The sequence below is a fragment of the Tachypleus tridentatus genome, chromosome 6, assembly GCF_004210375.1.
Source record: "Tachypleus tridentatus isolate NWPU-2018 chromosome 6, ASM421037v1, whole genome shotgun sequence".
Taxonomy (NCBI): Eukaryota; Metazoa; Arthropoda; class Merostomata; order Xiphosura; family Limulidae; genus Tachypleus; species Tachypleus tridentatus.
Window position 1 is genome coordinate 166,492,771 of NC_134830.1, and position 144,179 is coordinate 166,636,949.

The 144,179-nt window shown below is 32.8% G+C and overlaps 1 protein-coding gene and 1 pseudogene across 7 annotated transcripts; one reads left to right on the plus strand and one right to left on the minus strand.

The window, feature by feature from the left end:
- The first annotated feature begins 20,014 nt into the window (after window positions 1-20,014).
- LOC143254379 (uncharacterized) lies at window positions 20,015-90,006 on the plus strand. 6 transcript variants are annotated; one of them, XM_076509465.1, is made up of 16 exons: window positions 20,015-20,238; window positions 35,205-35,425; window positions 51,049-51,167; window positions 53,459-53,564; window positions 58,990-59,129; window positions 63,354-63,475; window positions 65,156-65,237; window positions 68,662-68,794; window positions 69,006-69,109; window positions 71,684-71,766; window positions 72,224-72,402; window positions 73,276-73,882; window positions 75,427-75,644; window positions 79,221-79,316; window positions 81,287-81,355; window positions 87,747-90,006. In XM_076509465.1, exons 2-16 carry the CDS (start codon window positions 35,299-35,301, stop codon window positions 89,612-89,614), a joined length of 4,053 nt encoding a protein of 1,350 aa, XP_076365580.1. In that variant the 5' UTR covers window positions 20,015-20,238; window positions 35,205-35,298; the 3' UTR covers window positions 89,615-90,006. The 6 variants fall into 6 exon arrangements, with proteins under 6 accessions (XP_076365580.1, XP_076365582.1, XP_076365583.1 ...); XM_076509467.1 differs by having other exon boundaries at window positions 20,020-20,238; window positions 87,750-90,006; XM_076509466.1 differs by lacking the exon at window positions 20,015-20,238 and adding an exon at window positions 34,058-34,076.
- A 7,366-nt stretch (window positions 90,007-97,372) lies between these two features.
- LOC143254380 (protein spaetzle 3-like) lies at window positions 97,373-130,313 on the minus strand (annotated as a pseudogene). Its single transcript, XR_013030171.1, has 5 exons — window positions 129,976-130,313; window positions 104,107-104,231; window positions 101,998-102,189; window positions 100,846-100,974; window positions 97,373-98,229 (listed from the first exon to the last, which is right to left on the minus strand). The product of XR_013030171.1 is annotated as a protein spaetzle 3-like (transcript).
- Window positions 130,314-144,179: the final 13,866 nt, after the last annotated feature.

Below are 144,179 nucleotides of genomic sequence, written 5' to 3' on the forward strand. Positions count from 1 at the left end.
AAGTTTGCGGATCCTAAAGTGGAGAAACAGGTTATATAACTATCCTTTTTTATAAGCTTTTCAGTTGCCCCTAGGTTAATAACAGAAAATAAGTGAAAAGAAAGTCAAGTTTAAACGGGATTAGCGAACTTGTAGGCTATCGACAATTCCCGAAGAAGCTGTAATATGGAAGTTTATTCATTGTAATACATTTTAAAGACATAGGTTATTGTTTTAAAAACATTTTTAAAAATTTCGTGATAAATTTAAGTTTGCAGTTGGTTGATAATATAGATCAAACAGAAAGCAAGAAGGTTAGGGCTTTGAATTATCGATGAGCGCCACCTAGTGTTATGATTCTATGTTTTATCTTAATTATTTGTTTTAAAAAACTAACGTACCTCAGTGGCTTCGCGGTATGTCTGCGGACTTATAACACTAAATACCGGGTTTCGATACTCGTGGTAGGTAAACCACAGATAGCTCATGATGTAGCTTTGTGTTTATTTAAAAAAAACTATTTATTAACTGTCTTCTAAAAAAATGAAATACATATTATATTATTTATTTGTTTCATCTGTGTCTGTCTTTGATTTTATCGAAATCGTTTCTGATGAAATAAACATTTATTTTATATCGTTAACATTCTTCAACTTTAGGAAACTCATCAGGAGATTTCTCGGTAAATTTGAGAGCTTATAAAGCCAAAAAAACGAGTTTCGATACCCGAGGTGTACATAACACAAATAGCCCGTTGAATACCTCTGGGCTTAATACCAAATAAAGCGTTATGGGAACGAACTGTTCTGGTTTTAAAACAAAAAGAAACAGCCGTGACTACAATTAATATTGCTTAATTTTTATTTTAGTCTCTACTAAAACTGTTTTGTAACAATTATACTCTCTCGGCTTCATCAGCCTACTTTATTATACAATTCTTGCTCAATCGTAAAGTAAAATTTACTATGTCATTAAGTTAAAAAAACGAAACATACCATATTGCTCTAAAACATTCGTTTCTGTTTTACACGTTCTCAGGAATGTTTGTTTGTTTGTTGTTGTTGTTTTTTATTTCGCGCAAAGCCATACGAGAACTACCTACGCTAGTCGTCCCTAATTTAGCAGTGTAAGGCTAGATGGAAGGTAGCTAGTCATCACCGCCCACCGCCAACTCTCGGATTACTGTATTACCAACGAATAGTGGGATTGGCCGTCACATTATAACACCACCACGGGTGTTTGGTGTGATGAGGGTTCGAACCCACGATCCTGGGATTACGAGTCGAGTACCTCAACGACCTGGTCATGCCGGTCATGACTAGAATTTTGACTATCTTGAGTTTGTTCTGTCTGTATCATTACAAAAATATAGGTAATTTAGTCAGCGAACTTCCATCTGACAATTTTTGTAAATGGAATAAGTAACTTACGAATAATTGTTTCACGAAGTAATTGCACCAACAGGGAAAGGGGAATATTTATACTTTTTTGCGATACAAAATGATTTCGTCAGTAAAGAGAAAGAGCGTCATCTATTAGAATATTTTATGCGCAATCTAGTGGTGTGACAACAAATTGTTTAGATTTTTAGCATTTGAATGAAGAACATAGAGCAAGTTTTGTTGTTCACATTGCCACAAATGAAATAATTATTTTGTTAAATGTAATATGAAGTATAAGATGAAACATTCTCTCGATAGAAACATTGACTCAATTATTGCCATTCGTATTTGAAGCCCTTTAGAGTCACATTATACTTCTATTAAATATATATGTGACTCATTGTATATGATGTAAAATATTTAAGTGCAATGAAAAATGTGTTTGTCAATATTTTGTTTTTTTCTCGAGTTACAAAAAAGCTTGCAGAATATGTCATTGGGGTCGTTTGGAGATGACGTGATCCGAGACAAACACAGCCGTCCTTTATTGATAGCCGTCATATATGTGAAAGGTTATAGATTAAATTTCGACGTAATGTGTCCGTTATTTTCTTAAAAGGACAATATATATACATTTTTTTTTCAAGAGATGCGTGTTCATACTCTGAATATTTCATTATTTTCTAATTGCACAAGCTACATTTCTGGCGAACATGACGTATTCCAAGACGTATGAATTAATGATCCAACATAAAGAGTCATATTCAATGATAAACATGAGACGATTTAAGATATACAGAACCACGATCCGTAACAGATGCGATACGTTCCTAATTTATATGCACTCAGATTACTTGAAGGTCATGACGTGTCCAAAGATGTTAACATCTATTTTTCGTGAGAAACGTTATAAGATTAATTGTTTTATTTCATCCAAAAACAAGTAAAAGACAATGCACATTTATATTAATAAAGTTCTACCATAATTATCTAATCTTGATACATTAGAGATCTTCAGGTCAGAGACCTATGGAGCTCAAACATAGGAATCCAGTGATATCGTCCACTCGAACCTTGACCCTTACAATACGCAGCTTGGCTCGCTAACCACTAGGCCACTCTTGATCCATTTTCAAATGTAATATACAAAAACATGAAGTGACATAGATATGTTTTAACGTATTTCTATCTCTCATAAAATTTACGAAAAGTCAGCTTGATTGCTTGGAACTATTGATATTTCGATAACCTTAAGATGACCTTATTTTTACGTACAGATTGCTTATTGTTCCCACGTAACATAACGAATCACAAAAAACTTGAGCAGAAGCATATTATCAATATTGAATTAGTTACAATAATTATTGTTGATATTTCTATGTGCTTCAAATCAGTTTTGTTGGACTTGTTTTAAATTTCGCGCGAAGCTATGCGAGGGCGATCTGCGCAAGCCGTCTCTTAATTTAGCAGTGTAAGACTACAGGGAAGGCAGCTAGTCATCATCACCCACCGACAACTCTTGGGCTACTCTTTTACCAATGAATAGTTGAACTGACCGTAACATTATAACGCCCCCACGGCTGAAAGGACGGGCGTGTTTGGTGTGACGGAGGTTCGAACCCGCGACACTTAAATTACGAGTCGAAGGCCTTAACCACCTGGCCATGCCGTGGTCATACCAAGAAGAATTAGTACATTAAACATATCGTATGGAGGCTTGTTGTGTGCCTGCTTGAAATAGATAGAGTATGAGGTACCTGCGCAGTGTATTGAACATGTATAATCACGAGAGTACAGTGTACCAAACACGTATATTCAGCATGTCTCCCCCACCCCTCTGACTCAACCACAAGTCTGAAAGACTGTAACGCTAAAATAGGGTTTCGATACCCTCAATGGGCAGAACACAGGTAGCCTATTGTGTAGTTTTGTGCTAACAACAAACCCACTAACATAACTGAACGAACACATTACTCATGTCAATGTAACAGAAGTCTACATCTTCGAAGATTAATTAGGCCCGGCATGGCCAGGTTTGTTAAAGCATTTCACTCGTAATCCGATGGTCGCAGGTTCGAATCTCCGTCACACCAAACACGCTTGCCCTTTCAGCCGTGGGGGTGTTATAATGTTCCAGTCAATCCCACTATTCGTTGGTAAAAGAGTAGCCCAAATTAGGGACGTCTAGCACAGATAGCCCTTGAGTAGCTTTGCGCGAAATTAAAAAAACAAACTTGAAGGTTATTTAATATTTAACAACAATTATTGCGTCAATTTTTTTCTATAGTCGAAGGTTATTTTGTAAATTTATATTGCGGAAAATAGTTTCTCGTTAAAAAAAAAAAGTCAAGATTCTCTGCTACTGTTTCATAGGTTTTGACCTTACGTTATGTGTATCACTACATTACCAGATAGAATCGTTATCTGTCAGGAAATACTATTAAATCAAACAAAAGGCCCCTTTTTTATTCTTAAACAAAAAAGTCTTATTGTCACAAACGAATCAAACGCAAAATGTTCGTGTAAAAAACAAACGCTGCTCTTCTATAAATGCACCTGTTCATAGACATTTTATGAGGTGAGTCAACCAAAACAAGTGGTTTACTTGAAACGTGATGAGGTTTAAAACTGCAGCCGATGCTTTGGTTGCTTTGTGAACCTCGTTTGTCAATGCAGTTCGAGCGATAGTTTAGTTCGGTTTCCTAAGGTAATTTGATTATGTGAACAGGGAAATTTATAAATATACATGCAGACAATAAATCTAATATGCTATTTCTTACAGTTAAACACACTTAGCGATTAATTTAACGAACGTTTCTTGCAACAGATTACACATCCGATACATTTTGCTAGCATGCCAGACAGATTTTATTCAAAGCGATACCAGTTCCTATAGTAATCCAGTTCTAGCGTTTGAGCCAATTTGGTTATGAAAAGGGAATTTTTTAGATATATTAAAGCTGCGAGAAATATGGAAACAGACGACTTTATGCTTCACTTTTACGTATAAGCGAATATTTCCTTTGTTAAATGAAATTATTTCTACATTATATATCTAAAATTAATTTATTATTTAATTTTTAGTACTCAAAATTAAAATATACAATTGTTTTGTCTTTTCCTAAAGCAATTAATTTCACTGCCAATGAAACGATAAACACTATCATAGTGTAGTTGTTCTGGTAGATGACATTTCACTGCGACTTTGTATTGGCTGTGGTTGTCACGTGATTTACTGATTTATATTTTCAAAATCATTCTAATATCACATACTCGACTCTTTGTAGTAAAGCTCTTGAAAGAATGCCGTTAAGAAAGATGTCTTAATTAGAAAAAAAAAATTAGCTCCCGGCGTTCGACTCTTAATTGGAGGGTTGGGGGTTCGCCTTTTAGTCGTGGGATGCTATAATGTAACGGTCAATCCCACTACTCCTTAGTAAAAAAAGTAACCCCAGAGTTGGCGGTGAGTGGTAATGACTAGTTACACTGTAGTCATATACTGCTACATTAAGGACGGCTAACGGAGAGAGCCCTCGTGTAAGTTTGCGTACGGTTCGAAAACAAACAAACGTAAAATTTAAACCGAAATATAGTGTACATATCACGATAAAAACTAAATGAAAGCCATTAATAAGCGAGACTAGTCATGTTTCTTATATTCAAAGATAATTATATTTTAAAATAAGTGAGGTTTACCGACAACCTTAAACACATATCAGCAACAATATTTATGCGTTTACAATTCGTGTAAATTGAATCTTATTGTTGTTCAGCTGATCTATGACTGTCTTACTTATCCTGCTGATAATAACACATAGATCAGGAACACACAAATTTACATAAGAATACACTTTATCCATTTGATTTTCCTTTATATTACATGAAAAAAAATTATTTCAACTTTTTAAAGCGGTAAACATTATTCAGTATCATGAAATATATTTACTTTATCAATACTGAATGGCTTAAAAACTTACTAATGAGAGTATAAGAAAAAATGTTTTTTTACAAAAAGTGTTATATTAAAAATAATTGTTTGCGGCCTACACTGAAAAGGCCCGGCATGGCCAAGCGTGTTAAGGCGTGCGACCCGTAATCTGAAGGTCGCGGGTTCGCATCCCCGTCGCGCAAAACACGCCCGTTCTTTCAGCCGTGGGGGCGTTATAATGTGACGGTCAATCCCACTATTCGTTGGTAAAAGAGTAGCCCAAGAGTTGGCGGTGGGTGGTGATGACTAGCTGCTTTCCCTGTAGTCTTACACTACTAAATTAGGGACGGCTAGCAGAAATAGCCCTCGAGTAGTTTTGTGCGAAATTAAAAAAAAACAAAAAACAAACTACACTGAAAAAAGAAATTATATTTGATAATTCCAAGTGTTTATCAGAAGTTTATTTTCTTGTGCAACTTTATTGTGCTTTAACTTACCGTACATACTGTTACAGTGCCTTAGAAAATTAATTTATTGAATTTTTTAAAAGGACAACTTAATAATTGGTCATAACAAGGATTTCTGAAATTTATGGCTAGGTCAAAAATCTCATAAACGTTTACCTACAACAATAGATGGCGCAACGTGCACGAAGAGCAAGGCCATTCTTTTCTCTAAAAAAATGAAACCTTTGTCTGAAAAACGTACAACATATAACTTTGTGGTAACTGATTATATAAAACCAAAGTATATTAACATAAGCCTGATTAAGAAACTATGTTTGATATTAAATGTTTTTGCTTTATAATCGTTATACAAGTTTTCAAAACAAATATCAAAGATGAGTGTAGAATATGATTAAACTTTATTTACTGAAAAAAATCTATTGTTTTATTTGTTTAATGCATTTTCCGTTAATGGATTATGACCATCGAATAAGAAAGGTTCACCGCTGTCCATTATTCCAAAAAAATTATATCACGTAGCTTCTAATACATTTAAAGCGATTTACAGGCTATTTGAAATAACACCTGTGTCCCAGTTTGAAGTATTCGCTTGAGCGATTAGAGATACGCTCTGCTCGGGGGCCATGACATCACAACTAAATAACGTATTTGTTTTCGTCTAAGAATTGTCACGCTTTAGAAATTAAGAAAGGTCATCTAAGGATATGTTCACGACCGATACACAAAATCAACTGATGCGTATAGAATTTAGCCTTTCTGTATTTGTTTGATAATTCCTAATTAATCAGAACATTTTACTGTTTTTTTCAGTCATTTCCTTCATGAAATGGTTATTTTTCATAAAACGTGCTTATTTTGAGATTTATTATGATAACTAGCGATATTTAACCGCAAATCCTGTTCGCTGAATTTGATAACAAATATTCAGTAAATTAAATTGCGTTATGCTCCGGTTAAATGCATCACTAGGGGGACCTTTATGTAGGAATTTCTAGATGATTGTTTGCAAAATACATTACATTAGTTGCAACTTTTCTTTTCTTGGAGGGCGTATCCATAAATACAAATTAGACATAGAGTAAGCCCCTTATTGCCTATAAAAACTTATAGCGTTAAAATTTCAGGATGCGATACTAGGGGTAAGCACAAAACAGAGATACCATCGTGTAGCTTTGTACTTAACAAGAAACCAGCAAAACACATATTGCGAAAAACGTTTAGCGTTCCAGTTAAAATTAACACTTTCTCTGGTTTCATTCTGTGCTCGCAAGAAAATTATGAAAGAAAAAAAAAACTCTTGCGGGTTCTGGGTAACAGATATTTTCATCTCAGACTAAAAGTCATACTAGTCGCTTTTCAGAATAGTTTAAACATGAACTAGGATATTTAAGAAATTGACCAAAGTGGTTCTAAATATGTTGCCTATCGTTTTCAAGCATCGTATCAGACTTATCTCTCAAAGAAGCTAATGCAACCGTAACCTGTTTCAGACTTTAATCATTGATCATTGGAGGAATAAATTGTAATTAGATCACATGTGTACTTCTACTAGAAATTGTGGACGAATATGTTCTAATTAAATTATATGTGAAATTCTATCAGACATCGTGGACGAATATGTTATAGTTAGATGATAATTGTACTTCTTCCAAACATTAAGGACGAATAAGTTGTAATTATATCATATGTGTACTTATACGAGACATTGTGACGAATATATCGTACATAGATGATATGTGTACTTCTAGTATACATTGTGGACGAATATGTTGTAATTACATTATATGTCTACTTCTGCTAGACATTATAGACGAATAACTGAATAATTAGAATATATGTGCACTTCTACGTGACATTGTGATGAATATTTTTTAAATTAGATTATATATGTACTTCTACTAGACATTATACACGAATATGTTGTAATTATATGATATGTGTACTTCTACTATATATTCTGGACGAATATGTTGTAATTACATGATATGTGTACTTCTATTATACATTGTGGACGAATGTGTTTCAATCAGATGATTATTGTACGTCTTCCAGACAATGTGGACGATCATGATGTAATTAGATGACATGTGTACTGCTATTGTAAGTTATGGATGATTATGTTGTAATTACATGATATGTGTACTTCTACTATTAGTTGTGGACGAATATGTTCTAATTATTGATATGTTTACTTCCACTAGACATTGTGGACAAATATATTGTACATAGATGATATGTGTACTTCTAGTATACATTGTGGACGAATATATTGTAATTACATTATGTGTCTACTTCTACTAGACATTATAGACGAATAACTGAATAATTAGAATATATGTGCACTTCTACGTGACATTGTGATGAATATTTTGAAATTGGATTATATGTGTACTTCTACTAGATATTATAAACGAATATGTTGTAATTATATGATATGTGTACTTTTACTATTAGTTGTGGACGAATATGTTCTAATTATTTATGTGTACTTTCACTAGACATTGTGGACAAATATATTGTACATAGATGATATGTGTACTTCCACTAGACATTGTGGACAAATATATTGTACATAGATGATATGCGTACTTCCACTAGACATTGTGGACGAATATTGTGATTATAATATTCAAATAAAAAAATAATAAAGGTGATACATATATGAAAATTGAGATAATTAACAGAAAGTAACACAACTCAATGAATGACGTAATGATGTAATATATAACGAATGGATAAGCAGCTTTCTTTAACCCCAGATGTAGGTTTTAACTGTTAGTTATTGCAGTTATCGCTAGTCGCCATACGTTAGTTCTTTGCTACCTTAACAAAAAACTTGGTTAAGACACCAAGGTGTACATGAGGTAGTTTTTTAAAATGGTGTTTTATTCTATAAAACTCTGATTATAATAGCATAGAAATAATATTAATAGACTATACGTCACGTGCATCTCCTGTATACATTCATTATTTAGGCATTATTCTTGTAAATATATTATATCCAGATAAAAAATTCTACATAGAATGTTTGAAATGGCTTCTTTTGTAACCGATAATGGATAATGAATATACATTTCTATACTATGAGTGAAAACTGTATCCAACCAACATATTTAGAATCCTCGAAACATATCTCTATATACATATCTTATTCTAAATAAGGAGATTCAATTTCCCTGAAACATATCTCCATATATTTTACTTTTTACTTATATATTATGAGATTCAAAGTCTATGAAATATATCTCCATATTCCTTGTTTTTAAACTAAGAAATTCAACTTACTTGAAACATAATTCAATATTTCTACTTCCAAACTACGAGATTTAATTCATCGAAATGCATGATTCCTTTTTCTCTGTTCCTACCTTGTACGAAGTATTCTTTTCAACTGTTGGTTTTCTTATCAAAATCGCAAGCGAAACTAACAGAGAAAAACAGTGTTTAAATTATCTAGGAATAAGGCTTGAAAAAACTTACGAGAAATGCACTCTCTGCCCTTGCCCAAGATATTCACTCTCTGCCCTTGCCCAAGATATGCACTTTCAGGACCAGAGCAGTAAACTAATTTGCCTACGTCACATGAAATCTTTTTCAAAAGTCATACTTCCGACACCACTGAAAATTCTTTAACACGCCCCCAGAAATAATTAAAAAGCAGGTAATGAAATGGTAAGTCATATATGCCCAGAAAAAAATAATTCAACGTACGTTTATGTTTATAGACTGGTGTCAGGAAATATGAATTATCAGGGTGCAAGTTTTATGTGAATCATAAAGATTTTTCTTACTGTACCAACTGATTTTCTTACTAATCTTACTTAGTAAATAATTACCATAGCTACTGTAAGTAATTGATACTTTACACTCAGTCAGCTAGTTTGATAGATGTAATTTCCCAGTTAAAACTTTAAAGATTTCCCTGACTACGAATATAAAAAGAATACTTTATATTTTGTATTCGATCCATTTTATAAGATCACACCTACAAGGATTTCGAAGGATACCGCTCGTCTATATATTTAAAACCTCACCATTTTTAATCCCCTTGCCATGCTGGACCCTTCTATTTTACACATCATTAATAAATTATACTTTGTTTGTGCTGTCATCTAGTAGCAAATATTAGTCATAAAGGAACAGGAAAACGAACCTATTAGCACTAGAATGTAATTAATTGGAATACAGTTCAGTGTTTCCACACAGAACGTATAATGTGACGGTCAATCCCACTATTCGTTGGTAAAAGAGTAGCCCAAGAGTTGGCGGTGGGTGGTGATGACTAGCTGCCTTCCCTCTAGTCTTACACTACTAAATTAGGGACGGCTAGCACAGATAGCCCTCGAGTAGCTTTGTGCGAAATTCTAAAAAAAAAAAAAAAAATCCACACAGAAAAAAGGATGTTTAATTTTTATAAGACTTCAAAGGTCATTCTTAACATATTTGAAATGGAAAAAAAAACAACTTGTTAATAATAATACACATTTTATATCTAAATACATTAACGTTTAACTTACGACTATTAAACTGCATACAAACTAACTTGAATCTGTGGTTCTGCATTTGTACTTTATAACATAGTGTTATTTTTAAAGATATTTTAACATCTTACAATCAAATGCCAGAAGTTAATAGACTGGTGCGCTTAACCCACATAGGCCAGAAATGGTATTTTAAATATCTATTCAATAGGTTATCAGATTTAGACAGTACTACACAGTGTTTCGTTTTATAACAATACATTTGTTATAACTGAGTCACAACTGAGTTTTGGGAACGTCTGTAAATATCACAACAAAAAGTTGATTTTACTGTTATTCTTTTTATTAATTTTCTATTTTTTTATTACGTGATAACTTAAAAACCAAAGCAATGATGTCAACCAGTTTCACTGAGGTGACGTTGGTTTTAAACGAAATATTTACTTTTATATGTATTATCCTGAGCATATCTCAAAAGGATGAAAAGCTAGTTTAGGCTTACAATTAGATTTCAAAGTAGGTTGGAAGAAGTTCTGATCAGTAATAAAATTGAATCATGAATACACGTGCCCCACACTTGGTATTGTTAATGCACAAGAATACAGCTCATAAGTAAAGAAAAACTTTGTGAGGATCTAATAAATGTATGTATGGCATTTGCATCATCCTACATAACAGCACAGGCAGAAATTAATATATAACATTTGCACATACAAAATATATAACAACAAAAGTGTGACTCGTTTTATACACCAGATAATTGTTACAAGAATTATTTTCACTTTGAAGACATTATTAAAAATAATCTGTTACAGAATATCGCTTCATATTCATTTAAACGCATAATAACAAGTACTGCAGAATTATATGAAAAATATAAACTAGTAAGTTATTTATTCCTGTAATGATACCATATAGAAGTGCATAAATCTATGTAAATAAAATCATTAGAGCACCATCAATGTAGACGACCAGGCTGCCGTCTATGGTATTTTAAGTGAACTAATTTTCAATGCATTTTCTATGGGCATTTTTGGCTCATTTTTCTTACAAAAACATGTATTACTTAAATAGATTTATCAGTTGAATAGTAAATACAAACATAATTGAAAATAAATATTTTGTTAGATTTCAATTAGCTTATGTTGGTTTTATTTTACGATATTCTCAAAATTACAACAAAATTGTATGCTCACATAAAAAAAAATTAAAAATATTTCATTATAAAACCCAAATCAAAAGAGATTAACCACTCAGATACGAACAGTTTTAACTGAATAAATTTTATGCAGTTATGGAATTTTATGTTCATAAAGTAACTTTTTAAACATTAATTAAAAAAAAAATTATATAGGAAGCCTAATTTCAACCCGTAACTAAATCTTTAATTTCTTGACTTTCCAAGAAATTCTTATTTTAAGAACATTTTATTTACCAATGTCGAGAAACACACACAGAATCTACTTTCAGTATGCATTTAAGGGTGAAAGAAAACCTTAATTGTAAGGTAAATGTTGGCTCTACCAACGATTCAGTGAATCAGGACGTGTTAATATGATAAAAACATCGACTCCGGATCTCAGCGGCAAGACAACATAAATGTAATTTTATCACATTTATCAAAAACGAATTAATAATCTGAAAATATATCTTAAAAATATTTCTATGATTATCGTTTAGTTGAGGAGAAAGAAACAGAAAATAATAAATGATGATACAACAATGTTTAATTTCTTACCATTAGAGGACACTACCAGCAAATCAAGGGACGTCTTTAATTGTATCGTGTTGCAAGAAGGATAGCTTTAATAAATTAGTATAATTTTATGGAATTGGATTTCTCCTTTTTAACCTAAAAAAAATCCATAAAACATGAGAAAATGCAAAATAAAATACGTCGCACAAAATACGTAAATAATTTATTAAATTAATTGTTTTTTTGACATTTTACTATCAACAAAAGTCAATAAAGTTTGGTTTGTTTTGAATGTCACACAAAGCTACACTAACCGTCCTTAATTTAGAAGTGTAAGACTAGAGGGTAAGTGTAAGTGCAGCTAGTCATTACCACCCACCGCCAACGTTTGGGTTATTTTCTTACCAAAGAATAGTTGGATTTACCGTCACATTATAACGCCTCCACTGTTGAAAGAGCGAGCAGGTTTGGTGTGACTCTCAGACTATAAATTTACGAAGTATCGACAAATAACTGATCAGGTACCTGATGATGGTAAAATCGTTTCGAAAAGTCGTACATTTGTGATAAAGCTTTCCACTACCTAACCAAGCTGACTCAGAACGTTTACCTTCCTTGTATAAGAGCTAGCAAATAGCTCGGATTTGTACATTCGATGTAGCTCGAATCTGTTTGTTTGTTTTTGAATTTCTCGCAAACCTGAACGAGGGCTATCTGGACTAATCGCACCTAATTTAGCAGTGTAAAAAAAGTAAAACTTTTTTTTTTCCTGTTAAATGAAATATTCAGTATTTAACAACGTTTTCCTGGTGGAATAGCAGTGAGCCTCTGAACTAAGTGTTAATATCCATGTTGCAATTTCATGTTGTTGACAAAGTGTAGATGGCAGATTGTATAATTTTAAGTCCTTCTAGGATAGCAGTAAGTCTTCGGATTTACAACGCTAAAATTAAGGGTTCGATTCCCTTCGGTATCACCATCAGATAGCTCAATGTGGCTTTGCTAAGCTAAAAAAGAGAAACATTAACATTATTTAAAAAGAAGATATTTAATATGCATAATATGAAATACAGTAAACAAAATGCAAATATATTCCTAACAAAAAGAAGACGCTTTATATACGTTCAGGTGAATACCTATTTTAATTATTGGATAGGCTAAGTAACAGGAGATTTATTGAAGATATTAACTACGAAAACTAAAACTCTTACCTAACTGAATCTTTATAAAATAAAACAACGTGTCTGAGCATGAGTAATACATGAAATGAAGGATCCTTATTAACGAACTAAGTACAAATACAACGTCCACTTGCAGAAAGTTATTATAGATTTTTAAAAATGACTCACCAGATGAAAGAATAAATTTCAGACTATTCAAATACTGGTTCCTTAGTTTTCTGTCCTCAGAAGCACAGAAGTATCTCTGGGTACTTATAGTGCTAGCAACCGAGTTTCGATACCCATAGTGGGTAGAGTACAGATGGCCACCATTGTGTAGTCTCTTGCTTAATTCCAAACAAACAAGTAGTCCTGAGTTTCCAAAATACAACACATTCATCCATGTGATTGGTTATTCTTGTTGGAACATAAGTGAATCATAACATCTAAATATCACGTACACAACCGTTGAAGGACACTGCTATTTAATGTTCATAATGTCGTAATATTAATGTTATTTTTTGCCAGCAACAGGTGTTATCTACTTTGAGAACATGAAAAAGCAACAAGGGTAACTTGAAACAAGATACACTTAACGATTTTCTTGATTATATTTTAGCTGAAACCTTCACATACTCACAATGTTTTCAAAATAAACATTATAACAACTACAAAAATCTAGAATTATATGGTATATTTATATGCCACACTCTTCTACTTTTCCTATCTCAGGCTTTTCGAAAAACTACAATTAAATTTAATTTTACTACCAATAAGTTTAAAATTTATGCTCGTTGAAAACTACATTAAACCTTCAGCAAAAAAAAAAAAACAATACTATAAACAGGTCCTTAAACATTGAATGCAAAAATAAATGTAAACCGTTTAGTCGAAAAAAAAAACACTCTGCAAAAGTTTAATTAAACCTTTTAATATTTGCTAATACATACAAATAAGTCCTTCAAATTGAAAAACTTACCTTACACAATGAAATATACAGTATTTAATTGAATTTAAACAGCAAAATATCACAAAATACAAGCAGGAAATCAATTAGTAGAAAGTCACATTTAATATAAAAAATAGACCATTTAACATAAAAATATAACATTATGCTATATTAAGTTTCGTGTGAATAGTCTAACATTCTTCATAGAAAAACAAACATAAAAACCCTTAAATTTATTTAAAGAACAAATGGAAACATGCCTTTTATCAAATTACAATAATTGAGAAAAATCTTAACTGCACAACTCCATACAATATATCTTAACACTAGATATGAAATGCAAATAAAGGAAACAGCATAAAACAATATTTTAACACTGAATATCTTACTATCTGTTAAACCAGTATAGAATATAAAGTGAACTCACAATTGTCAATATAACAAACAAGAAAATCAAATAATAGTCAACAAAGCAAAATTCATGCACAACAAATGACCCTTTGATAATGCTGAAAACTACATACAAAACTAATCGTTAATTTAAACTATATCTTTCAATTTAAATTACAAAATTAAACATAAAATCCAAGGAAAGAGACTTCTTTACACAAAAATAGCATACACAATATAAAAATACCTTTAAACAAAGAAAATCCAAAAATAAAATTCAAGTCACATGACAATAATTATCAAACAATACTAAACTAATATTAAAAACACGAAGATGCGTATTTAAACAACATCCTGGGATAATGATAAACATTTACAAAACATACACAGCACGAACTCCGCTTTTCCCTTGACTCTTATTAGAATACTGAGGGCAGATCTTTTAAAGAGCCAACGATAGTCGAGTGGCTGCTACCATATTACAGATAACTGCTTGGATCTGGATTAAGATCCACCTGGTTTGATCCAATGTTGCTTTTAGTTGGCATATATCTTCATACAGTCTGAAAGTAACATTGAGTGACATCATGATTAGTTCATTCCCAGTTATAGAAAACCTATGCCTTCATCAATTTGATGTCCATCTCCTGATAATGCTATTTTCGAAGCGGGATTTAGAAGATGATCAGAATTATCGTGATGTAGTGGGTGGTGTCATCGATATTTCAATCCTTGGGTTTTTTCAGGAGGCTGATTGGCCTTCAACATCCTGTGCCTGATCGGTATCATGGTCCACCACAGCCTCCCAACTTTCGAGTTTGGCCATCGTCGTGAAGGTCTCCTCATTCACTAGTGGTAGTTAATGGTGGCATCTAACCAATGGCAAGATGTTTCATTGGGTCTAGCCTGAAGTAATTATAGTAGTTTAATAAACCACATTAGTCACCTCAGTAGTATTGGTCAAATAATGAAGAATGTCTTGTTCCTGCATCCTCTTGAGGACACTTCAAGCTAAAAAATGTCTTCTTTGGTTTCAGGATGCAATATTTCCACCAGAGATGGTTAACACCTCTGATGGAGTATCATAACAGGGTATCCTGATGCCAAATCATTCACCATTTCTCTGTTTTTATTGCAGTGTTTGTTGCAGTTGTAGTTGCTCAACTGCTGTACTTTTTATCCTGACCATGGAATTGGGGATTGGCTGATCCAATGGTTGCTCTTCTATAATGTATAGCAAGAACTGGGATGCAGGGGTGTTGAACTGCTCTGACCAAAGTTTCCAAACCTCTGGAGACTTTAATTCTAGCTCAACAAATGAACTGGCTTACAGCCCAGTGCTATACAGGCTGAAAGGTCCAGTCAGTTCTAATCGTCTTTGGCCCTGTGGAAAAGTCTAGTTCCTCACCAAACAGAATTTATTCATGATATTCCTGTTATAAATTGTTGCAAAACTTCTTTCGACCTTTATGTATTAACCTGACCAAATTACACTCCTCTCGAGCAGTAGTTATTCGGCGTCTACTCGTAGACTTTCCTGAAAGAACATTTCCTCTAATCCAATGATGTTTCAAAATTCTGAATACAGCACACTGGTGTACCCTACTGCTCTGGTAATGTCCGTTTGCTTCACACCGTTTCTGGACAGTCATAATATTCGACGTCCAAGAGCCTATAACTTCTTGCATGTGACGGGGCATGACTCTACACAAAGTGCAGAGAAATTATCTGAACAAAGCATTCATTTGCTTTGAAAAAACACTCACTCTTATGCAAAACAGATCTATATATGTGTTTGTAGGAACAATTACTCAAAACAACTTATACAAACCAAAGGTAACAGCTCGTACATGTTTCTTCAGTCATACACTACCTTTGCTGCTATTAAACGTGCATTTTCTGAATGACTGCTCTATGCATATTGACACTAACATCAATATAGAAGAGTATGCAAATATTTTGGTCAAGATTTTAGATATCATTCAACTCTAAAATTGGTATTAAATGTTGTACGAGCGTTAATTCATTTTCATCATTACAAATGTGGAAAAAGGTATACAGTTCTGAGAGCTGATACATTGCTGAAGTGACTTTTGAACTTTCGCAATCCAGAAGATCAAAAACAAAATTACTTCACAAACTTTATAAGTACAACTTTCACATTGCACATCATCCTAGATGGAAATATAGAAATTGTAATGTATTATTCTAAAGATCATATGCTAATGAAGAAAACAAACACTGTGAAAAAGAATGTGTGTGTGATTTCTTATAGTGAAGTCACATCAGGCTATCTGCTGAGTCCACTGCTGTAAAAAAGAAGAAAGCTCGAAATAATAAACATCACTAACCTGAACTATAACTGAGCGTAGTCTGTGATGTGGCATCCACAAGTTATGATGAACAAGTAATGAGATTCGATACTCAAATGAAAGATAATCTGACATGAGATATGACTTTTGAACACAATTATTTAGTAGACCAAAATAGTGCAAGAAAACTCTCTTTGAAAATGATAATTTCACGCGACATGCAAAAAAATATACTAGGCACACCGAACCCTAGAAAGGGTCTTATGTCAGAAATGAAAAATACCAGTGGTCAGAAAAAATACTACAGTTGATACTTCTACAGCCTCTACATTCCAAAACACACCATTAACTTCATTACCTTGTAAGAACTGTATACTCAGTTGTTAAAACGACACTGAAGAAAGTAAGCGAATGATACTTGTAAGTCAGGTGTAAAGAATATGTGAACTATACTACAAGCAAATTGGTTGTTGTTGTTCGTTGCATTTTGCATAACGTTACTCGAAGGCTATCTGCACTAACTGTTCCTAATTTTTAAGCCCCCGCTGGGACAGTGGTAAGTTTATAGATTTACAACGTTAAAATCAGGTGTTCGATTCTCTTTGGTAAACACAGCGGATAGCTTGATATGGCTTTGCTATAAGAAAACACACACACACTTCAAACAACTAATTTTGAAATAATAAATTAGAAAACTGCAAATAGTCAACATTTCCCACCATTAACCCTTAGAATACTTTTTGCCAATGAATAGTTGGATTAATTGTCACATTATGACACACAGTAACTGAAAGGGCGAAAGCATTTATTGTCCACACTCTATAAAAAACAACAAAAACATCATGGACAGATACAACAATATGATGAAGCACCATTTGAAGAAAGTTACAGTTAATATGATTGGTCCTGTGCTACAGAATAATAGTAGGAACAAATACATCGTCGTTGTGATGGATTATTTTATCAAGTGGCCAGAAGCACATACTCTTTTTAACCAATAAGTAGAAATTCCAGCAAAAATATTGTCATCAAATTTGTTTCGAGATTTAAGGTGCCTGAGGAAATTCATTCAGATCATGAAATGTTTGTATAAATGCGCCAATTTATTTAGAACATAAAGACCAGGACAACAGTCCTTCATTAATCTTTATTCTAGTGGCAAAGTAAAGAGATACAGCAGTACAATTAAATTAATTGGGAATTTATGCGGATGAACATCAAAAAATGCGGGAACAAGATATTCCACGGCTACTTATGAGTTATCAAACAGCAGTATATGAAGTCACGGACAACACATCATTATCGTTTAACTTTAAGTGAAAATTAATGTGTCATTTTATACTTGCATCTGTATAACAGTCACCAGAAAATGCAGAGAGAGACTAAAGGATACTATAGAGTTTATATTTAACTTTACCGAGAGAACACTTAAACCAACTAACAGTAAACAGATTATTCGCTATGAATTTAATTCTGATACGGATGTATTTCACCATTGTGACATGGTATGGCCGTTGAATTCTTTTAACATTAGGCTCGGCATGGCCAAACGCGATAAGGCGTGCGACTCGTAATCCGAGGGTCGCGGGTTCGCATCCCCGTCGCGCCAAACATGCTCGCACTTTCAGCCGTGGGGGCGTTATAATGTTACGGTCAATCCCACTATTCGTTGGTAAAAGAGTAGCCCAAGAGTTGGCGGTGGGTGGTGATGACTAGCTGCCTTCCCTCTAGTCTTATACTGCAAAATCAGGGACGGCTAGCACAAATAGCCCTCGAGTAGCTTTGTGCGAAATTCAAAAACAAAAAAAAACTTTCAACATTAAAGGACAAACTCTGGAGTTGAATGAGGTTGAAAAGATCATATATCTTACTAGAAATAATTATTGATGTGATTAACAGATTCCAAAAAGTAGATAGGACAAGCCAAGTAATACAGTTTAATTGTATTGATCGCTGTTGGATATATGTCAATGAGAGAATGATAAAGTGGATAATTTCAGATATTGTTTTTGTTTGTTTTCAGAATTAATCTGATTAAAAGTTCGATATTATCATTGAGACCACCTCTGGAGGATCAACAAGGATAGAGCTTCTAATAGATTCACTTGATTATATAATCTCTTTCTTAACTAGAAGATGACCTAGCAAGATCGAAACGTTGTTCTCTGCTTATCAATAAAAGTGATAATACCCATACCAGCCTTTCTGAGACACATATACTGAGGACTTCCAAATGATTTTATAATTCAGGAAAGGGTTGGTGTTGTGAGCTATTTTTTTATATTTTACTTTAAATGTTTACTAGAGGATGTATGACACAATATCTACAAATTTCATTAATTGTTTGTTTGTTTAGAAATAAACACAAAGTTATAGGATGGACTATAAAAACCCGATTTTTGGCGGTGTGTGTGTGTGTTTTCTAATAACAAAGCTACATCGGACTATCTGCTTAGTCCACCATTTAGCAGTGTGAGTCCACAGACATTCTGTTGTGCCACTGGGGAACACAAATTTCATGAAAGTTAAGAATCTAGAAATTTCGTGAAGTATGTAGAAACAGGCATACAATACAAATTTGAAACCCATTGAATGGAAAGTAAATGGGTAATCAATGAGTTATTATGTTCGGTATCAATTAGTGTTTCAGACAATGAGAGTAACTGTGCATATTCCTTCTTGATAGAGTAAGTAAGTTATTTGAACAGTAACAATTAGTTTCGGAATTTCTGTATAAACAATGTTTTTGAAGTTAAGCCTGCAAAAAACGTAGTCTATACTTTATCAAACGCTTATGAGGAAATATACTGATTTCTTTTATTATTTTTCTTTTATTTTTATTTTATTTATTTATTTAATTTTTTATGACTTTGCATTATTTTTAACAAATAATACAAAATAACCCGTTTTATGATAGAACTCTTTATAGCAATAATGAAATAAATTTATAATGACAAAAATAAATTAAATCACACCGCATCAGGCTTTAAATTTGAATGAAAAGTAATATTGATTTGTCTTGTTTGTTCTGGTTTTTTGTGTCTTTTTATTTTTACATTTCAAAATGATGTACATAGTTGGTCAGAATTAAATATTTTGCGTTTTGTTAGATATTTAACATTATATACGAAAGTAACGTGTTATATGAACTTGAAATAATCTTACAAAAAATTGAATGATAGTATGTATTTGAAAATTACATAAAATCTATATACTAAAACAAATTTTACCGCTAGAGTTTTTATAATTCTCATCACCGCCCTCTAATTTGTAACGTATAAACTTAATTGTACACATTGAAGGCAATATATCTGGTCTCGAGATTTCTCGTCTAGAAATTTAGCTGGCGACGTTTGCAAATGTTTCAATAATTGTCTATTAAATAAGGAAGTGTATTATAATATTTTTTTAGGAGGTTCAAAATTTCATGACATAAACTTAGAAGAGAAAATGCATCTGCTTCTATCGTTACATCACGCTTAAAAGAGAAATTGGTAAGCAAGCCCTTTCTAACATAGTAACATACTTAACTAAGTTTACATAGCCTATGCAATAAGATGATAGTCATAAGATACAAGTTCTTTACTTCTGTTCTCTTGTTATACCTATAAGGGATGTTCGTTACTATTCTGTACTAATAATAATACCACTACTACGACTAGTATTAACTTAATTCCAATATTGTAAAGAGATACAATGGTGATAGCTAATAATACTATAGTGTGTTGTGTGTGTCAAACTACGTAATGTATTGACTATTGTTAATATTGTAGTTATAATTTAAACTGACTTAGACTAGTACTAGCAGCTACCGTTAATAGGTAAAATTAACAGATTATGAAATTAACAATTTTGTATTAACTTTCCATGAAAATAGCATTTCCCAGTTATTGCCATTAAAATGTTTGCCACATTCTTTCACAAACCAGCGTTATTTCTTTTTATAGAGCACAAGATTATCGGTTTGAGTAAATTTAAACCACATGTTTGTGTACAGACTATGATATTGCAAAGATCAATGAACAGTGACTAAAAGGCACAACTTATAATGTATAGTAATGATAAGACAGACATATGATCTTTGCATTTGTTTCATTTAGGGATAGACTTGATTAAAAATCATACATATCAACAGAAAATATTATGTCTACTGAAACACTGTTCAACTAGTTTCAGACTTTTCTGGTTAAAATGTGTGATAATATATGCTTGGTGAACTTTAGTCCTATTATCAGGACATATAATTAATAAGATGTAGTTGGTTGGTTTGGTGTTTTATGGAGCAAAGCAACTAGACTACCTTTGCCATAAAACGTAGTAAGTTTAAACATTGGTTTTCTTTCTAATAATCATTTTTTGTTAGTCATAGTGTATATCCTATTATAATGGAGTTTGCAATGTATACATCTAAAACTCGGATCGTGGAAAGTATAGCATCAATTATTATCAGTCGAACTGGATAATATTTTTATAACTAAGTAATAAATAAAATACTTGAAATTTCCACAAAAATAACATTTCAGATTTACTCAATAAAAATTGCAAAAAAGTATGTTTTTATTTAGTAGGTATCTCATGAGTGTTGCAACAGAAAAGCAAGTCACTTTCATTGATAAATTGCATCTATAAAATAATACTTCAATAACATTTAGTATGTGATATAATGTTGTGATGGTAGCTTGCTTATTAACTAAAATTGCATTAATTTTTTTTTTTTTTTACGTGAATTGTAAACATTATTGAATGTCAGGTATGAATACATTGTTGTAGGACTAGTTGTCGGATAATTTAAGAAATGGCCGCAAACCCAAAAGCCTTCCGCAGAAACTAACAGTTATACCTGCTTGGAGGGTATGTATTTCTGCTGGTAATACAAATAGTGTTGGTGGTGGTTAAAACATTTACACTCATATTTTATACCTGTACTAAGTTTGCTTGTACATTATAATGATAAACTCACTCTTTTTCAGTTTTCTCCTCCCAAATAATACATTTTGTCTTGTCATGAAACAGTTCATTGACACTGCTGTGGTTATATTGTGTTATTAATTTATAATATTGTGTTATAAAGTTTTAAATGCACATGTGAAGTTCCAAATAGATTAACACTATTTTATTATAAATTATAAGCTTGTACTAATAATAGAAGGTATAAAAATCTATGAACTAGTTTTTTTTTTACATGGTTAGTTGAAATTTGAATTTCAGATATAGACCTGTGAATTCTTATAAAATAATATGGTAATAAATGGAAGTAATAAAATTTTAAAAATGATTGACAACAAAGTTAATTAGCATCAAATTAATTTTAGTGTTATAATAATTTAACATAAATGCATAAATGAACATAAGGAAATATTGGAGATGTTTACCTAAACCTCCATTCCTGTTAAAATGTTTATATTTTCGAAGCTGCAATTCAAGTTTCATAAATGTAAATTGTAAGTTAATAGAAATGTAGTATTTCTGTTTATCTCAGACCTGTGAATTCTTATAAAATAATATGGTAATAAATGGAAGTAATAAAATTTTAAAAATGATTGACAACAAAGTTAATTAGCATCAAATTAATTTTAGTGTTATAATAATTTAACATAAATGCATAAATGAACATAAGGAAATATTGGAGATGTTTACCTAAACCTCCATTCCTGTTAAAATGTTTATATTTTCGAAGCTGCAATTCAAGTTTCATAAATGTAAATTGTAAGTTAATAGAAATGTAGTATTTCTGTTTATCTCAGCAAAATTTGGGAATAAATTCTGAGTGGAGTTCCTTTTTTACAGTACACAACTAACAGACAAAAAAAATTAAATTTCTTAGAAAATCCTAAAACTATAAAGTATCTCTTACTGTCATCATTATCAGTATAATTGCAAGTATTTTTCCCCGGATGCAAATCAACCCTGGGTCCAGTGCATGTTTGTACATGTACTGCAAATGTGGAATAACTTTGTGCATAAATAAACAGCCCACACCTAACCAATACATGTTAAATACCTTCTACAGAAATGGACTGTAAGAAGTTTTTCTTGAGTTATTGTTTGGTTTGAACAATGTGAAAGCTTCAAAAAGAAAAGTTGATTATGAGAACTTCTTTGAATTGCAAATGTTCACTTTTCATCAATGTAATGTTTGTTTTACAAACTAAATGTTGTAAATTGTTCATCTATTTTAATCACTAGAGATACAGAATTTCTCATTGTAAGGATTAAAATTTGTGTTAAAGTGAAGGATATTATAGTACATGTTGTTCTGTTTAAGCCTTTAAGGTTTTTTTCTCGCACATGTTTTCTTGAATGAATTAAACATTTAAACCTACTCTTTATTTAAAATAAATCAGATTCCTGTGTGAAAGTGCTGGCATCAATTACTGCCAACACCAATTCAATCCATAACTTAAATAGCTTGTTAGAAAAATTAAACTGCACTCAGATGAAACCAACCCATTCTTTTCCAAATCTGAAACTTGCTTCCATGTGTACTGTTATCTTTAGGGCATAGCCCAAAGAAATTGGGGGCTTTTATTATATAGAATCCACAGATATTATTGTGAACTTCAATAAGATCATGTATTTTCATGAGAAAGTAAGCTGATAGGTCACAGTATAATATGTATCTATAGGACAGTACTTCCCAGAGTCATCCTTAGGTACTTATTGTGTCTTATGTAAATTTAAGAATGCATAACTAAAACAATGAAACTAACTTGTATGTTTTTGGTCATTATTAAATCCACCCTCCTGCTCCATGGGAATTAGAAAAACCTGGTAAAAATTATAATAAATTTAAGATCTTGAGTTTGGCTAGTGTTATATTGAACTTAATGGTAGTTATAGTAGCAGTATAGAATAAAAAGTTTATAAAGGCCAAAAATATAAAACATAATTGCCAATGTAAAAATTCCTTGTTTAGTCAAGTGGCCTCTACATTCACCTATTTTGACTTCTAGGTGCAACTACAGCATGCGATCTATGAAAATATTTACACTGTAGTGTATGGTTTGTATAGATACTACCATAATCACTATTTAAGTAATTTACTAAAACATAATTTCTTGCAAAATGGTATACATGTAACTACATTTTTGTTTAACAAATAATAACTTTTGTTGGAACTTATTTCAATTCAATTATATTTGCTCTAAGCATGTAATGTAATGGTATTTTGTACTTTATTGTTTTAAATGCAATATTGATGATAATGGTGTGAATTGCAAGTAAGTTAAAGTTAAATGTTGATAGTGATACCATCTGTGTAGATCACACACTGCAGTAGCACTGGCTTGTAATCAATATGTCCATAAATGCACACTAAAAGTATATTAGCAGTCATGTTTGTATGACGTGAGTAACTTATTGACCATTAGCTAAGATCCTTTTCTTTTGTTGTACTATTGAATGGTTTTCTTTTAGCCCTAGTTTCTGGAGGCTTAGAACATTGAAAATATTCTCTTATTTAAAAAAAAAAAAAGTTTTGAAAAGTTGTGATAAGAGTTATCTGATGTGAATTGAGTAACTCAATCAATTGGAAAATGTTCAAATATGGACAGTTTCTAAAGAGTATTCAAGATGGGTTTCTTACAGAAAGAGTGAGTGCAAATAAGAAAACTAGGTTTAACTTAAATTTAAGTTTACATTGTCTGCTTTTGTAAGAGATTTAGAAGATTATGAAAGTCAAGAGTTGGTCAAGCAGGAAGTTGGGAGTTCAAAAAGGGTTAGCTGAAAAGAAAACTATTATTAAATACAAGGTTTAGCAAAATGTTAGGAGCGCAAAGCCTTTGAGGAGGAATTTTAGATAGTTCATATCTAATCATTTTGATGCAATATAACATGATGTTTAGGGACAAAAAATTGAATGGATGGGACAGCAAAAGGTCAGATTGACTAGCTGGACTGTTGGCCTGAAATGCTATTTTATGTTAACACAGATGTATTACTGTGTTATTGCTATAATTAAAGGTTATGTGCTAAGTGTATGTCCAATTTAACTGATTTATAAATTTAGAAATCACTTTGAGTTTAACACTATCCACAACTGTTATTAATTTACTAATTATACCCATATGATTAATGAAGATGTAAATAAGAAAAGCAAATGTCTAAGAACTGACCCCTAAGGCATCCATTAATGACAGAACTTTTGCTTTCTCCCTCCAATTCAATATATGCTCTGATTAAGCTAGTCTTTATTGATTATATACAAGTTTTGAGTTTAGTATATTGTGTCACGTGTTATGAAGTGAAGGTGTAGGTATTTGTTTAGATGTGTTTGGAGTGTTGTATTGTACTGTATTGGTTCCCTCATCTTAGACACAACATTGAGTTCTTAGAAACAGTTAAAATGAGGCGGGTGTTGAGATTAGTCTTGGAAAACTGCTGGTAAACCAGTTCTTCTGAAATTTACTGGTCATGTTTATAGAAGAATAAGGTTCCTTGGGTAAAAGTGTTGGAAAATATATTTAAAATAACACTGAGATATTTTAAGGGTGTATTTAACATTTTATGTTTGAGGTTTTCAAATCAGGTGTTCATACTTAAATATTTTGAGGTGAAAGTTTTTTTATAAAATTTACAAAACACTTCTACATAAAACGTTTTAAGTCTGATTTAGTGAAGCTAAAAATTTTCTGTTTAGTTAAAGCGTGTATAATTTTTTTGTCTGTGTGTACTTGCGTGTGACATGTTGTAATAATAACAGTTTAAAATAAAGTATTCAGTAAAAACTGCAATTTTATTTCATATTTTTAAATAGTTTCAACTGGTTTGATATCCACAAATGTATTACTCTTTACAAACATATGTTGTAGTTAATCCTATTAACACAGGTTAAAGACCATGTTATCATATCCGTATACTCTCATTCAAAATTTTATTGAACTACTAGTTTATGATTGTATGTCAATACATTTGGCATCAAATTGTACGTTATAATTCAAATTTTAATATATACCAGTTAATTTGTTAAAAAGTAAATATAAAAAAGATTTTAAATATCAATTTGTGTATGTCGTGGTATGTTAAATACAGCATAGGAACAAATTAATGTTTAATGTTCACATACAAAGTATAGTCTCTAATGAATTAGATGCTCAAATTACTGATTCTGTCAAGCTAGAATCTAAGATTAAAACCTCCTGTCTTTTGTATTTTCTGAGACAAGAATACATTTATTGAACAGACCAAGGTAGCCTTGCTCACCACTTCCATTTTTTGAAAATATTTGTTAAATACATTTACTCTATCCAGTGATGTGTGTATAACCAAGCAAAAGCTCAGAATGTTCACCCAGTGATTTTCTCAACCTCTGTAATATATTTTCACATGAAACTCTTTTCATGCTAGGTTCAAAGTGCTAGGCTAGAAATTAATGTGCAAGAAATATGGCTCAGTTACAAGCTTAATAAATTGTAATGGAAGTCTGTGATATTTATATGGTAATTTGTGACTTTATTTTAAAATGCATATATAAAACCTATATATATATCCTCCACATGTGGGCCCAGCATTGCCAGGTGGTTGAGACACTCGACTTATAATCTGACGGTTGCGAGTTTGAATCACCATCACACCAAACATGCTTGCCCTTTCAGCTGTAAAGGCATTATAATGTTACTGTTAATCCCACTATTCATTGGTAAAAGAGTAGCCCAAGAGTTGGTGGTGGGTGGTGATGACTAGTTGACTTCCCTCTAGTCTTTCACTGTTAAATTAGGGATGGCTAGTGCAGATAGCCCTTGTGTAGCTTTGCATGAAATTCAAAACAAACAAACAATCTTCCACGTGAAATTTGACAAGGTTTAGATTAGAAACTTCATTAAATGAGTTCAAAGTTTGTAACTGGAAGAGAAAATTGTTTTTTATGAAGAGTAAATATAAGAATGTTATAATGACCAATATAATACATCATGTCACATTTTTATTAATATATAGTTTGCTTTCATTTTAAGTGTTATGCCAGGCTTCATTCTTTGAGATCTACCAAAATAACCCAAATCACCAATTTCTCAAATGAAACCTCTGTAGGTCATCCTAGCCTTAGTACTAAAGGATATGGTGTTGATAAATATAAAGCTATACCTTGTAGTATGTGTGTGTGTATGTATGTTTATAGAATGACACTAAAATAATTGAACAGATTGGGTGTTTGTGTGCAGGAAATTGACATAAAACTAAAAAGAAAAACATAACTACATTTCTAAAATGCAGATATAAAAAAATACTTTTTGGCTCAAATCACCAAGTATTTTGTATCTGATGCAAGGTTTTTAGTGCTGCAAATATTCTCCATATGAATTTATCCAAAAGCTACAGGGCTTTGATAACAAGAAACAAATTAAACTTTTGTTAGGCTGTTCCATTGTTTTGGTCTGCCATGTTTTAGGTACTAGGACATATGACTTGCAATTAGAGGTTTACAGGTTTGAATCTTATCTCCAAACATTCCTTCCATTTCAGATATGAGAGTTTATTCTCCTGCTATCTGGCAGTAAAGAGTAGTCCAAGAGTTGGGAATGAATAGTGTTGAATAACTCTCTTCCCTCTAATCTGTTGCTTTAAAATTAAGGATGGATATAGCAAATATCTTTCAGGTAGCTTTGCACCATATTTTGTACAAACAAAAAAAGCCATTCCTTCTCCTCAGTTTGGGAATTTAAACAATTCTGTCCCTACAATAAAACTGTTAGCTTTAGACTCTGTTGTTTTTTATAACTTCCATTGAATTTTAAACTTTGTATGGTATGGTTATAATAAACCTTTACAGCCCAGAATATATTAATATAATTTAACTTCACTGAATTAGGTTAATTTAGTGCTGTATGCTTAACATTATCAAACTTAAATACTATTTTTATAGTGGAAGTCTTTTATTTAATATGAAAACCACTGAACCTTGATTATAATGTAACTATGGCTTTTAAACAAAATCAATGATATTCAAAATACTATTTTTTACTTTGGGAAGTAAACATTTTGATAATAAATAAAAATAGTTAAAAATACTACTACTTTAGTTGTTTATAAAATGGCTGACTAACTCTCATTTTTGGTAGAACATTTAAGGCTTCAGCATTATTGTAAACATGAAAAACAATACCTAAATGTCTAGAAAAATGCACATTTATTGAAATATGGGACTGTTCAGGGAAAAAAACTTTCATTGTTTCTTTGTGTTTAACCATACACGTACTTAAAACACTGGGTTAGATATACGGTATCTCAAATATCACTGTGTATATATGTAGTATGCTAGTGTTAGAGGTTAACTACTCACTGTAGGTGATGCATTGCTGCTTGCATGTTGAAATTATAGTACATAGTAAATTAACTATTTTGATAGAGTATGTAAAAGTACGTGTTACAAATAAAAATGCAGAATATTTTAAACAATATTGAAACCTCTGGCACTGTGCAATAAAGATATTTGTATCACCTTATGTTTTATAACAATATTGAAACCTCTGGCACTGTGCAATAAAGATATTTGTATCACCTTATGTTTATAACAATATTGAAACCTCTGGCACTGTGCAATAAAGATATTTGTATCACCTTATGTTTATAACAATATTGAAACCTCTGGCACTGTGCAATAAAGATATTTGTATCACCTTATGTTTATAACAATATTGAAACCTCTGGCACTGTGTAACAAAGATATTTGTATCACCTTATGTTTTATAACAATATTGAAACCTCTGGCACTGTGTGATAAAGATATTTGTATCACCTTATGTTTATAACAATATTGAAACCTCTGGCACTGTGTAATAAAGATATTTGTATCACCTTATGTTTTATAACAATATTGAAACCTCTGGCACTGTGCAATAAAGATATTTGTATCACCTTATGTTTTATAACAATATTGAAACCTCTGGCACTGTGTAATAAAGATATTTGTATCACCTTATGTTTTATAATTCCAGGTCACTTTTCTCTCATTTTTATCAATACAAAATATCCTTTATCTGTCTTGTGTAAAAATGTATTTCAAACTCGTTTATCACATAAACAGATTACCCTTTTGGTATGGGCTTGTTATAATATACATGAGTTTGTCTGCACATTTGCACATGTTAAGTATAACTATAACTTTTGATACAGCATGTGTATCTTCACAAAATTTGGAAGACTTTTAGTAAAGAATATATTTTGTTTTCAAAAATTCAGATTTTTTAATGAAATATTTTTTACAAAAGTTTTGTTTGTGAAAATAGTCTGTTTTGTTAATAATCTTAGTGCAAAGTGATTTCATGTTATGATTAAAAAACTACTATTCATCTTAAAAATCTGAAATATTATTTGCATAATCTCTGTAACCTCCTAAATACATTTCAAATGTTTGTTTTCAGTAAGACTATATTTTGTCATTTTCTATGCTCTTTGTGGGATCTGTCACTTAACCCACCTCATAACCCTCATAAAAGAAAATTAGGAAATATAAATTATGCTTTTTTTGTGTTAAATGACAAGATATTATAACACAAAAATACAAATGCTTAGTGTAAACAATTTATTTTTCATAATGCTACACATTTATATATATTTTTATTATATTGACCTTCCAGTCATGTCTAGCTAACATCACATAACTTCAATTAACATGGTGCACGTGCACTCAGCTCACATATCCAGTGATGTTGAAACTAACTTTTAGTCTTCCCTGTCTTGAAGTTCACTAGTATGTTGCAATATAGTCATGTGTCAGTTATTACACATTATACTCGTATGTATAGATTATTAATATTTTGAAATAAATTATTCAATTTAATTTTCTTAAAATAATAGGACAATAAATCAAATGGTTATCTCTTCTTGTTATGACCTTTGTATTTGGTTGTTAAGCTTTTTAAAATTTCACATGTGGAGAATATCAAACAATTTTTTTTAGGTTTTTATATATACAGGGTGGCCCGTAAGTCCCTACCCATTCCGTATGTTGTGTCTAAACAACGTTGTAATACTAATGAAGAGTTTAAGGCAGCTGTTACCATGGCATTTGGAATAATAATCCCTGCTATACTGAGGAAAATGTCATAAAAAAACATTGTGTTGCATAACATTATGCAGTGAGAATGAGGGACAGCACTCAGATACACTGGGTACATAAGATATATGGATGGGTAGAGACTTACAGGCCACCATGTACAGTTGAATAACTGAAAAACTTGTAACTTCACTGATACCTTAGAATTCCACTAATTTATTAGGCTTAGTAACTAAGATGTATTTAGATTTTTAAAAAATGTGAAGCTTTGAGGACTCAACCTACCTCCTTGAAAACTTGGATTGAAAGAATTTTGTAGTTTTTTCAAAGATTAAAATGGTTGAGAAAACCACTGGAGACATTCTAAGCTGTTGATTGGTTATTTGCATGTCATGTGCTGTAGTGAGAGTATATAAGGGAAGGGACCATTTCAAAAAAATGGAAAGTATCGAAACAGAGCTGCTATGTTTGACTCAGTGCATCAGTCATATCTCAGCAAAATAAAAAGATGAGACTCTTGTTTATATTATTGCTTGATATTATTTGTAATTTGAGTTCTTAATTTGTATGAAGTTAACTTAGTATTTTGATATTACAAACATCTAATTTTAAGCAGTGCTGCATTCAGCATACCACAAGACTCAAAATCTTTTCTTAAATGTATTCTTTTAATATTTACCTTTAAATTAAGAAATTAACTCATACAATATTAGTTTGAATTATAATCTACAATTTGATTTCAAGTGTATTGACATAAATTCATAAAATAGTAGTTCAATACAATTTTGAATGCAAATTAACAAATGCGGTGACATAGCATTTGAACCCTACCTATTGCAAAAGAGTTAATTATTTCCATGCTATAGGATTTCGGTTAATTCGTGTTTTATCCAACTTGATTAGTCTCATGACTAATAGAAATTAAGGTTTTTCAATTTTTCCATATATCATGGTAACTGGATTGTTGTAAATATGATTTTTTGTTATTTTTGATTTAATCAAGATAACTCCTGGCAATTAGAGGTCACATTTAAGGGTTTATGGCTTGACACCAATTACTGTCAAACATGCTAGTCTTTTCAGTCACAATGGTGTTTGTATGTGTGTGTGTGTTTATATCACAACTAATGAGGCTATCTATCAATGTCCTCAATTTTTACTTTTCAAACTTGCAGCACCCACCACTAAATCTTGGCTACTTTAGCATTAAATAAAGCAACCATTTACTGTTTATTTTTACATTCAATTATGTTTCTAACTTGTTATTATATAACTGATTGTTACATACTTTTTACTACCTTTTCAAAATTGTGTGCATTAAAATTGGATAACACACTTTCACCTTAGAAAACTTGGAATATCCTCCTCCAATCCACTTTTTTTTTTTAGTGGGATCCTGTATCTCCAAATTATAAAAAAAAAACTTTAATATGATCCAAATCTGGATCTGAACCACATTTTGTGAGGTCTACCCCCGTTGTGACTTTCAGTCATCATCTTCTGTGACATTTTTGTGTCACATACACATTTGGAAACACAGACACACACTGACCCAATTGCAGTACCATTGCAGGACCAGGGTAATAAAATCAGTGAATAATTTAATGTTACATTTTCGGTTATCATTCATTTCTGTAACGTAACACAACAAAATTGTGATATGCAAATTTTATTCTACATTTCAATTTGTCACTTGTAATGATATAAAAATTTAGTCTATGATTATGTTTATAAATAGACTGTACTTACAATACAACCTTTGTTAGGCATAGGAGAAAAGGTTTTGTAGTAATTCAAATGACTCTCAAGGAAAGGTCTTTACTTCGAAAAATGTCCAGAGAATGTAACTGTTAAATTTGCATAAGTATGTTTCTTAATGAACCTGTCCACAAAACTTTGATTGGAACTAACTTGGCATTTTATCAGTCAAGAAGTCTGTGCTGTAATGATTGTGATAAACATAGTATATGTTTTTAAAAGTTAGTTGTGCTCTTGCTTTGGTATTATTGTACTAATATTTCCTAATAAAACTTGGTGGATTCCCCCAGTGGCATGACTATGTGTCTGTGGTAATTCTTGATGACGAGAAACCCATTTGAAATAAAAATATATATCAGAACAGCTGGTATGAGTATATACACTTTTACTGATAAGGAGAGAACGTTTTGACCGTTCTAGGTAATCTTCAGGTTAAGAAGATGACCTAGGAAGGTCGAAATGTTGTTCTCTTCTTATCAGTAAAAGTGTTAATACTCATACCAGCCATTTTAAGATATACGTGTCTATGGATTTAACACATTAGAAACCTGGTTTTGATACCTGTGGTAGGCACAGCCCAGATAGCACATTTGTTTAGCTTTGTCCTTGTTTACAAATATTTAAGCCTTGGTGATTAATTTGTTTATTGCTATCAATTATTTTTATATAAGTTGGACAATTTTATTTTCAAAAGGTGTAGAATTTGAAATTAGACCAGTACTCTTTTATAACTGAGAGTTTCTAAGAGTATCAATCGTAAAACATTATTCAATTGTTTAATGTACTTTGAAACATGTAACAATCTACATACTGCTAATGAATGTAGTGGCAGTTAGCTCATGATGTTTGGCAACATTTTTTTTATTTCATTGCATCATTATTTAGAGATGTTACTTAATGTGCAGCTGTTAACTGATCTCTTATACCCACTCTTGCCTGTAATGAGGAAATTTTAATTTCAAAATTTGGTAATCTAGGTACATTTACTTTGTTATTAGGGGCATTTGAATAATTCAGAATAATATCAGATACAATACTTGCAAGTATATATTCATATCTAACTAAAATCTATACCATGATGTACAGGTCATCATTGGCATTGCAGCTAAGATTATTTTATGAATGCCATTCAGATCATACGTACATCATCAGTTTTTATACTGTCATGGTTTGCAGGTATGTTTTGAATGTATAACGAAGGTTAATTATAGCCATGGGAATATCACATCAATGTTTGTTTGAAAATTTGAAGAAGCATTGTTTTTAACCATTTTGTGAAAGCCCACCAAAAAATATATATATGAATTAAAACATTTACAACTAAGCAAAACGTAAAATAAGATGATCCTCATGAGTGCCATCACAGCAAAACTGATTTCTAAATCATGCTGACTTCAGTAAAATGTATTTGTTATAATGTTGTAGTTGATGCACCTATGTGTCTGTGGCACTTGCTAACATATGTTTGGATGCACATGTGTGTCCAGTGGCAATGAATGTGTTAATTGTCATAGTTATATGAAGAGTAGTTCTAAAATATTGGTAAACGAAATAGCTAAAATTAGGAAGATTTGTCTCATGAGAATAATTGGTTTATTGGATGTATTCAATTCATGATTAGTCAATTAGCACATTCCAATAATTACCCAGTTTTAATAATGATAGGCCTATTAGTTTCATACATATGTTGGTAGTGGGAAAGGTTTTAAAAATCTGATAAAAGACACTTTGCAAATTCATTTAAGGAGGTGTAATTTTTACTGGATATTAAAAGTAGTTCCCCAAGGGGAAAATGTTGCAAGATACTTGAAAGTTCATTTAAGAAAGCTTAAAATTTTGTTGAATAAGCAAATTAATTTTACAAGTGGAAAATGTTGCCATAGTAATATTTAGACATTCTTGGAAGAGGTTACTGCCAACTTCATAGATTTGGTCAGTGCTTGAACTCGGGGGAGAGGAAGTGGGATTGTTTATGAAATGTTTAAAACTGAGTACTATTTATATATAATTTTGTATTCTTTACTTATGATAAAACAATCTATGCTGTTAAAATTAGAAACTGTTTGGAGGATAACCTTAGATTTGGTAAGATAATAAAAATTCTTTGAGATTCACTGGCTAGAAGTTCAGGAATGATATACTTGGGTTTGGTGACATAAGCTACACATTTACTAAATGATGCACAATTTTAAAGAATTATTATTTAGATATGGTAGCTCAAAAGAGTAATAAAGCAATAAAAGTAAACAGATGTATACTGTTATGGTATGGAAACCATGTTTGTTACTTTGTGGTTATGAACTTAGTCATACTAACCAAATCTGTAGTGAGTGTGTTCATTCATTATATCCATGTGCTATTTTGGCTAATTCCTTCTACAATATTTTAAGAAAAAAAATATATATAGTTTCTTTTCTCAGTCTTTTGCTGTCATTAATATTTATTGCATCTTCTATTGAACCTTTTCCTTTTGAGAAACTGAGTCTACCAGAAGGTAGTGGGATGATTTCAGGCCTTCCTGGAAAATCTGGGATGGCATCATGCTCTACTTAAGCACTGCATTTTCAGAAATTGTTTCAAAAGGTACAACTAAATAGGCTTGTTAAAAGTTATTGTTATAGGTATGGATGGTTAATCAGATTGTTGGATTGAAAAATGGGTGGATGCAATAAACTGTAGAGTTGTTATAAATGGAATTCAGTTAAGTTGGATGAATATCTGAAGTGTGATACATCTTGGGTCTCAGTGTTAGAGGGTCATCACTATTTTCAAGTTACATCAGTGATGTTGAATAAATGGTCAATAAATTGCTTAAATTTGATGATGACATTAAGATCTTGGATGTCATCATCAAATTTAAGCAACTTAAATGACATTAAGATCTTGGATGTTGCTTGGCTGTGATGAGGATACTGCTTTACAAAAAGGTTTAGATTATTTGGTGAGTTGGGCAAGTAAATTGCAGATGGGTGGATGAAAGTTAGTTGTAATAAATAATAGGTATTGGATGTGGGTCAGCATAATATATAAGCATAATTTTGATGTCAATAACTTTAAAAAGTTTCTTTTAAAAAGAAAAGGATCTTGAGGTTTCAATTGTTCAGTATTGTAAGCCAGCATTTCTTAACCTTTTAATGTTAGGGAACACTGCTTTCTCACTAAACTGTCATTCCTCATTGACTCTGTCAAGATTGTGTTTGGAGCTGAATAAATCTGTTTCTACTTACTTCAGTAATGTCACAATTACTTAGAGTGACTAGTTTTAACCATGTCTGGGTGTTCTCAGTGAAGCATGAGAGGTCGTTACCTCAAGTGTTCACCTGGTTGTCAGTGAAAAAGATAACTATCAGGAGGTACTACTTGTGTGAATGGTATGGAAAATTTGATAACTAGAGCAATAATAACCAATGTTTTGTATGGAAACTGCATGAACAAGCATTTTGTCAAGTTTTGATATTAATAATAAGAGGTATAAAACACGTGATATACTACAGTAGAATTCCATGAAACTAGCCCAACTCAGTAAAACAGCAAATCGAAAAATGAACTGAACCTTTGGGGTCCCTTTCCCTGTTGTTTTCATTAGCTTATTAAGTTTTGTTTAAGAAAACAACAAAAAACAGAAAAACAAACTAAATAGTGCTGTATAACCTTGACAATCAATTTTTTGTTTCTATGTCAGAATGTACAAGTACCTTTTCTTGTTTGCAGATTAGATGTGCATGTGTGCACCTAAATGTAGGTGTGTGTGAAAAGATCATCTTGAACTACTTCAGTTGGTTTACAACTTGCAAATAGTTTCATCATGAAGAAACTTTTCTCAAAATTAGAAAACAAAATTGAACAGTCACCCAAGGAAGCAACCAGCTTTGTTGGAAAAGTATTTAATGTTGGAAAATTTAATGTGACTGTTGAAGATATAATTGCAGAAGGTAAGTACCTGTCAGTTATTGCTTATGTTTATGTTTAGACCTTCTGTTGATGAAAGGATTATGGAAGAGTTTCATGGTTTAAGCTGTGACCTAGTGTTTAAGATATTTAAATATTCTCCTTCCTGATAAGTGTTATAATCATATCTACATTTAATTTTGAACAAATGAAAAGTAGGCTGAAACGAATTTTATTAATAACTATTTTGTATGCTATACATATGGAAGTAACTTCTATTAAAGTGATCTGTGATGTCGAGACAACCCACTTGTAGAGAAATGTATACATGTAGAAACGGCTCGTTTAGGTTGAGAAAATTTTTTTACATAGAGTAGCGAACAACATTTTGACCTTCTTCGGTCATTGTCAGGTTCACAAAGAAAGAAAGAGGTAACTGACCGGAAGCTGACAACATGTTTTAAAGGGGCTGTGTAACTGAGTGTCGGAATGTAGAGGGCAGTGTTAGATGTTTGAATATATAATTTTATATTATTTATTTTATTATTTTTAATATAGGTATAAAGGTGTTCCTTTATATTGGTTTATTTTGGGCTTAAGTTGTTGTATAAGTAAGGCTTCTTTAATTTTGCATTTGTTTATGTTTCTTTCTTTATTTAGTATTTGAGTGTTTTCTATGGTTATGTTGTGTTTATTTGACTTGCAGTGTTCAAAAATGTGTGAAGGTGACTTTTTATGTTCTTTGAATCTGGTTTCCATTTTCTACTTGTTTCTCAATATAGAAGTCGTGGCAGTTATCATTGTATTTTATAAATAATGTTGGTGTGGTGTTTGTCAGTGTAATTTTTACATAGTATAGACCTCAGTTTTGTGCCTGGTTTTTGAATAAATTTGGTATTAACTGGAATGTCATATTTTGTTACTAGTGTTTGCCAAATGTTGGTTATTTATCTGCTGATGTCAGGAATATATGGCATGCAGCAGTATATGGTTTCATGATTTTTTAATTCGTGGGACATATTTACTTTTGTTGGTTGATTTTGCTTTTTGTCTAGGTGTGTGTGTTTAATGTTTCCTACGGTTTGTGGAGGAAACTTATTGATGTTGATGAAGTACTGTTTTATTTTGTCTAATTCGTTAATTTTATCTGGTGAACATAGTTTTATGGCTTTGTTTATTTGGTTTCTTAGTATGTTGAGTTTTTGTTTTGTTTCATGTGCTGAGTCCCAAGGAATGTATGGTTCAGTATGGGTGATTTTTCGGTGGATTTATGTTTTAAATTGTGTATCGGTTTTGTAATTTTGAGGTTAAGAAATGATATTTGATTGCTTCCTTCTTGTTCACATGTGAAGTTGATGTTGGAATGTTTAGCTTTAATGTGATATGTGATTGAAAAAATTAAGTGTGTGTTCTGTAGATATGAATCCTGCAATTGTGTCCTCTACATATCTGTACCAGTATAGTGGTGGATGTAATGCTGTGTTAGTTGCTTGTGTTTCAACTTGTGTGATAAAAATATTGGCTAGAACTGGTGATAAAATTTTTAATTTTACCTGGGAAGTTTGGCTGTTGGATGTCAATAAAATTGTCTGAGTTGTCTTCTTTCTGTTGGTTGTTTTCTTGTTTTTGTTTTCTGTAGAAAGTATCACAAGTCTCCTGGCTGGATCTTCTAAACATGTTTTAATTTCTAAGGTTGGTTGTAACTAGGTGTTATTGTGAAGTTAAGTCCTTTGTTAAGTAGTTGTATCTCGTCTGTGTTTAATTGTCGGTTGGATCTGTTAATTATGAGGTTAGTCAATGGTTTGTAATGTTGGTGTCTTTTCTGTTGTTTGTTTCTTAGTTTTTCTAGTTTTTTTGTTGTGGTAGGTCTTTTTGTCTCTGTCATTCCTAGTGTTGATTTGATTTGTTTCATTGTATAAGTCCGTAAATCTCTGGTTTAATGCAGCATGCCAGTTGATGGTTGAGGTTCATTTTTTGTTTTTTTTAAGTCATGTAGTTCTTTGTATTTTGTGTTCAACATGGCTTTAAGTAGTTTTTTCTGTAAATTTTGGATAATGTTTGTGTATGTATTAACATTTTTTGATAGTTTTACCTTTATAAAATTAGGTGTTAGTTGTTCCTTTCTACATTGTTGAATGAAATAGATGTCATTTCTTCTATTGATAAATCTTTGGTTTAAATTTCTTAGTTTCATAATGATCGTATGAGCGTGTACTGTTAATAGTGGTGTAAGGTATGCTAGTTCAGACATAATGGTAACAGGTAAGTTCAAATACACAAAGAAAATACAAAGACTTACACTTCTCATACAATTGCCGTGATGAAATAATAATCAGTGATGTTGAGAAACCCACTTGTAGAGAAATATATATGTGAAAACGGCTCGTTTTTACATGTATATTAAAGTGATCTATTAAAGTATGTCTGGATAAGCCATATTAGCATGAATATAATAGGTCAAATGCAATTACTCAAGTTTGTATCTTGCACAAACAGAAAGCTTTTTGTTTTATAACTTTGTCTTCAATTTGTCTAAAAATATTTTATTGGAGAAAAAGATTTTTCTTTTTGGTTTTTCATTTGTAAATACCAGACTTGTTAGCACATTACAACATAAAACGTATAATTACCTTGTAAGGTGCCTTAGGCCTTATCTAAGTCAACCAACCTGGCAAGACTCCCTGAAACACAGTAGGGTAAATGGTATAACAAATTACTAAAAACACTGGTTTGCATCGTAGTACATGTTTTCCATTCTTAAAGTCTTGTTAAGTGACACATGGATAGACTTGAATAGTTAGAAAAATTAAAATCAATTGTGAAAGAGACAATAATGATTCTTATAGGAAGTAACAGAAGGAAAGCTTAGGTTTGCCAGAAGCTGTTTCTAACAGTGATATATTTGTACAGTGCATTCATATAATTACATCAGAATCTTGTGGTACAGTTTTAAGTAGAAGAATGTACTGTGTGTTTAAATCTTTTTAAATCAGTAACATTTTTTACAGTTGTAACAGATAATGCTCTACTAAATTTGTATGTATGTATATATTATATTATTAAAACTAACTTTGCCTAACATGCCAAAAAGTGGTGGATTATAGCTTCATGTAAGAACTTGAGCACTGGTCCTTTTTTCTGATATCTTTGTTTACCAAATATTCATCTTCATCATAACAGAAAACCAATTTCACAGTTAAAAAATAACATTTTACAAGCACACTCTGAAAACATCAGTAAGAATGGAGGAAATTTATATTCAAAATAACTCATAAAATGAGCCTTACATGCAAAGTAACAACTGGCTGTTACACATATTTATTTAATGCATTTTAAGCAACCACTACAACATTAACTGTATACTCAAAAAAAAAAATTCATTTTAAATTTGATTGGTATCAATTCAATGTTCATTTAAACTAGGTATATTATAAATCTAGAATTGTACAGGAATTTTTGTGTGGTGAGATCTTAATGAACCAAGTATGAAATTTGTTTGCATTATGTAAAGGAAATACCTGTGGAAAAATACAAGATGTAAGCACGTAGGTGTCACAGACAACAAGTACTGACATCTAGATGGTCAATGTTTAATGGTACAAAACATTACAGAAACTGCAGAAAAAAGTGTTAAGTTTTAAAACAAAGTATTCTGCATGTGTTGTTTCTTCCTGTACATTTCATTACACCTTGTTTTCCTTACGTTGTATAGTTTTCTGTTTGATTATGGCTTCCTGATGTATGTACTGTTTAGTGGACATCTTATAGGCAGACGTAAGGATACTTTTTTACTTTTCTGTCATGATCACATCACTTTGTATTCTTTTAAAAATACACATGTCACCTGTCATTATTTTTCAGACTCAGTGAAATCCATCCATTGTATGTTTTTGTACATTTTCTGTCAAATCATCCATTCTTACCCACTTATACAGTATTTGGAATTGTGAATTATTTTGACTTGAAAACAAATGTAGTCTCTTGTTGTGTATGTTTGCAGGATCTGCACTTATATTGATTTGTCCAGCTAAGAATCTTGACGTTCCTTAATCCATGGTTTTGTCATAAGGACCACTATATTTCTATATTGTCCAGTTCCCCTCTTGAAACATTCAGAGGTATCTGAAGTTGAGAACATTTTGGTTATATCTGTTTTGAATGTATGTTAAAAACAAATGTTGGTACTCTTGTATGTCAGATGTACCTATTTTGTTTTATATAAATATTCTTCATTTAATACTGAATCTGTATGAGAAGGTTTTGCTCTTTGGACATTGACAAATGATGCCATCTGGTAGCTGATAATGCCTATGTGGGTAATTTTTCTCATCTCCATATGCCTCAGCTACAACCAAGATGGCAATCATCTGCAGCATTATTCTTATTTATGTTTAAATGTTCCAACTTTACTGTTTCCATGTTTTTAAACTCTCCCATGAAGACCGCTTGGGTTGTTCTTTGGATCTCCCTTTGTGTCCACCAACTTGTTCGAGTTGTGTGACTCAGTAGCCATTTCCAACGTGGACAAAAAAAGGACTATGGCCTCTTAAGTGGCTTTTTATCATGTGTTTGGGCTACTCCTCCAAGAACCTTCCATTACAGGAGTAGGAAATGTTTCTCCTACCTATTTTTGCCACTTACCCATTGTTAACCCTAAAATTTTGATACACCATTATTATTCACAACACTGACCCCTTTGCTTGATTTAAATGTTGTTGGTAAAGAAGTTCCTCGCTGAATGTCTTTAAGCCCAGTCTTTTTACAAGGCTGGATCTCTCCACTAATTCTCCCTTGAATTTGGTTCTGGTTGTTATCCTGACTCAGCTACATATTTATTCCAGTTAAGATTATTCTTTCTATTTCTAGTTTGTTATTTTGTATTTTAAGGTTTCGTGTTCATTGTTTACAATCTCCTTGACAATACGGATATTCTGGCTTTCAGTATTTCAAAGATAAGTGTACCTAATTTGAATTTTGCATTTTTAGAATTAAAATGATTTTCAACAGGTACTTATTTCTGAAATACCTTGCCTCTACACCCCCCTCCCCAAATAATTTTATTATGAATGCAATTTTCATTAAAATTTAAGTTAATATGGAAAAGCAGAGCTTGTGTAACAAATCACATGGAGGGTGGAAAAGTGACAAGTTATGAATGTGGCATATGTTCTGCAAGTGTATGAAGGACATTCAGAAAGTTTCAGCCACGTGTTGTTAATAATACGAGTTGAATCTCAATAATGAAAGGCTTTCAGTCTTTCATATATTTTTTGAAATTGATTTTAATTCTAAGAAATGCAAAAAAATTTCAGACATTTTGATTTTTTATATGTTTAGAGTTTTTTTGTCAAAATTTTACATTTTCAATACAGAATTTGTAAACCTATTTTATTAGTGCAAATGATTAAAATAATAAGACTGGAAACATATAAAAAAAAAAAATGTCTGAAATTTTTTTGCATTTCTTAGAATTAAAATCAATTTTAAAATTGATATTAATATTCAACAAATAAGTTACTGACTCATTTAAAATCATATACTAGTAAAGAAATTTCATGCATTGATGCTAGGAAGTTAAATTTCATATATGCACACATGTACACACACAACACAAAATATATATATGCAATTGGTTTAAAATTTATTACATGCAGTAATGAAACTATTCGATTAACAATTTAAAATCAGTTTTTTACCATTTTGGTTTAATGTCAATTTTATTGTTTGCTCACAGTCATAAACACAGTGAAACTACCTACAGCAGTTTTTCAAATCAAAGATAGATGAAATTTATAGTTTTACAGAGTAAACATTTATTTGGAAATTTTACAAGAATGTTGGATGACAAGATTAAAGATCAATAATTGAAATCTTTAATAGAGATGAACATTTTTAATTCTTTCTGAAAATGAATATTTAAATATCTTTCTTCAGATTTCAAAGCGAGATTTATAAAAATAGGTTATTTTAGTTTGCAGGTCCTTCATCTGTAGAAAGTTCATCTCAAGTTTCAAACAACTATATCAAATAATTTCTTTTGCATTGTGCTAAAACAAACCATACAGTGAGTGATCAATGGTACATTTGGTAGTTTAAGAGTTAGCATCAGGTGGATAAATAATTGACTGGATATGCAGAAGGTAAACAGTGCAAGTTACAGGATGATTTAATAAAACTGAACATGTTCCATACAAGTACTGAACATGTGTGTTTATGTTACACAAAGATAAAAAAAAAACAACAACAAAACATTATCATAATAAATTTTTCTGTGTTATGCTCTTTTTTTTCTTTTCTGAGTGTCTTACTAGGTGTATTAATTTTTAAAATAAAACTTAATTTTTACACTTTGTTATATGTTAAATAATGTGTAAACTTACTGGTGGTGGTGTTTCAGAACAACATTTCTTATGAAACATATTTGCATGTGTTGGTCATTGTACTGGAACATATTGAATTTTTATCTATTTAGAGAGAAGTAGGTTTAATGTACAGGTATGTTCACTTTAGGTTTTATCTTATTCTTAGGGAAATTTGTCAGGTGGCTTTAATATGGAATTCTAAATGAGTCATGTTTATGTTTTGAAACATTTTTTAAATCTTAAACTACACTAATAGCTTTCTTAATACATTCATCACCATACAGTCTTCCCTTATTGATGGGAGGTGTTTTCTAACTTCTGAAAGCACTTGGATGACTAGGTTTTATTTTTTGTTAGTGTATTACAGACAGTATAATTATGTTTGTTAAAATAGCAATATCTCTCCATGTGCTCAGATTTTTATATGGTGCTTAAGGATAAGAAGAACCACCACTTCATTTCTTAAGAAGTATATACACGTACACCCAGAGCAAAGAATTATCACTATATTGATTATTCATTCACAAATGTGAAATATTATATCTTCTAAACTTTAACAGTTCAAACAAACATCAAGTTACTTCATCTTAAAATTGTAAATGGTAAACATTTTTGGTTCATAACAAAAAATACACAAATAACATATTTAATTTATAAAGCTAGAAATTCATACAGCTATCACATATATAAAAATAACAATTTATATTAAATTATCTTCCAACTGGAAATTATGTACGTTGAGATACTTTTAAAAACATCGTGTCAATTGGAAAATAGACTACTTTAAGTATTTTAATTTCTGTAATATTTTTTTATTATTGCTTTTGTTTAAGGTTTAGGAAAAGTCAGATTTCCACATTCCATATGAATCACAATTACTGTTTAAACCGTAATTTTTAGATATTAGTGCTGTGAAAAAAGTTATTTTGATAACACTGATTAGGAAAATGGTTAACCAGATACTAGTATGAAACCAGTGACATATAGACGTCACTTACAAATGTTTATCATGAATATTTCTTTTTCTGTTTGTTAATTTTTACTCAGAGGTAGTGATATTTTTTTTTTTTTTCTTGACGTTCAGTGTTGTAAGGCCCGGCATGGCCAGGTGGGTTAAGGCATTCAATTCATAATCTGAGGGTCGTGGGTTTGAATCCCCATCACACCAAACATGCTTGCCATTTCAGCCATGGGGGCATTATAATGTAATGGTCAATCCCACTATTTGTTAGTAAAAGAGTAGCCCAAGAGTTTGCAGTGGATGGTGATGACTATCTCTCTTCCCTCTAGTCTTACACTGCTAAATTTGGGATGGCTAGGACAGATAGTCTTCGTGTAGCTTTGCGCAAAATTCAAAAACAAACAATCAGTGTTGTAATGATTCTATTTATTGTATAAATTTTAAAGATCAGTTTTACTAGTTTGTGTATATGTACTTCTTTTCCTTGATCAGGCTGTGAAGCTGTTGTAAATATTAGTTTTAGTAGTCTGTGCACATGTATTTTTGTTCTTTAATCAGATTAATAAACTGTTCTGAATAAAAAAAAAAATCATAGTCTGTTTACATATATTTGTTTTTCAGTCAAGTAACTAAGCTATTGTAAATATCAGTTTCAGTAGTCTGTTTACATATATTAATGTTCTTTAATGTTATTTGTGAAGGTAGACCTACTAGTGAAAATCTAAAATTATGCAGGAAATTGTGTAATGGTAGTTGAAAGACATAAAAATATTTGAAGTCGAACCACCAAGAAGGTAACTAAATATATATATGTATCTGTAGTTTTCTTAGTGATTTGACCTACAGAATTTTACTTTTATCATAGAATATAGCCTTTATAAAACATGATTGACAAAATAAATTTATTATCAGTAAGTATATTGGCTTTCACATTATTTTTACCAAATAATCAAAATAACTTGTTCAGTAATAGAACCTGTTACTGCAATGCTCATATTTCTTCATAAATTTAGTTCTCTTAAGTAATTAAATATAATTGGAACTAATACCATAAGCAGATGGGATTTGTAGGGTATTTTCTTTTAAATTTACAATGTACATACATGTAAATATCAATAGTAGGGCTTTAACATCTATTTTCTGGTAGCTAGCCAAAATATTTGAGTTGGAAACCTATTAGCCCTGTGGATTTCTGCTAGCCTGTAAGAATTTTAGCCACTGCACTATTACAAGAATATAATTGGATATTTTAAAGGAATTAATTAATTTTAAAATTTTGTTGAATTCTGCAGCTAAAAGGACAAAATGTACAATGCACATCACTTTTATTTCTCAGTATTGGAATTATAAAATACTTGTTAGGCTGAAAGTATTCAGTACTTTTGATGGTAGACAAGGTAAACAACAGTTAGAGGGTTTTAATACCTGAAGCAAGTGATATCTGACTTTTGTAGTTGTTTAAGTTAATGTTTTGTGAACTTACAACTTGGAGATACATGAGAAAAGGTAATGCCAAGGTATAGTGATGATCTGTAGACTACAGTTCATGTGGCTCTTACTTTGTAGGCTCCAAAAAGTTTGGTTTGTTAAGTTTTTAATTTTCTATCTCAGCCCTTTGGTTGGTTTCCATTAGAAATTTTGTTTGGAAATTTTTACTGGTGGGTATTCTAGGTTCAGGGCACATGTGTGAAAAACATAAGTCACTATAGTTTTCCAAACATCAAAATTTCTGTTTTGTTGTTGTATGCAGTATTAATAACTGAGCAAGTAATATGATGTATTTAAAAATAGCCAGAATGAGTTGGGTTTCATGTTACAATCGTATGTTGTAGTCTTTTAAAAGAATGTTGATAATTAATATATTTTTATTTATTAGAATAGAATGTATTTTTGTTGTTTGAGATGTGAACTTTATTAAAGCAATTAACCTGTGTATATATGCCAGAATTATTAGGAACTTCTGATCAAAGGTAAATAAGCCAATTGTACAGTAACTTGACTAGAAAAGCATAATCGGTACTCACAAAATTAAAACTTGTAATAATAAAATCTCACTTTACTGTTCAGAATTTTCTGTCATTTGGAATATCATTGAATTTAGGGTAATAAGAAAAAAGTCAGTGTTGATGGGTTGTACCTAAAACTACTGGTATGTTTAACCTATTTTTTCTGTGCTATTATTGTATAGTCTCAAACATGATGGTCACAGTTTTCTAGCATGACTCAACTACCACATTGTTAAGGTGTGTTCAGTCATTGTAAGATTCAGTATTATGTTCTTGTTGAGAAACTTAGTCTCATAAAGCAGGTACTTGTAGAGTAGATGTACTGTAAACCTGTGCCTTCATGTATAATGGAAAGAAGGCTTGGTGAAACTATTTTTCAGGCTTCTAAATATAAGTGGTTGTGTAACTTTAGGGATGTTAAGTAACCAGTTTTAAACAAGTTTACCGATTTTTATTTTTAAAGTTGTAACAACAATTATTTTTAATAAATGTAATTGTATGATTGCTTTGTTTTGTATAATATAATTTGAAATAAATTCTGTTAAATTGAACTATGTTTTTCCATAATATTGCAACTTTGGATATTTTTTTACATTGTTTTAAATCACACTTAACATCTGTTTAATTGTAGAATACAACACTTGGTAAAATTTAATACCATGATGTTTTTTTATTTAGAATGCTCTATAGAGTCTAGGTTCATTATAAACTGTCAACACCTTGAAGAAACAACATCAAAACTGTTGAAACAATGAAGTGTAAATATCGAGCCTTAATCAGGTGGTGCTCTAAAAGGACATAACCAAATGTTTTAAGAACTATATACATAAGATTGGTTAATGGCAGCAACAAAAACAATTCTTTGGTTCAAAATATATTAAATAACATACATTTAAATATGAATATATTTATTATAATTATGCACTATATACACATAATTATTCAAAGATGAGGACAAGATGAGTGTCCTGTACCATCAAACTCTTTGATAGTACTAAAGTTACATTGGTATCCTGGTGAATATGGAGAAGAGTGAAACTGTTCAGTCATTTGGCTATATAGATGTATCTTCAGGTGGCAAAGAATATTGAATTAACACTTAGGATTAGCAGTGAAGACTGGCATGGTCAGCCAGGTTTGGAAAATGACATGGATATTTGGGTACAGTCCAATGATGGTGTGACGATGGTATTGGGTAAGGCAGAAGGTATCTGGAACTTTATGTCAAAGTAATGCTTTTATGTTTCTACTTTTACATCAGCTAATGCAGGTTTTGGAAAAAAGTTCCATATTCTTGTTTGATTTTGTGCCAGATGTCATATGTCAATTTGTCAGTGAAGTCTGGAGGGATGTACTGAGCTCACTGGTGGGATAGCAGGTTGCAGAATCTGTTATCAAGTTGAAGAACGAAATTGTTGATAAAAGGACAAGTAGATATTGAGTTATCACTAGTCCCTAGGGTCAGATGCTGCTGCTTGAGTACTGGGACTGGCATTGTTTAGTACAGGAAGCTATGGGAGAGACATCTTCATTATGTAGGGAGTGGTTCATGTGCAGTTATAGAAAGTGTTGTCCTCTTGTTTCTTCTGTAGAAAGTGACAAGTGTGTGTGCTTTTGGGATGCATGGGTAAGATTGCAATTTTTTACCAGGAACATATTGCATATTGATATCAAGAACTACAGGAGACTGCTATTGATGTGGAGGCAGGTGATGATGTCAAATGTGAGGATAGTGTGAAAATTATTGTAAGCACCATGGCTGGATTTTTCCTTGCTGAGATGATGCATAGTGTCTATGATGGTAGGAAAACATGATAAACTGGTTGACACTCTCACTTCAATGAGTCCAGCATTGTCTCACAAAATTTATTCAGCAATGTGGCATCTGTGGTGGCAGCATGGGTGGTGTAGATCTGGAAATATTGTGGTGAGGCAGTGATGAAATACAAAAGTTGATAGACAGAGCTGTAAATATATCAGATGTGAATAACCTTGCAACCTATGAGAAGGCTTGGTTCAGACTGTGGCTGTGGATATAGTTGGCTGAAGAATGCAGCTCCTTGATATGCACCTGTACACCACAGATATAACCAGACATATTCCTAGGGCACCATCATATGTCTGGCTGACTATTTTGTTGAGTTCAAAGTCAAAGCTCTGCAACTGGTTAAAGATACTGTGTGTGTGTCAGGGCTTCACCAATTGTTTCTTGTATTGACAGTTGGATGGAGATGCAATGTGCAGATATATAGCCATTAGCTCTGTGTTGCTGATGTCAGCAGTTTTATTGGATGTTACTGTGAAAAAGCCAACTTCATGTCAGGTTGCAGTTATTACATTCTGAATTTGCCCTGGGGGGTGATTTTCTGCCTGCCACAAAGAACAAGAGCTTTGATGATTGGAGATGCAATGCTTTCATTTCTTTCAACCTCACGTCTGTACGTCTTGAACAGTGACACCATGATGTTCTTCTGCTTTACATGACAAACATCCAGGAAGAAACTGGTATGCTGTCTGGCTCTGGGACATAATAGTTTAAAACCTTCTTGGCATTGTATGTCTGTTAGTGGGTTTAAAAATTTCATTTCTATTTCAAACAATGACTTGTTCAACAGACTTTAACACTTTCATTAATAACTTGATTTCCCCTTTGATTCAGTTACAAAAAAAATGTAATGTCAGGTTTAAGCAGTTTGGAAAGTGGTCTTTCTATTGATGAGGAGTATGCATGAGTAGATGGGGAGGTTTGAAATGGAGTAGTGAGTGGGGTTACTCTTATAGTTTGCTAAATATGTCCATATCTTAGCCAGTGAAAAAGTTAAAATGTTCTTAATTTATATTTTAGCTAAGAAATACCTGAAGTTAACTGCTGTAGATATTGTATGATAGGTATATTACAATATAAATTGATGAATAAGATAAAAGGGCATGCAGTGTGACACACAAGAAAGGATATTTAACTTTTTATTTGTAACCTATTTTTTGAATTAAGAAATTAAACCATATATTAAAGTTTAAATCATAAACTGTTTTCATGCCAATTTTAGATATATCTCAATAATAAAGTTGTTTAACTTTAAAAAAAAAACTTTCTAAAAATAGTCACACTTGCCATTTGACCTGTTTATAGTGGGAGAGTTAATTGAACTTATAATTAGCATTCATTAGTTATTAAAACTGTTCCTAAGAACATTTCAAAGTTTTGATTACGGTGATTTTATCATAGCTAACTATGCGAGCTGTAGAGAACAAAAATACAAGTGTTTGACTCACAACTGTATTAGTATCAAAAATTTTGTTTTAACTTTTAATAAAATTCTGTATCTTTATGCTAGATTTACTCAAGGTAATTTCTTTGTTTGGTAAAATTAATATATAGATGGTAGGGGTTTCCAGATAAAAGAAACCTGATAACACATATTTCATTTGCAAGTGAATATAGCCTAGTTCCTTGTTTACAGTACCTAAGTAATATAAATAAACATCTGATTTCATAAGAAAATTTTAATATGTTGACTAGGTAATATAAAATATAATAATAATATATAAAATAATAGGATGTGTTTATAAGGCATTGAGGCTTTTGTGAGAAATATTGCATTTTTGTCTTAAAAAAATGAATTTTTATTTCATATTTACATATTCTGTCACTTTTTTTATACAATAAAATAAAATTACAATTACAGTTAAATGTGTATTAATAAGTAAGTGTATGCTGGTCATTGTTCATGAGCTTATTCTTTGCATAACTAACCTAGAGAATAAATCATAGCACTTTAACAAAAAAAATGCTTTGGTAAAAATTTATTGTTGATTGGATTTTTCCTTTCTTTGTCATGGAGATCCTCTGTGTTGCTTCACATCTAATAAAACATTGTTAAATTAATCTATTGACATTTGTACATAATATGCATTATTAATTATCAGTTTGTATGTTAAATGTTTGTAGTAGTAGACATTAAAATTGTCTTATTTGAAGTCAGATCTGATCTTAAGATTGAAATAGTGTGTATCTAAATCAGATACATTTAGTTATAACACAAATTTACATGTTACATGTTGAGTGTAACTGATAAAATTAACTTATGTTATACTATATGTAATGTGGAATGTTTTCACATGATCATCACTTATATTCTGCTGTAACTGAATCTTTAGATAAAATATCATGTAACAGTTTACACATAGTTAATTTACTACCAATATGTAAATAAATTAATGGTTATTTGATCCATTATGTTACATTTACTTTAGTATTTTTTAGTTTGTATAAAGCTCACAAAATTAACATACATGAAGTGATTGTTATTTTAATATATTTGATTTCCATTATTATTATCATTATTGTAGCTTATTTAAAATTATCCAACAAATTTCTTTTTAATTTTATTTTTGGATAAATTATCCAGATAAATGTTTGAAAAAGTAAAGTGATTAATGCTTGAAAGGATATGCACATGTTCCTATATTTCCTTTTTTTTTCTCTTACATTATTCTTTTTGGTGTTTGTTTCTACCTTCACACTAAATAAACATGTTTCTTACATTGATGTAACTTTCCTGCATGATTCATTACTATACTTGCACATGTATATGTAATTCAATGTGATTGATAATAAGTGAATTCATTGTTCAACTTCCTCAAAGCAAAATTTCACATCTGTTGATTATGACATCTAGAAATGAAGAAAGAGGTATATTCTAAAGGCTTTACTGAGAATTTTAAATATACAGTATTTTGAAATGGGTGTGCTGCTGTATTTCTTTTTTATTCACATGTGAGAGTCCATTACATTGTGTGTGTGTTCATAAAGCAAAGCCACATCAAGCTATCTGCTGAGTCCACTGATTGGAATCAAAACCCTGATTTTAGCATTGAAAATCCATAGACTTATTACTGTACTTGTGGGGGACCCATTACATTATAAAACACTAAGAGAATAGAAGGATTTCTATACATAAATAAGTAGAAAAAAAATTGAAGGTGATGAGTGATTTTTACAGAGAAAAAAATCAACTTTAAAAACTATGGTAATTTATTAACTTTGACATTTCTAGCAAACAACCTTTTCCTAGCCTGAAACAAGTTAATGACTTGAGAAAGAGCATTTGCTCAAAGTGTCACCAAGCTTATAAATGATTACCACAGTTTTTAAAGGGGATTTATTTCTCTCTTAAAAGTATAATTTACATATATATGATATTTAGAATTTTCTTTCTAAGTGACATATTTCCATAATTGGTATAAAAATGTGTACATGCGTCAATGAGCCAAGCATAAACTTTGGTAGTAGTGTATCTATATGTAGCATTTCTATGAACAAATTCATTTATATGTTAGTAAAATTACTGGTACAGTAAGGGAACCTTTAAAACCTGTATTATTCTTTTTTATTCCTTGTTTTTGCTCCAAAAAAAAAGTGAGGCCCAGTATAAATTGTAACAAAAATATATTTGTAGCTAAGATATATTGCCCCAAACTATAATAATCATGCTACCATCATTTTCTGGTACTGATCCATGGAAGTGTAACAGTTTTGAAGCATTTTTTTTTTTTATGAGTGGCAAAATTTTATTAGTAATAACACAAATCACTGGATGTTTTTGTGGAAATGTTACATATGGGTATATAAACTCTCATTTTTTGTACATGTCTATATATTGGTTTCTTACACCACATTTTGCTTAATATATTTTCTTTAATCTTTGTTGTATGTTACTTTAAGAAATCTATATTTTGATAGTGTACAGTGTGCACACACATGCTAACTAGTAGTTCAGAGTGTAGTATGTAAAGTTGATGTACAAAATATGTGTGTTTGTGTGATTATTCATGAGACTTTGTGGAAATATGAAAGTTAATAATTTTTTGATATATGGAATAATGCTAGTTTACATTATTATTATTTACATGATTATTCATGACACTGTGGAAATATGAAAGTTAATAATTTTTTGATATATGGAATAATGCTAGTTTACATTATTATTATTTACATGATTATTCATGACACTGTGGAAATATGAAAGTTAATAATTTTTTGATATATGGAATAATGCTAGTTTACATTATTATTATTTACATGATTATTCATGACACTGTGGAAATCTGAAAGTTAATTTTTTGACATATGGAATAATGCTAATTTACATTATTATTATTTACATGATTATTCATGAGACTCTGTGGAAATCTGAAAGTTAATTTTTTGACATATGGAATAATGCTAGTTTACATTATTATTATTTACATGATTATTCATGAGACTCTGTGGAAATCTGAAAGTTAATTTTTTGATATATAGAATAATGCTAGTTTACATCTTTTTTTTTTTTCAGGTGGGTTTGCTTTAGTATTTCTTGTGAAGGGAGTCAACAGTGTTAGATATGCTCTCAAAAGGATGTTTGTCAACAATGAACAGGACTTAACTGTGTGTAAAAGAGAAATCCAGATTGCAGTAAGTGTGAGATAGATGCTCTTGCAGCAAAATCTATAGTTATTCTAACTAGTAATTCATGCTACGAGTAGTGAGATAAATATGATTGCATATTATAGAGATCAGTTATTCTGACTAGTAATCCATATTGCAATAAGTATATCATATATCCTTACATAATAGCATATATACAAGTATTATAATTAGTAATCCATGCAAGCTATCCTTACATAGTAAATTCTACACAAGTATTCCAACCAATAATCTGGATGACAACAGGTTTGTTATCCTTGTATAGTAAAATGTACACAAGTGTGCTAATTTGTTATCCAGATTATACTGAATGTATAACTTTTTAAAGTTGTATAAAACTAGATAGACAGACTTGCAGTTTGAATATTATATTCTGTGTTGTGATATTTAAACTGAAAATAGACCACTATACCTTATATGTGCATACTCTGTATTTTGATTGCATTATAATTTTGGTATTGACTTTCTTAAAATAGTGACATTATTTAGTGTGAATATAACAAAATAACATTTGATCATTCTAAAGTAGATTTACTCTATTTTTAGTTAGCAGATAGAGAGACTTTAATAATAAATATCTATTTAAAATCCACAATGACACTTATAAATATCTACTTAAAACCTGTAATGACACACTTTTGTATTTTCAATTAAATAATTCAAGGTAATTCAGTTGTTTGTTTCTGAACACTTTCAGGTATCTATTAGGAGTTGTTTTAATTGTGAATAACTTCACAATTAAGGAGACCAAAAGCTCAACTTAAACTAGAATTTAGACATATTTGAGTAGTGGTACGATGTGAGAGACATGGTGTAAGAGGACAAAATCTGAAAAGTCTCTACCATTGAACATCTTGCCTTATATGTTATTTTATAGTGGCATTTCCCAACATTTATGTTTACCAAAACATTATCACAGCATAATATTCAAAGCAATATGCCTAATTGTAATACAATTAAAATTAATTTTAAGTTGGTTGCTGTAGTATAGTATTAAAAATTAATCCATTAGATTAATTTTAGGATGAATATCATATGTTTTACAGTATTAACTTTAGAAAGTATTGTAAACTCAACAGTTATAAGGCATTAATTGAAAGGTTCAGTACAGTTACTATTAGCAGTATTTCCCTTTATAATTTTAAAATAATAAGTGAATTATCGGTACCTCTAGGTTCTCAGCTTATCCAAGAACTTTACAAACATGTATTTGATTTCAAAATGAGAGCATTGGTCAAAAGTACGCTTAAGTAGTTGAACTGAAAAGTTGTACTGCTTACAGATTAATGTAAAACAAACAGTAAATATGTAATTTTTCAGGCTTTTAATGTGAATATACATGTGTGTATGATGCAATTTATTTAGACTATCACTACATTTTGAGTGTGCTTTTTAATTATTGTTCAAGCTTTTGGCTCATTTACCTAAGCCTTCTACAGGTGTGTGACATTTAATAGTCAACAGGATTTAATGGAATAGTTACAATTAATAGGCACCAACAGAAAATCAAGAACATGCCTTAAGTTTCTTTATAAAATTAGCCTGAAGTCTAATAAGCAGTACCGATAGCCCTTGAGTAGCTTTGCACAAAATTCAAAACAAACCAAGTCTAATAAGGTAAAATAAAAATAAGGTCAGTAAAAATAGCAAGGAGTATTATGATTGTGGTTTGTTATACTGGAATTTAAAATCAACAGTTAAAAAAATAACAGTAATAAAATATGTAAGGTCAACAACAACAAAATAAAATTAGGTTATTTTAATAACAGCATAAGAGATAATGTGTAGTTTGGTTACTTTAATGAAGGTAACCAATAAGTAGTGAAGAGGAATCCATGATTGTGGATAATGCCTGAAAGAGGACCATAATCATAGGCTCTTATTGTAATGGCTTCTTTAATTTTTCATTTTGATTTTACAGTCATTGGTATTTTTTTTTTTTTTAGGTTGATGTTACAGTTTTCTTCCCTAGCAATTTAATGCAATGGCTGAAGTTTTTACAGAAGCATTTTTGGTGTCATTCTGATGTTTTTCATACTATTAACAAAATGTTTGATTTCTCCAGTGTATTCTATTTTACATTCACACGGCATGTTGAAGACTTTTTTCATGTGTGTTAGTCGGACATTACGACTTAACCGTAGTTAAGATATTGCATAGGGTAGTCGGGCTTTTGAACACAGTTTGAATGTTAAAGGTATTTATTTTACTTTTTTTTTTTCAAGTAAATGAATCTTAATTTTATAATTAAAAATATTTCTGTTTACTTTCGTTTACAGAGTAGTCTCCGAGGTCACAAAAATATTATTGGTTTAGTTGATTCTAATATCACACACGTTGGAGGGGGTGTGTATGAAGTGTTAATGCTTATGCATTATTGTAGAGGTAAGTTCATAAAATATAAAAATAATTCTTTAGTAGATAAGTAAACAAAAAACATCTACAAAGCAGTGTTAATAATGGTTGACTCTAGAATTAATACACATTTGTAAAAAATTATTTAATTATGAAATTGTTTTAGGTCCATAATTTTTAGTTGTGGTCTCCTTAATAACACAAGTCACATAGATAAATTGAACAAAAAAAAATAACATGTTGGTCAATCCTGTTTGATACTGGTGAGGTTTTCTGTGTACTTTTTGGTTTTCATTATGGATTTTCTATAATTCAGGTATGCAAACTGCAAACAAAATAATTATTTTTTTCTATCATGGAAGAAGCTTTTACAAGCCTGAAGAGAAAAAAAACTTTCTTAGATCAAATCATTATTTCAATTGCCACAATGAATATTTATTATTATTGTTATGTAAGTTACATTTGGGTTGTAGAATAATTAAGACTCACTTTGTAATTGATCTAGAGAAATATATATAACCAATGGTTGTCAACATTTTGAGCAAAACACAATGTGACCCAATTTCTTTGAAAATAATTTACTTGTGTAAAAGTGCATATGCCATTTGGTAAAAAATGTATACATGATGGAGAAAAATAGATGTCATTTTCAGATTCAGCATCCAGACATTAAAACCACTGCAGGCTGTGTAATCAACTGATCAAGTTTATGGTTTTTGATCACACCAAATATTCAAGTAATTTAGATATTGTCATTATGTTTAACTGCAAAGCTACACAATGGACTACCTGTGCTCTGCCCTAAGCAGGTATCACAACTCAGTTTGTACCAAGATGAGTTGTTTTTTAGTCAACTCATATAAATAGTTCATAGTTTGTATTTATTTTTGTCCATTTCATAAGAATAATTAGTTAACTTAATTTGATTAACAAACACAATAATTAATCACACAGCAAATTTCATTCATCACCCAGTTTTTTCTGGTGATGTGATTAGTTTATTTCTATGTTATGAACATATAAAAGAAGTATTTATGTAAATGTTTAAAGAGCATAAACGAAAAATGGTAGTTAACTTTTTCATAAATATGCTTCTCTCTTTTATCTCAATAAATGTAAAAGAAACTGGAAGTTTAATTATTATTATAATACTTGCTCAAATACCTTTGTACCATTTTTAATTTATTCCTGAAGCTCAGTGTGACATAGATCAGATTAAAATGCATTTAGCAAGTTTAGCAAGTTATAATGTTTAAAAACTACTGTTGAAACTATTTATTCTGCTCTGTTCAATGTTCATGATGTAATTTTAGATTTATGAAAATATAAAGGTGTGTGAATATAAGTGTGTTCATTCAATTAAATATTCTCCACTCTCTCTCTCTCTCTCTCTGAGTGTGTGTGTTCAATCACAAACATGTTTGTTTGTATCCTAACTAGTAGTTTAAATTATGGTTCTCTACATATGTGAAAAACGTTCTGTAAACATGCATTTTACAAAAGAAACTAACCATTTGAAATGTCAGGTGATTGATCCTTGTAATTGCATAAATGATGTCAGTTTTAGTTAGACTACAAAACACTAGGAACATGGTAATAGAATAATCTATGATGATAATTACTTTTTTTTACAAAGGGTAAACACGCGCACGCACGCACGCACGTACACACACACACACACACACACACACACACACCTACCTACCTACCTACCTACCTACCTAAACAACATATATATATTGTAAACAAATGTATACAGATAAAATGAAGGATTATATGAACATCTAAATTATAGCTAATCACACATAGAATTATAATGTCTGTTTCATGTAATCAAAGAATTTTGTAGGCTTATGTTGTATTTCAGAACTGCTGGTATGGGTATTAACACACTGATAAGCAGAGAACAATGTTTTGACCTTCCCAGGTCATCTTCAGGTTGAGTTACTTGTCATCAACACTTATGTTATATTTCAGAACTGCTGGTATGGGTATTAACACACTGATAAGCAGAGAACAATGTTTTGACCTTCCAAGGTCATCTTCAGGTTGAGTTACTTGTAATCAACACTTATGTTGTATTTCAGAACTGCTGGTATGGGTATTAACACACTGATAAGCAGAGAACAACGTTTTGACCTTCCCAGGTCATCTTCAGGTTGAGTTACTTGTCATCAACACTTATGTTGTATTTCAGAACTGCTGGTATGGGTATTAACACACTGATAAGCAGAGAACAATGTTTAGACCTTCCCAGGTCATCTTCAGGTTGAGTTACTTGTCATCAACACTTATGTTGTATTTCAGAACTGCTGGTATGGGTATTAACACACTGATAAGCAGAGAACAACGTTTTGACCTTCCCAGGTCATCTTCAGGTTGAGTTACTTGTCATCAACACTTATGTTGTATTTCAGAACTGCTGGTATGGGTATTAACACACTGATAAGCAGAAAACAATGTTTTGACCTTCCCAGGTCATCTTCAGGTTGAGTTACTTGTCATCAACACTTATGTTATATTTCAGAACTGCTGGTATGGGTATTAACACACTGATAAGCAGAGAACAATGTTTTGACCTTCCCAGGTCATCTTCAGGTTGAGTTACTTGTCATCAACACTTATGTTATATTTCAGAACTGCTGGTATGGGTATTAACACACTGATAAGCAGAAAACAATGTTTAGACCTTCCCAGGTCATCTTCAGGTTGAGTTACTTGTCATCAACACTTATGTTGTATTTCAGAACTGCTGGTATGGGTATTAACACACTGATAAGCAGAGAACAACGTTTAGACCTTCTCAGGTCATCTTCAGGTTGAGTTACTTGTCATCAACACTTATGTTGTATTTCAGAACTGCTGGTATGGGTATTAACACACTGATAAGCAGAGAACAATGTTTAGACCTTCCCAGGTCATCTTCAGGTTGAGTTACTTGTCATCAACACTTATGTTGTATTTAACTGCTGGTATGGGTATTAACACACTGATAAGCAGAGAACAATGTTTTGACCTTCCCAGGTCATCTTCAGGTTGAGTTACTTGTCATCAACACTTATGTTGTATTTCAGAACTGCTGGTATGGGTATTAACACACTGATAAGCAGAAAACAATGTTTTGATCTTCCCAGGTCATCTTCAGGTTGAGTTACTTGTCATCAACACTTATGTTATATTTCAGAACTGCTGGTATGGGTATTAACACACTGATAAGCAGAGAACAATGTTTTGACCTTCCCAGGTCATCTTCAGGTTGAGTTACTTGTCATCAACACTTATGTTATATTTCAGCTGATATAAAAGTCACTTTCAGACTTTCATAAAAAACATCTCACTAACACACTTTATTTTAGTACTGTTATATATGTTAAAGTTAATTATTCAGATATTAGGTGACATGTTCCACTGAACAATATTCTTTAGTTAAAGTCATATAAAACTGTCTAATACTAACTTCTTGGACTGACTGAGCTGATACAGAATATATATATAAATAACTGGCTGTAGTGTTAATTTTGATATTTTCATGATCTGAATATGTTCAATATCAAGAGAAGCTGACTGTTTCAATATTTACACACATGCATATTAGTAATATCTTAATATAGTGTAGTTTTATATTTTGAGCACTTGTGTGATAGAGCTTGTGATCTTTGTTATTAACCGTGAACAATGAGAGACATATTTAAGACAATATAATATACACCACAAGTTACAAGGATCTTTCTTTTTTATCATCTGACTAAATTTGCAACTCTTAGAATAAAAGTCTTTGGTAGATGGTGTAAGAAGTTACTGCATGATTTCTTTATCATTTGGAACAACTTTAAACATTCTGTTCTATCAACAAAAAGTACTAAAATGACAGTCTTTTTCTGTGTAATTTTCCCTGTACTCTGACAGTGAGTTGTGCTAACTTTTAACCTTCTGTTCTATCAACAAAAAGTACTAAATGACATTGTCTTTTCTTTGTGTAATTTTCCCTGTACTCTGACAGTGTGTTGTGCTAAATTTTAACCTTCTGTTCTATCAACAAAAAGTACTAAATGACATTGTCTTTTCTCTGTGTAATTTTCCCTGTACTCTGACCGTGTGTATTGTGCTATAAGTACTAGCTAATCAAATAAAGTTTAATCTCCTACAAGCAAATGGGTTATCAGGTTTTTATGTTTGTACCATTTAAAAATAAATATTTTAAGTTTAATACTTTAACATGCAAATCATCTTTATCTGATAAAGATTTATTTTGTTGGTAACTGATAAAAATCTAAATAATTTAATAGTGTTGTTAAACATAACCTTGAAGTCACATTTTATATTACTAGATGGCAGGTGTGTATATCTTTTTCATTATCAATATAAAAGCTGATAAGATCTGATTAACACATTTATGTAAGTGCTGTATATAGGTGTCACAAAGCTATTAGGAGGTGCTGCTTGTAAAACACTGCAGATATTATATTGTTCTAAACTTGGACTGACTTTTAGCCAATAATGGCATACTTGTGCCGTGCAATGTTTACATTTACAGAGGTTATGCTTGTTTTAAAAATGTTAACATGTACGTCCAGTAACCATAACTTTTATACTTCTTATTTGTGGTAACAAAACCTAAACCTATGTGCACTGGCTGCCCCCTCTCCCCAGCTCTAACAGACTGTTATCAGATGGACATAACTTTTATACTTCTTATTTGTGGTAACAAAACCTAAACCTATGTGCACTGGCTGCCCCCTCTCCCCAGCTCTAACAGACTGTTATCAGATGGACATAACTTTTATACTTCTTATTTGTGGTAACAAAACCTAAACCTATGTGCACTGGCTGCCCCTCTCCCCAGCTCTAACAGACTGTTATCAGATGGACATAACTTTATACTTCTTATTTGTGGTAACAAAACCTAAACCTATGTGCACTGGCTGCCCCTCTCCCCAGCTCTAACAGACTGTTATCAGATGGACATAACTTTTATACTTCTTATTTGTGGTAACAAAACCTAAACCTATGTGCACTGGCTGCCCCCTCTCCCCAGCTCTAACAGACTGTTATCAGATGGACAAGAAAAACTAGCAGAGAAAGCAAACAACTTCACTTGGCAATAATTGTATAATTTTAAACACACTTGCTGTTATTTATGTCCAAGACGTGGTCAGTGTGCTGTTTTGTGTGAGTAAGCAGACATTATTTATTATGTGTGTCTAGTTTTGCATTAGCATAAACTTCGAACTGATAGCCAGATTAAATTGTGAGTAATTTTACAAGAAAAACTGTTTCATTCTTCATTAAATACACATTAGTCAGTGTTTCTCAGAGTTTTCCAGACAACCACCTCATCATGGCTTTGGTCATCATAACATTATCTCTGGTTATACTTTAAAATATCTTAATGACTAAATTAACCTACATTATGTTAAAAATAAAAACAAATGTTATGTTTTCTGTTCTTTATTAGGTCACGTTTTGCAGTTGATGAATGAAAAGCTTCATGTAGGTTTTTCTGAACAAGAAGTTTTGAGAATATTTTGTGATGTGTGTGAAGCATTATCAAGACTTCATCACTGTCAAACTCCTATTATTCACAGAGATCTTAAGGTATGGTACACAAAAGTCCTAGAAAGCTATTATACTTTGACCATATGACAAAAGTTGCTTTGTTTTTTTATGGATGTATTAAACTAAATTATTGTTTTATATTATCTTTGAACTTTTCAAAATTATAGCTTTACTCTGGCACTTGCTGAGCTCATTGTTATGATTATGATTAGCATGTGTGAGTTTTCATTTTTTGCCTAGGAAGCTTCTCAACTTGTTTCTTTTTATGTTAACTTTAACAATTATAACCTTTTGTTCATTTACAGTTTTTAGAGAACATGTTCTTGTACTATGTTTAAATTTTTTTTAAGTAAAACAAATTAGAAAGTTCAAATGGGAGCTATTTCTAAGTTGAAACAAAAATAGGAATGGATGAATGATAGCCACACACACACACTGAGGTTACATTGTTTCAACAATCAGGTGTTATAATTTTTCTTGCTCCTTCCTACCTTGTTTCCATACTTTTTGCTACTCCTATTTCTACTTACTAATTTTTTTTATACAAAACATTTTTTTACATTCACCTCAGTTTTTTATACTAAGTTTCAAGAGTGACTGTGTTCTAGGCCTATCCTTCTCATAGCTTTTGCTGATATCTTTGCGGTGGTTTTCTTCCATCTAGACAAGGTGGCAGTCTTGTTTTCTCTTTCTTTTTCTGAATTAATAGCTAAGGCTTGCTTTCCATATTCAGCATTACTATTCAAGACTTTTCAAGGTTATCAGTATAATATTTTTTTTCCTTTCATATTGGTTCTTTGAAAATCATATTTTAAAAATCACACTGTTTCAAGAACAGTTTTAGATATCAGTAGGTCAAATCTCCATCTGAAACAATGTAAAAGTAAGTCATACAACTAACTGTTCTTGTTTTCAGTCCAGAACACTTAAGCAAAGCCATATCAGACTCCAAGTATAATAGTGTTCATCCTCACATTGCGTGTGGACATGAGCAATCATGCATTCAGTGCACGTGTGTGGGTTGTCTCTTGGCAACTCACGAAACATGCTCATTATTGTAGACTGTGGCTACTAGTGTATTATTAACTCATTAATAGTGTTGCTGAATGTTATTTTTATTACATGTTATTATGAAGATTATAAGTAAAACATAGAAAAATGCTTTGAACTAAAATACCATAATTCAGTTGTTCATTTAGATTTGAAGATAGTGAAGGCAGGAGAGTCAGAGTGACAGTTTGGTTTTAGTCTACTGATGTAGTGTAATTTGATAAGTGTAATTATAATCACACAAGAGAAGCACAAAGATGTTCACACCTTGACAACTGTTATAACAAATGACATAACAAATGACTTGTGTAGATAGTGCTTTGGTTGCTATTTGTGTTCCATCCAGCTTATTGAGCTTTGCATTGAGTGAAATGCTTCATCAGCAGTTGATATGTTAAGCATAATGTGATTTAAATACTGTTATTATACACTCTTCAAATTTTCAAATCCCTAAGGAATTAACTTAGTGTTAAAGTATAGGCCTAACATTAGTCTTAAATTAGAGTTTTGATCAAGATAATTATAATGTGTGAGTGTTAAATTTAGTATTTTTAGAAGCAATAGGTTACCACAGGTTCGCTTATGTAACTGTTTTACAAGTTTTTTGTTGTGTAGTTAAGTTATGAATTGATGTCATGTTACTCAAACTATTTTATTTTTCCTCATTGCTTTCAATGAAATTGTTACAGCATAACACCTTATAGATCATAGAAAGTTCTAGGCCTCAGTTGGGTAATACATATGTATAGAAAACTGACCAATATTTCTCTACAAGAAGAATAAATTGTTTTGTCAAAGGGTGTTGTAAAGTTACTGAACCCATCTTTTTGGACTTTGATGAAAAATAGACAATTATATGAAGTTCTGGATACAAGTGGAGTAGTCAATACTGTAATGAGATTTTTTACATACGTTAGACTTGTTTTGAACATGTTGTTTTAAAACAAGTGCATGTCTCTTTATTATTTGTGTGAGGAAGCATTTTCATTTTTCTTTCATATGCAGTTGTTAGTTAACAATTTGTCTAAGTAAATTTGTACTGATTTATCTTATTTAAACATTTTTACTTGTACATCTATAACTTTAAAGGTTTGAAATTCATAACCCACTAAGAACTCAGCTGGTGTCTATTCTCTTCTAATCAATTATGGGAATAGCCTTTTTGTATAATAAAAATACAGAGTAATTTAATGTTTTATAAATAAATTGTATTATTATTATTATTATAAAAAGTTAAAATTTATTATTTCAACTTTCTTGTTCCATATTAATATCTAAAGATTCCTGTTATGATCCAAATGTAGTTAACCCCTTCCAGGCTCTTCACAGTGGAGATCAAATTGATTTGTTTATAGTTTTTGCCAAGTTTGAAAGAGCATAGTTTGCTTTGCTGAAAATAGATGGCAAGACAGTAGTATTGCAAATTACTGCACCAATATTTGAGTTCTCTATATACGCTTATGGGAATGTTGAGATTCTTGTGTATCCTTCAGTCAGATGATAGACATGCCAACAACAAAATGTTATATGAATATTTATACTGTATTTTATGCACTTTTTGATGATGGTGATAATGATGAATATTAGCTCTGCAGAGGACTCAAATGATTGGTTGGCTGAACCAGAAAATAGCATTATTGATGTTGACAATAAGGTAGGTCCTTGAAATATGTTTATTTTGTCTGAAAGTGATTGTTTTGCTGTTAGTGACAGTTTCAATGATGGAAATTCTGATGGTGGAGCTGTGCATGTTTCCAGTCATTCAACTTGAAGCAGCCATAGTTACAAGACAACATCCTCTTCAGATGGCAGTTTTGATGATGTCAACTGAATGGTTATAGCTAGGAGATCAAGGAAGCTGAATCATTAGAGGAAGGGGTGTGGCGGCCTTCTAGGCTGAGTAATTGTATGAAACTTCTTCATCCAAGCATGAATCAATTAGGCCCAAAATGACAGTGTGACTTCCTGCAACACATGATGTTTGGTTTTGATGATACAGATTTTGGTTCAACTTTTAGCTTGAGTTATGATCAAGTTGTGGAAATGAATGTTGTAAGCTGTTTCAAACTTTTTTTTTTTTCTAAGATGATATTTTACCATTCACTGTAGGTGAAACTAACAACTGTGCTGAGCATGTAAGGCATGGCAATCCAGCAAAATGCAAAATGAAATGGGAACCAGTTGGTGCAAAAGCATGTTTGTGACTAACAAATACTATGGGTACTCCACAGGTACACCAGTAAATCTGTGGATTTACAATATTAAAATCAGGGGTTTGATTCCCCTTGGTGGACACAGCAGAGAGCCTGATGTGACTGTTATAAGCAAACGCACACGAATACTATGGGTATCGTATGTCTTCCTAGTCTGAAAATGTACTGAGTATCAGGTGGCATATGTTTGTTTAGTAAGTTGCCCCCCTTACATGTCACAGGATCCTTTCAAATAGATAACACAATAATTTCACATCAGTGATATTGCTCAGCAACCTAACAGACAGTCTCCAAATTCTGATTCATTATACACAGGAAGAAAATATAAATTCCGTTGTTCCAATATTTGGTGATGTCTAAAACCTTGATATAAATGTGACTACACAATGGTATGAAACCTTTGAAGGAAAAACTGAAAATAAAAAAGTACAAGACCATTCCTCGTAAATGAGGGATAAACAGTTGGGTGCTTATTGAAAACAAAACAGGTTATGTAAGCTTTCTTCAAATATACACTGGCAGGTAATTTGGTTAAGAACAATTTGTGACATGCTTGAGATTGTTTTGAGATGTACTAATTTCACTTCAAATTTATTGTTTTATGTGGAGTATTTTTATGCTCAGCTGTTTTTGGTTTGAAAGCTAATTTTGAGTGTCTCTTTTTTCACATATGTCACTGTTTATACTTGTGTTACTCTGAGGTAAAAAAAAATTAAAATGAATTAATTTGTTTTGATCTTTTTGTGTATGTGCACATGTGCAATAAGTTTATTTCATTCCTTTATTGTTGCTGTTCTCTGCTCTTGAATTCAGTTAAGAGTCGAGCTACAAATATTGGTGTTTTTGGTTATTATTTTATGTTGTGTTAAAGTTAGCTGGTTGGACTTAATCTGATATTATTTTAAAATTTTCAGGTTCTCGAACCTTTAATTTTCATTCTATAACAACAAGTGCAGGAAAAGGTGTAATTTGTTTTGTTCATTTAACGTTTTTGTAACAGGTTGAAAATATTCTGATTAGTGATAGTGGACACTATGTTTTGTGTGATTTTGGAAGTGCTACAGCCAAGGTTCTCAACCCACAAAGTCAAGGAGTTAATGTTGTTGAAGAAGAGATAGCAAAGTAAGGTTTTATTACTGAAGTAAGACTGTACTGCATCTAATCCTCATAGAATGTTGTCAAAATGGTCATCTAATCAATTCTTGTGTGTGTATAAAACACAATGTTTTGTAAGTGTAATAAAACATTTATAACACATACTACGTTTCAGTTGTCTGTCCTTCCTACAGTTTGCCGAAACACGTAGTATGTATTAAAAATGTTTCATGTTTACATGTCATTGCATCTTAGATATAAAAGTCTTCTATCGTAAAGTGCTTTCCTTCACAAATATCCACTCCATTTATTCAAATCCCTTGAGATAAATTTGGAAGAGATGCTGAATCTGAGATTGCCATGTCTGCTGTGATGTTTACGCTAAACCAAAATTGGTACGTGAGATTCTTTTTAGCTGTCTGATTCACAAAATGCTTTACGAAGCTGATTGAATACCCCAGAAATGCATGAACATTTTAAAAGCGTAGTAGTGGACAATCAAGAAGGACAAACATGGAAGTAAACTTTAAATATTTTCTCCTCCCAATTATGGGAGTGTGCTTTTTACCCATTTGTTTAGAAAAACAAAAAAAATAGGCATTCATCTTTCATTGAGCGTACATGTTTTATGTGAAATAATATAGGTGAAGTGCAAGTTTGACAGAGATAGACTTGATCTGATAAAAGTTGGGGAGACAGTTATGTGACAAAATTTGTTTCAATAATTGATTGCTTCTTTGGTGTGTATAAAAACATTATAAATGTGTTAAATGTCACAGATTCTAAAGTTAGTTATACATTGGGAGGCTAAATCATCAAACTGGGGAATTCCAGATGCACAAGAAATTAGTCAAGAATTTTTTCAAAGTATTGTTTTTTTAAGTATTTTAACATTGTGCTTGCAATTTTGAACAACAAAAGACCATAATCTAACTGAAGAGCAGAACAAAACATGACTGGAACTTTATTAACTGTTTCAGGCCCAAACTGGCTATTAAAATGACTTAAAAAGTGTCTTTTAGTTAAGTTCTATCACACAGTAAGACGTCTGTACATACATGCAGTTCATAGGTTTTGTTTAGAAAATACAACAAAATTTTGGTTTTTTACTAATCTGGATGCATGAACAGATATTTAACATCTGCATTTTGAAAGACTCAGTTTATAAGTGCTAAGTAGTAGCCTGCCATAGTGGAAACTGGTTTATACAAGTTTTGCCTCAATATTTATTGAAATAATCATTATATAATTAACTGTTTTGCATTTTATTCCCTGAAGTTAAAATTGGCAAAAGTTCCAATGTTTACTGATCATTCAAACCATTACAAAAAAAAAGAATATTTAGTGTTCCAAAATTACCTGGAGTGCAGAAGAAAATGAGGATGAACCAAATGATTCATTTGTCGTTTTTGTCCCTGCATCCAAAGTTTTAAGTTGATATGAAATGATGTCACGAATTAAAGATTTCTAAATGTTTGATTTCATAGTAGGAATTAACCAAATAAATTCCAATTTGATATCATAATATTATTTTATAATTTTATCAATAACTATTATAAAGTGTACTTGTTTACTTACAGTTCTTGGACAGATGAACTGCTTATGATGAGGTAAAAGTATAAGGTAAATTCAAAGGATATATGCTTGAGTGACATAGAGAATTTCATGCAACATTGTATCATTAAGTGTTTATTGTGTGTTTTACAGATATACAACCTTATCATACAGAGCACCTGAAATGGTAGATTTGTATAGTGGAAAACTTATAACAACCAAAGCTGACATTTGGGTGAGTAACTTCTATCCTGTTTATCATCATATAAATAGCTGAAAATGCTGACATTGTTTGTACAATATGCAAGTTTTAAACCTCCACATGAATAATGAACAATCACTAGGGCATGGGTAATAAGTTATTTAAGACATACTTTGTGCTTTCCAAGCCACAGCAACAGTTGTTTTTGGTTGTAGGAATAAGTTATTCAAGGCCTACTTTGTGTATTCGAAACCACAGCTAAATTTGTTTTTGGTTGTAGGAATAAGATTTTTATGGCCTACTTTGTGTTTACGAAGTCAGTGCTTTAGTTTATTTTGACTGTTGACCATAGTTGTTAAGAAAATAATTTGTAATCTTGTTATATTCATTTGAAACTTAATTTTAAGACACTGAACTGCTTGTCTATTGTTTTGTTTTCTATTGTGATATATTTTGTGGAATCTGATTTTAAAAATGTTGCAAAGAATGATGCTTTAAAAAATCAGTTACTGTGTAATCTATTAGGTCACAGAATATTGACCAGCAAGTTGATTGTACTGAATTAATTACACTTCATGAAGCTGAGGTTATGTCTTATGCTGTTTTTAAATTGCTTTCTTCATCTGGTGGTCATAAAGTGCACTGTTTATCAGTTCCATAACTGTTGTGAATATGAAGTTTTAATGTTAAGTTTGTTCATGAAACATCAAGTTTCTATTTCACTGATATTCTTACTGTTGTTAAAAATAGTATACAAGTAACCCTATATGAGTAAACAGGATAGGAAACCATCTATCCAGTGCTGAAGTTTCCACCATTTGCCAGCAAAGAAAGACATGATAAGAAGTTAGCTTTATATTGTTACAAAATTTTTAATTACCAAAAAACCAGTAGTATTGCTATGAGAAACCTTAAATGCATCTGCCATCAAGTTTCATATAATTTTATCAATAATACAAGAATAATAACAAATGAACTTCACTAATTTGCACATTTATATTCATTTGAAGTCTGTTCATTAAGAGAAACTATTTGACAACCTTTCAACGTTATTTGTTCTTACAGTAACTTTATATTACTCGTAATCTTTGTGTAATACATGGCATTTAACTCTCATTACAGGCTTGGCCAAGTTTGTGACCCTAAACTGATGTGTATAGTTTCCATACTATAAGTTCTAATATGTTTTGTGTAACTTTAAGGAACATCACAAGCTTTCAGTGGTCATAGTGTTTTTCTTAGACAAAAAATCAGAAATGTTAATGAAATATTGCCACTAAACGTTTCTCCATAAATATGTGAAGTCAAAGTGTTGACTGCATCCACTGATAAGTGATTCTCATGTTGAGATTAAAATACTTTACTTCATCTGAGAAATCTCAAGTATCATTTATGTAATCTCTAGAAAAAAAAAAAGACAGGATGTGAGAGGTAGGTGTGGCAAGTGAGTCTGATTTTCTAGGTCATGGTTCGGTAGACAAATAACATTGAAGGCTATGGAAATTGCGATTTGATTGATAGTATATTTTAATGAGAAATTACACTGAGTTTCATACTTCTCACAGGAGTGGTAGATAGTTCAGAAGAATTAAAACCTAGAGCAAATGTAACATTTTTCTGATTGAGGATTTCTTTATAAAATTAAAAACTTGTATAAAAAATATGATTTATTAACTATGTGTCCATGCCAAGTTTATTCATATAGCATGATAATAAAGTAGTGTAATTAAATTTCAGATGTAACTAAAAAGCCAGGAAGCTTTGACTTACTCCTACCAAGGGAGTTAATGCTATAAAATGGTAGTAATATTTTATATCATTAAATATATATGATATGTAGGTTTAAAGCTACCAAGTTGTGGATATCATATAACCTAAGTATCATGTTAAGATACTCATAATGAACGTTTAAAGTTTTAAATATAAACTATGGGCCTTAAACCTGAAAAAAAAAAAAAATACTACACTGGTATTTGAGGTACATCTCAGGTGATCTTGAGTAAATGTAACAGTACAAATGAAGTAATTTGTTATTAATTAAACTTGCTTGTTTACTTGTATATGGTAATATTAAAGTGTTTTCCTCCTAAGTAACATTATGATGAGGTTGCTTAGGAATGTTACTGTAACTGTGAATATTTTTTTTAAATATACGTTGAAAAGACACTTTTAATTGAGAAATTATTGATATTTTCAATTTCTCTGATGCAGAAACATAGTTTCTGCTTCTTTGTGCAGTTGATGAATTTATATATTCACTAGGCTTTTCATAGCTGAAACTGGTACAAAACTGTGAAAATTAAAATTCTAGCCTGAGAAGGTTTTTTTTGAAACACTTTGCATTCAAACTGATAATTTTTTGAATGATAAAAGTGAAAGCTGGTTTTGTTGATATTCAGTTGTAAATTTGATATTAATGTAATTATTATTGAGATATTCCAAAAACAAGCCCAAATGTTCAACATCTTTAAAAAAATATGTTATTATTACCAACTTAACAATATCTAATATACTTGTTTAAACAGCAAGGGATATTTATGGAACCAACACTTCATGGTAGGAACTGAACAAGTTAACATTTTAAGTGGAAAATTTTGATTCCATTGCTACATCTATTGTGGGATTGAAAATATGATTTCTTGATAGCAAAATTCAGAACTTTGTGTGAAGTTTCAACTTACCTTTGTTTTGGTATTAAAGCATGAAGTGCAAGTCTTTAGTTCTATTTTACACAATGTTGTGCTGGTTATGATAGATGTCTGAAGGAATATTTAGTTTAAAATGCAAGATATCAAATTACTTCATTTTTTTATGTTACTATTTGGAGTAAGTACTACTGTTATATTTAACTTGCATGAAATCAGAGAAAAAATGATTTCTTTTTTAATGTTTGATCTTATGTTTTCATATTAAACAGTTTTGATTTGTTTCATTGAATAAATTTGAATTTTTTTGTAATTATTTCCTTCCTGGCCATTGAAATTTGAGTTCAATTTCTACAGTTTGTTCTCAGTTGCAGTGCAAAATTTTAGATACTTGACTCATACCCTGAATATTTTACTTGGATGGTTAACACTATACAAAGCTTTGATTCTAAACATCTTAAATTAAAACTTTATCATGTTTTTTGTTTCAAAGATATATCTTGTACAGTGCAAGTCTAGTTAACAGATTTACAGAAATTGAATAAACTTAATTCACAATATATTCAAGATCAGACATTATCATATTTGAAAGAACTTTTATTCTCTTACAGCTGGTACTAAATTTTAAGTACAAGATATCATATGCTGGATTTAGTAAATAATACGAAAATCCCTGTTGTATGTTTATAATAAACATATCAATTTTTTATGTTCTTGTATTAGCTAAAACTTATTTTCCTCGTACATCTCTTTACTGAAATACTTGTTTTTCATTGATAATAACAAAATAACTCTTGTTATTTTTCTTCTAGGCTGCTGGATGCTTATTATATAAACTTTGTTTTTTCTCTCTGCCATTTGCGGAAAGTGCCCTTGCAATACAGAGTGGGAATTTCACAATTCCTGACAATTCTCGATATTCAAAAAAACTTCACTGTTTAATAAGTAAGTATTAAAATTTTGTCGTTTAAATCAACATCCCTTTTGTTATGGTTTTCAACATTAGACTTAATGTACATTAATTATTTTATGCTGTTACTTTGTTGTTGTTTGCTGTACAGGAATTGTCTGGTAGTTATTTTTTCTACACATTCAGGAAATTGTATAAGTTTTACTTGTACTTCCTGGATTACACTTCCTCCTTGTGTTTTGACAGGATATATGCTTGAACCAGATCCTGATAAGAGGCCAGATATCTTTCAGGTGTCCCATCTGGCATTTAAGATGGTTGGAAGAGACAGTCCAGTCCAAAACCTTCACGTAAGTTCTTATAAAACTCATGGGAAGAAAACAAAAAAAACTTGTTAATTGTCAGGTGGCTTTGGAGGAACTGATTTATAATTGCTTTCACAGTTATGGTCTAATTCAGGATTTACAACTTTAACATTACGTTATTTTTAGTACGTTAAATGTAGCATTATTCAGTAAGAGTAATTTTATAATTCAGGCTATTTTCATGAAATTAATTTTACATATGTTTTGATTAAATTATGTACAAAATTACTTTTCAGATGCAAGCACTTTTTGATGAAATTTATTTGTTAAACATTGACTATTTTGTACACTATAAATAATTTTTTAAGTATTCTCACTAAATATTTGTCTGTAAATATAGGAAGTCACAGTGCTGATTGATAGCTCCAAGTGCAAGGTGATCTTCATGTTAAGAATAAACAAAAACTTCTTCATATGAAAATCCTCCACTTTCTGTAACCTGTAAAATAAATATCAAATGTTATTTTATGCAGTAAAACCTGTCTGAGGCAGAATCACATGGGACCAAGTAAAATTTCTGGCTTAGACAGTGAACGTGCATTTTCTTAAATACATATAATTTTTGAGCGAACGTTCTACTTGCTTGACTAAAAGGAAGTAAGATGTTTGTGAATAAGGTTATACTGTTTATGCTATATTTATTAGAATAAGAACAAAAATAGACATTTAAAATATACATAAGTACACAAAATCTTAATCAAATTTATTTGAAGAAAGTGTCCAATTTTAACTATTTCAATTTTTTTAATAGGCTTTCTCATGCGGTTAAAAGAGAACACCAATTCTATGGCCTTTTCATGAAGTTCATTTTCCCCCTTCATTTTTGCACACAATTTGATAGTGTTAATATAACTTAACACTTGCAATAAAGTAGGAACTTCTATTTTCTCACTACCTTTTCTTTTTTGTTCATCTTCTGAATCTCTCACACTATTATCATCTTGTGATTCTGTTTGTGGTTTTAAATCAATTTTATCAGTTTCTGTTAAAACATTCTTGTCAACGTTCACAAAACTTTCTGCATTTGCAGAATCATTTGCATCAATCTTCTCAGAGTTTGGATTTCACTAGAATCATCATAACAAACAACTTCTGCACAGCCTCTAACACTATCAAGAATAAATCCACATTTTTGAAAGTACTTTATTACGCATTCATTTTTTACGCATTTGATTGAATGACTTAAAAATGCAGTTACATCTAATACATCAATTTTTATGGTCATTTCAGATGCTCTCTTACAGTCGTCCAATGTTTGCAATAACATGCTGAAGCATCAATTTTCTGTATTTAAGTTTTATACACTGTATAATTCCATTATCTAGTGGCTGTAGAACTGATGTTGTACATGGAGGTAGAAGGACTAAGTGAACATTTGAAAGTTTAACTATTGGGTGACAAGTTGCATTATCTCAGAAAAATAGAATATTTCTAATTTCTTGTTTCATTCATTTGTTTAATTTGTTCAAAAATTCCTGGAATATAGCACTTGTCATCCACGCTTTATTATTTGCTTTCCATTCCACAGGAAGTTGATTCTTCCTGAAATTTTTGAAACAGCGTGGATTTTCATTTTTACATATTACCCATGGTTTCTCTCGTTTTCCATCAGTAAATGCGACCAGAAGTACAGTCAGTTGTTCTTTTGAATAGTGACCTCTGGAATAATGACAACAGAAAAAAGAGCATAATATATTTAACCAATACTTACTCTTACAAAATGTCTGAGAATTTATTAATATTTAAACAATTTATTAATTAAACAAGAATTTATTAATATTTAAAGAAATTATTAATTAAATAAGAAATTAATATTTAATCAAAAACGTTTTTCCCATCTTACTCGTGTTCTAATCCTACTTGTGATAGATGAAGTAGGTGAAATAGTTTTTCCGTCCGCATTACACAGGTTCTGCGATATAGAGGGCCTTTTATAAAAATCTCAAGATAATGCTGCAAACTTTTGATATTTCTGGCTTGTACAGGTTTCTGCCCTATGCAGTTTCCAGCTTAGACAGGTTTTACTGTATTTTATCTGTTATTTTCTCTTGATTAACCCTGTGAACTTGGGTCAATTTGACCAATCTTGTACCAACCCCTATAAAAGAATGTGAATAAATATAAATTACCCTTTTGCTAATTGTTATATAAAACTACAGCTGCTTTACTGTGTGAAGAATTATAATTTTGCATTATTTTACCTAATCTAACCTTACGTAATATAACAAATTTCTAAATTTACATTTTAATTACTTTTGTTGTGGGTGGGTGTTCTCAATATATATATCTCACTTTCATGCAAAACAGCATGTTGTGTCTTAATTAAACATTAATTATGAAAGGTATAATTTATATTTCTGTACAGATTGTGCTCTGATTTCTTTCCATAATGGTAAAGTTAATTTAATAAGCTACATTAAGATTATCTGGTTAAAGAAATTTCCTTAATTTTCATGTCACTTCATATATATTTTTTTTCCATTTCTTGTGTGTTAGGGAGGTTTGTTTTTGTTTTTTTATGCAAGGGATACATAATGAGTTGCTCTTTATTTTTTCCAGAACTCTCCACTACCCAGTTTTGAACACCTTCCAATTCCACAGTTAGAAAGTGAAGCTAGAAAAGCAGTTACTAAACCACAGAGGTGATTAGATACAAGCTAATAAATATTAATGTATTAACTCTTGTGTTGTTAGTGAATCACAGATGTTAGAAGACTTAAATATCTAATAAAGCAGTTACTAAATAAAGTGCATTACAAAATATTGTTTTGTAATTTAAGCAACAGCTAAAGCCACAAAGTAGAATAGTCTACAGGTTGATAGTATACAATTTACTAAACCTATTTAGGTATATTTTATAAAATTTCCATAAGTTGCAGTATATTAACATTTTAATATAGTTGATGTGTTTATTAAGCTATTTTTAACACTAAAACCATCCATAAACTTGGTGTTAACTTAATTATGTGCGAGATAGTGCATCATTGTGACTGGTTTTGTGTGTTTGTCTGTCACATCAATGTGAATAACTGACTGGAAAACTGAATTACAATTATTGTAGCCTGTTTTAGTTATTTTCAATGTTTTTTTTTATTCTAGAAACGTTGCTGGCCCTTTTGTGGAGAAAACTTCAGTAGTACCAAGGCAGCGACCCAAAGGATCTCAGGCACCTCCTATAGTCAGAAACCTCCCTATATTAACACAGAATAATCTTGCTTCTCCTTTCCGCCCAGCATCAAACAGTTCTCAAGATCTCCCTGTCAAAACACCCAGTCAAGGTAAAGTTTGTCCAATCACTTTGACCACTTTACAAAAAGTTAAGTACCACAAAAAGGATTATTCCATTGGTAGTTATGTCTCAATTAAGTACCACAGAAAGGATCATTGCATTTGTTATGTCTCAGTTAAGTACCACAGAAAGAATTATCCCATTTTAAGAAAAAATAAAGGTTATGGAGAGCATTTTGAAAACGTATTACTTTTGTTATGGAATCAAAGTTACAACTTGATTGTTTTATATCAGGCATTGATAGCTATGTATGAGGAACAGATTTTAATTCAACTCCAAAGATGTGTCTGTTTTTAACTTGATATATTTCGAATGGTCATAATTGCTTAAAATGAAGTATTATAGCAGTATTAATACTATGTACTTTTAGAAAATTAGAAAATGCATAATTAATCTAACAGAATTTGAAACTGTATTGCACTATCCGTAAGGCTACATCTCCCAAACTACTCTTACTTTAAAATATTTTAACATGATGATGGTCTCTTATAATGTGATTCAAACTGATATTGGACATTTACATAAGTTGTACTTGGAAATGTGTTAATAAAGTTTGTAAGGAATAAATATAGTTATAATTTTTGAAGTAGAAATAATTTTGACACTTACATACTTGTTGTATCTGTTAATTTATTACATTTGTGATTTATTCATTTACTTCATGCATGCATTCAACTTTATCACTAATAGTGAGGTAATTCTGTTTTGTTGTGTATAATATTTTGGTTGGAAAGACCTTCCTCAACCAATAAGTGATAAGGTGCCTTCAGTCACCTGTAGGATATCTTTTCACAGTTCTAAAGTACACAATTTTAGGATTTTACTGATATGATACATTATTAAATAACTGTTGCTTTTGTAGAAATTTGTGCAACCCAAGGCATCTTACAACCTATACGTGGATCGTCCCAAGCCCAATCACATATATCCCCCAGTTCCTTACCACAACAAGTTATCCCTATATCCCAGCTAACATCTCAAGAAGCTGCACCTTCTTGTCCACACACTTGCGTGATACCTTCTGAACCTGTTTTGTCAGATGTGCCAAGAACATTGCCCAGCCCTACACCTGTGACTCATAGTGTACTTGTTCCTCCATCTTTGTCATCATCTACTTCAGCACCAAGCTCTTCAGCTGTGACTCCAAGTCACTCGTTTTCAACAGGAACAAAACAATCTGATAGAAATAAAACATCATCTCTTGAAGCATTTTTCCCATCTACAGGATACCAAGAAGCTTCCAAACCAACAACCAGTGAAAACAATGAAATAAGTTCTGGTTTTCAAATACCCTCTATTCCAGCACCTCACACACTCTCCCAGAAAAATATTGCCGAAGAAACAGAAGTAAAAAATGAGTCTGATTGCAGCTCTCAATCACTTATTTCAGTCACTCCAACACCTTCTCCTACACCAAGTCAGAGAAGTTCCCACAGAAGGAATGTTAGTGACACATCAGCTTTTGACAAGTAAGTATTTACTAAACGAAGAGTTATCAGTCTAATATCTGTGACCATAATACTTTCTATATCATGCTAAAGAATTTTTGGGTAAAGAATGTTTGGGACACATTAATTTTTGAGAAGTAAGTAATATTCCTTCAAAATACAGTTTGTAGTACTATATCTGTGATTTTTATACTTTGTTATAAGCCAGAAAAGTGTCCATATAAGGAATGTTAGTACTCTAATTTTTGACAGATATTTTCTCTGATTACTCCTAGTCATGTATCCGTAATGCCAGCGTCATTTTCAGTTTTACACTAGTCTTGCTATTAAACCTTGTCATGACTTGTGATCATGTTTTAAGTGTCAAGTGCACACCTACAAATTAAATTTCAATAAAAATAAAATGCTAATACTTTTAAGAATTTTTAAGTAAAATTAACGTAAATCTATGTTTTGTCAGTTTGTAACATTTAGTGTAATTTGTAAAGAAAATTTTAAAACTTGACGAAACTTTCTTTTTTTTTTTTTGCACAACTTCAAGAAAATTCACTTGTCAAATATACACTTACCAATTTTTGAACACTTTTTTGTTTGTACAAAATAATAGGTTTTATTTGCTTAGAAAGCATCATCTCTTGAAAATATAACTCTTCACATCCAGTTTCTTGTACAATTTCCTTTCTTTGTTAGTGGTGTATTAACTTTCTGTTGCAGTTTTTTTATCACGTTACAGTATGTGACCTGAACAATTACTGATGAAGCTTGGTTATGAAAATAAATATAACTAGCACTTATATACAATTGAGTAGAATATTTAATGGAAAACATTAAAAGATTAGGAATAAGCCACGCATTTGGGATTTTTTAAAAATTGTTTTCTTAGATGTTATTTTCATTTCTGAAAATGCTTTCACGTTAATTTGTGTTTTGAAGTTAAAAGGTTTTCTTCTGTGACATCAGGTGAGCTCAGTTAGGTTTAGTCATTATGGTGAGTGACAGCAAAATATTCTTGACTTGGATGTGTAGTTATTGAATATTTTATATTTTCAAACAACATGCACAAGTAAAATAACTTATTTAGAAAAAATATTTAGAAACATTATTGTATTGTATTACTGTATTTATTAGATGTAAAGCTTTCTCAACCTAGAAGATGGTTAGAAAAAATCACAATACCTAGTCTGGTCAAGATTTAAAAAAAGTTGTTTGGTGGGATAAAATGTTAAGTCACTGATAAATCTTTGATTTTTTATGGTTTATAGCTTGAAATGTTTACTATAGTCAGTATGAGTAAGTATCGAAACAAACATGCCAAGGAATATCAAATAAGTTGAAGCTGACTGGATATATGTGCTGAAAATTTGTGATTGTTAATAAAAATATTAAATTTCTAATATTATCTTCCAAAAATTGTCCTGAAATCTCGCAACCTAGAAAGTGATAAAAATACTAAATCCAATAAAGCAAGTTTTTTGAACCTATATACTAACTTACCTACAGTTTGGTTGAGTATTAATGACACATCTCTGGTCTGGAAAGAGTTAAAGACGCATTTTATTGTACAGAAACTTTGCCTACGAAACATCCAAGTTTCTGGCTCCATTCGACACATCAAAATGCAAAAGTGAAGTAACCCATAGGGCTCAAATGACAACATCTGGAAACCATCAGCCAGCTCCACATACCTGGAACCCATTTGATGATGGTTCATCTTTTAACCAGTTGACTGAGGATCATATATTTGGTCAGGAGTTTGATAAAATTAGAAGAGGATCACAAAGTAGTAAGGACATCCTTATGTATTTCATTACTTGATTGTTACATTGAATAGGTAAAACCCCGAGACATTGTCAAGGTTATTTTAGATGTTTCCAAATAAAGTTTGTGCAACAAGTTTGCTATATGATATACTGATATAAGTTCTACATTTGTGTGAATAAAAATTGGTGTTGTAGGAAGTTTTGAAATTATCATTTTACACATTGTCATAGATTGATAGCAGCAGGTTACACTAGAACCCGTGGTCTTTTTCAAGATTATAAAATGAAGGGCATTTTCCAAATCTTTCTGGTACTTATTTCCTCTTAAGGTTTCATAAAATATTCAAGATAACACCATACAATTAAAAAAAAAAAGTCTCAAATGCTTATTTGTGGTAAAAGTGATTAAATGTCATGTGAATATTACAACTATTGTGAGTTTTCTAGTAAGAACGTATTTAGCTCAGCACCTTACATTGATTGATCTTACTTATATGTTAAGTTATGGCTTTAGCTACTCATAAATACTTAAAGTAATAAAATTAAAATTTTATTCTCAGTATAGAATATTTGTTTTGTTTTTTTACATGTTTTGATTTTTTTAAGATAGAAATTGAAAACAATTTAGACAGTGTAGTTGTAGGCAATGTTTACTATACAGAAAATTCCTCTCTATCTTCTGTATTATTGATAAATATCTAACTTTTCTAGTGACCTACGGTATGAGAAACAATTTACTTGAAAACATTAAAAATAGAGACAACTAAAGGCCGTGTTCCCCATTAGTACAGCGGTAAGTCTACGGATTTACAACACTAAAATCAGGGGTTAAATCCCTCGGTGGACTCAGCAGATGAAGCTTTGCTATAAGAACACAGCACACTAAAGGCCATTTTGCCTATTACCCCTAAACCAACTTAAATATAGTTCAAATTCTCGTCACACCAAACATGCTTGCCCTTTCAGCCATGTGGGCATTATAATATGATGGTCAATCCCACTATTTGTTGGTAAGAGTAGCCCAAGAGTTGGCAGTGAGTGGTGATTACTAGCTACCTTCCCTCTAGTCTTGCATTGCAAAATTAAGGATGGCTAATGCAGATAGCCCTCGTGTAGCTTTGTGCAAAATTCAAAGCAAATAAAACCCATCAGTTTACACTTATGCTTACAATGCTATTGTTTAATTTTATTTTTACACCCTTTGTAAACCAACCTGTTTTTTTTTTATTGTAGCTACCTTTTGTTGTTGTTTTTGTATAAAGTATTTGTCCATCTTGCATATTTAAAAATTTGTAACACTGCCTCTGTCTGTGAATTGGGTAAACTTGTAGTGGACAGAAATAAATTACCCACTAAAGAAACAAATTAAATGGTTTTATTTTATGAATAATATTATTTAGTAACAAGACAATGATTTAGCTTATGTTTAGTTTCAGTGGTCAACTAACTGCTTCAGCCCAATAGATTGAAATTGCTGGTGACTGTTTCAAAAGCAGTTGAAAAATTGCAATACCAGTTATGTGGAATACCTATATCTTCAAAATGCTTAGCATGCTGTTGTTGTGGTTGTGAATGTGATGGGTTATAAATTTCTGCAAAATTCAGTTGGAGTGGGGGAACGTTTCACCCCAAAAGTATATTGGCAAGTACTTACAATGCAACAAATGGTAGAATTGTAATGACCTTAGACAAATTGCAATGAGTGTATTTGAATATCAGTTATGAACTTGTGCATAACGAGAATCATATATCAAGTTAACAGTAACTCTAAAACAGTGTTATACCCTGCAGGATTTCTAACTCTTTGTTGAGCTTTCAGTGTTGTTTAGTACTTTCTTAAACTTTCTTGAAGTTAAAAGTGACTCTAAAATGTAATCTTAGAAGAAAACCATCCTTAATTGTTTCTGGAAACTTATGACCATCATGATTTGATTCTAACATTTACTGGTCCATATGCATGAAATTAAAATCATAAACAACTATAACCTTATTGAATTCTCTGTCTCACTGTAGTTTTTTTATTCACTTCATCAGTTTATCAAATGGTAACAAATTCAAACTAAAAGCCTTTACCCATTATAACTACTAACAAGAACTCTGACAGATTCATCCTGATTGCTGTTAACTTTGGTATCTTCATTTTGAATAAACTTCAACTTGTATTTTGTATATAAAAACCATTCCCTCTCCCCATTTGTTTAGCATTTATACCTATTAAACAACCTATAGCCTTGAATTTAAAAGAAATTCTTGTGTCAAACATGTTCACATTTAGCCAGGTTTCAGTTATTTCCATTGTATCAAAATCCTTTATTCTGATTTGCACTCTAAAGTCATTCATTTTATTTCTTGCATTACAATAACAGCAATTTAACCAACCATTAAAACTATCTTTGTACCTTGTTCACACACAATGTTTCTCTTTACACACAATTTATTCTTCATTATTCTGGCTCTGTGCACTGTCTAACCATAGTTTAAATTTATCAGAATTGAGTTAGTAATAGCCCTTGCAAAGAGGCCAGACCCTACTGTAGTTGTATGTAAACAATTCATTTTAAAAAGCTCCCTTTTTTCACTGAATTAGCCCTACAAATTCAATTAGTTCATGTTAATCTTAAGTCTACCATTTAGCCATAGTGATGTACATATAAATTGCATTTCTATAATTAAATCTGGTTAGTATCCTGGACAGAATTTAGTTATTATGGCACTTTTCTTTACCTACCCCTCGTTGCCTTCTCCATGACAAGTGTGAAGGCTTATTGTGCAACAAACCAGGTTTAACAGTGCAGATGTCCCATAGTGCATCTTTGACCATAAAAACAAAGAAAACCCTAATCTTTCTTTCATCCTTAGCCTTGTAGGTATGCTACGAAGATTGCATTACTGCTTGCACTCTTTACTATATCACTTGTTCTGTTGGTTATATCCTTCACACCTGCTCCTGGATAGTACAATCTAATTTTTATCCCTACCTCTTCTATTCATTTGTCATACCAGTAACCTTGTTTTTCATTCCCAATTGTCTGTCTGTTTTTATTATTCATACGTTGTAGTACATCTGTGTAAGTTAAAGGCTGAAATCTGTTACTTAATATCACTTCTTCATTATGATTAAATCCACTACTACCAGTCATATTAGTACTTTAATTACCTTAAAGTCATTATTAGTCATTTTATTATTTACATGCAAAAGCATAATTTTAAATCTTGCCACTTGCACTTTTCACTCTTAACACATGCACTACTCTTAACCATTGTAACGTGTGAATAAATGACCAACACTAAATACAACTAACCTATTGTCAATACTTTTAAGCCTAATGCTACTGTTAAATGTATTGTGCTGTTTTATCAATACCTTATCTTCCCACTAAATCAATTTTGTCTTTAAAAATGCAAAGATAAGTAGTTTTTAGATCATATTCTTGCAATTATCAGTTTTATTTTGCCCGTTTTATAACTTACCAATATCTTGCACTTATTAAGTTATAGCAAAGTTACCTCATGTTTGCTGTGCCAAACTGCAGATAAATGAAACATAGAATCATCTATTTACCAGTTCTTTGCTCAGCTTTTTTGTTTGTTACAATAAGGTATATCCAATGTCAAGAGCAGAGAAAGTCTAGTCATGAGTGCATCTGATATTAACCAACCTGATCCATTTGGAGCTGTACCATTTAAAATGCCAGGTGAGCACTAGACTGAACTGATTTATTTTGTTAAACCTTTGGTGATGAGAGTAACAAGTTTTCTTATTGGTTGAGAATAATCAGTTCCCAGAATTATTCTTAAGAGATGCCAGATTGGTGAAACTTGAGGAATAGAAGAAATCAAAATATAGATGTCAGGTTGAAAATAAGCTTTTCATGTTAAATTTACTTTTAGATAAAGTGTCTTAAAAGTAAGATTTTTAGATAGAAATACAACTATGGGAAAGAAGATGTAGGATATGCAGTAATAGAGACATCCAAACAGATGTAATCATATTTCTGGGCAATTAAAGTGTTTGGATCTTATAAAATGCTCAGAAAATCTCATATGCTTTGATTTCTTTACTGAAGCCTTCATTAAAACAAGTATGAATAGAGATCCATAAGTAGATGTTTTTTTGTTTCTTTCATCTTTAAAACTTGAATTTTTTTATCCAATTATCTTCTTTATTAACAACAAAAAAAAGCTTTTGTTTTTAATTTACTATGCTACAGTTGTTAGAAATTTATTTCTGTTTCTTTCCTCACTAAAAGGGTTCAAATTGAAGAGGCAAAAACTTATAAATATTTCATGTTAAAGCTTTCCTTTGTGTCAATAATGCTATGGTTTTTCATCAGAAGGAGTAATGTTTTGTTATGATCATTAAGTAATTCACATCTACATAAACAGCACATGTCATTACTATTAAAAATATTACCATTAGATATTTCAGGGTTTTTCAACTATTTATAAATTAATTTTTATTTCTGCATCTTTTTTTAATATCTTTTAATTGTACGACTAATAAAAGATATAACAAATTAACAACATTTTGGGGGTGGGCACCATTTTGTCTACCCCCTTGTAATTTTACCAAATTTAAAATAAATTTATTATTTTAGTATTTCTGTATAAAGTTTTTTGATGAAAAGTTTTAGTAAGTAATAATAATTGTTTTTTGTATGTGGAATTCGCTTCTGTAGTGGGTGTTTATATTTTTATTTAAATTCATGTGTGAATAAATACATGTATGTATAATACAGAATGTTTGGAACATTTATTATACATATATAGTTGGAAGCTTTTATGCTAAGTATTGCTTTGACTTTTAAGTTTTACATAGAAAAAAGTTAATGGGTGTGTATAACACGTTAAAGATCAAACAAGTATAAAGTTAACATAGCATATCTGAGGGGGTCACCATTCATAGAGGAAATATTACTGGTATTTTCTAAGGTGCGTCAGAAACTACTGTTTACAAGGTACTGTTTTGTTCTTCATTACAAGTAGCTCCAGAGTTATCTTCATATTTTGCCTTCAGTAAATACATTGTGTGTTTTGGAAGGAATGAAATAGTATAATTTTTTTTAAACTTGTTTTTGTTGAATATAATTTAAAGTTTTTGTTACTCTGGGTTTCCCCTTGTTTGAGAGTAATAATCAGTAATCTTATCAAATACAATTCCTGGAATGTCTAATTGCTGATTTAACATATTAATGAAGAATTGCTTGAAATTACTAAGGTAATGGTCACTGGAAAGTACCTTGAATGAGAGAAGACTAAATATAAGATTTTAGTTTGTTACACATACTACAACCATTCCATTCAATGCCTGAAGGTTGTTTTACATTATTAAATATTTATTTATGTGTGAAAGTTAGTGTGTTGAAATAGGAAAATTCATGTCAAATACATACAATAAAGCAGTGAAGTGTTTTTTCATATTATGTTTGAAGAGCAGCTAGAAATTGGATTATGACAATTATGTGGAGAATTTCTAAAATACCTTGATCCTGACAAGTCACATGAGAAATAACTGGGAATGTAGCATGTGACAGTAGGTTCATGGATTTCTACCACCTTGGTTGAAGACCCTTAATAGTTTCCATAGAGTAATTTACACATGTAGATGTATATTTAATGCTGAAGCATTACTTTACCTTACACTAACTCTTATCTATGTTCTCAGGTTCTCGACAATTAGCAAAGAAAATGCCTCAACAGCTGGCGGAACGAACCTGTACTACTACCGATGGAGGTATATATATAGTTTTATGTTCACATATTTTATTTTTACATTATCTTCTACCTAATACAGCTGTTACTGATGCAATAATCAAGTTTTGTGATACTCTGAAATTTATTTTTAAGGATACCTTTTATCCAAAACATTAAGTATTGTAGGAGCTTATCTTTAACAGGCCCGGCATGGCCAGGTGGCTAAGGCAATCCTTAGATTACGAGTTCAAGTCCTTCTCGCACCAAATATGCTCACCTTTTCAGCCATGGGGGCATTATGTGATGGTCAATCCCACTATTCGTTGGTGAAAGAGTAGCCCAAGAGTGGATGGTGATGACTAGCTGCCTTCCCTCTATTCCTACACTGCTAGATTCAGAACAGCAAGCTCAGATAGTCCTCAAGTAGCTTTGCACAAAATTCAAAACAAACTAATCTTTATAAATAAACAAAAGTTAAAGAATGAAACCACTCAACATAAATTATGATTTTGTGCTGATAATAAGGACCTGTGTAATGAATTAACTAAATTATCAAAAGCCAGAAAGATATTTTTTTGTACTAGTCTTTGACTTTTGTGAACTGAAATTTATTTGTTTTAAACAAAATGGAACACTAGCATCCTTTGCCATGGGTGTATTAGCATGAGCTTTGACTTGGTTATTTAATATTTGTTGTGCTTCTCCAGGGTTTTAATTTTAGTAGTTAGAAAATCTAGATGTATTGTAATAAGTCCAATAATTATTTGAATCTGTTATTTGTCATATTATTGTTATATGCACCAGTTTTACTAGTTTCAGGAAAGTTGAAGGGAATTTTCAGAAAAACTTGTATAATTAGTCAGACAAGGAACAAAGATGGTGTAGTCTATTTCTGTAAAACATTTTTATTTATCTAACAAATGAGACAATGATAGCTTTTGAAAGAAATTGGAAATATGATTAAATTAGGGGCAATATATTCCGTTTATTATATCACACATTAAATATTTTTCATTAATTTTTAAACATTTATGTTATCAATTAGAAAAAAAACATTCAGAAATGTGCAGTTGCTTTTTATACAAATACAAATATATATATATATATATAAATCACATATGTTTGTAGAGTAAATTATATATATGGTGAAGAAATAACATAAAAATAATTGCATCTTGAGTATGTTAATGGTTTGTTTTCAGTAGACAGGGATCATTAATCACAATATTATAGAAATAGTGTGTGTAATCATTTGTCTCGTTATCCTCTGCAATAGGTCCAGCAGGATACTTCATTTTGGTTTTATTTAACACTGATCCTCTACTGCCCCTGCAATTAAGTTCTGCAAAGCAAAGCTCACACTTTACTGTTTACTATCCCTTTTTATTGGATTATCTAAGCAAGGCTTCACTTATTTTGATCTCTCAAGATAACAATGCTATAGGTTGATCAGTTTCATATCAACTTGTTCTGTTTCTGTGCAATGTGAAATTATCCTGACAATGTGTCAAAAAGTAGTTCCATATAAGAGCAAGTAAACTATAATTTCAGACAATAATTACCATATTTGAACAAAAAATAAGGCAGTTTGTTTTTGGTTTCATTATATTTATTATAATAATTTCATGTATTTCCTTGTCTCTCAATGTCTTATATTCAACTTGTGATATAATTATTAACATTACAACTTGTAGGAAATATTTCCAAACCTGTGTAGAAACATGACATATTATAACAAGTCCAACATTAAAATAATTTGACATTACAAAAGTAGTAAGAAAATAATGATAATGTTCAAGTAACTCATGTTTTTTTTGTATTTAATATATCAAGCAAAATTTGAAATGTTTGACTCTTGGCTAATGTTTATGTTATTAACATGCAAATACATAATTTTGATAAAACATCGAGTGATAAGAAATTGTTCAGTAATAATGAGAACTAGTTGTGTCCCTTGAAAGATACATTGATAGTATTAGGGTATAAATTAAGCAGGATATAACATTATCTTTGTCTTTCCAAAATGGAGGATACTGGTGCTGTAGTTTTACTTTTGTAATTAACTGTCAGTTTTGATCAGGGTAACCATTATACTTATGTTGATAATGGTTTTAGTCTTCTTCCAGTCACTAAATATATGATAGTTTAGTATCATATCATAACACACAAAAGTTCAATCAGTTTTGAATGTGGTTGTATATGTAGCAATGTATGATATTTTTTGTAGTCTTGACATCTAAATGATTTTATTGTGACTCAAAAATAAATTATCTCTTAATTAGAACTTTCTGTAATAATAAACTTATCACAAGTCAACTTTGCTACGAGTTGGAAATTGTGCAATCTTTAAGTCATTTCATTGTAAACTAAGGTTTTTGTTATTTGAGAATGAAAGTTTAAAGTGAAGTTTCCCAGTTTTAATACAAGTGGAATTCACTATGATGTGTAACTTTTAAAATCTCAGTTTGACATCTCTCTAGTACCACTTATTACTCTTACAGCCTTGATAAATATTCATATTCTCTTATATTACATCAGATTACCCCACCCCTTTTTCTTGCATTCTGAGTGATAATTAATCCACAGGAATAACAAGTCAGTGATTAATGATTCCTAAAGTAAAAATAGGTTTTTCTAGCAGTGCTATTATACTTTAGTTAAGTTTTGAAGTCACAATGAATTTTTTGAATTTCTGTTATTAAAAGTCATTTTGCAAAATACAAGGGCTGTTCAAAAAATACATGGACTGTTTGAATTGTGCGGCTCCAGTTGGTTCCAGGGGAATCTGCTTTGTGTTGCTAGGTTTGCACAGATCAGCTGATTACGACACCATTTCCCGATTGCAGATATCTTTATTTGTGTATTAGCTACGCGGTTTTAAGTGAAGTGCGATTTTTTCGTTTGGTGGATATCAGAATGAATGACCTGAAGGAGCAACGACTTGCTGTGAAATTTTGTGTTAAACTTGGAAAATCTGCGACTGAAACTTTTGCTATGTTTAACACGGCTTACGGTGATGTTGCTATGAAGCGTACAGCATGTTTCAAGTGGCATGAACATTTTAAGGATGGTCGACAGTTCATTGAAGATGATGAGCGTCCTGGACATCCTTCCACATCAACTGACGACCCACACGTCGACAAAATCAACACCATGGGGCGGGCAAATCGACGTCTGACTGTCAGGGAGCTTGATGAAGAGTGTGGGACATCAGTTGGATCTTGTTACGAGATTTTGACCGAAAAATTGAAGATGCACTGCGTTGCTGTGAAATTTGTGCCTCAGAACTCGTTTTTGGCCAAACACTCAATCACTGTTCTTCCCCACTCCCCTTACTCACCTGACCTTGCTCCTTGCGATTTTTTCTTGTTCCCCAAACTCAAAAGACCCTTGAAAGAAAGAAAATTTGAGACGATTCTCGAGATTAAGGCAAATGCAAGGAAGGAGCTGGAGGACATTACAAAAGAAGTGTACCAGGACTGTTTCAACAAGTGGAAACACCGTTGGGATAAGTGTGTGCGTTGGGGAGGAGAGTACTTTGAAGGGACCCAGACCTATAACTTCTAAATAAAGTACATTTTTTTTATGACGTCAGTCCACGTATTTTTTTAACAGACCTCGTATACATGAGGTGTTAAATGTAAATAAATTGTTCTTTAAATTATATTAATTTTCACTTAAAATTGAAAAACAAAAGAGTAAAAACATTTCTTTATATTGATCTGCAGATGGGGTAGAATTTGTGTTAAACAAGGTTTTGTTAAAACAATTAAGTATCTATAATAAGCATACAGTTCTCATCATGCTTGACTCTATCTTTCTCTCCTGTTGTTTTTGTCTTGAAGCATTTTTATGTAGTACAACAAAAGGATATCTTCATAATGTGTAGAATATCTAGTATATACATTTTATTCTTCAGTATGATTAAATATTAATTATATTTGAAGATAATTGTTGTTTAATAATATTAGGTTTATTTTAAAACACTTAAATTTAGCATTTTTTTGTTTATTAATAATCATTTTTTTATTTATTGTAGAAAATTTACTGATTAAGCTATGAGGTAATGATTTACTAATAAACCAGTAATTTGGTTTACCTGTTAATGAACCACTGTATAAGCGAGAATTGTAGTATTTCATCAAAACTAGTATACTGTTTATTAAAAACCTCATGGTTAACTTATTAATTACTATTTAATCAAAACTATTAGTTAACACACATCCCTACTGTGATTTGAAAAAAGTTCCCTTTCAAAAAGAAAAGAGAACTTAGATATTTGTCACATTACTTTCCAATTTATCATAGTAATTATTGTGTAACTCCAATTATTCATCTGCCATTATAATAACTTCAAATAGTACTAAAATAGTAACGATCGTTTTCTTGTAAGTTAATCACTTGTAACAGAATTTAACTTATGAAAATAAAATGCATATTTAAACCTTTTAAATTTAAAATAGTAGAATTAATTGAGCAAATTTTCAGTGTTAACTTTTTTATTTGGAAGAATAACTTCCAAGTATGTAAAAAATTAAACTATTAAGAAAATGAGGAAAACAAGTTCACATTATAACATAGCATATACATTGTAGTTTAAAACATGTAATATATTTAAAAATATATGCAGAAAGGGGAGTACTTGCATGTTATTCTAGGAAGTAATATTTTAAATTGTGACATGTTTATCAGTATAAATAATCTTTTATGACTGATACGTAATTTCTTCTCATAGAAGGCCACACCCTTGTTGTGATTCAAATACTATGCTAATGGCTTATGACCTTTCCAGTAAATTTCCCTACAATTTTATTAATTCAGTTGTATCATATGAAGGTTTGTTTTTTTCTGTTATTGACATTAGGTACAAATAATTGGTAATTCATGTTGAAATTCATAAATATTGAAGGTTTTTGGTTTCCTGTATATGGATTTTCCCCTAGTTGGCATTTTATTTAAGTAACCCTAAATTTTATTATGGTCTCATCTTAGTTTCTCTTAACTTGTAAAACCTGCAATAAAACTCACTCTAGACTTGTTGAGCAGGTTTAAACTGACAGTCATCTGAAGTCTGCTTAGTTAGTGTACTACATTTATTTGAAAACATTTGTGTAGAATGTCTTGTTTATTTCACAATAACACATCAGTTTGAACTATTTCAGATTTACTTTCTGATATAAATCTTTTCAGCTCTTGCTTTTACTTTTGCTGTAAAAGCAAAATTTAATATTTTAAAACATGTAACTCGTTTCTCTGTAATTAATTTAAGATTAAATAATATTTTATAAAATAATGCATAGGTTTTTGTGCAGAAATAATATTGCTTTGGCCAGATAACTGTTTTTGGTTGATGCTCATTTGTCCTTTGTTTTTCATGGTTTTAGTTTCCAAGCGAAATCGAGTAACCTTTTACAACAGATAATACAAAAAAATATTGTTTTTGAGTTAAAAGCTCAGTTTACAGTGCTTTGTAATTTGCAAAATATTGATATAAAGTAACTTGTGTTTAAATTTATATTTCTTTCCCCTTTACTATTTTATTCAATTTTCATAAAATTAATGTTGTACCAAATTTTTCCTAGATGGAAAGACTTCACTGTAGTATCATTAAAAAAACACACACTATTCCTGGTTAAATAATCATTTTTGGCAAACAACAATTGAAGCTCAATTTGTGTGGTAGTATTGAAATGTGTAAAAAAAAAATCCAAACATTTAGTATGTCCATGCTATATAATTATACTTTTGGATTGGTAAAAAAATATTTACAATGTATTTATATATTTATAGATTTATGTCCATTAGTTGTTATTAAAGATAAGTTCAATCCCGATAATGGGCAGTGGTATTTTTGTTTTCGTTGGATTCTCTTTATTACATTTGCATATTTCACTAAGCTTAAAAGTACTTTCATTAAACCCTTATTGATAGGTGTAAGAATTAATATTTGAATGAAGAACTGGAAACTTCTGGACCTTTCTTAAATCTATATAATCTATATATTTATCTGGAAACTTCTGGTGATAAACCTTTCTGAAATCTATATAATCTATTTTTTTTTGTTAGAAATGCAATGATAATATTTATAACATGGAAAAAAAAAATTTAAGGAATAATTTGTCTAAAAGTGATGGCTTTCAATGATGCCAAATAATTGATATCATTGTAGAATCAATTTAGTGTTTTAAATAACTAATCAGTGTCAGTTTATCTCGGGAGTATCTGTTTATATGGCAAGGTACTTATCTTTGTACTCTGAATAAGTAACTATGTGGCATAATTTTAGGCATTTAAATAACTGATCAATGTTGTAATTTATTTCAGGAATCCCAGTCAATATGACAAAATACATGCCTTTATATTCTGAAGAAGGTAACTGTATCATCAACTCAGTTTTTTAAGTAATTAACTAGTGTCGTAATTTGTTTCAGTAGTCCCAGTCGACATGGCAAAGTACATGCCTTTATACTCTGAAGAAGGTAATCTACAAGCATCTGATCTTCGACAGCGCCACCATAGCGAAAACTCGAGCACATCCCATGACGGTAGTCAGAGTATCCACAGTGGACGATCAGGAAAAGAACTGCTAGGGTCATCTCCTTTCACACGAGCACCAGCAGAAGACAGGTCAAAATATGAAAAACTTTTAAACTTTGAAGATGGAGAAGATTATCAGAAGGCTGAACCTTGTGTGAATAAAAAATATGATCAAGGAGACAATGATTCTATTGGATCAGCAAGTGATCTCAGAGCACAAGAAGATTCAAGTGGAGAAGAAGAAGGTTCGTCTGAGACCTCGCTTGATGGTCATTTGAAAAGAGAAAAATTCTCCCTAAAAATTCCAGGTGATGCTATTAAATCTACATCAGAAATCCTGACAGATTCAGAAAAAAAACGAGAAGGAGAAGTAGAATGTCTTCCTTACCAAGATGTTTTCATGGGTCATACAGATGGAGATAAACCACTTCTAGAAGATGATGAACTCTCTGATAACGAACAGAAAGTTGTAACTGCTACTTCTAGGAAAGAATTAAATTTGGGTTTAATTACCAAAACCAGTGAAGAGCTTTTCACTCCATCATCATCATCTCCATCACTTGAAAAGGGAAAAAATAAAGATACTCTTAGTGCAGCTCAACTGAGGAAAGCTCCAAATGCAGCTTCACCAGAAACGTATGTAGTTAGTGGTGACCATTCTGAAGGAGTGGATGTTTTTGCATTGGCTCCTTTCAGAAAGCCATCAACAAAAGGAAAACCACAGAATTGGAAATTGCAAAAGAAACTGCCAAAAGAGAGCCACTTAACCAGTGCTGAAAAGTTAGGAGGTTCACCCACATTTGAGTCTTCCAAAGAATTAGAAACCAAAACCAACCCAATTCCACAGAGTCCTGAATTTTCGAATATGAACAATTACAAGTCTTTACAGTCATCTACTAGCCAATATAAACCTATTATATGTAGTAGTAGTTCACCAGAAAAGCTTGGGTCTTCAAATGAAGGCACTGATTTATTTGGTTCTGCTCCATTCCGTAGTATGCCTAGGATAGATGCGAAAGAGATTACCTCCATGCAGGGTGATTATATTAATCAACAAGAGAAACAATCTTTTATTACCAAACAGCCTCTGAACCAACTGGGATTTGTTTCATCAGCAGGTATTGCTCCACTCATGCATGACTCCCCTGGTATTGGAACATTGAAACCTGCAGGTCCAAAAATGACCACGAGTCAGACATCTAATTTGATTACTAAAAGTTCTGTTTGTGATCCACAAAGTGAAAATGTTATTGGTGCTGTAGCTATTAATTCAGTTGGAAGCAACTTTCCACCCATTAAAGAAGTTGCACCACATTCTAGGAAAAAGGTTATTCTTCCAGCCATGTATGGCGCTTCATCTATGAACAGGATTGACAACTTGACTCGTGGAAGTAGTTCACCACCCTTAAGTTCTGATACCAATGACGAAGAGGAGATGACACCGAGAAAGTCAAAAAAAGAAAGAAGCAGGTATCACTCTTTTAAGGAACAGGATGTTCTGGCAGAAGAGGTGAGTTTTGCTGTTCCTTCCACAAAACATTATCATGTGTCAGGTAAAGCTGGGAAGAAAACCAAACAATCCAAAAAAAAGGAAAACAGAATTAGCAATGCTTTTGCAAATATGAGTTTTGAAGACATTGGTAGTGAAGATGACAGCAGTTTCCAAACTGTGAATCCATCTTTTATGGGAGAGCCTGTAATTAAAAAAAGTGGTTTTCAAGCAAATACAAGACCTCTTAGAATGGCAAAAGTGAATAAATAACACTGGCGATTTTATAACCTGTGTAATCTGCTGAAATAGATCTTTATACAGTTTCCAGCAGATCAGGGTGTAGCAATTGATTAACTATACGATTTTGGCATTCGCAAACTGTTGGTGATCATGGTAATAATAATGTTATTAATATTATTATAGAAATAAATTATTCAAAGGTGTATAGATTATATAGTTCTATTACAAAACTTTGTAGATTTTATGTTGCTGAGCAACGGTAGATCTGTCATGAGAATGAGAATTGCAACTGAAGACCATGGTTTATATTTAACTCTGCAGCTAGGATGTAAGATTTCACTGTATTTATAGATATATAAATATCACTGCGAGAGGCTGTAGCCTAGCTAGTTGCTGGGAAATAAATTATATTCTTGCACTAATATTTCCTTGTAATTTTTTAATGTTAGAGTTGTCTATTGACTTTGTAAGTTGTATTACGTTTCCGCACACAAAGTCCCATCCACTATTGATCAAAAGTGTACAAGTTTTTTTTCATAAAAATGTTTGAGTAGTTATATATACACATACACGGACGCATGTTAAAAGTAGATTCATGATTTACGCTTTTAAGAAACATTTACCCCTATATTCAGTTTGTGTACAATTCCCAACACGCTTTATTTAAAAACGCTTTTTTTTTTCTTTCATTTCGTACGATAAAATTCGAAGATTAGATACAACTAGACAGTAGAAGCGGTGATACGACCTTGTGTCAAATACAAGGTTATATTTTCAACATTTATTTCCATGTCAGGCATTATAAACCGCTAGCATAAAAACAGACAATTTAACAATCAAGTTACGAAAACAATTTCTTATTACAGTTTGATTTGATTGAACGTTTATATTGGTTTCTGATTCATAAGATATCTTCGAATCTCACCAATGAGCCGATGTCAAACATGTAGTTCCATCGGTTTTTGTTGTTTTTTTCTAGCCTGTCTTCAGGCCTGTTACTGTAAATCTAATACTGTTTCTAAGAGAAATAAGAAATAAAATCAATATACGTTTTCCTTTTAACGTTTTGACAGTAGGGTATAATTAGTTTCTACTAGATAAAATAGTGTTTGGTGACAAGGGCACTTGCAACACCCGAGAAACAAGATCGAAAACCCGCACTTTCAAACCAAAGGGCATTTATGTGACTTAGTTCTACGTTTCATGTTCGCCCATTCAGCTGTCTTGGCGTTGTAGTGTTATGATCAATCCCATTATTCGTTAGTAAGAGTTGGCGGTGGGTGGTGCACTAGCTGCTTTGTCTCTAGTCTTATAGTGCAAAATTAGGGACGGCTAGCGCAGATAGCCCTTGTGCAGCTTTGCACGAAATTAAAAAAAAACAAACCAGTATCGTATAATCTTTAGCAGTTTTGCCACAGACCAAGTAAATAAGGTTTGATGAAAATCTATGTTATACTGTAAATTTTGTTATGGATAGGTTTCATTTTTACTTATTATAATGCCCGTATTCTTGTCCAGTAAGATGAACAATACTAAAACAAAATATTTCGTTTCCTTGTTTATTAGTGTGCGATATCAAAATAACACGATATCTGAATTTTATTAAGTAAATTTACATTTCTACATATCTTACCAGAGTCCGGCATGGCCAGGTAGGTTAAGGCACTCGACTCGTAATCCGAGGGTCGCGGGTTCGAATCCTTATCACACCGAACATGCTCGCCCTCCCAGCCTTGGGGGCGTTATAATGTGACGGTCAATCCCACTATTCGTTGGTAAAAGAGTAGCCCAAGAGTTGGCGGTGGGTGGTGATGACTAGCTGCCTTCCCTCTTGTTTTACACTGCTAAGTTAGGGAGGGCTAACGCAGATAGCCCTCGTGTAGCTTTGCGCGAAATTAAAAAAACCAACCATAAACAAAAATATCTAGCCAATATTTAATGCTACTATACACAACTGAATTAATGGAAGTAAAATGCGTAAGGAAAAAAACGTTTATGAGACGAATGTGTAACAGTATCATAGTTACAAAATTACTGCTCTTACAATGATTCCTCAAATGAATATCTCGAGGATTTAGGGGGGGGGTCTAATCCCAACAATTCCAGGCCTTTTAGTTAGAGTGTTTGATTGGAGGAATAGAAACACGCCCTTTTAGCCGATGGAATGTTGCAAGGTTACAATCAATCCCACTATTACATGGTAAAGAGTTGTTGGTGGATGCTTTTAGTTGATTCTTTTCAATGGTCTGTACTTCAAAATTAGGGTTACGAACCTTGCTTTGAGTTCCTATATATGCACCATTTGAGTACTATCTCGGGTATTGGTGAGGACGGATGTCTGGTTTCAGGCCTGCCATCACCTAGTGTTTTGAACTTTCCACTCGTAATGCGAGAGTCACGAGATGAAACCCAACTTTGAACATGCTTGCCCTCTGAGCTGGTGGATGACGTTTCCCTACCTGTGATTGGCAGCTCAAAAGTAAGGTTTGTTGTGAATTTTGCCCAAAGTTACGTGAGGGCAATCTGCTCTAGCCATCCCTAATTTAGCATAAGACTAACTGTTGGACCACTCTTTTATCAACAAATAGTGGGTTTCACCATCATCTTATAACGTCGCAACGGTTGAAAATGCGAGCATGTTTGGTGAGACGGTGATTCGAATCAGCATATTGCGATTCGAGTGCCCGAACCACCTGCCCATGCCGGCCAAAACTTAAAATTAAAGAAGAGTGTCAAATGTTCTTAGAATCTCTGCCATACACAAACAAATCCAGTAACTCTTCACTAGTTCAGGCCAATATACAATATTTATAAGTCATGAATTAATTGGTGAAGAAATATTTTCTTCAAAGTCTGAAAATGTACATTTTATTTCAAACAATCATAGATTCGTCCATTTGTACTGATACGTACAAACATGACATATAGTATAATAATTGTATGTTGGTATATTATCAAGATAACTTTCATGTATTCTCTTGCATATGATTCAGAAAACACTTCAAGTTGAAAAACAAGATGATGGATGTCCTCGCTATTGTAATTGTGGGTATGTTGCAGCGAACGTAGACTAAAATAGAATATTGGTTAAAAGTGCCGAGAGCTATTAATGGTGTACAAAGAGAAGTCTAGACATGTCAATAAAAACTTCGAGTTGGGCTTGAAGATGTTGAAAATTACGTGGGTGTATTTCCTTAGATGGCGCACTGTAACTGCGAGTTAAATCCCTCGGGCGAATTGAAGTAACTCAAAAATTGTCGATGGATAGTGCGGGCTAACTGTCATCCCTCTAGTTAATCAGTTTAAAATGAAGGATTGCTATCGTAAATAATTCTTGAGTATTTGAAAACGGAGAACGGTTGGAATCTTCTTTAAAAAAAACTGGTTAGTTATTTTACTAGGATTAGCCAAACAGTTACATAAATTCTATTTATTTTAATGTGCGAAATAAATTGAGTAGTTTCTGTGGCCAGTGAATACTAAATGAATTCAGATAAATAATATCGTGCTTGCTAGTTCTATCGGTATTACTAATTGAAAGGGAATAATGCATACCACTAGGAAAAACCGTGGCAACATACTTCACGATTGGTCAGTTGGAAAAATTGTTGTGAAATGCAACAGAGAAATTTTCTTCATTGACCATTCTTTAGAATATTCGACTGTCATGAACCGTACGATGCAGAATACATTACAGACCCTGGTAAGTTCGAACCATCACAAATAAAACATTTAGTGATGTTTAGTGCTTGAATAACTTCATTTAACACAATCTGGAGGAGGGGAATGTCACGTAGCACTTATAACTTCACGGTCTTTGATATCTTCTAGAGATAGTGGAATACTGTCGGGAGAATATCGAGGCAAAGAGAGCCATTCTTTGCGGTGAATATCTTTATCTCATGGCCACTCAATATAAAATATTTGGAAGCCTTTGTCTTTTACCGTTACTTAATAGTGGTTACATCTTATGTTTTGATTAAAGGAATGTAAAATATTTCTGTTCGATTAACCTGCTTCTTGTAGTTAAGCATTTGTAATGTTAAGAAAATAATTTTCTGTACGTGACAGTATTTTAACTGAAAATCAAAAGTAATCGAATAAAGTTCCACGAATGCATGTTTGATATTCGACAGATATTTTGGAAAATTTGAACGTAAATCAGAAAGAATATATATGTAAAAACGACTGGTTTGGGTTGAGAAAATTTTTTTGTGTAGAGGAGCGAACAACGTTTCGACCTTCAGTCATCGTCAGGTTCACAAAGAAAGAGGTAACTGACCGATAGCTGACCACATGTTTGAAGGAGGTTGTGTAACTGAGTGTAGGAATGTAGAGGGCGTGCTTAGATGTTTGATTATATTTATTAGTATAAGTATAAAGGTGTTCCTTTGTATTGGTTTGCTTTGGGCTTCTTTAATTTTGCGTTTGTTTATGTTTGTTTCTTTATTTAGTGTTTGGATGTTTTCTATGGTTATGTTGTGTTTATTTGATTTTCAGTGTTCGAAAACGTGTGAAGGTGACTTTTTTGTGTTTGAATCTGGTTTCTATTTTTCTACTTGTTTATCCAATGTGGAAGTTGTGGCAGTTGTCACATTGTATTTTATAAATGATGTTGGTGTGGTGTTTGTCAGTGTAGTTTTACATAGTATAGACCTTAGTTTTGTGCCTAGTTTCTGAATAAATTTAGTATTAACTGGAATGTCATATTTTGTTATTACTTTTTGCCAAATGTTGGTTATTTTTCTGCTGATGTCGGGAATATATGGTATGGAGCAGTAGATGGTTTCGTGATTTATTAATTCGTGAGATATATTTACTTTTGTTAATTGATTTTGCTTTTTGTCTAGGTGTGTGCGTTTAATGTTTTCTACAGTTTGTGGAGGAAACTTATTGATGTTGGTGAAGTACTGTTTTATTTTGTCTAATTCGTTAATTTTATGTGGTGAACATAGTTTTATGGCTTTGTTTATTTGGTTTCTTAGTATGTTGAGTTTAGGTTTTGTTTCATGTGCTGAGTCCCAAGGAATGTATGGTCCAGTATTGGTGATTTTTCGGTGGATTTCTGTTTTAAATTGTGTATTGGTTCTTGTAATTTTGAGGTTAAGAAATGATATTTGATTGCTTCCTTCTTGTTCACATGTGAAGTTAATGTTGGGATGAAAAGAGTTAATGTGATTGAAAACATTAAGTGTGTGTTCTGTAGATTTGAATCTCAAAATTGTATCGTCTACATATCTGTACCAATATAGTGGCGGATGTAATTTTGTGTTAATTGCTTGTGTCATAAAAATATTGCTACAACTGGTGATACTGGGTTGCCCATGCTTAGGCCATTTATTTGTATATAGTTGTGGTTCTTGAACATGAAGTTTGTCTTCATCGTGATGAATTTTATGAGGGTTGCTAATTGGTTGCTGGGAATGTCTAATGATGGGTTAGGGTCTCGGATATAGAGTTCTAAGGCTATCTTGCAGGCTACAGTGGTTGGGACTTCTGTAAAGTTGGATATGACATCGAAACTGGCCATTAAGGCTTTATGATTAAGTTGATTAAGGTTAGACTTGAAAGTAAAAGAGTCTTTGATGAATGAACTAGCTGTTGTTACATATTTGGAGAATGCCCATGCTATGTATTTACCAATATTGTAATTAAACGATTCATATGTGGACATTATTGGTCGTAGTGGACAGTCTAGTTTATTAGGTTTAGGGATGCCGTATATTTGTGGTGTGCGTGAGTCTGTCTTGCGTAGGTAGGAATAAAGTGTTTTTGAAATTGTGTTGGCTTTTTTCATTTTTAGTAGTATTTTGTTTAGTTGCGTTTCGTGTGTCTTTGTTGGATTTGTGTGTTTTTGTTTAAATTTGTTTGTGTCTGATAGGATGTTCTTCATTTTTTGAATGTATTCATTCGTGTTCATTATGATTATAGCGTTTCCTTTATCTGCTTTTAGAATTTTTATGTTTTTGTCTTGTTTTAGGCTTTTAATGGAATTAATGTCTCTGTAAGATTATTTTTTTTGCTTTCTGTTTTTTGAAATTATGTTAGTAGGTTTCTTGTCATCACTGATTATTAAATGATAAGGAGCTTTCACTCCCAGTATGACAGTTGTGGGATGAAATTCCCTTCCCACAACGTATGCTCGCCTTTATAGCCGCAGGACGATACAAAGTGAAGCTCAATCCCACCACTCGTTGGTAAAGGAGTAGGTGTGTGTGTGTGGGGGGGGGTTGATTAGCTACCTTCTCTCTACTCTGTCACTGTCCAGTTAGGAACAAATAGCCCATGTGTTCAACCTTGTGCAAATTGATTGAAACAAGACGGAAAATTACGATTTTTTCCTTTTTTTTGCGTTTTATTTCCGAGAATCCAAAAATTACTCACAAATTAATACATGATATGACCGCCTTTATTTTTCAGAAGATCATTAATCCGCTTTGGTATCGAGTACAGGAGTTTACTGCAATCTTTACTAATTTTTGGACCGCTGTACCACACCTCAATTTTGGCCTCAATTAGCTTATCTTTCGTAGTACAGTCTTTTCCCCGAGTCTTTCTTTACAAATCGCTCAAAGATTTTCAACATGATTTAAGTCCGGAGAGTTTCCAGACTAGTTCAGCACCTTTATTCGCGTTATAGTCATAACATTCTTCACAAGTTTCGATGTGTGGCACGGAGCCAGATCTTACTGAAAAATGCCAAATCCATCTGTAAATCTCTTTTTCAATTCTGGAACGACTCTTCTCTGGAAAACTTCGATGTACTGTGGACCTCGCATCATACCCTCTGCGATACGTAAGCCTCCGACGCCATAGTGGTTGATAAAACCCCAAAACATCTTCTTCAAGGGATGTTTTACGAACTGATTGATGTGAGATTCTCGAAGTTTCTCACATGGAGATCTGCGAACATGCAGACTTCTTTGACCCTGTACAAAGAAACGAGTCTCGTCACTGAATAACACCTTCCTCCATTGTTCTTGCGTCCAGTTCTTGAATTTGAGACCCCATTGACGCCCTCTTTTCTTCATTGAGTTGGTAAGAAGTTGTTTTTTGACTGATCTCCTTGCTCTTCTAACGCAATTTCGAATGACGTAATATTCCTCAAAATTTCGTCATATATCCCAAAAATAGATCGACCGTACAGCAAAACACAGTTAACGACGCCGTCTGTGTGAAAAAATGACTATTAAAGGAAATCAGCAGGTCCAGAGAGTCTACACCGGCCGCCATGCTGAAAATATTGTAAAATTACCATTTGTTTCAATTAATTTGCACAAGAGTGTAGCTGGTGTCCTATAGTTGAACAGAAAAAGGAATTGTGCAGATCTATGCAACGTTATGAACACAACATCTTTACGTAAGTGTATTTTTTATTTATTATTTTGTTTATCTTCTGAGACTGCATTTTATCATATTGTCCGTTGAAATAAATTGCATAATTAAGCATAATATTTTAAGTTGAAATTCTCGTAACTTTTGCACCAGTAGATGCAAAAACAGTTAAGAGTTTGGAAAGTTCATTCTGTTGTTTGACTGTTTTCATTTTTTCAAAAACAATTTAAATTTTGGAAAATTGAAACTATCTGACATGTCAAATGCAGGATTAAAGGTACAGTTGATCTAGCTGTCCAATCAACATTGGACACTTCAGAAGAAGAACCCCCCTAAAACAAAATGAAATTTCAAAGCTCTACAAAATAGCCCATGTTACAAGTATGGTTTGAAAATTCGTTAGAGAGAAAATTCTATTAACCTTTTATCCAAGTAACATTTATCAGAGCATTATTACACTTAAGAGTTTTTGAAACTTTATTTTTTACAAATCGGGATGCAGTACATCATAAACAGTTTATAAAAAATTTTTGCATATGACGTCCAGAAAAAAAAAAACTTGAAACATAATTCATTATATTGCAATAAAAGATTGAAGAGATAACGAATATTCCCACCCCGAAAAAACAAAACGTGCATAATTTAATATTTTATACAATAAATCGAGGATAATATAAAGATAACTTTCAAATTGGTACTTTTCATTTTATATATTTTACAGAAGTGCAACAAACGAATTATAAGTAAAACCTGCAATAAGAGTTGATTGTATCTGTTTTTTTAATAGTTGATAAATGACGTCTTCACATTCATTATTTCATTTATTTTTACATCTATAATAAAAATGTAATTTTTACAATTCCTATTCTGGAAATGAATTGACAAAATTGGAGTAACTTGGCACGTCAAATCAGTGGTACAATAGTTCGGGTGTTAACATAGTTTAGTACGGGTAGTAATTAGAAACTTGGTACACCTTAAATAATCGAAAGATAATCAAACAAATTGCAATTTTCTTGAATATTTCAAACATTCTCTCCAAGTTCAAATATTTTATAATGACGAGTTGTCTATCATCATTTTCATAGAGTTCGTTTTAAATGTTTGCTTTTACAAAAGTATAAAAGAAGGATTCCGATTGGTTCACTTGGTGGCGGGATTTTCGCATCGACACACAACAAGAAGGAAAAAGAAACCAGTCCATAAATATTCCTTTACAATCGTCATCAGAATCGTAAGATAATAATCGGTGCCACTTGTATTTCTGCTCACACGAACAGTCGTCTTTACACCTCTTTGTCTGCTCTGATCTAGACACCACAAAGAGTAAAGAATGGTTAATTCTACTTATAAAAACTTTTATGATATAACATATTACATAAAGCAGAAACATTTTAATTTGAATTCGTAAGATAATATTTTGCATCGTGTAATTAGAAAAATAAAAATATTTTTGAAGTCAGCAGGGTGGCGCTAAATTTTATAGGCACAGGGTCCTGCCAAAATATGTCAGACGTGATGTTGCTATAAAATATCAAAGGTTAGTTTCAATTTTTGAGTCCATTTCAAGTAACGAAAATGCGTTCAACACTTATTATTTGGGGCTACTTTCATCAAGGCCCAACGGAATGCGCAGATTATATCAAGAGAAAACACACAACTCAACTTCCTTTAAATTCAGCAAGGCTAAACAACAACTGTGTACTAATTAAAAACCACCGACATTAAAACAAATTTTAAAATCGCATATCTTATTTCTTTATTATATTTCTAATTGTACTGTAATATTAACAACACTGACTTTTAGTAACGTTTCGCATACTTCGTACTATACCAACAGGAATAGCTGAAAGAGCAAGCAACCTTTATGTACGTACTTGGTTATAAAAACACAACTGATTTTTCTTTTGACATCTATACTTCTAGTCTGTAAAGTGTCAGCACTCAACCCAAATTACCACCAACACTCCTGGTTAAAGGGCATTTCGAATTTAAGTTATGCTAATAAACTGTTCTGTTAACATTGAGTAAAAACCTGCATATGTAACAAAGCACCCGCAATATCCAACAACTTCTTACACCAGGAAGCAATGTGGTTATAGTTTCTCTAGGGTAGAGGGCCCGGCATGGCCAGGTGGGTTAAGGCGTGCGACTCGTAATCAGAGTTTCGCGGACTCGCATCCCCGTCGCACCAAATATGTTCGCCTTTTCAGCCTTGGGGCGTTATAATGTGACGGTCAATCCCATTATTCGTTGGTAAAAGAGTAGCCCAAGAGTTGGCGGTGGGTGGTGATGACTAGCTGCCTTCCCTCTAGTCTTACACTGCTAAATTAGGGACGGCTAGCGCAGATATCCCTCGAGTATCTTTGCGCGAAATTCAAAAACAAACAAACAAACAATCTAAAGTAGAGAACAATAATCAGGATGCGCCAGCAATTTATTTACAATTGCGCCCACTACATTCTGGTGCTTGTACTATCCGAAATTGGTTCGATGAAAATTAGATCAAAGTACATGTTATATAAATGGTAAAAGCTAATAGGTTCGAAACAGACAATCTTGTGTTAGTTTTATGTAATACATTATTGAATATTGACGTGTTTACTACATTAAAGACGTTGATAATTCCCTCCCAAAATAACGTGTAAAATATTAACCTCAGAAATGACCTTAAGAAAAAGCCTTTTTAACATATAGCAAACAACGTGTTGTTTCACTGCTGAATTAGCGGACGATATTTCAAAGTGAGTTTTACAGTTTAATAGAGGTAGGTAGAATTATTTGTTTTGTTAAAGGTTGTTCCAATGTAACTAAACCCGTCTATGTGGAATTTGAGGAAAAAAAAAGAGAAAATTATTTACAGTTTGAGATAGAACTATGATAACATACAGAGTTAATATATCGAAGATTGTATAATACAAGAAACGTATATACTTACTGGTAGCATATCCTGTAAATATAGCACTTCGAATTTTATTTATTCGTTCGAGACATATGCTAGTTTTTTACTTCATACTTGCTGATTGAAGACTAGCTTACTTTCCCAGGAATGAATTCATTGTGTGAATCTAAAAATATTTCTGTTGGTTGTAAAAGTAATACATAAAAAAAACGAAAAATGGAAGTTCTAACTGTTTACTTCACATATCTATTGTTTGCTTCTGTATTTATGTGCAGTGGAAACTTTATATTGTACCAAACCTTGAAACATAAATTTTCTGTATCAGTCTAATCCAGTTATAGAACCTGAATCTTCTGCATCATTCTAATACAGTTATAGAAATCTAAGAACCTGAATCCTGTATATCATTCTAATCCAGTTATAGAAACATATAGAACCTGAATCATGTGTATCATTCTAATCCAGTTATAGAAACATATAGAACCTGAATCTTCTGTATCATTCTAATTCAGTTATAGAAGCATATAGAACCCGAATCTTCTGTACAAACCTAATAAGTTTAGCCTGGTTAGAGAAACATGCAAGATATGCACCTTGATGACATATAATGTTGTTGTATTTCTATTTACAAAGTAATATTTTATCTTATTTGTTACAAACTATAACATAGTAGGTGTTAATCAAAACAAAATAATACAATATGACTGGCCAAGAATGTGTTAAAATACACCCCTAACTAGAATAGCTAAGCAACATAATTTGACTGTATGTATATTCAAGTGCTTTGCTCCCGAATTTTAAGAGTTTGGAATAAGTTTTCATTTTTACCTGACATTCTCCCCGCCTTCTTTGTAGTTCTTTTAATTTTCCACGTTATAAATCATTGTTTGCCTACCTATTATTAAACACGCCACTTGTCTTATTTTAAGGTTGTAGGTGATCGTTACTTTGAATACTGTTTAAAATGACAGAAGTAGGACATAAACATTAAACAACAAACTTCGTTAGTTTTTGTGATACTTACTGACAAACCTCTTGCTGAATAGCTTGTTGAAGGTGTTGGGTGTTAACAACAGCGCGTATTTTTCCGGCACTATTCGACGCCCAGTACGGTGTTAATATCTCTACAGCTGATTCACAAACGTCAATTTTGCTAGACAGAACAAGACATGATAATAAGATACGTTCCAGGAAACATGTGGGTTAGGAATGAACAGTGCCTGATTTAAGGTTGTGTGGGCCTATATCCCATATAATTTTACATAAAATAAAATTATCAATGGATCCCAGTGATACTATGGGCCCTGGGGCTGAGCCACCTCTAGCTCCTACCTAAATACGCCACTGGGAATGAAGTTGTTAATCTACGCTCTACCGAATTTATAATAGTTAAAATAATAGTGGATCTTGAAACATATAATTATTCCAGTTAAACTTCATCGTATACTCTTAACTAACGATACCAAGGAATTAATTATAGTTCAAGCAGCTCAAAATGGTAATGCGCCTTAGGGTAATTTAGGTATAGGTAATTTATGCGCAGTAAGACATATATTGAGTACTTGTACCTAACGTAAGCGTAAACTTTTTATTTTATCTCATCATAACGATTTAAACAAATTCTTATTCTCGTGTTAGGATAGATTGATTAAGTCAACATGAACAAAATTCTACTCGAAAATATATTTCCTCGTAATTTAATATGAAGAACAATAAAAGGAAAACGTAAATTTATTTTTTAACAACTTCCACGTAATCAGTAAACAAAATTGGGGTAAGTGCACTGGTTTAAAGTGAATAATTGTTTGTTTTAGTTTTAGTAATTTCTTTTTATTGTAGTGGAGTAACAAATCGCCTAGAACCTTAATTTTTGTTTAAATATTTGTGATCCATTTGAGTTATTTAAACTTACAATTTTTATTAATAACTTATCCTTGGTAATCTGCCGGATAAGCTCGCGAACTCACAGCACTAAAATATCGAGTTTGATTCTCCTCCAGAGACGTAGTTCAGGTAGCTTTGCGCTGACCAAATAAAACGACTATTTAGGATTTGTTATCATGACACTAACTGACATTTAAATAGCATGAAATATACAGGGAAACGTGGGAGAGAAAGTTCGTTAAAGAAACAAACATTATATCTTAGCTTATTGTATGCTCAAACTATAACTTACTTATTGGAAGACGTACTATCGGATGTAGGGGTGGCAGCTCTCTCTGATCGGGTGTGAAGGATGTGGCCATCGTAAGTTTCGTATTGGTTTGGGAATGGTGGGGTAAAATTCTCAGCCAGCAGAAAGTTGTATTCTCCAAACATGCGACGAATTAACGCCTTATTCTCGTCGATGAACAGTTCGATCTTATCTCTATTTCGGGAAAATCAATTATAATACTCTAACTCATATATTTCTAGAATTTGCAAAATATAAAACGTTATTCCAACGTTGTAAATAATATTTTGTAAGTATTCAATCTACTTGCCTTAAAAATAAATCTCGTAAAGCACTGATTATCAAGGCATTTCCTAATTTTTGAATGACTTTGGTATTCTTTTAACAGGAAATGACGTCTATACTATTGAAAGTAATTCGGCAGCGAGCGATTGGTTTAGTCTGGTTTTTGAATTTCGCGCAAAGCTACACGAGGGCTATCTGCGCTAACCGTCCCTAATTTAGCAGCGTATGACTAAAGGGAAGGCAGCTAGACATCCCCACCCACCGCCAACTCTTGAGCTACTCTTTTACCAACGAGTAGTGGGACTGACCATCACATTATAAAGCCTCCACGGCTGAAAGGGCGAGCATGTTTGGTGTGACGGGGATTCGAACCCACGACCCTCAAATTAGAAGTCGAGTGCCTTAATCACCGGGTCATGCTGGGCGAAGACTAGAGGGATGGCAGCTAGTCATCACTACTCACCACTAACTCTTGGGGTACTCTGTAACCAAAGAATAGTGGGATTGACTGCACATCATAACGCCCCAACGGCTGAAAGGGCGAGTATGTTTGGTGTGACAGGGGTTCGAACCCGCGACCCTCAGATTACGAGCTGAGTGCCTTAACCACCTGGCCATGCCAGGGCATTAAACAACGATATTTACTTAAGTTAAACTCTTTTAAATTTTATGTTTTTCTTTTAATTATCTTAAAATGATTGTGATGTTGTACTTTAAGTTTTTTACAGTGTCAGGTCATAATTTTTCCTAATTCTAGCCGCTAAAGTTTTTATCGTATATCTAAGATATCTAGCAAATCTAAAACACTATAAAACTAAGCAACTTTAAGAGTCCTGTAAGTTTTGAATCTTAACTTTAAATTAGATTAAACCTTTAATCCTGCATACTGGTTTAAAAATACAATGTGATTGAACTTGTTAATAAATCTGTGACGTAGTCCTTTTAACTGTTTTCAAATTTTTAAATTATTCTTTACCGACAAGGTATGGAATCATCATTAAAAGATTTCCAGTGACGTTTCATGTTCACCGTTTCAATATTCAAGTAGTTGGAAAATGAAACAGGTATCATGCTATTCCATACGAAAATATACCAGTCAACTCAACGGTCGCTGCGCCTATGAAAAAGGAACTGGGAAACTATCATTCTCGTATATTAGATGGATTATGGAAAGACGCCAAAGACGGATGGTGTGCTTTAGGTAGGTATGTCAGTCTTTGAAAAGAGCTTTTCACCATGAAAATTACGTTTTATGGTTGATATCACTAAGCCAACCGTTAAATACAGCATGAATAGATGTGGCAACAAGAATCGTTACGAAATTGTGAAACTTGAAAATAAGTTTAATATACCATCTATTACGTATATCAGTGATGTAGCTGGTTTAAACTGTTACAATGTTGCACTCGGATTACGAGTCGAACGCCTTAACCCACCTGGCCATGCCGGGTCCTAATAGCCTGAAGTTTAGGGTATTATTTTGTGAAGATGGGAAAGTATACATTTCAGAAGGTGTTAAAGTAAAAACGCCAACAAATGTAGAGTCATGTCATGGTTGTTTCCTGTTTTAATTAATTAACTATATCGTAATAAATTTACCCTTGTATTTCTTTTAATTGTATATATGTACATATTCCACAAATGCCGTTTCTAGTTATTTATGAAAGTAAATGTTTTACAGCTCACACTATCGATTTTACTCTGTTGTATGTTTAGATAAATAAACAAAACTAGAACATTTGAAGCAATTAATTTCGATTAATGAAATTGTTAACTATAATCGACAGATTTCAGTTAATGTTTTCAGAAAAAAAAAAAAAAACTTGCCTTGGGTAATTATTGCCAGGAGTGGGACAGTGGAGTTGACTCAGGCGACGAACACATGGATATCCTCGAACGACTTCTCCTTGAATTTCTAGATCTAATGTTAGTAACAGCAGAGCCAGGAGAAACTGGAAAATGGCACATAATTATATTTACTTTTCAGTTCAAATGCGAAAATAGAAACTCAGAAAACAACCACATTTTGATTTTTGCCACTTCTCGACTCACACTAATGAATATTTAATAATATATTATTTCAATAAACATCCCAAACTTTTTTCTGGTTTTACACAATTCTCAAAAGAGGATATTGTTACTATATGTTACACTGTATTTTTGTTCATTTGTTTTGGATATTCGCCACATAAACACACAAACTCTACGTACAAACTCTAGGTTGTTCCTAATTTTGTTTCGAATTTCGCGCAAAGCTACACAAGGGGTATCTGTGCTAGTCGTCCCTAATTTAGGAGTGTAAGGCTGGAGGGAAGACAGTTAGTCATCACCACCCACCACCAACTCTTGGGCTAGTCTTTTACTAACGAATAGTGGGATTGACAGTAACATTATAACGCTCCCACAGCTGAAAGAGCAAGCATGTTTGGTATGACGGGGATTCGAACCATTGACCTTCAGATTACGAGTCACTGCTCTTCTTAATTTCACTTTTTTATCTTTTTTTGTACAAATAACAACGAAGACCTTTTCGTTTATTTTTATTTGATACTCTATCGACAAGTAATGTAAAACATGTAACAACTTTTCCGATGGGTCAGCGTTAAGTTTACACATTTACAGCGTAAAAATTCGATGGTGAATACAAAAGAAAACACAATGTGGGTTTTTACTTTCATGAACACAAAAGCGCCTTCTTTTTTATTTATAAATTAATTTTTGAATTAAATGTTTCGCGCAGCTGTTCTTGTACTTTGTGTCATAAAGCCTCAACCAATCAGACAATCGTATAGTGATGAGTGTCTGATATGTGAACGGTGTGTTCATTAGAAATGTAATAACTGGTTGTTTCCTTCAAACCACAACTCAACAATATTTCATTCTTACTTCATGTTACATGTTACAATCAAGGTAATTTATACTTTCTTCATGTTACATGTTACATTTAAGGTAATTTATACTTCATTCTTACTTCACGCTACAATCAAGGTAATTCATATTCGCCCTTAACTCGTTCATTATAATGAAGTGTTGAATTTTAAAGCGCTTTATTTAAAGTAGAACGAATCACAATCACAGCGTGATAGCATCAGTTTTCTATTGCTACATAACATTTAAAAATGGCACATTAATTGTCTAGTAATTGCTAGACCCCTGCTAGTACAGCGGTATGTCTCCGGATTTACAACATTAAAATCAGGGGTGCGATTCCCCTTGGTGGGCTCAGCAGATAGCCCGATGTGGCTGTGCTCTAAGAAAACACAAACACAGTAATTGGTAGCTTCACTATATAGTTTCAATACCTAATAAGTGGTTTATTCACATGTTCAACATTATTACTACTCAATAATGTAGTGTTCTCGCCTAAATTGTTTAATAGATGAGGACTGTGCCTAGTTTTTAGTGTGCTCTATTATGCGTCCTATTGCCATAAAAATACACTCAGCACCTTGGAGCTGTAGGTATGCTATCAGATGATGGTCAGGCTTCAAGTATTCAGTCAAAAAAGTGTAGCCCAATACTGATAGGGGACGCTGTTGACTATAGCTATTCTCTAATCTACAAGTAGAACTCGTATAGCTTTAGGTGAATATTTTGAATAGAGAAAAAATAAAATGAAAAGAGTGTGTGTGTGTGTATTTTCATACGGCAAAGCTACATCGGGCTATCTGCTGAGTCCACCGAGGGGAATCGAACTCCTGATTTTAGCGTTGTAAATCCGTAGATTTACCGCTGTACCAGAGGGGAATCGAATTGAAAATAAAACGTATGAAGTTAAAGAGATTAAATTTCTTTGTTTATTACCAAGGAATTAACAAAACCTATTTTAAGAATAAAAAGTTGTCAAGCGTTTATATATCTTTCTTGTTTCTTGCTGGACAATATTACTTGATACACAATATTACTTGATACACAATACTACTTAATACACAATATTACTTGATACACAATATTGCGTAATACACAATATTGCGTAATACACAACATTACTTAATACACAATACTACGTAATACACAATATTACTTGATACACAATATTACTTAATACACAATACTACTTGATACACAATATTACTTGATACACAATATTACTTAATACACAATACTACTTGATACACAATACTACTTGATACACAATATTGCGTAATACACAATATTACTTAATACACAATATTACTTAATACACAATATTACTTGATACACAATACTACTTGATACACAATATTGCGTAATACACAATATTACTTGATACACGTATTCGTTCTCATTTTTTGTATTTTCTTATTTTTTATATCTGATAAATTCGTCGCTTTATTCGTGTTTTACTTATTTTTATGTTTATTTATTTATTTTTATTTATTTATTTATTTAGGTTAATACATTATTATTATTCTAATTTACCGTCTTTCCTTCATGATTTTTTGTGTTTATTTTTACTTTTACTCAAATATTTTTTGTTTCTTATCATATTTTTATTTAACTAAAAAATACGGCACTCTATAACCCGAGCGCTTTCGAAGAGTTGTTATTTCTTTTTCAGGGACAAAAATAAGAAAGATTTACCTTTAAAATCGCTTGGGTTATAGGGGTCAACAGATTTACAACGCTAAAATCTGAGGGTTCGATTCCCCTTTGCGAACTCAACAGATAGCCTCCCCACACACGCGGATTACACTGAGTAGTATTTTCCAGTTAAATTAATTTTGAACCTACACGTTGTCCTAACATGATAAACATGTTTTGTAAAAAACATTTTTATATGGTCATGGCTGTGCTAATCTTTCACTTATTATTTCCTTCTATCGTTTAGTTTATCTATGAATTTGTAGTTACATTAAAACTTTAACACGCTTTCTATATAATCATTACGTAGTGACGTACAGATTCTATATATTAATGTAGTAGAAACATATGTAAATTTGTGATCGCCTGAAGTTGTAATCTCGTGACCTACTCTGTGAATAAAAATACCATGCCAGAAGTTTTGTTAAGAGAGAGAGATTGAGATTAAAAATATTGTTTTTGCTGTTTTTTATTATTAGGTTTTTCCTGATTCTAGCGTTACTGATTCATTAATATTTATAATAAATTGTTTATTAATATTGGTGTTGATGCCACTGTTTAGAATTTATTTCTAAGTGTTGTTGTTATTATGTTTTTGTTCTTAAACTCTAGTTGTAACGGTGTGTTCATTTACAATCTTTCCTTGTTCTATTTAGCTTAGGAATATGTTCTTGAACCTTCTTGTCGCTCCCAGTGACTTAATCATAAATCCGAGGACTTCTAACGTTCAGAAATAGGTTTTGGTACCTGCGGTGGGGTAGCCCCTCCCCCTAGTACAGCGGTATGTCTACGGATTTACAACGCTAAAATCAGGGTTCGATTCTCCTCGGTGGGCTCAACAGATAGCCCGATGTGGTTTTGATATAAGAAAAAACACACACACGCTTTAGAGCCCGGCATAGCCAGGTGGGTTAAGGCTCGTAATCTGAGGGTCGTGGGTTCGAATCTTCGTCATACCAAACGCGCTCGCCCTTTTAGCCGTGGGGGCATTATAACGTAACGGTAAATCCTAATATTCTTTGGTAAAAAAGGTGCCCAAGAGTTGACAGTGTGTGGTGATAACTAGCTGCCTTTCTTCTAGTCTTACACCGCAAAATTAGGGACGGCTAGCGTAGATAGCCCTCGAGTAGCTTTGCGCGAAGTTCAAAAACAAACAAACAAATCTGCGGTGGGCAGATCACATATTGCCTTTGTGAAGCACAACAATGTATTTACAAAAGCCTTCGAGTCACGCGTTTTTTGTTCTTTATCTTCCACACAAATGGAAGATATTTATTTTTAAAAGAAATCTTTTAAAAATTGATTTCTTCACATCGGAAACTTAATAAAGTGCTGTTTCCCAACACATTGTTTTGAATTCGTCAATAAGTTATTTTAATTTTTTGTGTTTCACCTTCTTTGATTTGTAATTTCCTCGCCTACGCAGTTCTTTTATTACAAATACAAGTTTTTTTCAATGGTTGTCCATTTATTGACACCAATAAACAATCTTCTTTCTTGTCGAGTGTGCTGACTTATGTCATTCATAGCCATATAAAAATGTTATTTGTTCGGCAATAACGTTCCGTATTTGGAGATATCGTCCATATCAACTGTAAGAGAGGTCGGATGGTGTCCAGTTGTTAGTGTGCGCAGGCCATGAATCGAATGGTTCCCGGTTCGTGTCCTGTTGCCACACAAAGAGGTTCCGTACTTTGAAGTCGTTGATGTGCTACAACAGTGTTGGTCAAATCCCACTGTGTAGTCAGATAAGAGTAGCCCAATATTTGGCATTGGATGATTTTGACTAGATGCCTTCCCTCTGGTCTTTTAGTTTAAAATCGGCCATGACTGAGTGAAGGTAGATCTCTTGATGCTTTGAGCGAAAATTCTAAACAAACAACAACAAAACTAATAGGTTGACACTGAGTAGTCACATGACATCAATTCATGTATTTTAATTACCGAAAGCAACGTCATGAACAGGATCAAAACTGTGTCGTACATATGTATTCGTTCACTCTTTGGCACCAAAAACACCATATTTCAGGTCATCTGTACCAGCTGGAAGCTTCATACACTTAGGAGGGGCGAGTACTTAGCATTTTATCCACGACAAACAGCAAGGTTAAAGAAATTTCAGGCCTGGCATGGCCAAGCGTGTTAAGGCGTGCGACTCGTAATCTGAGGGTCGCGGGTTCGCATCCACGTCGTGCTCGCCCTTTCAGCCGTGGGGGTGTTATAATGTAACGGTCAATCCCACTATTCGTTGGCAAAAGAGTAGCCCAAGAGTTGGCGGTTGGTGGTGATTACTAGCTGCCTTCCCTCTAGTCTTACACTGCTAAATTAGGGACGGCTAGCACAGATAGCTCACGAGTAGCTTTGTGCGAAATTCAAAAACAAACAAACAATAAAGAGATTTCATAAAACAGAAAGAAAACTGTCGTGTTGCCAATATTGGTGAAGAAAGACTAGTTACTAAGGTGAAGATGGCGTTGTTCCTTAATCCAGTTTATTGATGATAATAATAATAAAAAAAAACATTTTCCGACTACAATGATCTATATTTCTTCTATATTTTCACTTACTGCTTTTCCTGATGTTAAATCTCTCCCGATTACAAAGACAAGTTCATAACGCATATATCTACATTCAATGTGCTCTAAGCCTATAATAGGTATAGTTTTAAACACCAAGAGGAGCCATTGTTTTAACCATACTTCCTGAGACCATTATAATTTCAAAGTCCAGAAAAAAACTACTTCTCAGTCTATCTCTGTAATCCGTGGTGTTTTAACCTGCTGAAGAAGCCATGTTCTGAGTCTATCTCTGTAATCCTTGGAATTTTAACGTACTGAAGAAGCCACTGCTTTGAGCCTAACTCACTAAAAAAGAACAATTTTTACTCTCAAGTGATGATGCAATAGATAGAATGTTGATAATGGTGAAAAAAAAAAACTCCCATAGAAACTGAATGCTAAACATTTGCATCAGCCCTCGCATAAACTTCCATACCAGTTTTGGTGAAGATTTGTCCAAACCATGCAAAGCAGTTACATGGACATACAACAGAGATTACTAATACATATATAATGAGTTAGGCTGATGTACTGTTCTCATGGTCCAGCTGTCTTCGACGACCTGCAAGCTAATTTTGCTAGTAGATGTAATAATATAATGTTAATTTGGGTTTAGGAAATATTTTACCTAAAAGAAATAAGGTAATCAACAAACTAGTTGACCACCAAATGGGATCAAAGGTCAACTTCATAAACTTAGTATAAGAAACATAATATTAAGTGAGAAGCAGTTTAAGCAAACTTGACCCTATATGTATATTCATGTACGTATGTGTAATTAATGTTAAAGACATGAGTTTATTTCATGAAATTGCATATATTTTGTATGCATCATATAATTGTTATTTATGGCCGGCGTTGTTCCATTCGATTTTTTCCAAATAATTTTGGTATCATATTACTTTTGTATAGAAACATAACCTGCAACAATTACCACATTAAAGACCAAGCAGAAGTAATTTCTTCAGTACAAATCAACCACGAACAACTTTTGTATTCCAAAATAACCGAAAACCAGAAACATTTATATAATCCAAATGAACAGGGAATCAAACTGAATACTATTAAAATGCTCGGTTTTCTAAATATTTTATTCAGTCAAAGAGAAGCAGCGCTCACAACAAAATATCTCACAAGTGAAATATTTGTTAAGCTATTTTTTCCAACATAACACTGTTTTAAACAACACTCTAGAACACGTAAAGTGATCGCCTAGAAGCAAATGTATGTGTCATAGCGTTATCCACTGTTACACTGTTTGCAAAGGTACACAGCCAAGAAAATCCAATTAATGTTTTGGCTAACCAAGTTCACTTTTTTTTGTAAATTGGCTTTTTATTTCCAAATAAAAAGAAGAAAACGTTGTTCTATATTAGGACTTACACCACCAAAATTCGGGGTTTAATTCCTCGAGTGGAGAGAACATAGATAGCCAATCGTATAACTTTACGCTAAAAAAAACAAAACAAATAATGAAACGTCAGCAGAATTTTGAAACACGTAAGTTTCCATACAGGTAATTGGCACGATCATGTTATGCAGTGAAAACAAAAACCAACAATGAATATTCGCTTCTGAAATAAATTATAATTCTGTTTCTGCGAAAAGGAAAACATAAAACACACACGTGACTTTGTTTTTGCAAAATAAATATACACGTATCTCTTACTAAATGAGAAAGTTGGCATTGCTTTCCAGTTTTTCATAATCAATAAGTCATTAAAAAATAACGAAGCGAGAGTCAAACAGTTAAGTATTTCCTCTTTCGCTTCCAAGAAGCTGTGATATTTATCCAATATTATGATGTATGCTAAATCCCCAACAAAAAACGTAGAAGCTTGTTAAAAAAAAATAAACGTAACATCGATGGCTCTGAATTTGTTTCTTGTAACTCAGAAGCCTCCTAGTTTGAAAGACTTCTGTACAGGACAATTCTTTTACCAATTAATATCAATTTCTTTACCAATGTACGGCTAATAAAAAAGCACAGAACATTTTGCAAGTACAAATGCAAGACAGGTAACAACTGGGGAATTAAATAGTAAGACATTTCAGTTAGCTTTTTAGAAAGTTGGAACATTTTAGCCCCTTATGCGCAAAATTGCAAAGCAATATTAAGACGAATATGCGCGTTAAATTAAAAACCATGAACTTTTCTGTTCTGTCTTTACTGACGGCTTAACTTCACTAAATTTTTTACCTTCAATGTGATGCAATCATTTGATGCAACTGGAATGTTAATCTGAAATTTTACCTCTCATATGACGCAATTACTTGATGCAATTGGAATGTTAATCTGAAAAGGAACAATAAGTTACGTTTTAAAGTATAAAGTGTGACAAAGTTATAGTTTTTGTTTTTGATAAAGTGGAAGGATGAAATAAAACTCTTGAACTATTCAGATGTTATGGTTTTAACATGTACTGTTAATGTCTGAAGCTTCGATAAAGCATTCTTCAATATCGCCAGCATATTTCCAGCTGGATTGTCTGTAAGTACAAGAAGAAGGAAGGTCGAACATTGGAAAACATTCGCACTATCGGTTTATTATCATTCTATATTAAGACTTGTTGAACCTACGCGTTTTTCTGACATCACGAATCATTAGTTGCGGGTCTGTAATCAGAGGCTAGTGGTACCAACGTCGTCACGAAAAGCATTCACGTCGTTTCATTCAGTAGCGGTACCTGGGAAACTACTTCACCCAATGAGTGAATCTGATTGAGAGCCAGACAAGGGAACGTCGCCTTAAGATAAGACATTCGACCGAACTTGGTGGGAGAGACGTATCGGAGCACACTCGGCACCGTTCGCTTCTGTCTCCACCATAGGTTCAGTGACTTAAAAGATCATACATCTACCCTACGGTCTTGTAATAAATAAGAATGTTATGCAAAGCGTTGTAGAAATCTAAGTTGAAACGAAATGTCATAATCTCGCTATTTTGAATGCATACACAAGGTAAAACAACCAGTGCAAGTTTTTACTTGATTTAATATCTATATATTATTTTAAAATTCAGACAAGTGGTTCTTGATTACTTTAAAAGACACGTGCACAAATTATGTTTGTTTGTTTGTTTGTTTTAATTTCGCCCAAAAGTACACGAGAGCTATCTGCGTTATTCGTCCCTAATTCAGCAGTGTAAGTCTGAAGGAAAAGGCAGCTAGTCATCACCACCCACCGCCAACTCTTGGGGCTACCTTTCACGAACGAATAGTGGGATTGACCGTCATGTAATAATACTACCACTGTTGATAGTACGAGCATATTTGGTTTGGTTTGTTTTTAAATTTGCGCAAAGCTACTCGATGGCTATCTGCGCTGGCCGTCCCTATTTTAACAGCTAGTCATCACTACCCATCCCAACTCTTCGGCTACTCTTTTACCAACGAATAGTGGGATTGGCCGTCACATTATAACGCTTCCACGGTTGAAAAAGCGAGCAAATTTGATATGACAGGAATTCGAACACGCGACCCTCAGATTACGAGTCGGGTACCTTAACCACCTGGCCGTTTTCCTTTGTCGTTCCTTTAAATGTTTATTCTAATTTTAAAATTAACGTTTTAGTTACCTAACCTACATTGTCGTGAATGTCCGAGGTGATCATATTCCTAACAAACAAACGTTTCCTAAGAATTTATTGGACAACAAAATCTTATTAATCGAATGAGAATTTTTGGGCACAGACTTAAACAGCAGACATTTGCGTATTAGATCACATGGCTGATCGCCTTAAACCTTTATCTATGGTTTAATATAAAGGGATTTCAGTGGTGCAACAAATTTCAAATTTCAGTATAAGGTACACAGAGGTTTATTTACTTTAACTTTACATAAACCTGTTTGATGTTGGCAGCTGTGTTAAGAAAACAACAACTTAATTTAATCATAAAGACAGTTCAGTTAAAAGCGACTGCATTTCATGTAGTTCCTAATAATACACTATACACAACTATATACATTAGAAGCCAATTTCAACGTAATTTAGCAAAGATGAATACAGCATATAGAACCTTGACAAAACCTGTTTGATATTGCAAGACCACTGTGTTAAAAAAAAACATATCGTTTTCCCATAAAGATAGTTTAATTAAAGGCGATTACACTGCAAATACACACAAATAAGTAGAGCTGTTACGCGAAAAAAATACTTTTTAGTAGCAAGACAACGTTAGATCACTGACAGAGCAACTGTCCCACTGAATACACACTGTTATAACTTGAAGATGATCTATGTTATAAAAGGCTGCCTGTTTAAGAACGTATTTACTGGCGCCTTTGACATTATTTAGTAACAGTTATTGCATGTTGTTATACTTAGAAAATAGCTTCAATTTTATGGGAAAATTTAGTTTTTCCCTAATTGTTTTGAGCTGTACAAATATTTGTAACATCGGGAATTAATGCGCACTATATCAGAAAATTAAGGGGATGTGGCTACGCTTCTTCAGGTGCATCGATGTATAATTAGGAACGTGTATGTTTTATGAACGATATTAGGTGTTTATTTGGTTCCGTTTAGAATTTCGCGCAAAGTTAAATGTGGATTATTTCTGATAGACGTCCCAAAATTAGCAATGAAAGACTAGAGAGAAAACAGCTAGTCAGTACCATCCACCGCCAACTCTTGGGGTACTTTTTTATTATCAACTAATAGTTGGATTGACCGTTACATTATAGCGACCCCATGGCTAAAAGTACGAACACGTTTTGTTGGACAGGAATTCGAATCTGTGGTCCGCAGATAGAGAGCCGAGCATTGTAACCACATGGCCATTCCTTGTTATATGAAAGTAGAATGTTGCCGTTATAGTATTCGCCAGCGCATAGCTCATGTGGACTATAAGAGCAGAAACTTGAGCGATTTTCAGTGAAATAAAAGGTAAAAACAGACTTCACAAGTCTGATTTAAGGCTGAGAAATTCTGCTCCGAGTCCACAGTTGATCGCATAGACTGGGCAGGGTTTCTATATTAGTTGTCGTTGTTTTCAATTAAGCACAAAGCTACACAATGGGTTATATGTGCTCTGCCCACCACGAGTATCGAAACCCGGTTTTTAGCGTTGTAAGTCCGCAGACATACCGCTGAGCCACTGGGATACCTTCTACATTAGTAGACTGGTAGAAGACATAAGATATTGTTTGACGAACAGAGGTCAAAGGTGAAGTAGCCCGGCATGGCCAAGTGGTTAAGGCACTCCACTCGTAATTCGAGGTTCGTGGGTTCGAATCCCCGTCTCATCCAACATGTTCGCTCTTTCAGCCGTGGGAGCGTTATAATGTGACGATCAATCCCAGTATTCGTTTGTAAAAGAGTAGCCCAAGAGTTGGCGGCGGGTGGTGATGACTAGCTGTCTTTCCTCTAGTCTTACACTGCTAAATTAGGGACGGCTAGCGCAGATAGCCCTCGTGTAGCTTTGCGTGAAATTCAAAACAAAACAAAGAAAACCACAGGTGAAGTAGTTCTTGATCACCATAAACCCACTTGAAATAAAAATGTATCTCAGAAAGGCTGGTATGGGTATTAACACTTTTATTGATAAGGAGAGAACAACATTTCGACCTTTTGCTTAACCTGAAGATGACCTGGGAAGGTCGAAACGTTATTCTCTCCTTATCAATAAAAGTGTTAATACCCATACCAGCCTTTCTGAGATACAGAGGTCAAAGGGTTCATATCTTGAGATTTGAAGATGTATTCAGTGTAATATCATTGCAGATAACCTTTTGTGTAATTTTCTGATTTTTATTTCCTATAACACGCCCATTAAAACCCATATTAACTTTCCATATCGACTTACGATTTATTCGAAAAATTTAACAAAATTACATTTCTGTCGTCTTTTGTTTAATAACACAATATCTGCAAAATACGATAATTCTGTTTATATTTGCCACAACTTATTTCTATTTTAAAATAGAAGAAAACAGTTGTTTAATTCGGCCGATAATCCGTATCACTCTTCGCAATTCATCACACAATATTTTACAAAAGTAGAATTCTGATATTCAGTCTTGAACTTTTTATTCATTTTATTTATTTTTTTTTTGTATCTTGATGGGCGCCACCTATTTCTTAATGATGTGTCTTACACCATCAAATGTATCGGAGGAGATTCGTCAGGAAACATTAGCCTTTTTCCAGTTTGTTAAATTGAGTGAATAAAATTTTTAACTAACGAAACAGGATACACAGATGGTTCGTTGTTCTGGAGCAAAGACACGCGTGTCCATCACAGGAAATCGAGCCCCAGATTTTAGCGTTGTAAGTCAGCAAACCTACCTCTGTCCCACCGTAGGACCAAAATATATATATATATGTAAAATATCTGCCTCTAACGTGTGCATGCAAGTGCGCCATCTTCAGTACCAGTATATAGTAAAGCGTTACTTTAGTAACTGTTAGCTTATCTTTAAATGTTTCACATTACTACGTTCAAATGCAGAAATTTTTGGTATTGTTGATACCAATATAACACGCCAGAGAACTGAATCATATGTCGCATATTTACCATACATTGAACGTGATATGTAAATCGGTGACGTAAGTGTAAACCGCAAGGGAGCACGAGCTAAAAGGAGTCTCGAATCGTACCTAGAATTATAGGGAAGTAAATGCCAGTTATTTTTTATACCATCTTTTATATTTATGTCACTGATAAAGTAATGACGGTGCCTCTGAACCTTAACTGTTGACCTTGTGCCTGAATTACGATAAAAGGTCGTTGAAGTAATTGTGTTACATCCGAGCATCTTATGTGATCTATGAAGATTGATTAATTCATCAGGTCTCAGTTTTTCAATTCTAAGAAGAAAAAACAACATTTTGTATATTGCAGTTTTTATAACCATCGACTGTTATGTTATTACAGTTTAAAGGTAGAATGAATAGCGTGTATGTAACATTCTGTCCTTATTCAAAGATAAAACAGAATAAAAACTGTACAACCATACGCGTAAAACAAGGTATTGTCATCAGTAACGAAACGAAAAACCCAATCTCTTTTCAAGTCCCTTTTGAGACGCTCCCTAGCGGCTCATCGGTATGTCTGCGGACTTACAACGCTAAAAACCGGGTTTCGATACCCGTGGTGGGCAGAGCACAGATAGCCCATTGTGTAGCTTTGTGCTTAATTCCAAACGGCAACCTTTTGAGACGAACATAAGGTAACATGGTCATAAAAGTTAACGCTTTTGATTTAGCTATTCATAAACTATAGACTGTACGAAGATACACTGATCTCAAGTTTTATTTCATCAGTTACAAAGTTAGATAGTTTATATTCCACGATGCTTGTTTGCCTTCCTAGATGTGCCCTTGTGAAAACTAAGAGACGTTTCTCAAAAGCTTGATTGACTGTGTGGGTGTGTTGTGTGTAGGAAACAGGATTGTCAACCCTCAAAATCATCAGTCATGCATATTAAGGAGTTTAACCTTTCATTGTTTCACTGGCTGAGAACCAACTTCAGATTACTAGGTCAGTGGGAAGATCTTAATGTGATTTGTAATACGCCTTTTATTCATCACTGGTTAAACCTCATAAAATATAACGTCATTTCACTGCTTGTTTTTTCCCAGGGGAGTAAAACCAAACGATGATGAATAATTATTCACATCGTGTTGTATAAAATTTATTTACCCATTTCTTATATTTCTAGTTATTTTTCTGTGTTCCTGCTTGTCAATATATATCTAAAATCATGCTTCTTCAAGGCACGAAGCTCACAGTTTTGGTTGATCAGTTCCAGGTCCTTAACTCTACGTTATGAAGTTTTTATTAAAATAAACAAAAAATAAGCCACATTTTTATTATCTTAAATCACATTCATTATTAACTATAATTCTATACAAAAGGTAAATTTGTTCAAGGCCTACCATTGGCTCACTAAAGTCGCGGTCGCGGTATCGAAACCCATCCCTGAACATTTTCAATCCTTCAGCTGTAGGAGAGTTATAATGTTTCAGTCAATTCTACTATTCATTCGTATAGAATAGCCTAAGACTAGAGGTGGGTGGTGCTTAGTTGCCAGCTATCTTCCCTTTAGTCTATCACTTTAAAATGAATTACAGCTAGAGTAGATAATTCCTCGAATTGCTTTGCGCAAATTTTACAAACTAGCTAACAAAGAAATTTGTTTGAAACGTAAGTTACATTAGGTGACGTTGTTGTTTTATATAACTCTGAGCGTGAAGTAGTTTTAGTTTATGCGCAAACCTAAACAAAAAAATATTTTATTTATGGTGCACTACTTCACGTGTCATGTAACCTGATTTGAAAATGAAGCAAGATATTCAACACGAAACAGGTTCCAGTTTACTACTTTCCCGTGTGATGAATACACCGCTGGCCAAAATCTTAAGGCCAATGAACATAAAGAAAAAAATGCATTTTGCGTTGTTAGACTCAACCACTTATTTGAGTAGAGTTTTGAAAGATGAAAATAAAAATAAAAACACATTTTCAGCATTTAATAGGGAAAATATGAACACTATGAAATTGGCCTAAATAATAGCTGGTCAAAAGCTTAAGACCATACCAAAAAGAAGTCCTAAACAGGGTAGTAAATGCCCAACAAGAGTTCTCAGCAGTGAGTTGTACGGCCGTCATTGCGAATAACTGCAAACATTCGATTTGGCATGGTCGATATAAAAGTTTGCAGAAGGCTGGCTGGAATGTTATTCCAAGCGGTGAAGATGGCTTCACGAAGATCATGCACTGTTTGGAATTGACATCGATTTCTATAGACTTCCTTGCCATCCACCCCCAAACATTTTCAGTTGGGTTCAGTTCGGGCGAACACGCTAGATGGTCCAAAAGAATCACGTTATTCACCATGAAAAATCCTTTGTCCTGCGGGCATTGTGGATTGCAGCGTTGTCCTGCTAAAAGATCCAGTCATTTCTTGTTTTTGAAATTTCGCACAAAGGTACTCGAGGGCTATCTGTGCTAGCCGTCCCTAATTTAGCAGTGTAAGACTAGAGGGAAGGCAGCTAGTCATCACCACCAACCGCCAACTCTTGGGCTATACTTTTACCAACGAATAGTGGGATTGACCGTCACATTATAACGCCCCCACGGCTGGGAGGGCGAGCATGTTTGGCACGACTCGGGCGCGAACCCGCGACCCTCAGATTACGAAGCACACGCCTTAACACGCTAGGCCATTCCAGGCTCCCAGTCATTTCTACATAAGCGAAGGCCTTCAGTCAAAAAGGACGCTCCAACATGCCAATGTAGCCAGCCGCTGTTTGACGCCACTGCATAACCTGAAGCTCCTTTGTTCCATGGAAGGAGAAAGCACCCCAGATCACGATGGAACCTCTTCCACTGTGTCGTGTAGAAAATGTCTGCGGTGGGATATCCTTATCGTGCCAGTAACGTTGGAAGCCATCTGGATCATCCAGATTTTTTTCTCATCAGAGAACAAAACCTTCTTCCACTTTTCTACGTCCCATATTTGGCGCTTCGTAGCAAAGTTTAACCGAGCTGTTTCGTGGTGTGGAAGGAGGCGTGGTCTTTGAAGACGTTTACGGTTTTTAAAGCCTTTCTCTCGTAGATGCCGTCTTATCGTTCTTGAGCTGCATTTTGTGCCCGTAAGGGCCTTAATCTGGTTCGACGATCGGCTGGTGTCTTGCCGGACAACCCGTCGAATCCTCCTGTTCAACGCCGGCGAAATTTTCTTGGATTGACCACTTCAAATTCTCGTTCCGTATCCCTCAAGGTCTTTTAAGACATTTGCAATAGCAGTTTTACTTCGCACAATCTCACCAACGATGGCACGTTGATAGAGACCTTACTTTTGTAGCTCAACAATTCTGCTACGTTCAAACTCTGTCAACTTTTTAGGCTTTGCCAAGTTTCTACCCAATGTAAAACAGAAGAATTCGGTGGGAGATGTTGACAACGCTAATGCTTGAACACAAATGACTAAATTTCGTTACGTGTTTACCGATTAACGCTTCGTTTCAGTATGGTCTTAAACTTTTGACCAGCTAGTATTTAGTCTAATTTCATACTGTTCACATTTTCTCTATTAAATGCTAAAAAAGTTTTTATTTTTATTTTCCATTTTCTTATTTTCATCTTTCGAAGCTCTACTCAAACAAGTGGTTGAGTGTAACAACGTAAAATGCATATTTTTTCTTTATGTTCATTGGCCTTAAGATTTTGACCAGCAGTGTATTTATGTGTGATATTGTTTACATGTTATGGCGCACTTATTAAAGCTATTTCAAAATTACCGGAATACATCAGTAGTAACCAGTTTGTGAATTAGAAAGATAAGTTAATTTGTTTAAATTTAAAAATGTCCATCCTCTGAGGAGAAAAAATTGCAATGATAAACAAATAATGTCGAATTAATCTGAAAATATAATTTTAATGATATGTCTCGTAAAATGGTGTTAATGTGTAAATATAATTCCTTTAATATACGTCACACAAAACATGCTCGCCCTTTCAGCCGTGGGGGCATTAAAATGTGACCGTCAATCACACTATTCTTTGGCAAAAGAGTAGTTCTTACACTGCAAAATTAGGGACGGCTAGCGCTGGTAGCTCTCGTGTAACTTTGCGCGAAATTCAAACCAAACCAAACGTTTAATATGCTTTGTTTCAGCACAAAATTGAGAAGAAAAACAACAGATTGTTACAAAAAATTGAACCAACCGTTAAAACGGCATTGAATATATATATATATATAATTTAAAAACAACGTGTCGCTGCTGTTAATGTGGTGTCATGGGGTACTTGACACGACTAAACTCAGCAGTTGATGACGTCACAAACACAACCCTGAGCTCATTATAAGTATAAACCTATTCTTTATATTCTATTTATTGAAGATTTCTATTATTTAATTAAAATATATTATATTTTCTAACCTTTATTAATATTAGGTTCTCAACAAAATAAATATTATATTCGCACGAGTATACCTTGTAGTGGGCCCGGCATGGCCAAGTGGTTAAGGCATTCGACTCGTAATCCGAGGGACGCGGTTTCGAATCCCCGTCATACCAAACATGCTCACCCTTTCAGCCGTGGGAGCGTTATAATGTTACGGTTACTCCCACTATTTGTTGATAAAAGAGTAACTCAAGGGGTGGCAGTGGGTGGTGATGACTAGCTTCTGATGACTGTTAAATTAAGGACGACTAACGCAGATAGCCCTCGTGTAGCTTGGCGCGAAATTCAAAACAAACCAAACCAACTGTTGTAGTGATGGCTTCCAGAAACTAAGTTAATAAAATTGTTTCTTTACATTAGTAAATCTTGGTGGCGTTCTATACATGTTCTATGTTTCTTTGTCTCATCATATCCTTTGGCAAAACTTCTATGACTTAAAAACAACAGGTAAAACAATACGAACCTAGTAGTGAGGTCAGCTTTATACATCACTGTAGATCACTACACCCAGATATTAAGGGAATGCCCCGTAGTTTTCTATGCTACTTTCGAATTTCGTATTCTTGGCGGAACTCCAAGCCCCACCTCTCAAAGATACACCTAACATTTATGTAATAACATTCGAAAGAAAACTACAATCACATTCATAGAAAGTAAGCAAACTGGCCAAATAGAAAGTACAAAAGGTTCAAGAATTATGACTGAGGCGTATTCTTATAAAATTTACAGTTTTCCTAAGTTCAATTGTTTATAGAATTTTAACAACAACAAAAGGAATAGTTATTGTGGTTATTATCTACTATAATAAAGCTGATTTAAATAAGCGCCTCTATACCTTAGTTTTTATAACTACATTTTGTAATCCAGCAAAATGTGTTTGTGTCAGGGTCGACACCAGGTGGCAGCAAATTCTGCATAAAAACATATGCATTCTACATGGTTAAAAGTCAGTTAACGCAAAGGGTCACTGATGATATTAAAGTAATGCCACGAACGTTTCTCAAGGCAACCCACATCTGTATATTTAATCATATATAAAATCGTGATGTCTTTCACAAAAATTATTCACTAACGTTTTAAAAAAGTTAAAGTACTGGAATCAAATAGTTTATCTACAATAAAATATGATTTGCGTCAAATCTTTTCGCTTTAAGGACATGGTTATGGGCTTTGACAGTTTTGTTGTTTTTTAATATATTGTTTAAGAATCACCGAAGCCTGATTGTCACGAGAAAAATTAGCGTACATGCGATGTTGATAAAAATGTATTTTCCATCTTTTATATATACACCTACAGTCGAAGCTTGATAATTAAACAAAACAATGTTGTTTCTCCTGTGGATGGTAAACTGTTAACATGTTACATGTAGGCTATGATGCTACACTATGATGGTTAAAAAGTTGTCACGTGTAGGTTATGATGTTACAGAAACAGCGATTATATACGTTATCACGTGTAGGTTAGGCCCGCCATGGCAAGGTTGGTTGGGGTATTCGACTCGTAATCTGAGGATTGCGGGTTCGAATCACCGTCGCACCAAACATGCTCGCTCTTTCATCCGTGGGAACGTTATAATGTGATGGTCAATCCCACTATTTGTTGGTAAAAGAGTAGCGCAGATAGCCCTAGTGTAGCTTTGCGCGAAATTCAAAAACAAACAAAAAAAAAACGTATAGATTATGATGTTCATTAACAGCGTTCACACACGTTGTCACGTGCAGTCTATGGTGTTAAGGGACGTAACGATTACAAGCGTGACCATTTCTTCGTTTTAAAAAATAAATACTGAACATTTAATTTGTTTCAGTTTAACAACTGTGACTGATTAGTGAGAAAAAACACACATTATATTTCAGAAAAACTGGTTTAGGTAGATCAGATAACCAAAAAAAAACACACAATATATTTCAGACAAACCAGATAAAAAAAAAAACACACATTATATTTCACACAAACTGGTTTAGGTAGAACAGATAACAAAAAAAAACACATTATATTTCAGACAAACTGGTTTAGGTAGAACAGATAACAAAAAAAAACACACATTATATTTCAGACAAACTGGTTTAGGTAGAACAGATAACCAAAAAAAACACACAATATATTTCAGAAAAACTGGTTTAGGTAGAACAGATAACCAAAAAAAACACACACTATATTTCAGACAAACTGGTTTAGGTAGAACAGATAACCAAAAAAAACACACAATATATTTCAGAAAAACTGGTTTAGGTAGAACAGATAACCTACGAGATCCCTTGGCTCGCATTGAATCAAGTACATTATCAGGCAGGAAATTTTCAAAGTCTCTTTAAAATACGAAGTTTAGTTGTTTATCCTGCTGATAGAAAATGTATGGTATCAGATTCATAAAGATAAAATCTTGAGGTTGTTTCAAAGACATGTGAATTTTGGTGAAGAATTGAAGTCCCAAAATGTGATTTACACTCATGACTCTTAGCGAAATAAGCTACTGACGTTGGGATTCACAATCGTAAAAAATTCGTTCGTAAAAGAGTAGCCAAAGATTGGTGGTGGGTGATAATTACTAGTTGCCTTCCCTCTAGTCTTACACTGCTAAATTAGGGACGATTAGCGTAGGTAGCAAACGTGCAGCTTTTCGCGAAAATTTTACCTTTATCAACCCAGCAGAGAAATTTCAGAGTTAAAAAAAATTCTCCATGGAACTATTTGGGTTAAACTAGTCAAAATATCTTAAAGTTCAACCTTTTTAACCTCAGTTAACAACGTTAAATAAATCTGTTTTACTTAAACTGGTACTTATACTGTCTTGGAGAATTTTGTTGTTTCTAGTTAATGTCATTAAAGCCGTAAGTTTTGAATTTTGAAAGTACTAGGTGATTTGGCTAAAAAGCTGTCTTGTCAGCGGAATTGTGGGTTCCAATTTCGCCCTGTTTCAATTTTAGTTTCTTAACAACAGCAACAAAAAAAAACAACACCTCCGATTTCTCAAAACGGTGTGCCACATTTCAAAATAATCAGTTTTGAACAGTCATAGTAAACTGGTTTAATCAGAATTAAAAAATTTAATTGATTTCTTGTTAAATAATATAAACAAAAATGTATTTCCGTTGACACCAAGATTGGTTTGTTTTGAATTTCGCGCAAAGCTACACGAGGGCTATCTGCGCTAGCCGTCCCTAATTTAGCAGTGTAAAACTAGAGGGAAGGCAGCCAGTCATCACCACTCAGCGCCAACTGTTGGGCTACTCTTTTATTAACGAATAGTGGAATTGACCGTCACATTATAATACCCCAGGCTGAAAAAGCGAGCATGTTTGGTGTGACAGGGATTCGAATCCGGGACCTTCGAGTGTCTTAACCACGTGGCCAAAATGCTAGACTTTGTTGCCAAGAAGTACTTTTAAATACGTTTCCTAATTTTGAAATAAGATATTCTATTTCCTAAACTTTTTCTCCATAAAAAAAAAAAAAAAAAACTTTCATATTGGATGATTTGATGTTGACTCTTTCTAACACAACGTGTGAACTTTTGCAATATCCTTCATGGTAGAATAGATGTTTTCTGCTTTGAAGGACAACAAAGATATAAAGGCAGCTAAAATCAGACAAGTACCCTGAACCACGAGCTTATGCCAAAATTCCTTAGCATCCCACTAAACACAAAAAACAACAACAACATTTAACCATGTTAATCGGGATACCAAGAAAGCACGTGATACGTCCGTGAGACCCCATTATTCAATGTGACAGTTTTTTTTTTCTGATTTTATGATAGGATTAGCATTAATGGGTTTTGTATGGATAGGCTCAGATATGAGATATAGTAAATGCAACGTTCGTATTAAATCAAGTTATGCTCCGATGATAAAAAGAACAACAACTGGGGTATATCGTAGAGAAACTAACAAAATTATATTACTAAGTCATTTTAATTTTAAATTTACTATAATCAGAATATATTAACATTTCCGAGTCATAAATATCTCAACTCGTAACTTTTACCCAAATAAATTGTTGAAGAAACTCTTGTAAATCTATTTAGTAAGTTAAATCAACAAATTTATATTAATATAAGAAGTTCAGACAATCTTCTAAGTAGATTTTCATCTTTTATTAAGGACACAGTTTTTCGTCTATAAAAGTATTTTAAATAAATGTTATTTAACAAGGTTTAAGGTTTGTTTTTCTTGTTTTTAGTTATGACCTTGCTATAAGAAAACATACACTCTTCTGTTAGACATATGAGTAACTGACATCACTAATGAAACGAAAATTGTAATATTTTTCAAGTTATTGTAGGGTTTATTTAAATTCAAATCCATATGTCCACGTCTGAAAATATAATTTTTTTACCCTCATTTACCTCATCAAAGGATGAAACGATTTGTTTTGACGTTTTAAACTAAAAGTAGGACCTTTTATATTTAAACGGATGGCTCTCTAACCTGAGGAAATTAATGAAGATTTTTTCACTTGATATCTAACTGAACTGTGACAAATGACAAGATAGGTAGAAATACTTCTGTGGAATGAAATCTCATGTCTTTCACAATAAATCAGCCCCTCAGTGGCTCAGCAGTATGTCTGCGGACTTACAACGCTAAAAAGCGGATTTCGATACCCGTGGTGGGCAGAACATTGGCCCCCCGCTAGTACAGCGGTATGTCTCCGGATTTACAACGCTAAAATCAGGGGTTCGATTCCCCTCGGTGGGCTGAGAAGATAGCCCTTTGTGGCTTTGCCATACGAAAAACACACACACACACAATAAATCATACTCAGAGGAAGGGTTTTAACTAGTTCTCTGGTTGGACAACAGTAACTCTACGAGTATCTTGAGTTCATTTTATGATGTTATAATGTGTCTCCTGTATCTATTTTTATTCATATCATACTTTATATTAGGTATATATATGTATCCTCTTCTATGAGGTAGGGCCCTCCCAGTGGCTCAGCGGTATGTCTGCGGACTTACAAAGCTACAAACCAGGTTTTGATATCCATGGTGGGCAGAGCACAGATAGCCCATTGTGTAGCTTTGTGCTTAATTCAAAACAACAATCATCCATGAGGTAGGATGAATAAATATAAAGAATTTGGGTTTGCAACACTAAAATTTGATGTTTGATTCCTCGTGGTGAACACAGCGGATAACCCATGTGGCTTTGTTCTAAACTAAACAGACAAATAACCCATGTGTTCTAAACTAAACAGACGGATAACCCATGTGGCTTTGTTCTGAACTAAACAGACGGATAACCCATGTGGCTTTGTTCTAAACTAAACAGACGGATAACTTATGTGGCTTTGTTCTGAACTAAACAGACGGATAACCCATGTGGCTTTGTTCTAAACTAAACAGACGGATAACCCATGTGGCTTTGTTCTAAAGTAAACAGATGGATAACCCATGTGTTCTAAACTAAACAGACAAGACTCAACCAAAAGATACAACAAGATTTCCAATATCATTCCTCTAACCAAAGAAACATCAGTACGATTTCCAATAACACGAGTTTTACAGGATAATGTGATGTCAGAATTATAGTTTGTGAAAAGTTAAGTCATAAAACTTGGAAGTTTCTTTTAATTTCCTTATTATAATGTAATATTTGGATAAAGTAAATATGTGTTTCATTTTACCGATTATTTATAAATACGTCATTACTCAAATTAATAAGTTTCCTTGAAATCTCTCCTTTGTGAACACACATAAAAAACAGCCACGTTTTTCTGATTTTATTATAACTTTAGGAATAGTGCATTTTTTTATAGATAGGTTCAGATATGGGTTTTGTTTATTTGTTGTTTAATTTCGCGCAAGGCTACTCGAGGGCTATCTGCGCTAGCCGTCTCTAATTTAGCAGTATAAGACTAGAGGAAAGGCGCCTAGTCATCACCACCTACCGCCAACTCTTGGGCTACTCTTTTACAAATGAATAGTGGGATTGACTGTCGCACCAAACATGCTTATCCTTTCAGCCAAGGGGGGGGGCGTTATAATGTGACAGTCAATCTCACTATTCGTTGGTAAAAGAGTAGCCCAAGAATTGGCGGTGGGTGGTGATGACTAGCTGCCTTCCCTCTAGTCTTATACTGCTAAATTAGAGACGGCTAGCGCAGATAACTCTCGTGTAGCTTTATGCGAAATTCGAAAACAAAACAATAAAATCGAAAATTAGGATATTTCTGGTATAAAAAGTAATAATAATAGCACATGATTTAAATATTCCAAAAGTTTCTGTGTGTTTTAAGTCTTAAAACATCTTTTTTTTTATTTATGACATTTATTTTCCAAGATCAAATTCTTGGGATTAACGTGGGCAGCTAATCAAAAATATTTAACACATGAAAGTAGAAATATTTCACCAGGAAGTTCCCATAAAAATATCAGCAAAAATAGTTTACTTCAAGAGTAAAGAATTTATTTCGTGACAGAAACTTATGTGATAAGAATTGATGGTAACTTGGAAGTGTCCAACGAAATCCTGGCAACCTTCCATGTTTTGTTTCACAATTTTAATGAAAAACCTGAAAAAGCCCTTTAATTTATAAAGAAGCTATCAAGGATAATTTTAAAGTCGTGATCCTAGGAGTGGGAGGCTATGGTAGTTGAAATGGCAGGTTTGAATAGGACAAAGTTACGTTAGGCTTGATGTATTAATGATGTCAGTGTCTGAACTATTCATTTGTTTATTTGAAATCTCTCGTAAAACTATTCGAAAGTTATATTTCCTAGTCACCACTAATTTTGAAATTATAAGACTAAGGGAAAGGCGTACAGTCAATATCGCTGACCACCTACCCTTGGCTACCCTTTAACAAGAAAAATGTGATTGACCTTTACTTATAACGTTCCCACGACTAAAAGGGCGAATACGTCTAGTGACATATTTCGATCTCTCGACCCAGTAGATTGTGAACAGAGCATCCTAGCCACCGGACCATTTGAATGAAATACAATCTTATTATGTCAAGGCCTGAATAAAATATAAGAGTGAGAATAGTGAATATAATAGTATCTGAATAAGATTTAGTCTCGTATTTAAGTTGAGTGACAGGAAGTAATGTCCAATAGAGATCGTGCTACAAAAGATTTAAATTTAAAATAATAATATAAAGTAAAAAGATTAACATTCCTAAGCGAGTACAATATGTACCCCACCTTATTCAATAAGACAAGCATAAATAGATTTCAGGAGAAAAATGGAATAAAAAAAATGACACCGATACAACTCAAGACACGTGAGTTTCAGAGGAATATATACTTGATTCAGTAACAACTAGAAACTAACTTGTGGGAAAGACGTGTTGGAGTATGATAAACTGTGTCATTATAACTCATAGGACAGTTAGATTCTCCGCAAAGAGATATATCTTGAATAAAAAATACTTTAAAGGTGATTTTTAGGCAAATAAGACCTATTCTTCGTCATGATTTATGCAATTTCATGCACTATGGAAAACAAACATTACTATTAATTCACCCCCCCCGTAACGCTTACAGATTCAAACCAGATAATATCTATGTTCATAGTTCACAATGTATCCTATGAACCCCACAAAATCAGGTGTACGTTCAAAATATTTCTGTTTCAGTCTTTGAAAGTTGTCACAAGTTATCGTTTTGCAACGCTTCACTTAGAATTGTTGAAATACAAACAAACAAAGTCCCTAATTGTGCTACTTGTTTTACTTATTTATCCCCATAAAATTAATACAAAGACACTAATAATAAATTTGTTTCTTAAGAGTGAACTGCAAGCTAAAATGTATGTTTTTGTAATTTTTGACCTTCGACTACTGACGTCTGAAAGTTTGTTTGTTTGTTTGTTTTGGAATTTCGCACAAAGCTACACAAGTGTTATCTACGTTAGCCGTCCCTACTTTAGTAGTGTAAGACTAGAGGGAATGCAACTAGTCATCAGCACCAACTCTTGGGCTACTCTTTTACCAACGAATAGTGGGATTGACCGTAACATTATAACGCCCCCACGGCTGGGAGGGTGAGCATGTTTGGCGCGGAAGGAACCTAAATAAAAGTATTTACAAAGGTTTGTGTACATACTACAGTAAGTTACATGCACTAAATATTCCAAGACGATCAGCTCAGCAGTGGAAAAGTGGTTCAGAATAGCAAGTTTTGGAAAATAGAAGAAAGGATTACGGGAAATATGATATACGTTTCCTCCTTATGACGAAGACATAAGATAGCAATGGAACACCACGACAGAATATAGAGCAGTTGTACCTAATTATATTATGTAATTTTCTAAATTTAACACATTTCTGAAGAACTACTTGACTGACGTCAAAATACTTCTTTCACCCCACCTAGCGAATGAAGTTGAAATCATTTCCTGACTGTTTTTTTTTTAACAGACATTCGTCTCTTAAAACAATTCTTCCGACGAAAGAAGTAGCTAGATAGTTTTTTTAGTTAAACTTGTGCATTAATGTGTCAGAAAAATCTGTCCCTCACCTTTTTTTTTTCCGTAAATTTAATCAATTTCTAGCGAAATATAAATTGTAACTACACATTTACATTCACCTAGTGCCCTTTCTTGTTTGTTCTCCATATCTTTATGGTACGTGATACACGATGTAGCCCTCCGCTAGTGCAGGTGTAAGTCTATGGACTTACAACGCTAAAATCAGGGGTTTGATTCCACTCGGTGGGCTCAGCAGATAGCCCGATGTGGCTATGCTATAAGAAAACACACATACACGATATAGAAGATCTTACAATACTACATTTGGTAAACGCGTCACAAACGGCCAAGATAATCAAGTAGCAAAGATTATTATGAAGCACTATATTTATTTTAGAAAAAAATTAGGTGATTAATAAAGAAACAAGCGGTATTTTGGAAGAAAAAAAGCTGATATTTGATATGATATTATTATGTAAGATGACCCCCGTTGGTACTGCGGTAAGTCTACGGATTTATAACGCTAAAATCAGCGGTTTGAGTCCCCTCGGAGGGCTCAGCACAAAGCTCGATGTGACTTTGCTATAAAAGAACACACACACACATCATGTAAGACAAATTAACCAGAAATGCTACAAAAGCAGGTCACCTAATTTACTAGAAAACAAACCCTACACCTTCAGCATGAACTAAAACATTTATCATAAAAAAACAGATTTATAATAGTGTTTTACATTGTTGAAACAAAGCAGTTATCATGTAAATAAATATCATTATATCACAGGTATAAAATGCTTAATGGTTTTGACATTAATTATCAGTGATAATTCATAATTATTATTATCAGACAGTTAAAGATTAAATTAGAATAAGGTCGTCAAAATTACACACACATCGCTAACTATGTTTGTAACTCTTTATACATTTCCACGCTTGAGTTTTGTAACAAAGTTTTACAAAGTAAGAGCTAATCCTGTTTAGTGAAACGTTAATTTAGTTTTGAATTAAAACATTAGTTGTTGATGTGTAGCTGTTAGCATTACTTAGCTGTATTACGACTGTTATCTGAAGAAGTCTCTTTATGTTAAAGTCTGCATATGTTGGCTTAGTCAAACTGGCAGAAAAAAGCGTACAAATATACGACAGTAGATTTTCTGCACTTCGCGTCTACTGAATAAAACCGTAGAAATTTGTTTAACTATCACTTCACCACTTTAAAAAACTACTGACTGGTCCCTTACCTTAAATATCGTCATTTTGAAGAAAGTGGATATGCTGGGTTTAAACTACACGTGAGCTTACGTCTCTTCGCGGTCAGTCTAGGAACGAAACAGCACGTGCTTGGTTAACCGGTATCGGTTAGCACTAGAAGAAAGGGCCTAGTTATCTTATTAAATAGGTAAGCTTGTTACATCGCTCATCGCTGTGGCTTAGGTATCAAGGTGAGCAGGAGGGAAAGATACAATACCGTAACCAGGTTACGATCTTTAAAGATTTGCGGTTACAATCACATTTCGCCAAAGAATTCCTCACGTTTAACTTGAAAAATATACAACTTTGTTCGAACTTGTTCGGTGGCATTAAAGGCATACTAACGACAATGTAATTTGACTATTTGACTAAATAACTAAGATCAGGTGAGAAAGTCTTGACATACAAGTGACGTGGAAAACCTGTTTAGTTTGCGAGTTTTTTAGAGATTATTGAAATCACACTTCATATATGCCTTTGGTTCTAACTTCACAGGTTCTTGTAAATCTATTCAATGGTTCTGGTTCTAACTTCACAGGTTCTTGGAAACCTACTCAATGGCTAATTACAATATGTTAATTACATGGAAAAGCCAACCAGTTTGCAGTTTCTTTTCAATTATTAAATGAGATTTCACAAATATCTTTCTATCTCAAAACATTATGGTCCCTCAGTGGCATAGCGGAAAGTCTACACTAAAAGCTGGGTTTCGATACCCCTGGTGGGCAGAGCTCAGATAGCCCATTGAGTAGCTTTGTGCTTAATTCTAAACAAACAAAACATTACCAAGTCCATTCAATGATTAACCACAACATGGTAATTTTGTAAAGAAATCACACAGTTTGTTAGTTCCTTTTGGAATATTGACCCACATTTCCCGTATGTCTGCTTTGATAATATAATTGTAACTAGAAATTATTAGTATAGCTTTTGCTCTATGCTTTTGACATTTATTATTATTATTTTAGCGATTTCTTGTACATTTTGCACAAAGCTAATCGGGAGCTATATCTGCTAGTAGTCCCTAATTTAACAGCGATAGACTAGAGATGACGTAGCTAGTCAACACCACCCACCACCAACTTTTGGGCTATTCTTTTACTAACGAATCTTGTGATTGACCGACACATTATAGCGAGCCCACGATTGAAATAACCAGCTCATTTGGTGAAGGCGTATCAAACTCACGACCCTCAGCTTGCCATTCGAGGTCGCTAACCACTAGACCTTTTTTTTTTTTAAATGAGCATACAGATAATTATCTAGAAAAATATATGAATATCCTGACACACATGCTTACCATCACTGAAAGGTGTTCTCACTGGCTACATCGTTCACGAAATATTATGGTATTTCTGTAAATAAAAATAGCAATGTTGGGAATTTCTACTTTGACAAACGTTTGCAGTAAACTTAAGCACTTTTACGCAAAGCTTTATATGTTATTGTACAATTTTCACTCTAATTTATTTTATTTTATACACACCCTTTATGAAGTATTATGAGCAGCATTTTACCCTTAATCATAATGCTTCAAAAGTTCTATTTCGATTACCACACTATTGCTGCATTTCATTAAAATTTCTTTGTTAGTTAGTTTGTTTGTTTGTTTTTGAGTTTCGCACAAAGCTACTCGAGGGCTATCTGTGCTAGCCGTCCCTAATTTAGCAGTGTAAGGCTACAGGGAAGACTGAGAGTGATCACCACCCACTTACGGTCAATCCCACTTTTCGTTGGTGAAAGAGTAGCCCAAGAATTGGCGGTGGGTGGTGGCGGCTAGCTACCTTCCCTCTTGTCTTACACTGCTAAATTAGGGACGGCTAGCGCAGGTAGCTCTCGTGTAGCTTTGCGCAAAAATAAAAAAATAAAGAATACAAATCTCCTCTGCTACTATTGCCATCTATTGATAGAATTTTGTACAACATTTTTAGCTCTTTGTTTCGCGCATATTAATTTTATTGCGTAATTCTTTGTTAACATTCATGCAAGATATTTTAGCTGCATGTATGTAGTTAATACTGGGTGTCTGAGTGCTTAGTTGTACTTAGTATTAGAATTGTAACATATATAATAAAAGGTAATTTGGGCCTTGTTCATATCTATATAAATATATATATATTATCGCAATGATACTTTCTAATCTCACTTATGACAATATATAGTGAAACACATCGTAACCCCATAGAGTTATATTACATCATTATAAAACTGAAAATATTATAAGATTAGCACCTTAGCACTCGTTATCAGACTGATTTATAATCTTTCTCTACATAAGTAGTTCGAATAACAACTCAGATATAAAATGAAAAAATTACGTTTCATATCATCTGGCTAATGATAACGTCTAGCTTACATAACAAAGGACTGGGCGAATGACTTGCGTTTTAAAATGATAGTTTGACCGTTTCAAAATTAATCACATTACAAGTTCTGTTTATCCTTTAGGTGTTGTTGTAGTTTGTTATTAAATACAAAACTACACAATGGACTATCCATTATCTTCCCATCATGGATATTCAAACTCAGTTTCTAACGTCTTACGTCAGTAGACATACTGTTACACCACTGGGGGTTCCTTTAAGGGTTTTTTGTATGTTAATCAAAAAGCTACACAATGGACTATCTGTGCTTTGCCCTACGGGTATTAAAACATGGTTTCTAACGTTGTAAATCCACAAACACGCCGCTGTATCACTGGGGAGAAGCTACTTTGAGTGTTTTCTGAAGTTTGTACAATTTCTTTAGTTTTAGTAAAAGCTTAAAAAACAATCGTAACTTAAACTATTTTATTTGTTTTAGTATAAGTTATTTCAATAGATATAGGAGAAACTTTTAAAAACTTCGTGTTTTAAAAACACATATCCGAGTAGTGTAATTACTATTGAAATAATAATATTGTTCCAACTTTTTTGAACAACTTAAAGCAATACTAACCGAATACTACGATACTACGATGTATGTTTATGTTCTAAAAAATATTTCCTTCTTCATCGCTTATCTTCCCCATCCCAGAAAAGGAATCATTGCCCAGAAGACATCGTAGACCCAAACAGAGGATATCTTCCAACTGTATCTCGCTATATTTTCGTAGATGTCATGAGGAGTAACAGTACGAAAATAAAGCCAAGTTAATTACTGTGATATATCTGGGTTGACTAACTGCAGTTGTAATTCTTTTAATATCCTTATTGTATATCATGTCTAATTATACCATATATTTTGTCAAAAGCTATCATCACAACTATAGAAAATACCTATAACATACTAGTTACTGAAACCAATTTTACATGCCATCACGTAATGGTCCAATCCCTAATGTCCCAATGTAAGCAGAGCCAAAGAGAAAACTCGTAAATGCGTTTAATTGACATCCAACTTGTTCCAACAGCCACCTTAGAAAATTAAATATGAAAGGGCACACAGTCCACCAGAAAGTTGACAAACAACATGGTCATCTATATGACATCTCATGAAAATAGTAAAAACACATAAATATGAATGTAGCTCAATAAAGATGAAGAAGTACAAACAGTCATGCTACAAACAAAATAATCCCAATAATTAACCATAGCTATCATCATCATCATCATCTGCCACTAGATTCCATCAAGGAACAAATGGCCGCAATCACTTGCGGATTCTTCAACAGGATTTTAAGTGAGTAGGTTGTTAGCCCACTGCACCTAGCCGTCCCTAATTTAGTAGTGTAAAACTAGAGGGAAGGCAGCTAGTCATCACCACCCACCGCCAACTCTTGGGCTACTCTTTTACCAACGAATAGTTGGATTGACCGTCACATTATAACGCCCCCACGGCTGGGAGTGCGAGCATGTTTGGCGCGACGCGGGCTCGAAGCCGCGACCCTCGGATTACGAGTCGCATGCCTTAACGCGCTTGGCCATGCCGGGCCAACCATAGCTATACGATGTGGTAATCCGACGAACAAAATATTCCCAATAAATAACTATAGCTATACAACATGGCATAGATGGACGATTGTAACAGTCAAATTCTGCAAGAAATCGCCATACTACTTTCAAAGCTGCATTACAGAGCGAATAGGATAACAATGTAGTTCCAGTCTTGTAGAGAAACCACCAGTTACTGCACAATTCTGATGCCCTAAGCCAAGGCCATGAGGTCTTTGGGCTGCAAAACAGTGTGTTTAATAACCCACATCAATCTGCCTGTACTGTTACCGAATACAAAGAAGTTTAGTACAGTCAATGTCGGATATAGATGGGGTGTAACCCATTAAATTACATGTGGTCCTTGAAAAGACATAACCTCTCAGGGTCTAAATCCAGTTCTGGCCACAATACATGGACTACAGTTGCAGAGTAAATAGACGTATGACACTCCTTACTTTAGAGAATATCCTACGTCGATAGCAGTGGACATCACAGATATTACTACACCTTCTGTCTTTTGTTATTTTGTTTTGGAGGGGATCTGCACAATTATCGAAAAGTGGACTCAAAAAAATTAGCGACTTCACTTTCAAGAACCTTCATTGAACCTTCTACAAACCATGACAAAATACGCTCGTGTACCTGTTATGGTATGTCAATTGGACAGTTAGACGATCAAGTCTTATGGTAAATGAAGGGATGGTCAATACTACTCGATACATCAAGTAAGGTATTCTATCTGTTTACACACACAAGTTCACCAGTTACAAACTATAGCACTACCGCCATCTAGGCAAATAGTTTGGTATAAATCCTATTAATAATGGGCACTTCACCTGAATATTAATTAAATTGACTGAATTTTACTTGTTAATCACCAAATGACGTTCTGCATACACGAAATAAAATAAATTATACATTAATACACGGTTCGAGAAAACATAATGTATATAAGTTTTTCCGAATAATTTATTTTGCACGTTTGTTTCGTGCAATTTGGAATTTAGGTTCAGTTTGTTTCGAATTTCGCGCAAAGCTATTCGAAGGCAATCTGCGCTAGTCGACCCTAATTTAGCAGTGGAAGACTAGAGGGAAGGCAGCTAGTCATCACCACCCACCGCCAACTCTTGGGCTGCTCTTTTACCAACAAATAGTGGGATTGAGCGACCATTATAACGCCCACACAGCTGAAAGGGCGAGCACGTTTGTTGTGACGGGGATTCGAACGGGTCACTAAAGAGACAGATCCCTTAATCGGATACAGCGAAGTTGATCAGCTCCATTTCCAATATTCCCCAAGATCCTTGAAAATGAATAAGATATCTTAAAAAAAATCTGTTGTTTTAGAGGCTCAAATTTTCTGTCGGTAAAAGTAGGTTAATATAATAAGTTATTAGGTTTAATTATTTTTATAAGAACGGTACTTCTGTAATCTACTTCACACATATTTCAGCTTATTAGATGTTTTATTATATTATCTTTTACAGTTTATTTTAAACAATAACGGTTCTTTAGTATCTTGCAAGAATATTTTCAAGATTTCCACTATTTTTCTTTCAGTTGTTAAAAAAGTAATGTATAGCCACACAAAACAGTTTGTATGTTTAGACATTTTTTCCTTACATTAAACAACAACGATATGGAACTACAATAAGAAAACATAACCGTTTTGGAGCACTAATCAATCAGATTTCTCAATTTTATAGCGAAACATTGGCTTCGTCTTTAGTGTATGTGTGCTAAGCATGGTCTAATAATTAATATATATGAGCTAGGCGTGGTCTAATAATTAATATATATGAGCTAGGCGTGGTCTAATAATTAATACATATATGTATATAAGCTAGGCGTGGCGTAATTATTAATGTATATATATATATATATATATAAGCTAGGCGTGGTTTAATAGTTAATATACATACAATCTAAGTATGACTTAATCGTTAATATATATAAGCTAGTGGTGGTCTATTTGTTAATATATATGACTCAGGCATGGCCTAATCGTTATATATCATGCTACAGATCGGATAGTCCCAAGTCTCATTACAAACTCCAAGGTTGGAGATGCGATGTTACTGAGCCCGCTGTGAGCGTGTTATAAAAGTAAAAGTCAACACCGTTCTAGGAGTCAAACAAAACAGTGATTGATCAGTTATTTGTTATGTCGAATTTTCGCGCAAAGTAAGTCACGAGCTTTTTGTATAACCTTTCATAATTTTGAAACACCGTATTTTAAGACGTAATTTTTCTTTAAAAATACCTTAAAAATCCCCACGCGTCTTCAAAGACAAAAGTGATGGGTTAAGGGAAGAGGTTAGCTTAGGGTCTACTCGAAACGGTCTCTCAAAAAGATCGTACTCTCATTACTTACCAATAACAAGTATTTTAAATAACATAAAACATTCAATTTAACTAATACTGTTGATGTACTGTGAAGAATATGATGTATTTGACTGTATTTACTCAGTAGGTTGAAAAAAGTGAAGGTTACATCAAAGTGTCGGTTGCCGAATCAAAATATATTTTACTTAGAATTGTCCTTCCAAAATTAGGGCGCGTCTTCCAAGACGAAGCGTCTTACAAGGCGTTAAATGGTAATAGTTTAAAGGGAAGGCAGTTAGTTAACACCACTCATAGCTAACTCTTGGTCAACTCTTTTACAAATAAACAGTGAGATTGACAGCCACATTATATACCCACGATGAATCAGCAGAATTTGCGCCATAACAGTTCATCTATGTTTATCCCCTAATGACACAGCGGCATGTCTGCGGACTTACAATGTTAGAAAACGGATTTCGATATTTGTGATGGGAAGAACACAGATAGCCCTTTGTGTAGTTTTGTACTCAACTACAACTACAAACAAACCATCTGTTTGTTCATTTCAGAATTTCGCACAAAGCTGCATAACAGGTAGAAATAGCATTCCCTAATTTTGAGGCCCGGCTTGGCCAGGTGGTTAAGACACTCGACTCGTATTCCGAGGGTCGCGGGTTCGAATCCCCGTCCCACCAAACATGATGGCCCTTTCAGCCGTAGAGGCGTTATAAAGTGACACTCAATCCCACTATTCGTTGGTGACAGAGTAGCCCAAGAGTTGCCGGTGGGTGGTGATGACTAGCTGCCTCTCCTCTGGTCTTACACTGCTAAATTAGGGACGGCTAGTGTAGATAGCCCTCGTGTAGCTTGCACGAAGTTCAAACCAAATCCTAATTTTGAACTGATGGACTAGAGGAAATATAGCCGGCCAACAGCACTCACCGCCAACTCTTAGGTTACTCATATGAAATTGAATAATTGGATTTGATGGTCACCTTTATAGCGCATCCATGAACCTAAAGATGTTTACGAAGCTATAGTTGAAGCACCATTAATTCTCTTATACTTTTTTATATTTAATTATTCATGCTCATTTACGAGTCGCTTACGTATGATATTTCATTCCTTCTTCTGCAAAAAAGCGAAAACACTTTCACCTTTGATAAGTGGAGTAAATTCGTTCACTGTGCATCAAAACTCCATAATATGACAATAGATGGCTCTCTTCATAGGTTTTGTTTGGAACTTTTGTTGGGAATTTCGAGCAAAGCTACACGAGGGCTATCTGCGCTAGCCGTCCTTAATTTAACAGTGTGAGACTAGAGGGAAGGCAGCTAGTAATCACTACCAACTCTTGGGCTATTCTTTTATCAAGGAATAGTGGGATTTACTGTTACATTATAACGCTCCCATGGCTAAAAGGGCGAGCATGTTTGGAACGCTTTAATCCACCTGGCCATGCCGGACCTCCTTAATGCTGGACTTCTGTTAACAGGTAAAATGGGCAACTGGCTGGTTGTAATTGTGGTAAAAGGGAGCTTTATGGAATGGATGCTTTACATTTAAGTAAGGTGAAGGTTAGATTGTATGTAAGGGTAACTATAAGCTAGACGATGGTGAAGGCTAGTGATGAATGAAAAATGAATTGTAGAAAAACGAATTAAAATGTAGTTTTAAAATTAGGCTTAACTGTTATTGTAAAGCTAGGATTACACGAAATAAAAATGGAATATTTTTGAGTACTGCTTATAACAAAGGATTTTGATCTAATGGAAATTATCTAAACGTAGTTGAATTAAGTTAATTTTGAAGAAAAGAATTTCTTTGAAATAAAGAGTTATAAGTTAAGTAATAGGAATAGAGTACTTAGAAGAGGGGGAAGTGGCTTCATGTATAAATTATGAGTTACAGATTGTTCAAGTTGAAGGTATCCAAGCTACTAGTAATTACGTTGAATCTGTTTGGGTTTCTCTTAGTGATTGGAACAGGAGAATGTGTTATAGAGCATCATATGAAACTGAGGTATTAATGGAAAACTCTACAGTGAAATAAAAAATTCAGCTGTTAGTGAAGTTATAGTTAGTAGAGATTTTATTTTTTTGTCGATAATTAGAAAATGCGAGTGTGAAGTCTTGATGGAGATATGTTACCAGGAACTTACTAGGAAGAATGCTATTTTAGATTTATTGTTAACTTCTAACACATAAATGGTTAAAATCCGGGTACAAGTAATTGTTGCTTAATTAGATGTGATGTTGTATTTCTTTTGGAAATAAGGAATAATTAAAGTTTTATTCCAAAAAAAGGCGTTTTCTGGATGTATGATAGAAGAATTGTCTGCTGTGAATTCTATAACTGAATTAATTGGAGTTACTGATCAACTCGAAAAAAAGAAAAATTAAATAAATCCTTAAATGTTCCAGATGGAACATGTTCCTTAAAAGAAAGTGATAAAATTCACGTTGGCTCACTAATGGTATCAAGGACACAATAGAAAAAATATTTTGAAGTTGATAAAGTGGTCGAACTGGAAATAAGATATCGCAAAAACAATATGAAAAAAATATTGGTTGAAAATGTAAAAATTAATAGTAATGATTTCTTTAAAATGGATTAAAAGTAAACAAAAGGTTATTTGAGAGTAGTGGTTTAGAGAGATGACACAGAAATATTGTTATCAGATGATAACTTCAGCCATCAGGTGATGGCTTCAATAGTTACTAAGGAAAATTCAAGCAATATTTCTTCATTCTAAACAGTTGCTAGATGGGGACAAGAATGAACGATGTGACGTCATTAACTCTAATCTTTTTAACAAAACCTGGAAAGTTTAAACATGGTAAAGCTCCTGGGGCTGACTGTATTTACCCAAATCCTTGAATAGAAGGAAGAAACCAGAAGATTGGAATTGGATAATGTCACTCGACTTTTCAAGAGAGAAGATGAAATTTGTTCCCAGTAGTTAGAGGTATGTTATGTCTTACATCAGTGAATGTGAAAGTTTTGAAGTCTGATAAAAGATGCTTTGAAAAGTAATTTAATAAAATTGATTAGTCAGCATGGTTTCACTTAGAGAAAACTTTGCCTTATTGCTTTCTTCGATGATGGTACTGATTTGGATGTGATGTACCTGGATTTTCAGAAAGCATTTGAAAAAGCGTCCATAAAAGGCTTGCCAAAAACTGGACACTGGATTGGCAATGTGGTTTCAGTGTTGTTTTCAGACTAGAACACTAAGCTAGAAGTTTTTTATTATTTCTTTGACAACGGCATTGTTTAACAATCTCGCTTTATGGTTTCCTCCAGGAAGTTTGTATTACACACATATACACACACGTGTATATATGTGTACATCCAACTAAGATTGCTCTTGTGGTATTAAATGGTTAGCATTGGCAATAGGACATTCACCAAAGAAAAACGCTGCAAAATAATGTTTGATCTTCCTGTCAAGGATGTTGTCTTTACGTCATATTTCATTAACTCAAGCATAATATACCAAGCGTTTTCTTTTCAAATTAGCTTTACTTTACTTACACTGAACATGATTCTACAGAAATAGATTCAACTGTTATATATTTGATACAAGTATGATGTTTCTTATTTTGTGTTGTTTTTGTTTTGTTTTGAAATTTCGCACAAAGCTACTCGAGGGCTATCTGTGCTACCCGTCCCTAATTTAGCAGTGTAAGACTAGAGGGAAGGCTGCTAGTCATCACCACCCACAGCCAACTCTTGGGCTACTCTTTTACCAACGAATAGTGAGATTGACCGTCACATTATAACGCCCCCATGGCTGAAAGGGTGAGCATGTTTGGCGCGACGCTTTGTTATAACACACAGTCATGTACAATTATTTTAATACTGTAAGTTATGCCATGTGAATTTGAAATACTCTAGCATGTCAAAGAGCATTTGAAAAAAGGACAAGGCCCGGCATGACCAGGTGGTTAGGATGCTTAACTCGCAATCTGAGGGTCTTGGGCTCGAATCTACGACCCATCTAACATGCTTGCACTTTCAGCCGTGGGGGCGTTATGATCTGTCTCACTATACATTGATAATAAAAAGTAACCCAAGTGCTGGCGGTGGGTGGTGATGACTAGCTGCCTTACCTCTAGTCCTTCTAAATTAAAGACGTGTAGTGCAGATATCCTTGGTGCAGCTTTGGACGACTTTCCAAACAAAACCAAAACAATTATCGTTACTCAAAAATGACCAAATGTGATTTTGTTATAGAATTTTATTACTTTAATTATATAGAAATTAGATGCTTTTTCCCTCTATTGTTTATGTAAAATACACTGAAAATATCAAGCACGCAAGAACAAAGTGCCTTTCATCGATAAAAAGGAATATTTTAGAAAAGGCGAATTATCCAGTAATTAATGATCAAAATTCTCTGAACTGACTTTTGTTTTTTTTATAGTTTAAAGTGTGTTTATGTGTTTCCTTATAACAAAGCCACATCAGATTACCTGCTGAGCCCACCGAAGAGAATCGAACCCCTCATTTTAACATTATAAATCCGTAGACTTATTGCTGCACTAGTTACATATTACAGTTTAAAAGCACTGTAAGATTGACTAATCTTTAACATTAGACATTAAAAGTATTATCGATTATACAGACATACAGCGGTATTATAAGCAGTGAATATTTATGTCTGTCAAACGTTACAGTGCGTTATAGACTTCCTGTAAAAATCTTTGATTCCACAATTGTTTCTTCAGATGGAGATTCGGCTAATGGGTACAGGTTGTACGTTGAAAAAACATAGGAAGTAGAACGTTAACTGTAATATCATGGAATTATAAAATATATTAATGTATTATTTTGTATTATAAAGAACATGTTATATTAAACTGAATGTGATTCGTGCAAATTTGGTTACTTCAGAAGTAGTTCGGAAAAAAGTGAATTTCTTGTGAATTGTACTTACTATAGTCAAATATATTCCAACAACAATGCGAGTTAGTATTGATCCACTGGTAGTGCATCTCGGGTAGAAATTTCAAACGTTTCGTTCATGGACTTGTTGAGATCTTCCGAACGAAACTCGCTGCTTGCCAATTTATGCTACTTCTGTCATAAAGCGCAACTTGCAGTCCAGTTCAACCACGTGGAAGTCACGTGCGTTAAGATGTCACTGCTCACACACTTCTAACGATTCTTCCGAGTTCTGAATATTCGTCATGTTTCTATCTATCTAACTTTCTATCACGTATGTCGGAATATATATCACCAAAATAAAAAAAAAAAAAACTTCGCAAAGAGAAAATTAACAATAATTAAACTTATTCCAACTGTGCAAATTGCTGCTAAAACTTAACCTCAGAGTTGCGCTAGTAATCGTTGGGGATTTCGTGTTTCATTAACATCTATCAAACATGCTCGTTCTTTCAGCCGCGGGGGCGTTATAACGTGACGGTCAATCTCACTATTCATTGGTAAACGAGTAGGCCAAGAGTTGGCGGTGGGTGGTGATGACTAGTTGCCTTCCCTGTAGTCTCACACTGCTAAATTAGGGACGGCTAGCACAGATAGCTCTCGTGTGGCTTTGCGCGAAATTCAAAAACAAACAAACAAATACAGAATAATCTACAATCTTTTATAATTTCTAAACAATTAAATTTGCAAAATGTTTTTCCGATACAACAAAAGTATTTTGCTAAAAATGTTTGTTCTGAAGCAAATCTACATAGAATTACCTCCTGTGTTTAACGTGGGGAATCGAATCCCAGATTTTAACATTGTAATTTCGTAAATTAGCCGCTTTCTCATTGGGGTAAACCTAGAAAGGAAAACGTTGATTTCTGCTGTAAAAGTTAATATTCGTTGACAATACATCATCAATAAAGAGCCAAACCGAAATTATACACGTGTATGTATCTATGTATGTATTTGTGTCTTTATATACTGGGAATAATTTTAGAATGTTAACGAAAGAAGTTAAGTTTATTAAAACTTTAGGAGATGAAGCAATTTTCGATTCTTATGATTTCATAAAATGTGACTGTGTTGCAGACAGTGGAGAGATGTTCTATATACAAAATAAGATGTTGTAGCTTATATAACCTGGTATCTGTATATAAGACGTTGGGGGTTTATATAGCCTAGCATCTATATAGAAAAGAAACTGGGGTTTATACAACCTGTTATCTATATATAAAATAAAGTGTTGGTATTTATATACCCTAGTATCTATATAAAAATAAGGTGTTGGTATTTATATACCCTAGTACCTATATAAAAATAAGGTGTTGATATTTATATAACCTAGTACATATATATAAAGTGCTGGTGTTTATATAACATAGTTCCTATATACAAATTAAGATGTTCAGGGTACTTATATAACCTAGTATCTATATACAAATTAAGATGTTCAGGGTACTTATATAACCTAGTATCTGTGTATTTAGTTAATGGCACCAGACCATGACTTAATCATCTATTAAAGATGATCAAATATATTACACCTACAAAGCATATATCGATAAGCGTCCTGTAGACAGGGTCACATAGTGGTTGGGATCAGAAAATACAAGAGTACCGGGGAGATCCCCTAGAAAAGGACAAGCGCCTTATAATCTATCTGCCCTATGCCCGTAGCTGAATTGGTTAGAAATAACTTTTATGTTTACTTACGTTTCTTTCATAACTATGTATTCGTTGTATGGGGACATTGTTTTGTGTGAGACGCTTGTCATCGTGTGGGGGATGGTACTTAAGGGGTTTCTTTGCTCTGCTTTATGGTAATATTCAGCTGCTAAGGATGATAATATTTTATTGAATTTTCTCTTGGCCCTCCAGTACCCTCCCCCACACATAATTCTGGGCATTAGGCCTACAGGTCCCCTACCCCCATGAGTTCAGTATCACGTTCATTCTGTTTTGAACCTCCTTGTTTTTCTCTTGTCATTTACTTACTGTTTAATTCTTTTATTTTCTCTTCACATTAACCCTTCCAAATCCTTTAAAACACAAGAGGGGCAAAAAGAAAAGAATTGTCTGAAACCTCTGGTTATATTTGACCTCAAAACCTTTGTTTAGGGTCAAATACTTTTAAACCGAAATTACTGCCATGTTTTTATTTGATCGTTCACTGGTTGTTTCTATGTTGCGCGTTTTGTGGGATAAAGTTTGGGCGACTTAAGACTAGTTTAAGAACTCTGCATAAGAATAATACATAACTATTTATTCTGGCTTTGTTTTTGGTTTGTTTGTTTTGAATTTCGCGCAAAGCTACTCGAGGGCTATCTGCGCTAGCCGTCCCTAATTTAGTAGTGTAAGACTAGAAGGAAGGCAGCTAGTCATCACCACCCACCGCTAACTCTTGGGCTACTCTTTTACCAACGAATAGTGGGCTTGATCGTTACATTATAATGCCCCCACGGTTGAAAAAGCGAGCATATTTGGTGTGACAGGGATTCGAACCCGCGACCCTCAGTATTACGAGTCGAACGCCTTAACCCACCTGGTCATGCATGAACAAACTATTGGCATCTTTCTAATTATTCGCATAATTTTTGCAAAATTGTCTCTCAAACTGTATCACCATGAATACAGTTTTGTAATAGTGAGATACAATGTCAGATATATTGATAATCTGGCAACAATAAATGATAACAATATCGATACAATACACTCAAACACTTGTAATATAATCGTTTACACAACACAGTTAAATATAAATGTAAGTTGTTGACATTTTAGCTATTACAAGACAAAACCTCTTATATGAAATATGAATTATCTCTCAGTTCACTGTTATAAAAATAACAGATCTGATGGCCAGTCATGTCATCTGAATTTTATCATGTTCTGGATGAGACAAAAGTTACTGTTTAACTGGAACGACACGGTTACAACTTATTTGCTTCAGGGTAATAGAAATGAAAGAGCAATATACAGCCACTATTTTCGTATCCTGAGTTTGTATATATATATAA

Bases quoted from the DNA above. Each gene is read 5' to 3' on its own strand.
- LOC143254379 (XM_076509465.1), top strand. From the start codon at position 35,299: ATGAAGAAACTTTTCTCAAAATTAGAAAACAAAATTGAACAGTCACCC. The intron at 53,565-58,989 runs GTAAGTTCATAA...GTTCTTTATTAG, and splicing joins GCTTATGCATTATTGTAGAG to GTCACGTTTTGCAGTTGATG. The intron at 81,356-87,746 runs GTATATATATAG...AATTTGTTTCAG, and splicing joins CTGTACTACTACCGATGGAG to TAGTCCCAGTCGACATGGCA.